Source organism: Stegostoma tigrinum, chromosome 15 (assembly GCF_030684315.1).
Source record: "Stegostoma tigrinum isolate sSteTig4 chromosome 15, sSteTig4.hap1, whole genome shotgun sequence".
Taxonomy (NCBI): domain Eukaryota; kingdom Metazoa; phylum Chordata; class Chondrichthyes; order Orectolobiformes; family Stegostomatidae; genus Stegostoma; species Stegostoma tigrinum.
In genome coordinates, this window is record NC_081368.1 from 34,283,170 (window position 1) to 34,427,348 (window position 144,179).

Here is a 144,179-nt window from a genome sequence, read left to right on the forward strand (position 1 = left end):
GTTTTTGCCTTCCTGGCTGGAGCAGGATGAATGGCCCAGTGGTATCACCAGGAACTATTAATCCAGAGATCCAGGTAATGATCAGGGAGCTGAGTTCAAATCCTGCCAATCATCTGGAATGGGAGAGTGATTGGTTTGTGATTTCAAAAAAGAATTCCATCTGTCCCCAACCTCTGAGACAAGAGACTCAGGTTCAAGTTGAACCTGCTCCAAAAGTGTCAAATGATGAGAAAATGTCTAGGCTCACTTCCTCCAGAGGTCTACGACAACATGTTTGTGTAGGTTGATTTTTACCAAGTACAATAGAGTGTTGGGAGTTGGATGAGGAAGTGAAATCGGTGTTCCATTGTTTAAGAGAGAAAAGGAGCAGGTGCAGTTCCTGCGGCGCAGTGGTCTTGTCCTTATCTATGAGCCCGAGTTCAAGTCCCATACGGTCCAGAGCTGTATGCCGAAGACAATTGGTTAAATATACCTAAAAAGAAAATTAAGTCCCTATCTTTGAGCCAGAAAGCCTGGTTCAAGTCCTACTTACTCCAGTAGTGTCTAATATTGTTTCTGAGCAGGTCATTTAGAAAATATCTAAAGAAGGAACAGACAGTGCTTTTGTGGCATTTTCGTCATGTCCCCACCTCTCATCCACGTGCCCCAGATATATGTTCTAACACATGTGAGTTGGTTGATTAAAAATATTTTAAAAAAGAAACAGACTGAACTGTGATTGCTGGGTGACAAGTTATAAGTTTATGATGTGTATTGGCAAAGCTAATAAAAGCATGTAAAGATTAGCTCCAGTTCTATCCTTTGCCAGAGATAACAAGGTGCAGAGCTGGATGAACACAGCAGGCCAAGCAGCATCAGACGAGCAGGAAAGCTGATGTTTCAGGCGTAGATGAAACGTCAGCCTTCCTGCTCCTCTGATGCTGCTTGGCCTGCTGTGTTCATCCAGCTCTACACCTTGTTATCTCAGATTCTCCAGCATCTGCAGTTCCTACTATGTCTATCCTTTGCCATTTGGTTTTCTGGAGTTTAACGAGAGCTGGCGTGATATCAGGCAGCCCAGAATTGGACCCTAAATGTAGGGCTGGGATATAGTTCTTTTATTCATACATGAAATATTGGTGTCACTGGTATGGCCAGCATTAATGCCGATCCCTAGAGTTCCTGAAGAAGGTGGTGATGAGCTGCTATCTTAAACGGCAGCACTCCTTGGGTCGTAGGTACATCACAGTGTATTGTTATAAAGAGACTTCTAGGATTTTTACCCTGTGGTAGTGAATGAATGGAGATATCGTTCCAAGTCAGAATGGTGTATAATTTGGACTGGAACTTGGGAATCTATCGATGCAGATGTTACAAAGCTTAGAAGAGTTCTCCTGTTCACCCTAACTTTAAAAAGTAATGTTTCAAATTGTTTTTTGAAGCAATTTTGTAATCACCACACAGTACAATTTGAGCATGTCACATGTCACATGCTTTACCTTGTATTCTTTGAAATTACATCAAAGTCATTCAATTTAATGCAGTTTGCATCCTTAATGTTGTAAAACATCTTAAAGCATTTTGCGAGAGATTTTTCAAACTAGATTTGACACTGAGCCACATTGGTAGATACTAAGGACTGGTAAACAAAAGTTGATTAAACAGGTAGGTTTTAAGAAGCATCTTGAAGAAGAGAAGCATGGCAGAGAGATTTATGAAAAAAATTATTGAACTTAGGCTAAGCAGCCGAAGGCATTGCTGCTCTGGTAGAATGATGGAAATCAGGGCCATCCACCAGGACGAATGCATATACATCAGTAGCAACCTGATTCATTAAGAATAAGAAAGCTCCTACACTGCTACAGAAGCTATGGTTCCAAAGCACAAATAGCAAACTATGTTCACCAAAGCCAATTTAACTTTAATATCAAACAAAAGAACTGCAACTGCAAAATATATGTTTTGTATTGCATTTTGTCTAAACCATACCAAGAAAATAAACCTTCTTTTATCTTTTTTCAGTGATTGATCAGAATTATCTTATGACTGTTAAGTTAAAGCCCAGTTTCATTCTTTAGTTATTAGCTTCGGTCACAAAAACCTAAACTATGTGATTTAAGTGGAAGGTTGTGTTGAATGGGTTCGCATTCAAAATGGGTATTCATTTCCAAAGAAAAACAGCAAGGGATGTGCCTAAAGGCTGATAAATTAGACTATGAAAGCCATGTTTCAAAAAGATAATTTTGACATTGGTGGTTTTTACAGTAAGGTTATAACAGGAGGTCCTCTGGTGCAATGTAGTGTCCCTACATAGGGGTTTTGGATTTGAGTCCCATCCCAGGACTTGGTGGTCAAGGTACATTTAAAATGTGGTCAAACATGTTGTTGATCAACCTACAAATCTATATAAACATGTCAATGGCATATGGTAAGTGAAAGAGATTCCTGGTCAGCCATATGATGGAAAGAAACCTATAGCCTCTACCTTGCTCTCTATTGCTTCAGACTACAACTTACATGTAAAGTACAAGTTTTCTCAGCAACTCAGCCTCCTTCAGTGATTTGTAATTCACCAAATTAGCAACAAGCATCAAATTCTTTTTGAATTTGTCACTTTGTACAAGAACAAAGAAAGAAACTGGGGATTTATGTGGTGCCTTTTACATTGAAGAGTCACTGGGCACGAAACATGCACTCTATTTTCTCTCCACTGATGCTGCTAGGCTTGCTGAGTTTCTCCAGAAATTTCTATTTTGGTTTTTTTTATCTCTAGCATCTGCAGTTCATTGTTTTTATGACGATCTTTTATATTCTTTCAATGGATGTTGGCATCACTGGCATAGCATCTGTTGCCCATCCCTAACTGTGTCAAGAAAGTGGTGATTTACTTTTGTGAACTGCTGCAATCCATGTTGTATAGGGATGCACACAAGCGGTTGGGAAGGGAGTTCCAGGATTTTGATACACGGGCAGGAAAGGAACTGTGATATATTTCCAAAGCGGGATGATATGTGGGTTGGAGTGTGTCTTGTGGGTGGAGGTGTTCCTAAGTATCTGTTGTTCTTGTACTTTTAAATATTCAAGGTCATGGGTTTGGATGGTACTGTTGAAAGAGCTTTGTTGAATTGTTACAGTACATTTTGTGTATTGTGCTGTATATCGAAGGTGGAGGGAATGGATATTTAGATTGGTGGATGGAATGCTGACCAAGTGGTTGCTTTGTCCTAAATGAGTGTTGACGCAGCATTCATTTAGATAAAGAGACCATATGTTACTAGCTTTGATGTGTGTATCCCAGATGGTATGCCTTGAAGAACTTGCATGCTTAAGTATCAGAAGTAATCCAAGAGATTTGATAATGTCATTAATACTGGGCTATTTTGCTTTCTAATGTGGCTACTGATTATTGTTATCAATAATATTATTGGAAATTAGACATTAGTTTTAAAATACTAATCAGGCATCAATAACAACTAACATTTACAAAAGGCCTTTAACATCCCAAGGTGCCTTTCAAGGGAATTATCAAACAAAACTGACTGAGCTACATAAGGTTATATTAGGCAGACATTGGAATAATCAAGTCTAAATGTCATAAAAGGATGAAGAAAGTTTCAAAAGCAGGTGAGCTGAGCCAGGGCAGAATTTCAGAAAGATGAAATTAGACAATTTCATCGATGACATGAATGTGGTTAGGAACTCAACTAAGGTTCAAATATGTCAGGAAGGTTGACAATATTCTGGTTTAGACTCAGAAAGTTGGGAGGGAGAGGTTGGATTTGGTCGTGAAGGTACAGAGTTTGTGATTGGAGTGAAAGGTAGGGGTGAAAGATAGATCTCTGTGAGTCACCGAAGGTGATACTGCATTGCTGGAAGAGAATCCCTTTTGAAGGTTCAGCCATGATTGAGCAGGTAAGAATGGAAGCAGGCAATCTCACCCAGATGTTGGCAGAGAGGAACTGGAGAAAGATAACGCCAGTCAATGGTGTAAAGGTTCCACATAGCTCAAGATAATTGAGGGATGGTTGATCACTGTCACAATCACATAGAATGTCTTTTGTAGCATTGGCAAGAGTTTCTTTGGTACCATAGCAGAGATAGAAACCTGACAGAAGGGTTCCAATCAAGGAATGCCAAAACAAATTGTGTTGCATTTGGGAGGCAACATGTTTGATGTCTTTGGACAGGAAATTGAGGTTGCAGATGAGGTGGCATTTTGAAAGTAAAGAGTAAAGTAAAGAAGTAAAGAGTTGAATTTTGGGGCAAGGGATGTTGATGGCAGATTTGACGGAGAAGAACAGTACCTTCAGCAGAGGGAAACGTTATCAGCTCATTCAAAAACTGGAAAGCTTGCAAGTTCAGTTGTCTAGTTGTTGGGGGAGGGAAATAAGTTCAGAGACGGTACAATCCAAAATGCAGTAAAATAAACTGCTGTCAAAAATTCAAATTATTCTTGGGTAGATGTGGTTGGCAATTGAATGTCTTGTCACTATCTCAACATTAACATGCTTTTCACCAAAGTATACATGGCACATATTTAGGCACCCAAACAAAATAAAATTCTACAGGTGCTGGTGATCTAAAATAAACACAGAAAATGCTGGAGAAACTCAGCAGGTCTGGCAGAATCTGTAGAGAGAGAAACAGTTAATCTTTTGAGTCCAATGATTTTTCTTTGGAAATATTCCCTTAATACTTGAAAGGAAAATGATTCTCATCTAGGTGTTAAACAAGACAAAGGATGAAGTGGAACTGAGATCCAGGACAACTGTGAGGTAGCGTGAGGTCGAATTGACGGAGATAGCCGTGAGAAGTATCCACATGGTGTGTGATACAGAGAGTGGAACTCAGGGTACATTGGGACCAGATGTCCAGGGAGAGTTGAGTTTAGATTTTTGATCTATTTGTCATCCTGGGTGTATTCAAAACACAAAGCCTGGCACTTCAATTGAAATCCATGAAGTCGGAGCTGGAGACAGTCACTGAGAAAGGAGATATGGCTGTGAAAGGAAGTCCTAACATTTTATTAAACACAATGAGGGAAATAGGAAGACATGAAGGTGAATACATTCAAGGATACAAATGGAAATCTATTCAGAAAAGATCAGAACTTCTTCAAAGTGGGTATACCTGAAAGACAAGTGACAGAAGCAGGCCATTCAGCTCATGCTGGCTGTTTCTTGGAAACAGAAGCTGTGTGGGTGTGTTTGAGCCTTAGGGACAAGCTGAATAGGCTGGGCCTATTTCCCCTGGAGAGTCAGAGTCTGAGGGGTGACCTTATAGTGGCTTATAAAATCATGTGGAGCATGGATAGGGTGGGGAGTACAAAACTAGAGGGCATAGATTTAAGGTGATAGGAGAAAGATTTAAAAGGGACCCAAGGGGCAATTTTTTCATGCAGAGGACTGTGGTGTATGGAATGAGCTGCCAGAGGAAGTGGTGGAGGCTGGTACAATTACAACATTTGAAGGGCATTTGGATAGGTTTATGATTAGGAAGCGTTTAGAGGGGATATGGACAAGCGGGACAAAGTTTATCTTGAATATCTGGTCAGCATGGTCAAGTTGGATGGAAGGGTGTGTTTCAGTGCTGTAGGGCTCTATGACTTCACAGAGAGCAAAGGCCATTCATTCTATTCAGATTGATTCATCTATAGTTCATGCACGGTCACTTTATAGCACACACCGTTAACGCCCAACTTTAAGTTCTTTTCTAATGCACTGATAAAGTGTCATTGATGCTTTTTTTTTGAGAACTCACATTCCACTTCTCAATAAATAACTTCCAGTTCCCCATTGGTATGTTAACTGAACTCGAGTCACCACTTTTACATCTCTTTGTGACCAGGACTTGCTAAAGCTGTATAAAAATATGAAGAATATAAATATCGGAAAATATCTACGTTATTTATACTTTATCTAATTTTGTACAGAAAATCATTCGTAACCCAGAAGCCAATTCCGACGTTGCGAGGCGGGGTCTATTTCTTCATCACTTAAAACGTGAACGTTTTCCTGGGTGTGGTGTCAGCTTCAGACATTTGAGTTCCGTTAGCAGGAAGTTGGGGGATTGAGGCTCAATATTAAATGTGAGTGGAGACAGTTAGTAGCGTGCAGTTTGAATAGCTTAAGGCTCCTATTTCTCCTGCCCATTCGCTTTGAAGAGGGCGTAATAGATCCGAACTGATTTTTTTTTAAAAATCCTGAATCGCAGGAGAGCGGCCAGAAGCCGCTGGGCAGCAGAAGCATCTGGTTTTAAAGCAGAAGCCGGAGATTTGCAGAAGGAAAAGTTGGTCATTTGAGCTTTCAGTTGGAAGTGGAGGAAGTTTGCAAGAAAGCAAAATGCCCAAAACGGTAAGTGGCTAACTAACATCAATTTTTACTTGTGTAAGCCCGGCGTGCGCTTACACGACTTCCTGTGCAATTAAACTTTTCTTTTGGTGAGGGGGTGGAAGTCTGAGCTCTTATTTAATCGGTTTTATTGCAAGTTTCGACTGCCGTTTCCATTTCCCCACCTCCTCTCTGCAACTGTATTGAAACTTCAGTTTCCGTTGCAGCTACCCTTCTCTCCTGACGCTGAGGATGGGGTTTTTGAAGTAGTTGGGGTGTGAGCAGCGCAATAACCGACAGCTCCTGTGTTACTGCTCTCACTGTGAAGTGCTTCGGAATCGGTAGCAGACACTGAATGGGTCGGCTCGCTGCCAATGGCAGGCTGCCTTTCAAATAGACAACTGATCTGTTACTTTGTAACGAGATTTTCTATACGCTGTCAACTCTTGACAGTTTTGGAAACGAAACTGACTTGATTTAGTGGCGCGGGTTATTTTGCATCGGATCAAACTCTCACACCTATTTAGACATTTTTCCCCACCCTCTTAAGGGTGGCTAGTTTTATAGTTTGTTTGTGAATGTACTGGTTAACTTTAGCTATTTTATCTGAACTATTTCGATATTTGGACGTTGTCCAACTTCTAACGGAACTAAAATGACTCAAAGCTTCCTGCACTGCGTCATGTATGGGATTCTTTCCTAAAAGTAGTCTAGAGGGTAATGGAAGGAACCTTATTTGGCAGTTCAGTTGTTGCTTACGCGTAAGGCTGCAGCATGAGGACAATGGCCTGTTTTTAATCAGAGTTTAGCTGCACTTTAATCACTCACTCTTGCTTGTCTCACCACCCTCGACAACTTAAGGCAGTCAAGTCCCGCTTCTAAGCAGCAAGACTCTCTCTAACCACCCACTCAGAATCTATTTTTGAGTTATGCGTGGTAATTTTTTTTAGGAATTTATTTGAATTTCCTTCTAAATAAGGTCAAGGACGTAAGTTAACTCGAAGTAATGCAAGTTTATTATCAGGCGTCATTTTCAATTGTAGGTGTAAATAGTCACCACGGCTTCATGGGCAGTGCAAGGTCAAGTAGTTTTCTCGTGCATTTTCACAGAACTCGGAATGGAAAATGGAACGTAATAACTCGTATTTTAAAAGTTCATGTTTGCTACTGGCTTTTAAAAATCCACCTAATACCAAGGAACAGTCTCATTGAGTTTGCATGTCTGTTCGTCCTTGTGCTTTTATATGATAAAGCAATGTGAAAGGGGCCATTTCTCCTTCAACTCAAACCTGATTAGCAGTAAACTTGCGAAACAGTAAGTATCAAGAAGTGGCTCGTCTGAGGTTTGGTTTTTTTGGGCTGCTTCATGCTATCTTTGACATCATGGGCTACACGATCCCACATTATTTCAAAGTCTGGTTTTTAAATGTTGATACATGTGTTTTTTGACAGTGTTCTGTTGCTCACTGGGTGTAGTTCCATGGATAATGATGCTTAGGGCCTCGCCCAAAGGTCATTCTTGTGTCTACCTTGATGTTGGGTGTCGGCAGGCATTGCCAATAGCTAAAATTAGCTAATGTAACACACATGTAGGTTTGGAACTGGCTCGGTACCAGACTGTGGTAGTACATTCAGAATGAGCCTTCAGAGGCAAGTACAAATTTGTTCTGTAATGTTGACTCATGAGTAGCCGTACTATGTGTAGTTGAAACTCACTTGGCAACTGAATTTTTAGCAATTGTTTAAAATTTAACATGGACTCTTTTTGTTTCTCATGTACAATCAGTACTTTTGGTAACAATTCCTTTTTATGTAAAATACACCCTCTACTCCTGGCATGGGGCCACCTTTCTGAAAACAACAAATAGCTTCTGTCCTACCACAAAGTACCTCTAGTGAAAGATGAAAATAAACTATCCCTTCTCTACCTGTTTGCAATCTTTACTGTGGGTTGACTGCACCCTTTCTCTCCAGTTGATGATGAAACCAGGAAATTGTAGTCAAATATCATTAATCTTTTCCTGCACTTGTTCCCCAAATATCTAACATTGGGGCCCTGAGTGTTCCCCTCCATTTGCTGCCTTGGGCATCATAGAGGAAACACATACAGGCTGATTGTGGTCAAGCTCTACAGTACCACCATTTCTCTGGACTTCACTATTGCTAAAGTTGGGCTGATTGTCCAATATGATACTGAATGAGCAAAATTTTCTTTGGCTTCAGTCTTACCAATTTTTTAATTCACTGTCTTCCCAAAACTGTTAGCTACTGATTCCATTTCTCTCCCTTGTAACTGTCTCTGGCCAAGCCAGATGGTTGCAACATTGTTACATTTTTATCTGGCAACATGTGAAAGAGAAGTTACTGTCAAGTCCAGTGGCTGGGAAACCATGAGCCACCATTCCTTCCGAGGGAAGGGTCACTGGACCTGTCACATTAACTCTGTATTCTCCTTCTCAGATGCTGCCAGACCTGGGCTTTTCTGGCAACTTTGTTTTTTGTTCTTGATTTAGAGTATCTGCAGTTCTCTTGGTTTTGTTACAATTTGATATCAACACAAACCTATGCTGTCACAGGCCACCTTGATCTGGGGCTTGTTATTTGCCTGACTCCATTCCACTCAACTTATTTGTGTGGGAAGTCTTATCTGTGCCTTTGGTACTTGCTGCATGTTCCTATGTTCTCAGAATAATCTTGAACACTTTTTTTTTATCCTATGTAGTATCTTGTCATCATCTTTAAATCTACTGTTTGTCCTATGTCACGCTAATTCTTGTGACCCATATTCAAATTCTGATTTTATTCTTACTCTGCTCTCTCTTCCCCCACCCCCCTGCCTCACTATTATTATGTGGCCATGTGAAATTGTCCCATGGATTTGGGGATGTGCAGATTACACAGATTAGACATGTAAATGTGGAGTTATGGAATAGGGTGGAGGGCTGGGTCTGGATGGGAAAGTCTCCAGAGGGTTGGTGCAGATTCAGAGGCAGTTTGGCCTCTGTGTACACTGTGTAGGGATACTGTGGCATAGAAGAGGAAAGATAAAGTTGCTCTTTTGACTCAGATATTACTTGCCCCTTGGTAACTTCATGCTGAATCAATTAATTGCATTATTCTGTCAAGTTTGGACTCGCTTTTCTCTAACCCTTCAATAACATGGAGGCTCATGTGAGATGCTCGAACTAGGAAAAAATGTAGGACACAAGCACAGTTACAACACTGATAAGCACACGAACGGGCAAGGTTTGAGGGATAATAAAATGTGAGGCTGGATGAACACAGCAGGCCAAGCAGCATCTCAGGAGCACAAAAGCTGACGTTTCGGGCCTAGACCCTTCATCAGAGAGGGGGATGGGGGGAGGGAACTGGAATAAATAGGGAGAGAGGGGGAGGCGGACCGAAGATGGAGAGTAAAGAAGATAGGTAGGGAGGGGATAGGTCTGTCCAGGGAAGACGGACAGGTCAAGGAGGTGGGATGAGGTTAGTAGGTAGCTGGGGGTGCGGCTTGGGGTGGGAGGAAGGGATGGGTGAGAGGAAGAACCGGTTAGGGAGGCAGAGACAGGTTGGACTGGTTTTGGGATGCAGTGGAGGGGGGGGGGGGGGGAAGAGCTGGGCTGGTTGTGTGGTGCAGTTGGGGGGGGGGGGGAAAGAGCTGGGCTGGTTGTGTGGTGCAGTGGGGGGGGGGGGAAGAGCTGGGCTGGTTGTGTGGTGCAGTGGGGGGGGGGGAAGAGCTGGGCTGGTTGTGTGGTGCAGTGGGGGGGGGGGAAGAGCTGGGCTGGTTGTGTGGTGCAGTGGGGGGGGGGGGGAAGAGCTGGGCTGGTTGTGGGGGGGGGGGAGAAGAGCTGGGCTGGTTGTGTGGTGCAGTGGGGGGGGGGGGGGGGGAGCTGGGCTGGTTGAGGGATGCAGTGGGGGAAGGGGAGATTTTGAAACTGGTGAAGTCCACATTGATACCATATGGCTGCAGGGTTCCCAGGCGGAATATGAGTTGCTGTTCCTGCAACCTTCGGGTGGCATCATTGTGGCAGTGCAGGAGGCCCATGATGGACATGTCATCAAGAGAATGGGAGGGGGAGTGGAAATGGTTTGCGACTGGGAGGTGCAGTTGTTTGTTGCGAACTGAGCGGAGGTGTTCTGCAAAGCGGTCCCCAAGCCTCCGCTTGGTTTCCCCAATGTAGAGGAAGCCGCACCGGGTACAGTGGATGCAGTATACCACATTGGCAGATGTGCAGGTGAACCTCTGCTTAATGTGGAATGTCATCTTGGGGCCTGGGATGGGGGTGAGGGGACAAGTGTAGCATTTCCTGCGGTTGCAGGGGAAGGTGCCGGGTGTGGTGGGGTTGGAGGGCAGTGTGGAGCGAACAAGGGAGTCACGGAGAGAGTGGTCTCTCCGGAAAGCAGACAGGGGAGGGGATGGAAAAATGTCTTGGGTGGTGGGGTCGGATTGTAAATGGCGGAAGTGTCGGAGGATAATGCGTTGTATCCGGAGGTTGGTAGGGTGGTGTGAGAACGAGGGAATCCTCTTGGGGCGGTTGTGGCGGGGGTGGGGTGTGAGGGATGTGTCGCGGGAGACGCGGTCAAGGGCGTTCTCAATCACCGTGGGGGGAAAGTTGCGGTCCTTAAAGAACTTGGAGGTTTGAGGGATGGAGGTTTGAGGGATATAGGTTATGTGCAGGCAGGACTAGTGTTTTAATTTAGAAATGTGGTGTGGCTGCCTTAAACAGAAGGTGTTGTTTAGTGCTGTACTATGACTCTAATTATTTAAAAACTAAAGACATTTCTCCATCATTCAAACTCTCTAATTTTTGCATTGATAGCAACCTCAATTGTGGAATGGCTGCAGCATGGAGTGTGGGGGTGGGGGAGGGGAAGGTGGTGGCATTTGGCCCTACAGCCTATGCCTCTGGCTCTCCAACAGCATCATAACTAACACTGTTCTTGTATCCTTGTTGTCGTGGAAACTTTCTCAGGATTAACCACTTCACTGAGCCAAGAATAAAATCAGCCTTGACTGTGCATGGAGGCATTGCCTTTAGGACTAAAATCAGTTAGTAAATAATTGTTCAGCCCACGTTTCAAACCTGGAACACTGAAATTCCAGTGCCCTAAAAAGGAATATTTCATGCTTTCTCTGAAAGGCAGTGTAAACTAGATTAACCTGTTCAGATGATGGTAAAAATTCCCTTTTTTAGGTTGTTGAGGTATAAGACAAATGGACAGGATTGTTCTCAACTGAAAAATCAATTGTTTGGCTCACTGGTGTTCTTCAAATTTGTCAATAGTTGCTGCTCATCATGTTTAGTGACCAAAACTTCACAATTATAAATCACTGAATTCTGCACAGAACCAAACATTGTGAAGATGTGCAATATGAACTTCCACTATCTCCTTTATGATACTCATTGTTCCCAAAAACAGGCACTTCTAGTTAAGAATCTAATCTCCTCTTCTGAATCACTTCCACCATGTGGAATCTTTCACCCCAGCTCCATTTTGAATTTACCAAAAATACCTATACCTGCTTCCATCTTGTTCCACATGACCTGTAAGCACACTAGTAAACTCCTGGATTTAAAAAGACCAAAATGAAAAGGAACTCTTAAACACAGATCAAAAATAAACACTTTGTATTTGCCAAAGGAACTCTACTGTGCAGCTTCATGATGTCATGTTGAAGCAGTTTGACTTCCATGCTCCTGCAGGCATCACGTATTGAAAGGTAAAATGTCATTCATGTTGTCAGAATGGACAAATGTTATATTTTTACTCTTTTTTTTAAATGGGAGGTTTGGTTTTTATGAAGTGTACACTATGGTATAGGACATCAAGTCACAGATGTAACTGAGGCAACATGTAGCAGGAGGAGAGTAACCTCTGTTCACTACTTTATCCAATTAAGGTGTACGTTTGTTCATTCAAGGTCAAGTCACAAACATGTCTGAAAACATAATTCATGGAGTCTGTAATTGGATATGTTCAAGTTAATAGATTACAAGCTATTTGGATGGCATTTCCTTTAAACATGGCTTGAAGATTCAGCATGGAGGTACTTTGCTTAAGTAGTTGCATAACCACCAGTTTGAAAATAGTGTCTCAGGCAAAATGGGTATATTTTGGTATTTGTAGCTAATCAACATGTTACCACCTACAGCTTTCTGCGTCAGCTGGCCATGTTTTTAAACTTTGCTTGTTAATTTTACCCAATACCAAAACAAACAGCATGCCAAAAACGTTGGCACTTGTCCTTGATCCCTGCAATAATGCAAACTGAAGTGCTGGCTTAGTTGAGGCATTGGTCCAGAATTGGCTTTTTTTTGCCACCCCTGGGTAGTTAGAGGCTGAGATTTGACAGCAGCCTCCAATGATGTACCACAGGGATCAGTGCTGGTTCACTTAATGTGACAGTCTAATAGCAAGGAAAATCTCCTTTGGTTACAGGAAGACCAGACCCAAGTTGGGCAGAGGACATTTTAACATTTAAAGTGAAGTTCTATATATTTGAAAGGACTAAGACAAGGGAGTAACCAACCAATGGAAGGACAGGAGTAACCTCAGGCACACTGGGATCCTGTGATGCTTGTCCAGAGACAAGTGGCAAGTCAAGTTGGGGTAGGATATGGGCACCTCACTTAACCTCCCTGCTGTTACTTTGAGATTTTGTTGGAGCTCAACAGAACTTTGCTTAGGCCAAAGTTTGGCTACCATGTGTTGTTAGCGTCAAGACACTATGGAAAAGGATATTATTATGCTTGGGGTTCAGAGACAACACCCTGGTGACTGTGCTATCACTCAGATAGCACAAACTGCAGATGCTGGAGCTACACTCCTCAGCATGGTGCTGGAGGAACATTGGTCAGGCAGTGTCAGAGGCACAGTGTGAAGGTGTATGCTGCCTAGCCTGCTATGTTTGTCCAGCAATAGTGTCACCAGGATATTTCCTAGGCTGAAGCATCTTAGGTGTGAGGGCAATTCAATGGACATGGAATTTGTTAGATTAATTTGTTTGCAGCTATGATGGCAGGTGTTAGAATTAGCCTCAGTAGCCCTGGATGTGTGTAGAATTAAATTGGTGAGAAGAAATAAAATTGCAGTTGTCAATTTTGTGAAGAGCAAGTCCAGAGAAAATTGAGGCAGACATACAGGGAGAACGAAATTGTGGGAAGACTGCCAGATGTGAATCCTAAATAGTGATTTGGATGTTCAATATCCAAGTTGTGGTTTTGGGGCGGGGGTGCACACTGGGGACAGGAGCAGTGGATAGGAAGGAGTGTGCCAGGGCTGGTGCAAAACGTCTTCTTAACAGAAGACAGTAACCAGACTGATAGTCACCAAACTCAATGACTAAGATGAGAAATGTTTCAGGCCTAACCCTGACAGGAGTGCTAAATGCCATGCTGGACCCAAGATTTGCTTTTGATAAAGGCATGAAGATGGGTTTGAAGGTCAAAAGTCATCAAACATACAGCCACTGAAGATTTTAAAAACAATTGGAGGGATGGGAGGAAGAATTCAGAAGTATGTTGACGTCATGGGAGTAGTAATCCTGAGCCCAAGGCTAAAGGTTTGAGGACATGGGTTCAAAAAAATCGCTGTGTAGCAGATGGTGAAATGTGAACTCTCTCATTCCAGAAGGGAGGCTGAAGTGATAGCAACAATACAATCACTATAATTTTAAAACCCCATCTGGTTAAATCCTCTCTTTTTTAGGGAGAGAAATGTACCATTAGCTGTCTTTTTTAAAAACAGTGGCTGACTCAAATGCCCTCTGGTAAGTGCTGGCCTACCAAGCAATGCTTGCTTGCATCCCATGGGGTTGGGGGAGAGGAAAGGCTGAAGCCTGTGATCCTGATTTTTGGGGTAAAAAAAATTTGGCATTTCCACTTTGGAGCTATAAATGAGGCAAAAGGTTATGAAATCTGCTGAGCTATCTCAACAGTTGAGATAGTGTTACTTGAGGGGAAAAGGTCAAGCTTACATGTGGTGACACATGGTGTTGAAAATGCAGCAAAGACAGCTGTTTAAGGAATTCAGAACAACTACAATATAACTGTAGTGGAATCAAAAAGCAAAGTTAGAACTAATGTTTTGAAATAAAACTTGAAATCCACATGGAATAAATTGGAACTTGAGTTGCCTAGCAGCTAAGTAGATGTCACTGAAATGAATTTGCACATGCATCTAAATTATAGCAATGAGAAACAGTATTCTCTTATGCTTATGAACTGTTCTTTTAGGAATCAAAGGAGTGGTGGGAGAAAACAAAAGCAAGGAAGAGACTATGCAAAACACTTTCAAAATGAGCTGGCAAGCTGTCAAGATTAATATTTGAAATAATTCTTTCCTTGTGAAAGATTTTCTATTTAATACTTGAAAAGCAGACAGCCAAAATCAGTGTGAATAATGCTGACTGCAGCATCAAGAAATTTTTCATGTCACTTCTCTGAAAATGGTTTCAAAACTTTGTCTGCAACAAAAGCTTGTGTAAATACTAAAGTGCATATAGAATAAGATGCTACAATGTATTATTGAAAACACTGAAAAGTGGTGTTTAACTGACACTTGGCAATCTGCCAAGTTCAAATAGCTTCTTTGGAACTTTGTTGTGATGTACTGGACGTGATGCAAAACACCTGCCTTTTTCAGTCCATGTATCATCCATGCAAGCCATGCCATGGTCCTCTATCACCAATTAGTCAATTAATTTTTAGCATTTTGAAACATTATTGGCTTCAGGATTTTTGTGATGTTTCTGGAGAAAAACTCTTGGGTTGCAAAAACAGCCTATTGTTGAACTGCGAAATCATCAGGCTTGGTGCACAGCCTCTAGCTAGCTCACTTCAGTTGGAAAGACTTATCAAACTGAGGTAGCACTTGGCTTGTAGCTTTTTCCTGGCAAGAAAAACCCCACTGTCACCACAGTCCCAATTTTAACCCAGTATTTTGATTGCTGCCTTCCAGACAACCTGCCTTGGAGGTGGAATTGAACCAGACCGTCTGATCCAATGGCCTTGCCATTACAACACAATTGCCCTCCCTATCTGCCTGCCAAAAAAAAAATTTGGGGACTTGAGCAGTGTAAGCTCAAACTTTCAGTGGCATGTAGTGACTTCAAGGAAAAACCTCCCCCAGAACCGTAAACACCAACTGATGTGGTGGGGGGGGGGGGGGGGGGGGGGAGGGAAGAGAGAAAATCTTAATGGATTGTTCAGTTTTAAAATGGGTTTCATCCAAAGCATGGTTTGAAACATGTTTGAAAAATTTGAAATTGCTATATTTTAGGGTGTGGAGACAAAACTGATCACTTTACGTTCTAGAATGCACCCAACAAGTAGTGGTGGGGGTTGCTGCAACAGCTGGGTGAAAAGAGTAATCTTTGTTCCAAATTGGCAGGCAGGATACTTTTTTGTTTGAAATGTTTTTGTCGTAAGTGAACAGTACAAGTATACTACTACAAATATCACATGTTTCAGAAACTTTCTCTGGCCTTTCCCTCTCTGAAGTAAGGGAATTGAATGGATACCAAACACTTTTTTGTTTTCTTTCTCACTTCCATAACTCTGCTTTTTCATGCTCCAAACAATTGAGCAACCAAACACTACATTGGAGTATCTTATTTACTGTCATGTATAGGAAAAGTGTCATCCTCTCAGGATATCCTCCAACCTACACTAACTGCATTTGTATAGCAGTATATTTTGACTAAATGCTCCAGGGCACTTTGCAACAGTGTTATGAACCAAACTACACAGCCATGTAAGGCAATATAGAATAAATGGTCCAAGATGACACTTATCAAAAGTCAATGAAAAATATCTCCACAGAATGAAGTGGAGAGGGAGGGACTTCTGGAAGGCAGGGGGCCTAAACAACTAAAGGCATGACTGAAGTGGAGTAGTAAAAATCTGATGCTCAAGCAGTCAAATATATTTTTGTTTTAAATTTATTCACAGGCTGTGAGCATGGGCACAGTTGGCACTGCCAATTTCCCAGAGAGCAGTTAAGTGAACCACATTGCTGTGGGTCTGGAGTCACATGTACGTCAGAGCAGTAATGGTATCAGTTCACACTCCTTTTTTAAAAAATAAGCAGTGAGCCTGATTTTTTTTTTGTTACTTTTTTTTAAATGACCAACAGTTTGCATGGTCACTAGACACTTCCAGGTTGCAGTACAATTGGAATTCCACCATCTGCTGTAGTAGAATTCAAGGTGGGTCCCCAGAACATCACCCACATGTCAGGCATAGTCTAGTGGTAATAGTACTTGGCCATCCCCTCAGATGAGTGAAAACTACAGCTGATAAAACTCGGGGAATACCACAGCATTCAGCAGAAACCCATGTAGATGCAGGGAGAGTGTAAACAATGCAGGCAGTCACCTAAAACTGGAACCAAACTCCGCTTAAGATAATAAAGTGTGAGGCTGGATGAGCACAGCAGGACAAGCAGCATCTCAGGAGCACAAAAGCTGACGTTTCGGGCCGAGACCCTTCATCAGAGAAGGGGGATGGGGAGAGGGAGCTGGAATAAATAGGGAGAGAGGGGGAGGCGGACCGAAGATGGAGAGTAAAGAAGATAGGTGGAGAGAGTATAGGTGGGGAGGTAGGGAGGGGATAGGTCAGTCCAGGGAAGACGGACAGGTCAAGGAGGTGGGATGAGGTTAGTAGGTAGATGGGGGTGCGGCTTGGGGTGGGAGGAAGGGATGGGTGAGAGGAAGAACCGGTTAGGGAGGCAGAGACAGGTTGGACTGGTTTTGGGATGCAGTGGGTGGGGGGGAAGAGCTGGGCTGGTTGTGTGGTGCTTTGGGGGGAGGGGACAAACTGGGCTGGTTTAGGGATACAGTTGGGGAAGGGGAGATTTTGAAACTGGTGAAGTCCACATTGATACCATTAGGCTGCAGGGTTCCCAGGTGGAATATGAGTTGCTGTTCCTGCAACCTTCGGGTGGCATCATTGTGGCAATGCAGGAGGCCCATGATGGACATGTCATCTAAAGAATAGGAGGGGGAGTGGAAAGGCTTGCGACTGGGAGGTGCAGTTGTTTGTTGCAAACTGAGCGGAGGTGTTCTGCAAAGCGGTCTCCAAGCCTCCGCTTGGTTTCCCCAATGTAGAGGAAGCCGCACTGGGTACAGTGGATGCAGTATACCACATTGGCAGATGTGCAGGTGAACCTCTGCTTAATGTGGAATGACATCTTGGGGCCTGGGATAGGGGTGAAGGAGGTGGTGTGGGGGCAAGTGTAGCATTTCCTGTGTTTGCAGGGGAAGGTACCAGGTGTGGTGGGGTTGGAGGGCAGTGTGGAGCGAACAAGGGAGTCATGGAGAGTGGGCTCTCCGTAAAGCGGACAGGGGTGGGGATGGAAAAATGTCTTGGGTGGTGGGGTAGGATTGTAAATGGCGGAGGATGATGCGTTGTATCCGGAGGTTGGTAGGGTGGTGTGAGAACGAGGGGATCCTCCTTGGGCGGGGTGTGAGGGATGTGTTGCGGGAAATACGGGAGACGCGGTCAAGGGCGTTCGCGATCACTGTGGGGGGGGGGGGGGGGAGAAAGTTGTGGTCCTCGAAGAACTTGGACATCTATCTGCAGTTCCCATTATCTCTGATACCAAAGCCAGCTTCTTCACTGAAGCAGTTGTGCTGTCAGCCAAGCTGCCCTACTTTTTATTCTCTTCTCTCCTCTTGCATACGCATACGGTTTGTAGTCATTCACTTTTTTGTTGGAGTGAGCATGTGTCCATGTTCAAGCAGGACAACGGTAGTTGGCAAATGGATATTTAAAAACTAATGATATCCTTTTGGGGCTAGAGGTAGCTTTATAAAGTGTCTAATTAACTTGTCACTTAGAGTTGACTGAAGATTTCCTATCACTTTTAGCATAGTAGTGTGAACTTTCAATGGTAGCATATTGTGGGTTGGGCCACCAAGAATTTTGTGCAACTTCCTCTAATCCACTTTAATTAGAATTAAGATGTTAGCTTGGGCTTAGAGGGAGAATGCAGGGTTTGTTGCAATGAACAAGCTGGAGTGATTTGTAACAAATACATTTTAATCTCTTGTGATTTTTATCAATTTTATCTAATTGGTTACTGTTACTCCTGAAACTTCCTATGGTGCAGATGTAAGATTCCACATATGAAGCATTTTTAAGATGAAACATTATCTTGGAGTAGATGCTTGGTGTAAATTTCCATAATGATAACTATGGATGCCATGATGTCTGCAGAAATATTGGCATGTGTTATCTTTCATGACCATTTTGGAAAGGAGGAGCCACCTCTCCCTCCAGAACATGTGATTGTGAATGCAGCTAAAAATAACTTAACTCTCTGAAGGGTCTAGGCCCAAAACGTCAGCTTTTGTGCTCCTGAGATGCTGCTGGGCCTGCTGTGTTCATCCAGCCTCACATTTTATTATCTTGGAATCTCCAGCATCTGCAGTTCCCATTATCACAAACACAATACAAATCATGCTTTTTACAGCAAGAATGAGTAAGCAGTAAAATTGCCAAGTGTAGTAATTGTGACTTGAAGTGCATGTTCTCAGTTTTTAATCTGGGGTGGGGGGAAATCATATTTTGAAAATATATACATCACTTTTGGTCTGCTTGTAGAAAATACATTGATACAAAGAATTAGCTTGTATTGCAGTGACTTGAGGGTAAAGTTAATTTAACTTTTACTCCAATTCAAAATGTGGAATGTTAAGCTGTCTCCAGCTTTACGAGTAATACTATGGTATTGTGATTTAGCCAGTTCTTTCCCTGGCCAGCTGAATCAAATGCTCCTCCATTCTGCATTGGGTCTATATAGCAGCTTTTTTGTGCTGTTGAATAATTAATGATTAGCAGAGCCTTCCACTAGGAGAACCATTTGAGGATGAATTGTTGTCATTGGAATGTTTGTAACATACTTGTGCAAACTTAATTTGGAGCACCAGAATTAAACTGGAGGAGCCAAGCTCAGAAGAAACTATAAAGCTTATGCAGAGCTTTTTGAAAGCCTATGGATTAACTGTCTCCTTTTGTATAATTCAATACACTTTGGAACAATGACCATTTCTGTCTATATCAGCTTGAATGAGATGTGGTACTGGTTAATTAACCAGGTTAGTAACAATACACAAAATTATCCCATTGAAGATCCTACATGAACAGATTTTCTCAGGGGTACTTCACCCAAATATGATCACTTTCCCTAGCTGCAGTTGAGTTGTAGCGGACTACAATCCTGTTATGATAGAACTGCATGGCTTCAGATATGTACTCTGAAACATACCAGGTGTAACAGATCAATAACTTGCACGGAAGCCATTGAGCCCACTCCAGCTTCCTGTAGAATTATCCAATTTCTGATTCCTCCACTGTATTCTCTGTCCTGTAAATCTAATTCCCTTTTAATGTCCACCTAATCTTTTTAATTGGTGTGTGTGGGGGGGGGTGTGGTTTAAAGGGAAAGAACTCACGCTATTAGTAATGGAGGTAATAGGACCCAAAAAGGTGCAAAAACTGGCATAAGGGCACTTTAAATGCTCCAGGCATTCAGATAATCAAGCATGAGTTGACAGCGCAACCCATGGCAAATGGGTATGATTTAGTGACTTAGTTACAGGATGGTCATGACTAGCAGTTAAATATCTAGGGGTATCAAACTAATCAGAAGGACGGACAGGTAGGTAAGGGAGTTGGTGTTGATTGAGGCTTTTAAGGATGATATCGGGGGTAGTGAGATGATACAGGTTCTACTGAAGACCATGTTGAATCCATCTAGGTGGAAGTTAGGAATAGCAGGGAGACGTCGTCACTGATAGGTGTGATCTATAGGCCACTAAATATGACATAGTGGGGCAGACAATAAACGTAGCTAACACATGTAAAAGTTACAGCAATTATGTGGATTTTAATCCACATATCGATTGTTCAGACCAGGTCAGTATGGCATCCTTGAGGGGTTCATAGAATGTGATTAATTTCCTTTGAATAATGGAACCTATAAGGGAACAAGCTATCCTACATCTATTCCTGTCTCATTACACAGGACTAATGATCTGAGTTAAGGATGCTCTTCAAAAGAGCAATTGCACAATGGTCAAACTTAATACAGATGGAGTGTGGAAAGGTTAAACCTAGTAGTAATGACTTGTGATTAAAGGAGACTGTGAAGGAAGGAGTTAGTTCAGGTAGAATGGGAGCAAAAACTTTATAGTTGGTCAATTGGGGAACAGTGGTGGGCCTTAAATGATTTTTCAGTGCTCAGCAGAAATCTATTCTAGCGATAAGGCAGAACTGTAGGGAAAGCAGGCCAGCCATGGATATCTATAAGGAAAATATCAAATTGGTGGGTGGGGAAACACAAGCAAAGAGTAGTGGGCAACTAGTAGATTTTGGAAATCGTTTTAAAGGCCAACAGAAAGCAACAAAGTTACAAGTAAGATTGAGTGAACTAGCTCAATATAAAAACAGGCAGCAAAAGTTTCTATAAATATGTAAACGGTAAAGGTAACCATTGATCTTATCCTCTAAAAGGACCAAGGTAGTAACTGGTCAGGAAATGGAGAAGACATTAAACAGGTATTTTTGTCAGTCCTCAGTGGAGGACACAAATAACATGCTGAAAACTCGTGGCAAGAATTTTGTAGCAGGTGAGGACCTAGAAACTATCTTCACTAAGAAAGCAGTGCTGGGCTAGCTAATGGGGCTAAAGGTAAACGTGTCTCCTGGCTCTGAATTGCACCCCAGGGTACTAAGAGGTGATGAGGGAAATAGCAAATGCCCTGGTAATTATTTACCAAAATTCACTGGACTCTGGCTGTTGCCCAATCGGTGGGAACCACCCCAGTATGATGCCACTGTTTTTTAAAAAAAGGAAATGGACAAAAAGCAAGTAACTATAGGTCAGTTAGCTTAACTTTGGTAGTAGGGAAAATGCTTGAATTGATCATTTAAGGAAGGAATAACAAGATATCTGGATATAAATTGTCCCATTGGGATCACCCAGCATAGGTTTGTGAAGGGTAGGTCATGTTTAACTAATTTGGTGGAATTCTTTGAGGGCATTACTTGCATGCTAGACAATGAGGAACCTACGGATGTGGTATATCTGGATTTCCAGAAGGCATTTGACAAGGTGCCATACCAAAGGCTGCTACTTAAGATAAAGTTGCACATTACTACAGGTAATGCACTGGCATGGATAGAGGATCGGCTGACCAGTAGAAAGCAGTAGGGGTAAACAGGTTTTTCTGGTTGGCAGTCACTAGCTAGTGGTGTGCCTCAAGGATCAGTGTTGGGACTGCATTGCTTACAATTTACATAGATGATTTGGAGTTGGGGACTAAGTATATGGTGTCAAATTTGCAGATGACGCTAAGGTGAGTGGTAGAGCAAAGTGTGCAGAAGGCACTGAAAGACTAAGTGAGTGGGGAAAAAGTCTGGCAGACGAAGTATAATGTTGAGTGTGAGATCATCCATTTTGGTAGGAAAGACAGCAAAATGGACTGTTTTCTATGTTTTAAAAAATTTGCAGCATGCTGCTGTGCAGAAGGACTTTGGTTTCCTTGTGCATGAATTGCTAAAAGTAGGAACGCAGGTGCGGCAGGTAATTAAAAAGGCAAATGGAATTTTGTCTGCTATTGCTAGTGGGATGGAGTTTAAAAACAGGGAGGCTATGCTGCAGCTGTATAGGGCTCTGATGAGGCCACACCTGGAGTGCTGTGTGTAGTTTTCGTCTCCTTACTTGAGACGAGATATACTAGCACTGGAGGGGGTGCAGAGGAGATTCACTCGTTTGATTCCAGAGTTGAGGGGGTTCGATTCTGAAGAGATGGAGTAGACTGGGATTACTCATTGGAATTCAGAAGAACAAGGGGACATATTTATAGAAACCCCTTCCTTAGGAAGGGAATGGATAAGGTGGAGGCAGGGAGGTTGTTTCTGCTAGCAGGTGAAACTAGGACTGGGGGGCATTGCCTCAAAATAAAAGGAGGCAGATGTAGGACTGACATCAGGAGGAACTTCTTCACCCAAAGGGTTGAGAGTCTATGGAATTCCCTACCCAGTGAAGCAGTTGAAGCTGTCTCACTTAAGGCAAGGCTAGATAAATTTTTGAACAGTAAAGGAATTAAGGGTTATGGTGAGTGGGTGGGTAAGTGGAGCTGAGTCTCAAAAATCAGCCATGATCTTGTTAAATGGCAGGGCAGGCTTGAGGGGCCAGATGGCCTATTCCTGATCCTCTTTCTTGTGTTAGTGTTCTAACTGTTTACAAGAAATAATTGAATGAATATTTCTGCTTCCAATAACCTTAAGCACCATGTCATTGCCCTAAACTGTGGGCTCATGTGTCAAATTGCTCCAAGTCATAAATCTAATGTGAACAAATCACTGGAGAAGCTCCATTGGCCCAGCAGGATTAATGTTTAAGTCCAGTGACTCTTCACTACCAAAATGTGATTTGCCTTGTCCTTGCACTGGGCTGATGTAAATGGCTTTTCTTTGTCCATCTCGTCATACTGCAATGATCTTGTAAAAACCCCTCCTTTTTCACCAATGATTGCACCCTCAGCTTGTCCAAATAATTTTAAAAATCCCTCTGTGATGGATACAATTCTGACTTGTATCCTGTTGAGCCCTTAGTCTTCCCAACAATGTATTGATGACAACTGAGCAGGGCAGTCTGGTAGGGGTTTATAAAGGTTCACATAACATGCCTGTTTTTGTACTCTTATGCTTTTCACTTTTGAATGTCCATGAGATATCAAGTTGATTTTCAACCCACTTATCTGTAAAGTAATGAGAACAATGGTCCCTCAAATCATAGACCAGTTTAGCAAGTGTGAATAAACGTCTTGGATGGGGCATGAGGTTATGCTGTTTTGATGGGAAGAATAGAGCTAATTGGCAAGACTAGAGAGCTGCAGCCCACTTTTTAGGGTTTTGGTGCATGGGCAGCAAAAAAGACTAGCATTGAAGTTTGGGTAATTGGAATGCAATTAGACTGAAATAGTGTCAAAGGAAATGGAATATGAAAACAAGAGTATCTTGCTTTCAACCATACAAGGTACTAGTTGGGCCATGCATGAAATATTGTAAAATTTTAGTCTCCTCTATCAAAGGAAAGAGATACCAGCATTGAAAACAGGTCATAGAGTCAAAAGACTTGTTTCTAGTTATGAAGGGACTTTTCCAATGAAGAGGGGTTGAGTAGACTTTGAGTTTAGAGCAATTAGAAACAAGCTAAATGAAACCCAAGATTCTTGGGGGGAGGGTGTGGCAGTGGGGGGCTTGAGTCGATATTTAGACTGACCCCTTGTGGCATCAATCCTGCCTTTGGAAAAGTAGTTTTAAGGTGTTAGGAGGAAGGTATAGAGGAGATGTCAGAGGGAGGTTCTTCACCCAGAGTTGTGAGCGCATGGAATAGTTTGCCAGTGGTAGTTGTGGAAGTGGCATCATAGTGACATTTAAGCCATTGCTGGACATGCACGTGGACAGAAGTGAATTGAGGGGCATGTAGGTTAGGTTATTTTTATTTTTTTAGATTGAGTATTCCATGGCACAACATTGGGCCGAGGGGCCTGTACTGTGCTGCACTCTTCTATTTAGTGGAGAGGTGGTTTCAGCTTGTAGGAAAGTTCAGGACCAGAGGGCAGCATGTGAATGAGCAGTCACCCATGCAGACAAAAGTAATGAAGAATTGCACAAGTGTTGATTCTATGGATTCTTTTACGAGGGGGAGAGAGGGGGACACTCTAAGTCCTCGAATATAATCAAAGCTGATGGAGATTTTCTCATCCATAGTAAGGGTGTGGAGGGTTATGGGGCAAATTAAGTTTGAAGCTGATTGGATCAGTCTCGCCTCTGCTCATGATTCTTTATGCCTTTGCAATCTTGTGTTTGCATCCCCCCCCTTCACAGTTGAGCAACAGTTTCCTCTGACCCTGTACATAAACTTTATTTGGAACTGAGGCAGTAAATCTATTGCCACTCCCTATCACTTTGACCAAAAATGTGTCACCTCACCTCACAGTTTGCTACTAAATTCCAACTGTACTTTTTCTATTAACACTTTTTTGTCCTGCTGCATTCAACTGCTATTGTCTTTGCCACTCCAGATGCGGCATCTATAGATCTTAATGTTCCATATTGCAAATATGGAACATTGTTTCTGGGATGAGGGTAGTGGCTTTAATTCCTAAGTTGTTTTTGGTGAACACCAACACCATCTTTCAGGTTGTAAACAAATATTTACTGCTACTTGGAGTGTTTTGACTTTGAGTCAATTTTCTATTCAAGCTGAGTTTTCTCTTATAATTCCATGAATCTTCATGTCTGCCAAATTTGTGGTACTCTTGTTGAACACTTCTTCTTCCTTTTTTTTTAAATCCTTTTGAGATAGCAAGAATTGCGAGTGCTGGAGTCAGATAAGCATGGAGCTGGAGGAACATAGCAGGAAAGCTGCCAGTTTGGTTCAGGACCCTCTTGACAGCCTGACCAGGAATTGGTCAGCATGTAGGGTCCTCAAGACCCTACAGGAAAAGGAGGATGGATTCTGAGCCAACTATCAAAGAATACTTCATATTCAAATTTGCAAGTAGCACCAAGACAATTTCGTTTGTGATGGGGGACACTGTCCATCAGATTCTCTGCACCACCATACATCACCCCTTCAAAGCAGCTGTGCTGGTTGGGGGAGAACTCCTCCTGGTTTCTTTTCTTCCTCCTTGATGAGGTCTAGAGAGCGATAACAAGGTGTAGAGCTGGATGAACACAGCAGGCCGAGCAGGAAGGCTGATGCTTTGGGTCTAAGGGTTTAAACTTTGTTATCTCAGGAACTGCAGATGCTGGAGAATCTCCCTCTGGAGGGAGATGCATTGGCTTTTGTCAAGATTTGTCTCAGATCGGTGATGCAAGATTGTACTCTGTACAAGCTGTTCCCCCTAAACTCTAGGGCCTAATCTCTCCCCCGTCAAGCTTTTGTTATCACAGCCTACCATTACAAACTGTTGATAATGGGAACTGCAGATGCTGGAGAATCCAAGCTAAAATGTGAGGCTGGATGAACACAGCAGGCCTAGCAGCATCTCAGGAGCACAAAAGCTGACGTTTCGGGCCTAGACCCTTCATCAGCACCTCTCTGATGGGTCTAGGCCCGAAACGTCAACTTTTGTGCTCCTGAGATGCTGCTGGGCCTGCCGTGTTCATCTAGCCTCACATTTTATTATCGTACATTACAAACTGTTAGTGACTAACAGTCCCCATTAACAACTATTCACCCTCCACACCAGATCATTATAAACTCCTTTTTGTCTATCTGACTGTTGCATGCTCTCTCAGGATGCTATCCTATCACTTTACTCCCCACCCCATCCACTTTCCTGTGCGCTGCATATTAAACTAGTTTTCCCAGCTACCAGCCTTTCTGAGAAAGGGTCACTGGATGCTAATGGTTAAACGTTTTCTACCTTCACAGATGCTGCCAGACCTGCTATGCTTACAGCATCTTCCCATTTTGAACCTGGCATGCAGCTGTCCTGACCAGGCTACTGCGTGCGTTATTTAACACAAGACTTGAATGGTACTGTCATATTCTGAACAGATTTTTACTTGTAGTAAAGTCTTCAAATATTATCCACCTCACTTGAAAGTTAGGAAGTCGTTAAGTGAGGCAAAGACTTGTACAGTTGGACCGCAGCTAGGTGTAAAACAAGATCATTGAAACAGATAAGATAAATCTGTTCAGATCACTAAATTCAAATTTCAAGCCCTAGTATTGAAGATGGTGAGGATAGCTTTTTGTGTGGGGACAAGTTAATGTAGCTGTTGGTTTTGAAGGGTGGTGTTCTCTAACTTAATCATGTTAGTAGCACCTATGTTTTAGCTTTCTTGGGTTTAGCAAACACTATGTTGTGATAATTGTTAAAACTAAGCTTGATGTCAAAAGTACAGTCATTGTCAACAAATAACCCTATACCAACCCATTCATGATACCCACTGTTTTTCCAATTTTCTTGGTTTAACACAAGACGATTCTATATCATTCAGTCCCCTATTTTGTGGTTCACTGGTGCTTTTAAAGGTGATCTTTATTAAAAATAATGCAACAGTAAGATGTTGAGGGTAAACCTGATTTGCTGCTGCTTTGGGGTTTCAATCAGTAATGTTAAACTTCATTTTGATCTGATACTGTCCTGCAGGCAACTATTTTGCCAGTCAAAATAAGTGTCTTTTTTTTAAGACCAAGAACACATCAAACCAGATTGGCTTGATTTTGTATATATAGTGTTCGTGTGACTTTTTATTGCTTTCCCCATCCCACGACCAACTCTGCTAACTTTCTCACTGACTCAATGCTGTATAGTCAATGTTTCTGAATCTCCTTGATCATGTTGGCTTGCAACTTGCTGTAGGCTTTGGCCTGTACAACTCAAAATGCAATTTATGAGCTGGATTAATCCAGCAGGGCTGCAGGAGAAAAAAACAGGTATTCTCAGCATGCTATTTCCCACCTGATTCAAATGGTAGAAATCAAGTTTTATTAACTGAGCGCAAAGGCCATTATGCAGGTTTAATCCTTTGTAGGCAATTTTGGGAAGAATTTCATTTTGGAAGCTTGGCAAAGGCTGCCATTCTTAACAATGGATGTAATTTTTAAAGGCAAAAACAAGTCTCCCTTTCCTTTTAAATGAAAGGGCCCTGATTATAAGCACAGCCCAGCTCCATTTACTTTTTTTAATACATTGTGCTGAGAGTGCATGATTTTGTTACGTAAATTTGAATTTCCAACTCTATGGCTGCTTCTCTCTTCTCTCTCTCTTCCCCCTGCGACTACCCTCCTGGCAATCACCTTTCAACCAGTATGTACAGAACAGTTCTTGGTGTTTTTAATGGAAATCTGCTCACATTTTAGAATTTTATGACTGGGGAAAGAATGTTGTAAGGTGTTAGCATGCCTTTGGATGTAGAACAACTAAGGGATGACTTTGGTTTAGGAGATTAAAATTGGCAATCTCAAAGGAGACATGACAGATGTTAGATGCAAGTTTTTATAGGCAGCACTGGAAAAGGACTGGGCAGAGCAGCTAAGCAATTCACTTTATTTCCACGAAAGTCTAGTATCAGAAGATCTAGAGTGCTTGCTTAGATATCTACACTAGGCTTTTTAAATTGGCTTTTGAGTAACTTGGGTAACAGTTGGGTGACAATTCATGGAAAAGACTTCACAGCCCCAGACTGGAACTGAATGGATTAAAAAGACAAGTTGAACCTACCGAAAGGAAATTTTTCTGGATTTGTAACTCTTACTAGAGAGTAAAAATGTTGGATCAGATGGGACTTTTGATCAGTTTTTTCCAAACTCTTTGTACAGAAAGTTTGTGTAGCAAATGTTTTGTGGTTTAAGCCAAATCCCTGCCCTTGTTTTGCCTCTGTTGTAACTCTTGAGACTTATAACTGGTCACTACCTGTTTCTGTTGCCAGTGACCCCTTAACACTCCCTAGTTGCTCTGCCACTGCACTAGACCATTTGTAAATGGTGGTTGGCTCTCTTTGGGCAGTTGAGCCTCCTCACTACTTAACAAGATCTGATTGCAACATCAAAATTACATTTAGTGACCCCAGATTTTGATCATGATGATCACCACCACACCCACCATAATCAAATGTACTCCAAATTGTGCTTCCATCACCTCTTTCAGGGAAGACTACCAAAGACTTGCAACCCTCTGAATTTCACCTCCACTGTCTTAAATGGGTGACTGTTTTATGTTCACTGATTTAAACTGTAACTATAGATTTTTTTCTTAAATGTTCTCTCCTCAAACTTTAAGACCACCTTTTTTGGTTTTTTTGTTTTGACTCAAGTAGCCACTGACTGTTTCCAAACTTCAAGGCTAACCCATCCAACCTTGAGACAGTGCTCTTTGCAGACTTTGGCTTTATCTAACCACCTTCTCTGAACCACTTCTAATGCATTTAGTCATACAGTGTAGATGCTGGGGGGAAAAGTCACCCCTACATTCTTTCAAGAACAAGACCTAAACTGTACATAATACCTTGTGTCTCCTGTTTAAATCAAAAAATTAAATTTGCTGTTTTCTAATCTAATGAGGCCCTCCCTGATTGTAGGGAATTTTGGAAAATTCAAACAAGTATCTGTTATCTCATGAATTTTAAGACCCTAGAATGACCTTCATTTGGGATTTGGGGGACACGATAGACCACAGCTCAACCTATTTGCACAGTGCCACTTCCCTTCATGATTGGTAATGTTTGTTTGTTCTTCCTTTCTTTACATCTATTATCTTGAATGTTACTTCATGTCTCGGTAACGATGGATGCAAAATTCCTGTTCTACTCAATTGCTGTGTCATTCCTATCCATTAACTTTCCTGACCCTAAGAGAGGTCACTGGAGTCAACATAATTACCTTTTTTTTAAACACTTCAGTTTTTTGTTTTGCTTTCTATGTTCAGTCAGACCACTTGCAACCTCAAAGCCCTGACTTGGGTCTGAAGCTCATTCCCAGATGACCAACCTCCCTCCCTCTCCCCCCCCCCCCCCCCCCCTCCCTCCTCCCACCACCAAAAAAACTTTACAACTAATTTCTTCAGCCATGCTGCTGTCCTATTTTCCAGTCTCAGTTCATTGTTCTGGAAATCATCATTCATACCCTGGTTAGCTCTCGCTCTTGTAATGCCTTTCTTTAAGAGGAAAATATCCTCATACTTTTCAAAGCTTACCTCCCCTTAACACTGATTCTCTGCAATCTCCTAAACTTAATTTGAATTCTGGCCACGTATCCTATAGTTTTAATCAATTTGCTGATCAGTTGCTGAGATTCTATGCTTTAGTATTCTTTCTCTAGCCTCTGTCTTTTCCTAAAAATAATAAATCTATTTTGAACTCTAAAACCAGAATTTAATATCTGCTTTTGTTACTGTTATGCTTTTGACCTTTATTTTGGAGTGAGTTGTTGCATTGAATACTATATGAACAAGTTGTTTCAGTTGAATGGCTTATTTGACTGAGACTAGCTGTAACCTGTACATGTTTTAGGGGTGGAGAATAAATCTAAGCTTGCAGGGCTCACTGAATATTTGATGTGCCATTGAGAGGTGTGTGGCTGGTGATTGCCAATGGGCTTCCTGGTCAGGTTGAAGATTAGGAAAAGTAGCAAAAACTCAAGTCATTGGCATTAAATTCACAAGTTAGAATTTCCAGATACCTCTTTAAAACAAGCATTCATGTCAAGTTTAGGCTTTTTTTTTCCAGAGTTCTTCTGTGCGAGCACTTGAAGTGCCAGTTGCTGGGGTGGTGATGGTCTAGTGTAATTCTGGGGATATGGGTTCACATCTTGCCGTGGCAAATGATGGAACTGGGGCTGAATTTTAAAATCTGGAGTTCAGTCTAACTCTGAAACCATGTTCATTATCGGAGGGGACGGGGGGGAACACCGGGTTTACTAATGCACTTCTCGGAAGAAAAGTCCAGTCCTTAACTAGTCTGGCCTACATGTGACTACAGACCGATAGCAACATGATGGCCTTGCAACTGCCTTTTGTGGATGGGCAGTGAACACTGGCCTATAGCCAAGGACAACCACGTCTCCTGAATGAATAAGAAAAAGAAAACTCCCTTTTGAAACTGAGTCCATGATTCAAACAGTTGGCATCGAAGCAGAAATATATTGTTAGTTGTTGCTGTACTTAACTGGTGTTAGTCTAAACTGCACAAACTCTCTCAAATCTTGGCTTAAAGCACCAGAACCAGTGACGGTGTTTTAAGTGCAGTTTACAATTGGCTAGACTAATACTGTGTGCATCAGTTATTGCAGTAACATACTCTGAAGTCACATGGATTAAAACTTAATATTTTATTCAACTCACTTTCCTCTTGTAGTCCTTGCAGCAGACTTATTTTTGAAACTTGTTCCAACCTTAATCTCACCTGTCGTTGCGCAAACCAATTTGACACTCCTGCTAAGTTTGAACTTTGGACCCTTTTTGGCTACCAAGCTCCTTAGCTGACAGATGATCATCTGTAAAACCTCTGTTCTCTTTTCCTGTAGTGCTTTCAATAGCATGAGTATTTGCATTGAATAATGCCATCCATGATTCTGTTCTAATTGTGCTGAGTTAGCCTATAGATCAGTAGAATACAGCACTTCATTGACAACAGGAAACAAGATTCTATTTAACCACTGCTGCCATCCACTGACATTTTATAAAGCCTCAATCTTCTCATCAGAGATTCAATTGTTAGAGCTGCATATGTTGTAATGGATTTGCCATCTGGTGGGGGCAGCTGTTCTGCCATCCAGTAGCACATGGTTCTTTTTGCTATAAATCTTCATTTTAGAACTAGTTTTCTGATGTCTTTTGACTGTAAAGGTTAATCATTTTTAAACCTCATGTAATTTATCAGCCACGTACCTAGGTCTGAAACTTTCAGCTGTCTCCAACCTGGCATGTATTTTCAAGTTTCTGTATGAGAGCCAGAGGTTTAGATCTCCTTGCAAGTTACAACAGAAGTAGATTTATGGAACATTCTGTGCACCAGCAGTTCAGGGCCATAACTTTTGGCTAACTGAAGGTTCCATAGTGAGTCATAGCAATAATCAGTTAAGCTGCCTATATGAAGTGCTTTTAAATTTTTTAAAAGGTTCTTTGACAGAGTTGTGCTTTCTTTACCAGAAGCAGCAATAGTTTAAATTAAAACAAGACCCTCCCTTTTTAGAACTGGCATGTTGCAAATAACTGAAGTTCAGCTGTAATCTTTCCAGAAGCTTATCTTCTAACCTGAATTTGAAATCTGGTGGAAAGGCTCACTGCCCATTGATTAGCATCTACTGACCATGAATACAAGTATTTCAAATGGATCCTGCTGCTTCACTCAAATGGAAATGCTTGCATTCAAATATTTGCAAATCTCTTTCTAAAGTCAGCCATTCTACTAGAAAACCATTCAATCTAGTTCATATTTTACATCTGGGTAAAATCTAGCTCCAAATGGTACAAGTTATATCAAGTATTAGCTTTAATTCACATAAAATGGTCTTGTGTAAACATAGTACCATCATGGCTTATTTAGTTTGTTTACAGTCATTCCCCTGGATCTTTCTACCTGGGGAACATCAAAATATTGTTTCTTCCCTGGTTTAATTTGACAATGTAGCAGTATATTGCACAGGATTTGCAAACTAAACAGCTGGTTTCTGCCCCTAGGAATGGGACACCTATTTTCTTTGTTTTCTTCAGGGGTCAAAAGACAAACAGTCAAAGGTGGCCATACAAGTTCAATTTCATCTTAAATTCTTTTTACTAACAGGCAGAATATTCAAAGCAAGCTAATAAAAACTTAACTGGTTAACAAGACCTTGCTACTCAAAAGTTAACAACAAAATCCAGTTTCCTGGTCCAGAGTTTTCCAGAATCCTTTTTAGTAGAAAGAGCATTTAGCAAAATATGACTTTGTTCTGACCATTTTTCTATGGGATTTTGATTTGAGACCTAATTGACTAATTAATCAATTTATAGAAGATCGTCAACCTGAAAGGAAAATGGACAATCTGCCTCAATGAGCAAGATGTAGCTGAGCTTAGGTGACTTTTTAAAAAAAAAACTGACATCTGTTCAAGCGGTGCCACGGCAGATGCTGGAGTCTGAGAACACAGCAGGCCAGGCAGCATCAGAGGAGCAAGAAAGCTGACATTTTGGGTCAGGACCCTTCAAACCACAAGGCTGTAAGTTGGCCTACTCATTGAGAGGAGACCCAGGCAGCCCAGAGTTCATTAGTTTGATCTCAGATGTGGAAGCATTTTGAAGGGTCGAGTAGATTGGGCTTGTGCTTCCTTGGAAGCTAAAGAGGCCTTAACTGCAAGAATCTCCAGGGACTTGACTGGGTGGATGAGGAGATTTGGCTGGTTTTGTTCCCTTGTTTTTGGCAGCATCCAAGACCAAAAGGCTTGTGTTGGGGGTCACCCAGTTGAGATGTAAGGAATCCCTTGGTTACTGAATCTGTGGAATTCTTTACCACAGGGTTGTTGAAGTTGGGTTATTTAAATATATTAAAGGCTGAGACAACTTGTTTTGGTTTTTGACCAGTAGGGAACTAAGCCTTGGCAGGAAAGTGGAGTTGGTGATTCTGATCAGCAATGAGCTTATTTGAAAAAAGCAGAATAGCCTAAATGTGCTGAATAACGTCTGCTATATTTTATGCCCTTAGACATTTTTTAATGTCTGTCATTTAGACTGGCCTGTTTTTAATCCACTTACTTTCCAGTGGGTCCTACATAGAGTAACTTTTTAAACTGAGCAAGATGTACTAGGAAACATGTTACATGGGATAAAAGTTTCTTGTGACACACCCCCCAACTATGGAATGGTGTTTTGAAATATCTTGACAAGGGCTATAATCTAAATATCTCCAAGAAAGCCAGAGTCTGCAAAACTGCCCTCCACTAATGCGGTCTCTGTACAAATCCTGAGATAACAAGCAATGCTGTGTGGGACCAGAGTCTCCCTGACAAAATTGATTTTAGCTATCTCACTAATGAGAGAGCATCACTTCACACTGGGAATTTTTGTTTTAGTCATCAACTTTTTAAACTGGGTTCAGTTTTATTTCGTTAAACGTTATACTCCACATAACAAACTCTCCCTGTAGTTATAATGGCTGCCTTTATCAAAATACCTATCGTGACTAACACTGAATCACAATTTATAGTTTTCCCAAATATTTTAACTCATTGAGATGAATGATGAGCCACCTCCAAACCCTTTGGCAGAGAAGGATAGAAATGGTCATCAGTGCTTGACCAATAGTCTATATTCACAGAAATATACTTCACTTCAAGAATAAAGGATCATCTTATGCACTGGTCTCCTTTTTCATTTGAGGAGACCTTGGCTGTAAAAGTGAAGGATCTCTTGAGGTGAGGCAAGGTAGCCAAACCTCTAGTGATGTGGTTTTAATGTTGGTTTTTTTTTGATAAATCACTTCAAGGCAACTGGATTTTGGTTGGCAAAGTGACTTTTTTTAGTGTGGGATGTGTTCTTTTAATGACACCTCCACCTCTGAAATTAAAAACTATCCACTCTTCGATTTCATTTGAAGTGAAATACTTTGGAAATTGCCTTGGCAAGACTCCATCTCAGACCATTTAGGGAGGAGTTGGGAAACACATGAAGGTCATCCATTTATGTATTTGTTGTTTTTACTATTCTCAATAAACCTGTTCACTCATTAGTTTCTTATCATGGGATTTCTCTGGACTGTTAGTAAATTTTCCTTGAGCTATTTGGTGGACAATCTATGCAAATTGAGGTCTTCAAGCAGTAGCATAAACTAAATAAAACTGAAAGAACTGTGGATACTGGAAATCCAACAAAAACAAATTGATAAAATGCAGCAGTTATGGCAGTATCTGGAGAGAAACTGGAGTTAAAGCTTTGGGTCCTGTGAAGGGTCTTGTCATAGATCTAATTAATTTCTACAAGTGCATGTCCATCAAAGCATGTAACATCTGCCCAGGACACTTGATCACACTTAAAATAGTGCCTCACTACTTGGTCAAGTAACTAAAATTGTGGCTCCAGCTTGATCTCATTTGGCTGAGATAACTACCTTTTAAAGAATAGCATGGCAGTATCAGCATGTCCGATCTCACTACCTTTTCTTGCCCTGCCCTTCTTACTAATTTCATGAATCACTTCCAATAGCCAAAATTATTTTGGGATTTCCCATGACACAGCCATGTTCCACCCAAAGCTTCAGTTTAAAATTGTGCTTCTCAGTTCTGCTTTCCTGCAACAAGTTTTTATCAGCTGGCCTTGTGACCTTGTTGAATATCTATCCTGATTTAATTTTTTAAATGGGCGTGTGTTTGCATGTCACACTAGATCCTTGTTTGAATAATGATTTTTGAAAGATGTGGACTCACTGTTTTAAATATTCTGCCACGAAGATGCATTCTTTTTTAAAAGGTGTAAGTTTTCCTCTTGCAAGGGACCCAAGTGGCAACTTTTTCCAGCATGTTGTTCACTTGTGGCATCCTGTGCTCACTTTTTCAGACTTGAGAGTCTTAAATTTTATTGTTAACGTAGTTCACCATGCCTGCCATGTATTGCAGTGTCTAGAGATTCTGGCCCTGTTTCTTTGGAGCATATCAGCTGCTTATGTTTTGCATGTGATGCATATGCTTTCTGTGCTGAAGTGCATCTTCTACTTAGCTGTGAATTTGTGTGCGTACTTCATGAAATCAGTTGCCTCTTCAACCCAAATTCACTTATGGCCACAGATTACTATTGTACACATAGAAATTATTCTGGTTACCTTCAGTCATTTGGCAGTCACAGCATCCTACTGCACAGGAGTAGGCCCTTCAGCCCAACTTGTCCATGTCAACTATAGTCTTAAACTAAATAGTCCCACTTGCCTGCATGTGGCCTAGTTCCCTCTAAACCATTGCTATTCATTAACCTGTCCAAATGTCTTTAAATGTTGTATTTGTTCGTGCATCTACCACTTCCTCAGGCAGTTCATTCCACCCTTCCTCCGGCACTGAACCTGAAACATCAACTGATTCCTCATCAGCTGAGGCTAGACCTGCTGAGCCTTTCTAGCAACTCCGGTTTTTTGTTTTAAATTTTGTTGACTGGCACAGTAGGCAGTATCCTTTAAAAACTGAGCTTCTTGGTCATGGCAGTGAGCTAAAAATTACTTCCTCACTGGCAGCACTGCCTGTCTATCCTGATTTTGACTTTTCTAATGTTTGGGCAAATACCTGTGAAACTTAGATGCTGTTTTCCTCTTTGTCCATGTGCCATAGATGGTTCCCTCTTGATGTTTTCAAACAAGGCTGCAGGGTAAGACTGAGCACTGGCATCTTCACTCCTCTTTGATAATGCAAGATATATTCAACTGCTGATTACATCTGCACTCAGTTAACTCCTCTGGTTCATGGCACACAATCTTTGTTTAGTTGCCAGAAAGGAGCACTATCTTGTCAGACCACTTGGCATTGCCAGTAACAAACTTCTTTCTGGGGTGAATAGTGAGGATGTTCTACTGCTCTCTACCAGAAAACTGGGAATGCTGAAGTGAAAATGTCAATCAACTAATGTCTTGCTGTAAATTGGGGTTCTGTTCATAATGTTGGACTTGCTAGTGCTACTTTAATGAGTAAATATTTTCTCCTTTTTTTAGGATGTAAGCCCTACCTTGGATTTTTCTTTTCTAGCTAAGTGTGCAACTGATTGGAGCTTTGTATTTAAGGTGCTGTTAGGTCTGTGACATGACTGCTGTTAACTGCCCCTTTTTTGCCTAATTGCTAACCTTGTGACTTGTGCCTCTTGATCCTGCACCTAGGTTTAAGAATTTCAAATTGTTTATGGCAAGCTTTGTTCCATGAAGCTATGACCATGTCGTTGTCTTACAGCCAGTTTCTTGTATCCTGGGTTGGTTGGGGCAGGAGGGAGAGGGAGGTGGTGTTAGGTGGGATGCTAGGAATGGGGGGCGTTTGTATTCAGCAGAATCCTCTTGCTGGGTTAGATTGGATTTGGAAACAATCATGTATTGAATTGGTTCCAAAATGGGAAATGGCTTTAATTAAGTGTAATCCCTACAAAAATTGCAAGCTCTTTCATGTGACTTAATTTGAGACTTGCTTTCATCTAAAAGCTTTTTTGGTGTGGAAATTTCCTAAATTTTGTTCTGACATTACATTCCCGAAAGAGAATTCTAACTTCACTTGCTGAAAGTGTCAGAAGATACTTACAATCCTTTAGTGCTAAGCATAGTGTTATTCTGAAAATGAACAGCCAAGCTTAGCACTAATCATTAAGAGCCATGTTGGACCCCACAGACGATCACTCTTGCACTTAATCAAAACATGGAAGCTATGTCTGTCTTTTCCTGAAGGAAAGAATATCTGAAAAGAGATGAATCCTGATGAGGTTGAGCATTAAATTGAGTGAGTGATTTGTAAGGAGTAAGGGACCATTTTAGCTGAGGTGAGTTAATGGGGAAATGAGTCAGTAAGGCTCAGATGAATTTGAGGATTTCTTGGCATCTGCCGAACTAACAATCCCTTTAATGGCCAGTGTAGGATAGAACTTTTTATGCTCCAAGAACCTTAGGTCACAACACTTTAGCCATGTCAGTTAACTTTGTTGAAGATCCTCAGATATTGATTTTGGAGTGTAGGTAGTGTTGACTCTGCATTTTTTCCCTTCGTAAAAGGGGAAAAGTAACCCAGTTCCAAAGTTCTGTGGCTCTACTGGTAATGTCGAATAGCACATACAGATGTGAGCTTGCTGGAATGGTGTTCAGGTTCCCTGAGGTAGGACAGGTGTTGGGGTTTAAGATGTGAAACATTCTAGGGGGTGCCCACATTCTGGGGAAGTGGATGTGTGATCAGTAAAATAGAAACCTCTTGGTGCAATCTAAATTACTAGATAATGGAAAATTTTATGGATGAGTTATGTAGCAACAAACAACTGTTCTTATTTGGCACTTGTTTCTCTACCCCCACAATCAGGACTAATTGGGAGAGCTGATGAACAAAGGCAGAAAATCTTTATACTAAGTAAAGCAGAAATAGTTATAAAATAACTATCTACCTGACATAGTCAAGTGAAAATGATTGTGATGGGTGACAATGCTTTGATCTGTGCTCCTCCATTTCAGGATTCACCTCAGCTATCCTCTCCAGGAGAAGCCCTAGATATACCAAAATACTGAAAGTACACAAGTCATAATTCTGAGGTATAGGTGACCCACAAGTTACAATCTCAGGTAGAGAACAATTCCCACTTTTGGAGCTTTATTTCTAGTCTGGAAATGTTTAGCTCTGGGACAGTCTTTTTTGAAGTTGCAGCTTTTTGTGGTGAACTCTTACTCTAGCTTAGACTCAGCAAATCTCCCAGCCTAGTTGTTAAACACTTCTCCTCACTTGTCCTGAACCTAATATGAATTATACCACAAGGCTATCTACTCCAGTATGAGGAGCAAGTTGGGTTTTAGAACGTTACAGTACAGGCCCTTCGGCCCTTGTTGTTGTGCTGACCTGTCATACCGATCTGAAGCCCATCTAACCTACACTCTTCCATGTATGTCCATATGCCTAACCAATGATGACTTAAATGTACTTAAAGTTGGTGAATCTACTACCAGTTTTTGGATTAAAATGGGGGAAGGCTAGGGTAGCCAGGAGCAGAGGGACCTGAGGGTTTTGGGAGGTGAAATAGTGGTAGGAGGAATGGTGATGGATCAGAGTATAAAAGTGAGAATCCTGTGGTGAGCCTACTGGAAAAATTAGTTGGTGTGCATTTTGATGCAGTCAAAAGTTTGTTTTTTTTCTTAGTCCACCGTGCTTAGTTGAAACCAGACTTTGCTCTGCTGCTTTGTCAGGTGAAGTCATTACAGATAAACCCACTGGACTATAACCTGGTGGTGTGATTTTTTTTTTCCTGAATTTGTCCACCCTGTTCTGACACCCCTAAATCAATCTGATGTATTATGGTCATGTTCAGCCTACTGTACTCTAGGAAGGATGCCAAGTATTGGCGAAGGTGCCGGGAAGATTTCTTGAGGTGATGAACTTGAACTTGAATTACAAGGATGGATTGGTCAAATTGTAGATCTTTTGAATGGAGATTTTAATGCTGCTTAGAACCACAGGTTTAGACACAAGTAAATCTCTTTTGGTAGAGGTGTGTTGTCTGACATTCTATTGTACACTTTGACCAGTTTATTATCAGTAAGATATGCTTGCCGATGTGCTCTGACCAGATGCAAACAAAAGGCTGCGATTCAAAATCTGTTCAAAACTGTTAACTTAATTTGGACAAATTGTTTTCTAACTATAACTTCCCCAAACTAAGCTGGCTGCTGCCTGGAATAAAAAGCAAGATCTGCTGTGAATTTGATTTTTGGGCTGCTGGATCTAGTTCAGCAACCTCCATCAACAGGGCAAATTGGAGGTGCTTTGCTGCTTTTGACCATGCTACATTGGTTTACTCGGCAAGTTGTGGGAATTTAGATGTGTTGCATGCAGGTGAGGGAAGACCTCACTTGTTTTAACAGGGAATTGAGCTCCATCAGGAGACACCATTGGAACAGGGGTGGGGGGAGGAAAGGCACTCAGACCAGCTGAGTAGTTGAACCTCCAATGTGACTTATTCTAGAACAGTTACTTGGATTTTGGTGAATCTGTTAATCTCTTATCTAAATTCTATTGCGTATGTTGAAGTCACTTCAATTACTTTGTTCCTGGTGGATCTGATTTCTGTAATTTGAGGTTTGGTATACAGTCTTAAGATCTAATTGCAGTCCCCAAATGGAAATGATTGGAGTCCAGATACTTTGTAACCCTACTGCCAAGGAATTTTCTTGCTCGGTGGCTATTTCAAGTGGAACTGCATTGCTCAAAACATCTAGGTTCTTTATTAATATTAACTTGCATTTTTTCTTTTGCTTGAAAACTACCTGCTTTAGTCTCCATTCCAAATCTGCTTATGCAAGATTTCTTGAGTACTCCTCTTCTCTTGTATTGAGGTAGAGTTAGCAGTTTACTGGTGGATGGACATAATCTATTAAATGCATTGCATTAAGCTCAGGGAAAGCGATCTTTATTTCATGCTCACTTTCTTCAGCAAGACTAGGCAACCATCTTGCAGGTATCAGTACTTGTTCTAGTGCTACTTGTGGTTTGCAAATAACCTTGCGCAGTATTTGGGTTACTTGCTGGAGCAGGACATGCCTGAATTTTTGTTCTGATCTAATATTTGTGCTCTTTACTGCAGTTGGAAATAAGTGTGTTCTTTAAGAAGCTTGTGGAATGATTTTGTCAGACCTCTAGATCTGTCAAGTGAAAAAAAACAGTCTTGAGGCTGATGCATTTTAAGAGGAGCAAGTCAATTTAGAAAAGGCAGAAATAAATTAAACCACTTATTTCAAGGCAAGGGGCCTGATGGGTAAGGCAGATAAACTGAGCATCCCAAAAGTGGGACAGGATGTAATTGCTCTTTCAGTGGCTCAGGGAAGGGCAGGACCTGTAGGATCCTACATTGGAAGGATAGAAAAGAAGTGACCTTTTTTGATTTAAGGCTAACATTGTAGCCATATTTGTAGGATAGTGCTGGGAATATGTTAAGTGCAGTGCTATGGGTGGAACTGAAAGGGCTAATAACCTTTCTATCAAGATTGCCTACTATAGAACTAACTAATAGAAGTTCAAGTTCTAAATTGGGGGAAGGCCAATTTGTGTCATATTACACAAGAACTTGAAGTTGATTCAGAATGGATATTTGCAGGTAAAGGACCAGCTGGAAATTGGGAAGCCTTCAAAGATGAGCGTATCTAGACACAGTATTTTCCTCAAGGTAAGAGCAAGGCCAGTAGGTGTAGAGAATGCTGGATGACTGGAGAAATTAGACACTCAGCTCCAAAGGGCAGGAGCTATACATCTACAATAGACAACTAGCACTGAGTGAATTCCTAGAGGAGTATAAAGGTGGTAGGTATACACTGGAGAATAATTGGGAGGGTGAAGAAGGTATGGATTTGCCTTAATTAATTATCCAAGATTCTCCATACACTAAAGTGGCCCTCTTCCCTCCCTAGTTACTGGTTTGTCCTTTAAGATCAACAAAACTATCTGTGTGGAGGTAAGGGAGCTGCTTAATGTGTATTTTGCTTAAATATTTACTGTGGAGCAAGATTTTGGAAGTTAGAGCTTAGAAATAAATACAAATATTAATGTCCACATTACAAAAGGGGTGCTGATGTCTTCAAATGCAAAAGGTGGATCAAGACCCAGGACCTGGTCAGGTGCACCTAGAACTGAGCTGGGTGTGGGTGGGAGGGGTGATTGTTGGGTCCCTCTGCTGTGATATTTGTATCACTAACTACAGGTGAGGTGCTAGACTGGAGATTGGCTGGTGTGGTGCCATTATTTAAGAGTGGTTACCTCCCAGAGGACAACCTCTCTGAAGGGTCTAGGCCCGAAACATCTGCTTTTGTGCTCCTGAGATGCTGCTTGGCCTGCTGTGTTCATCCAGCTTCACACTTTTTGTTATCTTGGATTCTCCAGCATCTGCATTCCCATTATCTCAGGATCTTCACCAGCTGGGTTGATGGGCTAAAGAATAGCAGATGTAGTTAAATTTGGGTGAAAAGTGAGGAGAGGTCTTGGTGAGGTGTTACTGAATAAACTTCTTGGAGTGAAGAGCTATAGATTCTTGAGAGTTACAGGTAAATGGGATAGGGAGGGCAGTGTTAAGTACACTTGTCTTATTGGTCAGTGCACTAGGTATGAGAGTTGGGAGATGTCCTGTACAGCTCTAACACTTGATGAGTTCACTTTGGGAATACAGCATTCAAGTGAGTTTTGAGGAAGGGTCGTGAATCTGTAACACACTAACTCTGATTTACAAAAGGGGTGCACTCTCTTAATTTGACACATTCTTCACTGCAATCAATTTTCCTCTTGTGCTTTTTAATTCAAAAAAGAGCAAAATGGCCAATTGACACTTCTTTTAAACTTCTGGTCCAGTTAGTGTTTTGTTGGCCCGTTGAACTTCCTTCTGCTATTAATGGTATGAAATGGTCTGTTAACACACTACAGGAACAACAAAGCAGAAGTGTCACTTCTTGTGATGCACACTGCCTCCACACCCAAGAGTTAGTGGTTCTTGTCAACTTGATTCATGAGGTTACTGGCCTGAGGAGTGGTGAGACAACAGGATCAACACCAGAATTTTCTGTTAAACAAATGGCTTAATGCTGGGTGCTTTAAACCAAAAGCCCTTGGCCTAATTTGGTTGACCTTCTTGGAATGTGATACTGTATTATAGCTTCTCTAATTATGGTTTGTGAAATTCAGTAGCTGAATGCTCAAGACTGTTACTACACTTGTAGTACATTTTGGGGAGGGGCAACAAAATGTACAAGTTTGAAAGACCATGTTGGCCTGCCTGTCACTAATAACCAGTCAACTGAAAAAATCCACTATCTTACTAGTGTAAAATTGGACAAAACAGCAGTTTAGTTGAGATTTGGATGTTGCAGTCTACTTATCTGGGCAGTACTTTTCAGTGAATAAACTAGGAATACCTTTTCAATTATGTACTTTTTTAACTTGTGCAAATTTTTTTCAAAGTGACACTTGGTCTCGTGTTCTTTATCTGTTTAAAAATTGTGAAGTTGGGGGCTTGCATTTGACGAGGGAATGGAAAGCCTTTTAATGTTTGTTCTTTTATGGTTGGGTTGGTGTGAAATAAGCTGCTTTTCTCATTGCATAAAATAGTGAACCTGAAATCTCCACCATCTCCATTTTGGAACTTTGAACTATTGAGTTGCAAAGTATCACTTTTCCCCCTTCCAGTGGAATGGCTTGGAGTCCCTTTTGCCCAGTGACTATGCTGTATTCAATTCTGTGGCTAGCTAAAATTTTGTTTAAATTCCTCACCACCTCTTCCTGTCTGGCCTTAATTTGGTTATGAGTTTCAGTCAAGGAAGAGGCTCAGGTGCTGATTGTGCCCAAATTCCATGTATCTTTACCCAATGACAGCAAGGGCATGAAAATCTTTCCAAGTCAGGTGGCCTACAGTTTAGGGAAATTGAGTAATGGTGGTCCTGTGCATTTCCTGTCCTGTCCTCCTAAATTGTAGGTTTGGCAGGTGTAGCTCAGAGCTGTTTGTAGTAAATCTTTTGATGTTTCTCTCCCACCACTACATACTAGTGAATGCTTGAGGTGGCAGATGTTCTGCATTTGCTCCGAACAAACTGGATCAGATGAGTCCACGCTCAGTTCAGTTAACGCTTTTTTGTGTATAGAGAAGTTAGCATGATTATACATGGCTTGTCAAAATGCTACTTAAATTCAATGTAACTCAAATTGTTGTATGTCAGGAAAAACAAGGTTTTAATTTATCTAACAGGTTGAAACACTTCCAGTGTTAAAGTGCATGTCTCTACTGTTTAGACAATAGGGTGGCATGTGGGACAGTATAGCAGAAAGTCCAACAGATATGGAGAATTTTGCCTACTGTCCACACTACAATACCTATGACAATGGATCAGAAATACAGTATTTCTGTCCTTGTGCCCTACCTTGTGCATTTTGACAATGAACAGCCTCAATGAAGCTTCATTTCCTGTTTTAAATGTAAAGTGTAAAAAGTCACTTCCTCATGAAACTAAATGTAACTTTTTTAGCTAATTTTAAAATAGTGAGGAAACATTGAGTGTAAAATAAAACTTGGCAACATCCTGGTGGGAAATGTCTCCTTTGACCTAAGATATGGAATGTGAAACTTGCTGACTTTAATTTTCGGCACAACTCTCAAATGTTAAGGAGTCACTTTGTTAAAGCCTTCCATCCACTAATAGTTTAGGTGCTAACAGCTACCTGGCTGCATTTGAATTTTAATTGGCAGGGATTGGGGGGGGGGGGGGGTGGCACGGTGGAATTGACTTTTTTGTTTGAAACTTTATTTTGACCGAAACCATTTTTAAAAAATTACTTTGACCCATGGCTCTCAAATGAGCAACACCAGACTAGCAATGTATTTTTTTCTTCGAGTTTAAATTGCACATACCATTGACTGACTGATCAGTATGCTTCTGAGTAAGTTATTCAACATAACTCTCTGATCTGGAGTTAAATAGCCTGTTATAGATTGTGTTGCATAGTCTTGCAGTAGACTTTTTACTGTGATTTTAGGCTCCTTCAATTATTTTAATCTTGGGATTCACTTTATTGCAATAATAACAGTTGGAAATCTTTAATGGTTTTTTGAGACATTCAACTGATTTGGCAGCATCTGTGGAGAGAACTAAATTTAACTGAGTCCAGGAACCCTTGATCTGAGTTTCTCCAGCAATATCTATTTACAGTATTACTTCCACTTTTTTGCCAATCTGTCTTAAGTAGCATTGTACTCTTTTTAAACTCCACCTCCACTCTCTCTCTTTGTCAAGCTGCTAGTATAAGATTTTGGGATGTCACTAGCAATTATTTCATCTACCTTTCTCCCCTTAGTAACGGAGGCTTAGCCAAGTTGCAGTGTTTTTATTTTGACGTTAACATAATTTCCTCTGCTTTTTTCCTTGATCTCCCAGCTACAAATTCCAAGGAATATCAGAGACCCTGGACAAATAGTAACTTGTCTGAAGTTTGTTTCCTACTAAAGGTAACAGACTGGCAAAATGTTACTTGATGAGCTTATGGAGAGGTGTATTTTGTTTACACAGCTAACCTTCTAGTTTTAGATGAACAATTGCAGTGGTTAAATTTAAAATTTGTTTGCAAAATATTTTTCTAATTTGTTTTCCCATATCCTTGGTACAACCATGCTTTTGTGAGGCATAATGCAATACTTTCCAGTTTCTTTCTTGTGGAGAAACGAAGTAAAGATTTTTGTCTGTAAAACTGCAGCCTCTAAAAGTGAAATTTTGAAACGTTTGCTTTTAAAAGTTACTATTCTAAGTACCTGTAGTATTGTGAACTCTAATCCACTGTTTTTAGTTTTCTCACGAGTCTAAAACTTTTAATTTGTTTAAAATTGTTTAATTGGCGAGACCATAAATTGGAGGAGAGGAAATTCAATTACTTTATTGTTGTATGTTGACTAGTTCTGACTTGTATTACACTTTGGCTGTTAGCATTCTTTTCCAATTCCTAAATTTTTGATTTCAAATGTACTTTTCATAAAAATCTAATATGCATGCATTGTCAGTTTTTTTTTAGTTCTGTGCAGTTGCATATCAAGTTAACAAACAAAATGCTGCATCCTGACCCAATCCCCAAAAAAAACCCAAGAATTCTCTCCATACCAATATTCTTCATCATGCCTCAGGCACTAGAAGGGTGCAAGGCCCAGTGGATCTTCTCCCTTCCCCCCCCCCCCCCCCCCCTCCTCCTCAACCTCAGACAGGTCTTCTGTTGTGACATGGCTATGGCTGCCCCAAGCTTTAGTGCCTCCCTCAGCACTTAGGTCTAGGACTATTTTGGGAATGTACTAGTCTGCAACACTTGATCTGGGTCAGCACCTTGTCCTGGTCTACCACCAAGTTTTGGGCAGACCAAGCAGCTGGTCTTCCAGGTGCAGTTGATGTTTGTTTGGCCTTGGTGTGCATCCTGGAAAGCCAACTGTGTACAGCACAGTTCTGCATCACAGCAGCTGCTTTGGGACAAACCTTCAACACATCATTGCATCTTCCTCCACACTTCCTTTGCAATGGCACGTTCCAGAGGCAGTGGTCAGTCTTACCACCCTGCCTGCTCATGACACAGCTATGAAGAGCAGAGAGGCCTCCTGGTGTCCCAGCCTACTGCTCTTGCATCAATTTTTAGATGTCTTTTGTCACTGGGATTTTGCTGGCAAAACATGGGCCCTACACTTGTCTGTCTTTTTTATATAGTAACTTGCATTCAGTGAACTCTAGTACATCGAAGCATTGTGACAGTTAGTTAATCTTTAACCTATTCTTGACTTTAAGTTTGAACTTTAGTTAGATTTACTTTTGATAACAGTGCCTCTGCTAAGTTTTCTAGAGGTAGAAATGATTGAATTTTCTTCAAAACCTGTGGCTCAGGAGGAATGCCTTCAGTATTTTCAGGTTATTAGTTCATTAGCCATAAACACAAGGAATTTTTTAAAGGTTAATGTGCCACTTTCCTTGGCATTATGGACAAGATCAGCTCTGAAGAAATGATGACAAACCTGTTAATAAATATTAACAAACGAATTTGGGTAACTTCGTATTATAAGTTCTTTACTCTGTACAGCTTTATTGCACAGAGGAAGCTGGGGACCTAGATGCTTGCAGTTGTTAGTCACCAGAAACTACCTTTTTTCAATTCTTTAAAATACAGAAATAGTTTTGTAAAACTTCATAGGTTTTAAGTCTCAAGTAACAAAATAAGTGTCCAGCTTTTTTACATCTATACTGAGCCACCCATGAAGCTAAAATTCCAAGTTAATTGAAGTGTTCAAATTCCACATTCTTGTGGTGATTTTAAATATTTAAGATCCTGTAGTGCACATGTGTAGTTTAAGACCCATGCTAGCTTTTACAAGGTGTAGGTGGCAGATTGTTAAATTTCAAGGGCTCTTGTGATGCAGTGAAAGTATTCCTACTTTTTCTTGGAGCCATGAGGCCTGGGTTCATGTCCCACCTGTTCCATTTGTAGGTAATAACTATCTGGACAACAGGTCGCTTAGAAAATAAGATATTAAAAAAAAAATTAAGGCTCTTGTGTCCTGGGCTGAAGAGAGGGACACCACCATTGCTTGAAGTCCCAACTGTTCCAGAGGTGTGGCATAACATCTGTGAGCCAGTTTAAAAAGAATTTAATTTTAAATGTTAGCCTGATTTTGAAAATATCAGGATATGGGTGAACTGCTACGCAGAAGTCTCTAGTAAAATGTACCAGTTTCCTTTTTGTTCAAATTACTGTAGGTCTGAAATTCAACTAAAGGAGAGAACAAACTGAGTGGGTGCCAGTCTTAACAGCTTGTTTTAATTTTTAAAAATAAAGATATAGGACTCGGTGTGTGTGTGGACTACCCCCATAGAGGGCCAGCAGCCGACTGGTTGGAGCAAGAGATCAAACCTTAGATCAAATGTTCAAACCCAGGTGAAGAATGGCAACTTGATTTTAGAGATGATTATGCTCAGCAGCTGTACTCCAAATTGGGCCCTTGGGATGGAAGACTTAAAACACTAGTCAGATAAAAAGTTTGAGCTATTCCATTTTTAATTGGATCTATTTTCATGCTGGAATTCAAGCTTTTGCTGTTTTCTTTAAAACGCATCACTAAAATATTGCCTTTTATTGGAACTCAACTGCTTTCTTTCCCCCCATTTTTAATAGATGCTAACTGTTCTGGATCTAATAAGTTCCCCTTCATCTCAACAGATCAATGTTCGGGTTACCACCATGGATGCTGAGCTGGAGTTTGCTATCCAACCTAACACCACTGGCAAGCAACTCTTTGATCAGGTAAGTGAGATAAAACACTTCAAATTGGCTTAATCTGATCATCTAAAAGTGTCCTTTTTATTTTGCTGTGCCCATCTTTTGGTTTTTGGAAGAAAAACAAACTCCGTTTCAATCACTGTATAAATGACACAATGAGCTGTACACTTCTCACCAGAGATCTAAATGTGTGCCTTCCTGCTAGAGGTACCAGCCCACCAAATCCAAACCATGGTGTGAATCTGTCATCGTAGACTGTCCTGTAACGTGGGCTTGTAACATGCCTAAGGTTTTAGTAGATTTGTAGCTGTGGTTGTTTGGCTTCCACTGCGAGAGAATTGAAATTGGGGGTAACTGGACACCAGAGGTTAAATAACTGAGGAGGATATCGATTGTCCAGTCAACTGGGCTGAGCAATGGCAAGATAATAAAATGTGAGGCTGGATGAACACAGCAGGCCAAGCAGCATCTCAGGAGCACAAAAGCTGACGTTTCAGGCCTAGACCCTTCATCAGAGAGGGGGATGGGGGGAGGGTTCTGGAATAAATAGGGAGAGAGGGGGAGGCGGACCGAAGATGGAGAGTAAAGAAGATAGGTGGAGAGAGTATAGGTGGGGAGGTAGGGAGGGGATAGGTCAGTCCAGGGAAGACGGACAGGTCAAGGAGGTGGGATGAGGTTAGTAGGTAGATGGGGGTGCGGCTTGGGGTGGGAGGGAGGGATGGGTGAGGGGGGGGTGGGGCGGGGGGAAGAGCTGGGCTGGTTGTGTGGTGCAGTGGGGGGACAGGACGAACGAGGCTGGTTGAGGGATGCAGTAGGCTCGTCCCCTCCCCCCACTGCACCACACAACCAGCCCAGCTCTTCTTCCCCCCCCCCCCCCCCCCCCCCCCCCCCCCCCCCACCCACTGCATCCCAAAACCAGTCCAACCTGTCTCTGCCTCCCTAACCGGTTCTTCCTGTCACCCATCCCTTCCTCCCACACCAAGCTGCACCCCCAGCTACCTACTAACCTCATCCCACCTCCTTGACCTGTCCATCTTCCCTGGACTGACCTATCCCCTCCCTACCTCCCCACCTATACTCTCTCCACCTATCTTCTTTACTCTCCATCTTCGGTCCGCCTCTTCCCCCCCCCCCCCCCCCCTCCTATTTATTCCAGCTCCCTCACCCCATCCCCCTCTCTGATGAAGGGTCTAGGCCTGAAACGTCAGCTTTTGTGCTCCTGAGATGCTGCTTGGCCTGCTGTGTTCATCCAGCCTCTCATTTGATTATCTTGGAATTCTCCAGCATCTGCAGTTCCCATTATCTCTGAGCAATGGCAGTTGGAATTCAACTTGGAAGAGAGAAATTAACCATGAATGGTAGAACTCTCATGCTGACTACAAAGGCTCCCCTTTGTAGTCATCGACAGATCCTTGAAGGCAAGAGCGCAGGCAGTGAAGGTGGTTAAGACAGCTGGGTTACATGCCTTCATTAGCTGAAGGATAAAACAAAAGAGCATGGACTTGCAGCTGGCTCGGCCACATCTGGAATACTGTGCAGTTCTGCTCACTACAACGTGTAGGAAAAATGATTGTACTGGAGTGGGCACAAAGGAGATTGACCAGGATGTAGCTTGGGCTGGTGTTTGAGTGTTGAGCAAAGACTGGATAGACTAGGACTTGAGATGGAGCAAGAATAGTTGGATTGGTGCACCCAGAATGTGAGCAATTTGAGGCAAAGGCTGGATAAGTGCTCTCGGTTGGATCAATAATAGGCAGAGTTAGGTGTTTTTCTTGTTGTTTTCAATAGCCAGCAGGTGGAGGTTGAGTTGAATTATCAGTATGACTGGCTACATGCACACTCCCCCGCCCTGGTTAGCAACAGCTTGCTGTCTCTGTGTTCAGCTCTGGGAAGGGTCACTGGACCTGAAACGTTAGTTTTTTGGGGGGTTTTTTCCCCTTCATGGATACTTCCAGACCTGTTGAGCTTTACCAGCAACTCCTGATTTTTGTTCCTGATTTACAGCATGTACCATTCTTTTGGCTTAATCTTTTAGTGTGTGTGGCTGGTTGAATGAATTATTTTCATGATCATTATATTGGATAATAGGCATCTAAGTTGCTGGGGTGAAATGTCAGCCAAGTAACAGTGGCAACATGTAAATTTTATTTTTTGGTAGCAACTCATAAATAGGAATCCTGACTTGTGAAATAACAAGGTGTGGAGCTGGATGAACTCAGCAGGCCAAGCAGCAGCATAAGAGCAGGAAAGCTGATGTTTCAGGCCTAGACCCTTTAGCAGAAACGTCAGCCTTCCTGCTCCTCTGCTGTTTGGCCTACTGTGTCCATCCAGCTCTAACCTTGTTATCTCAGATTCTCCAGTATCTGCAGTTCTTATTCCTGATAAATGAATGCTGTTTTGGAAAAATTTCCATCTGATATTCATAAGCACCCAGTGTTGGTTTAAAATTTAGTGTCCTGACTTATTTCAATTGCATACTTTCTTAATTGGTGTCCAGCATCTTCATTTGCAGACCATGAAGCTGAAATTACCTGCCATCTGCATTTGATGCCATTTAGAATGTAAATTTTGAAAACACATCCTTAATGTCCATCCCTGTGCCAGGAACTAAAGGTGCCTCTACTACACTAACACTATTTTAAGCCAAGTGTCGTTCTTTTTGAGTTGAACTCCAGGTCAATGGTGCCAGCAGAATTTTAATCTGCTCTAACAATTTGTGCCTTTTGAGCTTGATCTTCAAAGCATGACAAAAATACTTCAGCATATCAGCATGTAGGTGCAATATTGAATCAGTGAGTGCTGTAGCAGTTTGATAAAATGGTGTTTTTTTTTAAAACCAGCAATGGGGTTTCTCTGCTGCCCCGTAGTTCAGTCAAGGGCAGGATGTGAGAATTTCCTGTGCAGTTTTTGGACCGTTGAATAGAGTAACAATCTTGGTAATTCTTCTTGATCTCTTGTGCACATGCATTTTGCATCCTGTTCTGTTGCAGAAATGCTCAAGTTGCACAAGGTGACACTTGCTTTTACTGTAGATTTGAGGCCAGTATGCTGCTTGTGGTAGCAGTAAATGTAGATGGTGTTGGTGCATTTTGAAGAATTAGTTTGGCATTATTTGAGGTGAGAACAAGTGGGTGAATCTGCCACTTAACCATTCCAGAAGTGATATGAAACACAAGAGGCTACTTGGTTCACACTGGTTCTTTGCAGGAGTAAGTTGGCTTATCCTAGTCACTTTTTTTTAATTTTGATGTAGCCTTTCAATTGTTTGTTTTCCCCAAACTGTGTATCCAACTCTTTCAAAAACCTGAGTTGAATTTTTCTGCAGAATGTTCTAGTGGTAACTACTTGGTGCCCCTCTGCCCTGTCAGATGCATCATGATTTTGATCATATCGCACAACTGTTTGTTTGAATTATTTTCCTTGATCTGCCCACAACTGAAGTTCATTCCTGGAAGCATCCTCTTGAACCTCTTCTCTTCCCTGCTCTCTGAAGCCTTTTTATTATTGAACAGTGTCCAGAATTGGACAACACCTTCAGTTGAGGCAGAACCAGTGGTTTATAAAACCTCCAGACTATTGACTCTTTTAAAATAATTGTTGCAAGCCTGTTATGTAGGCTTGTGGAAACGTAGTATCTTTTTTCCCACTGTTTTAATGATGCTGCTTTTTTTGTATGCCTGTTGGATTTTGTTCCCCCCCCCCTCTCCCTTCCCCTCCCCTCCTCCCATCCTCATGTACCAACTCGACGCTCCACATCCACTGTTCCTGTTGTGGTTGCCCCTACTTCAGGGAAACCAAGCAGAGGCTTGGACTGTTTGTTTTTTTTTTGCAGAACACCTGTGCTCAGTTTGCACTAAACTGCACCTCCAGTTAGAAACCACTTCAACTCCTCCCATTCTGCAGACCACATCTGTCCTGTCCCGTCCCGTGCCACAACACTCCTACTCCAAGGTTGCAGGAAGAGCAAATTGTATTCTGCTTGGGAACCCTGCAGCCCAATGGTCTCAATCAAAAATATCTTCTCTCCACTTCCTCCTCTCCCCCCCCCCCCCAAATCCCAAAACCAGCCCAGCTCGTCCCTGCCTCCCTAACCTGAGCCTTTCTGCTGCTTGGCCTGCTGTCCATCCAGCTCTACACCTGGTTATCTCAGGTTCTTCAGCATGTGCAGTTCCTACAATCTCTAAGGCAAGCATGCCATATGCTTTCTTTCAAGCTTGAAAGTGGCCATGCAAGTAGATAGGGAGCTAGGGACTTTAAACCCCAAGACCCCTCTGTACTTCAGTGCTGTTCAGGATCCTGCCACTAACTGTCAATTATCCTTAACATTTGATCTCCGAAAGCGCAACACATCACACTTACCCAGATTAAACTCCATCTGACATTTCTTTGTATGTGCAATTGATCTATATCCTGCAGCATTCATTTGACACTATCTGCAATGCCTCTAATCTTCTGTATTGCATGTAAACTTACTAACCCAGCCTTCTACATGTTCATCCAAGTCACCACTAGTTATGTAACCTCAAATGGCTGAGATTCCTGTGCTGGTGCCTGTGGAGCACCACTAGCTACTGACCTCCAGCCTGAAAAATGTTCACCCACTACTGCCATGTCTGTGGGTGAGCCAGTTCTGAATCTCATGCATTTTAATCCTTCTGGATGAGCCCACCATGCGGGACACTTGTCAAAAGCCTCCTCACTCAACTTCTGTCAACATCTCAAAATTCAATTATTTTAAGATACAACCTGCCCTGTAAAAATGCCCTGCTGACTGTCCCTCCATTAAGCCATGCTTTTTAAAATGCATTTAAATCCTATCCTTAGGCATTCCCTCTAATGGCTTCCCAACCACTGACGGGAGACTCTCCTGTCTATAGTTTCCTGGATTATCTCTTCCCTGCTTGAATAGAGGAACAACGTTTCAGCAACTTGCCAGTGCTCTGGGATCTCAATGGCTAATGAGGATACCAAGATCCCAGCAAGCTGCTCTCATGATAACCTGGCATAAATGTCATCAGGCCTTGGACTTAGCAACCTAACTGCGTTTTTAAAGAGTTCCAACACCTGTTCATTCTTGTTTGTGAAATGCTGTAGCATACTAGAAGGCTTCCCACAAATCTGTCCTTCACACCATTCTCCTGGGTGAATACTGACAGTACTCTCTCTCAATCCTCTACCTCCAAGCAAAAGTGCTGCCCTCTTTAGCCTTGTGCTCCTCCCTTCTCCCTAGATGTCATCTTTGTAGAATAAAAATGTAAACAATGCCTTGATTCTGACTCTACTTCTGCTTGCCAAGGCCATTTCTTGGCCTCTTGCTCTCCCAGTTCCCTGTTCGCATTATTTTCCTGCTTTCTTTGTATTCCTGCAGCCCCTGCCAGATTTAGCTGTTTAAAACCTTTTTTACATAGCTTCATTTTACCGTTTTCTGACTAAATTCACAACATCCCTTATTTCCTTACCTTGCCATCCTTGTCCTTTCCTCCTTGGAACATGCTGCTTCTGAACTCTTGGGTCTTGACAGAATTCCCACATGTCAAATGTGGACTTGAGAGCAACAGCTCTGCCTAACTAATAATGCTCTGCAGCTCCTGCCTCAGTGATGTAAACTGCCTCTGCAACCCCCACCCCCACCATTTTAGCACCTTGCCACAAGGTTCCTGACTTATTCTACTTAACCAATTTTAAACTTGTGATCACAATTCCTAAGTGCTCTGTCACTTGGTTAGGCACACGAACCAGTATGGTCCCCTCTAGTTGGCCTGTACACATTCATTTTGAGAACCTCTTGGCTGCACTCTAAGTTCTGACCTGCCTGAGCCCCAGTCAATATTGGGGAAGTTTGTCATCCTCTGACAACTGGTTTTTATTGCTACTTTCTGTAACATGTTAACTTATTTCCTCATTCTCAGTGGCTGTTGGGTGGTCTGTCAAATCGCTTTCAGAATGATTTGCAGCCATCTTATTGTTGAGCTGTACCCATATTGCCTCAAGGATGAGTCCCTCCAGTATGTCTTCCTGCAAAGTAACATTCTCCCTGATCAGTAATGTAACTCCTCCACCACCATCTTTTCATTCCTCTCTTTTTACCCCTCCCCCCTCAGCTAAAACAACAAAACCCTAGAACCTTGAGCAGCCAGTCCTATCCCCATCTCAAACAAGTGTCTAATGGCAACCTCAAATAGAGCCTGGATCGGCACATGGGACTAAGCTCATCTGTCTTAGCTATAATACTCTTGCAGTGAAATAAACACACTTAGCCCATTAGCACCATTGTGTTCATTTACGTGTCTGTCTGTCCTTTTTCTTAGCTTTCTGATGTTACTGTTCCGAACTTGTACCTACCCCCATACCTTCTTATTGGTGACCTGCTCTGGTTCCTGCCACTCTAGTTCAGTGGATGTACTAGTCCATTGCTTTTGTTTAAAATGGTGTTAGCTGTTTCAAAAGACTGCACTGAATCTTGGTATAATTTACTATGATTGCCTGTCTGTAATAGCAGTTGATTTATTATTAAAGACCATATTAGTAGCTTGTTAGCATCTTTGATTTGATTGCCCAGCCTGTAACAACAGTTACAGACTAGAAGCTTCCAGATTGAGTTACATTGTGCTGTTAGTTGACCATGCAGGTTAATGTAATTGGGTACTAAAACTGTCCTTGTGCGGTGGTGGAGGAAATATCTGGCATTCTTTTCATGAACCATTAATTGCTGGAAAATATCTGCAGATGATCCTGGGTAAGTCCAAGAAAATAGCTTGGTTTCTGATTAGACAAATCCCCAGGGTGGAATACCATAATGAGTGCTTTGAATTTTACTCCTGTATATGGAAAGTAGAAACAAATTACAGGAATGTAGCAACTCTTTTAAAACAAGGGGCTGATGAGGATAGATTAAGATTTTTGTATGCTGGAAGAGACGGAGGAAGGGGGGGAAAAACTGATCTGCACAGGCTTTGCTGATTACATTAATGGAATAGATGGATTTCAGTTAATAGTGCAGAATTTCTCTATTTAGTAGAATCCTGGTGGGAATGTCTTCTTGCCAATTTTAAGATATAGTGGCTTTCCCACACCCTCATCATAGTTCAAACACTTCAAATTTTATTGCATTGACATTTGTTTAAGTGTAATGATACAAATCTCCTTGCAATGCTTGTGCCAGTTTATGTACTGATTCATGATCAGGCTGGTGGCAAGATTTCTGACCAAATCTCCCATTGGTCAACTTGTATTAGCATGCCCAGACTTGTGTAAAATTGTGTAACTATGTGCATTTCAGTTTTTAAACCAGTGTTGTCATCAATAGAAAAAAAGCAGCTTTGTTCCATTGTTGGATTGACAATAAGTTACAAGATCTCCAGATCAAAGTGCACATTTGCACCTAACTGAGGCTAGTTAGGACACTTGCCTGTTGTATCTAGATGACTTAACTAAGAACTACCTCATGCACTGCAGCTAACCATTTCCTGTCTTTTATGCTCAGGAGTGTTCTCCAGTCCAAAAGATCAAGTGTGGCCATATATGGCCTTGTACTTTTGTGACTATCTCAGCCAAGAATATTAGTAATGTCCTGCCAAAGTGACCACAGACATTCCAGTCTCTTGTGTTATGTCTGAGTGAGATGGGCCTAATGTAGATCATTGCTTTTTAGCATTGATTTTAGATTTGGAAATAGTGTGCTGTTTTAAGTCTGCCTTGAGAGCATTCACAGCTCAGCTCATTAATGCCATTGCAAGCCTTTTACAAAAAGGACAATTTTATACTGACACTTTGTTGGATCAAGCACTGAGTACTGTTATTCTCTGTTCAGTTAGTCAAGTAAGGATCCTGAAGCCCTTTAACATGGTGTTATTCTTTGAGTATAACAAGCATTTGTGGACAGATTATAGCTGTGCAGAGGTGGAGGAAGCATGAAGAACTGGCTATCTTTCAGGCCATTAAACTGATTTGCTTTTAAAATGGGACTGTATGTTCCAGAAGTCTCCCCTTTTCAACTTTGATCTCGGTGAATTCTAGGGATGAGCACTTGCATTTACTTGCAACACTTGATCAGTGGAATATCAAGTATGAAAAATGAAATACTAGTAAGTAAATTGTCAGCATTTCTCTTGGGCTAGGAAGTTTTAGCATGTTACTTTCCCTTGCCCCACTCGCTTGCTTCTGATCACTCATTGACTTGTAACACTGCAATTACAAATCCTTTACAAGTTCTGTTATGTAATGTTCAATGTTTGCCTCCGTCAGACAAAGCAGGGGAGACCAAACCAAAGCACACTTCGTGCCTGTGCAAAAGTCATGCAACTAGACTGCTTCACGTTTTGAGTAAATGGCTAGTCATCAGAAAAAGGCCAGATACACCCACTGAATAAACACTAAGCCCTTTTGTGGTTCACACCTACTGTATCTGAGTCCACTAACAGCTTTGACCTGTTCCAATGTAAAAATTAGTCCTATCTTAAAGTAGTATCTGACATTTTCAATGTCCAGTGAAGGCATGGAAATGTGTAGCAGTGTCACTTACGAAGTATGTATGAATTAGACAACACTTCAGAAAATTGAAGTGTTGAGAGTTCAGGCAGTCCTTTCACTGCTACCAATTTTGTTGATCAAATGCTAAAGGCAGACAACACTTGAATAAGTACAAGATGAAGTGTTGGTTTTTTGCAACTTGAATGGAGTTTAGTAGTGCACTTAGTCAATCATTGAATATCACCTAACCCTAGCCCCACCCCCAACCCTGTAGTTGATGTATTATTCTTATCTGATTTCCAAGGACCAAAAGCATTCATAAACTAGTCAAAGCGATCCACTTTGCAGTATCAAACTAATTTTGGGTAATGTATACTCAGCACGTTAGACGTAACAGGGTGTAGAGCTGGATGAACACGGCAAGCCGAGCAGGAGAGCTGATGTTTTGGGCCTAGACTAGACGGGCCTTGATATCTGAAGAGTCTAGGCCCAAAACATCAGCCTTCCTGCTCCTTGCTGCTTGGCTTGCTGTGACCATCCAGCTCTACACCTTGTTACCTCCGATTTTCCAGCATTGGCAGTTCCTGCTACCTCTATGCAGCATATAGTTCGCTAACACTGGTACATTTTGAGAAACCTATCTTCCGTTCTGTTTGTTATGTCAATTTTTTAATAATCTTTCCCTTTAGACAAACAGAAATGAAACAAAACATTTTGGTTTTGTTTAAGTGACATGTGAAGTTTTAGCATAGGAACAGTCTCTCAGCCCCTTAAATGTAGCAGGACTATGCACCTCAACTACTTGTAATAACACTCTCCTTCTGAATTGTTTGTTAGAATTATGAATTCATAATTTATGGATATTTGTTTTGGTCTGTCTAACTATATCTGCATTTGCCCTTCTGTTTTTTTAAGCTAATGGCACTTCTGGTACATGGCTGTCCATAGTCTCTTGTGGACTTTTATATTGCTGTCATTGTCCTAGAGATACTTTTGGCACCACTCCCTCAATATACTGGCATCTGTGATTTCTGCACACAGGGCAGATGTAGCCAGGCAGATTGAAGCATCTTGATGGAACACTTGGTCTGCATTTTTTCCAGGTCTTTGGAGACAGATCAGAGCTGAACTAGACTGTTGAATCCTAGAAGGTGATGCCTAATAGGTGTGCCAAAGTGACACCACCCTCCGAGCTTTTCTATAGAGCTGTTCAAGCTACATGGAACTGTCTTGGCTCTGAGGCAGAGATTACGAACTTCCACCAATTGTGGAGTCCTTTCTCCCTAAAGGAAGGTTTTTCCTTCCTCCCTAATCACAATCACAATGCCTGTTTCCAAACTTGACAGGGTCACTAATACTACTGTACAAGTAGGTAAGAGCTCCTTGAGTGAGGCCTAGAAGTTGTGAAGGCTTGGAAAAGCTGCAGCTATGGAGAGACTGCTGTTCTCTTTGGCTTGCTTTTGTTGCTTGACAGACGAGTGTCAACTGCTGAGGAGACTGTTCTCTTTAGCACTCCTTTGTTGCCAACCTTCACAGCACTGAGGCACTTGGCAGACCCAAGATGAAAAGCAGAGGCTACACCAGATGCTTCAATTGCCATTACTTTATCAACACTGCCTTCGTATGGACAGAGGCTGAATACAGATCCAGCCAAGAAGAGGTGAGGCTTCTCAACTGTAATCCACCCTTTCAACATCTCTGAACAAGAGGTTCAGAATTAATCAGCAGATCATTGATAGGTGGAAATATAGTTTGCAGCTATGTCTGGTAGGCATGCACTGTCACTGGCAATTACCAATTCTGTTCCCCTTCAGTCTCTGCCTCTTAGCAAGCTGTGCTCCCTTCCACTCCTCTCAGAATGAAAAGATGTCAGTGCTAGTAACAGTAAAGTGGGCTTTGGGTTGGGTCCTGAAGGGGACACGCTAATTTCTAAATAGTAGCGGAAGGTGTGAAGGGATATTTTTGCACATGAATATAGGCACCTCATTCCTAATTAGGCAGCCTATAGGAAAAGGAATGAATAGAATTGCAAGTTGAGCTGTCAGGAAGTCTGAGAATGCTAGGCATATCATGGTCTTGGTATCGGCAAGTGATTATGCCACTTAGTCATGAGGCCCAAGATCATCTCGTACACGGCCTACATGTCTGAGAGCATAGCCCTAACTTATCGCTGATCACTTCTATCCACGTTTGCTTATTTTGGATAAACCAATTCTTGTCCTACCCTGCAGCCCATGGCATCCCCCAGGTAAGAATGAGCAGCTAACAAAAGTACTGCACAAGAACAGGCCTTTCAGCCCTTCAGGTCTGCTGTTCACCATATCTTAACTAAGCTTAAAAAAACCAAACCTTCTGCCCTTTGGTCTGTGTCCTTCTATTTCTCTCCCTATTCATGTAACCATCCACCTGCCCCTCCAATTTATCACCAATGTGCCTGCTTCTAACACCTGTTCTGGTAGTGTGTTCCAGGCTCCTCCACTGTGGAAAAAGATCCCTTGAATATTTTCCCTGTCTTGCCTTGAACCTGTGGTCCCTTGAAATTGAAACTTCTACCCAGGGTTGGGGTAGGGGGAAGCTTCTGACTATCCACCCTATTTATGTGCCTCTATAATTTGGTAGACTTCTATCAGGTCTCTTCTCAGCCACCATAGTTCTTGTGAAAACAAATCTAAGTCTTTAACCCTTTTTCTTGTAGCCAGTTTCCTTAACTGGGCAATATCTTGGTGAACATTCTCTGGACTCTCTATCACTTGCACAGCCTTCTGGTAATGTGGCAACCAAAACTACTACACACTAGTCCAAATGTGGCTTAAGGGTTTTACATAGCTACAAAATGGTTTGCCAACTTTTGTACTCCATGCCCTGGCTGATGAAGACAAGCATGCCATGTGCTATCTTTTTAATCACTTTAGCCACTTGTTGCCACTTGGGGAATGTGGACCTGTATGCCCAGATCTGTTAATGCTGTGATAATTCACATAAATTTAATCCTCAAATGCATTTACCTGACTTTTTCTGTCTGTATTAAACTGCATCTGCCAGTTTGTGTCCAAGGCACCAATCTATGTCCTGTTTATATCACTGCAAAACTCAGTAACTCCATCCATCTTTGTCATCTGCATACTTAGTAATCAGACCACTCACTTTCTTCCAGATCATTGTTTGTAGAATGAGGTCCCAGTACTCCCTGTAGAACACTACTTTTTACCAGTCACCTTCCAATGTCACCCTCTATGACCAATCCTGTTTTATCTCGTCAGCCCACTCTGAATCCCATGTGACTTTAGTTTTTGTAACAGTCCTCCATGTGGAATTGTGCTAATGCTTTAAAGTCCATATAAACTACAGCCTTCCCACATCAATTATTTTTGTCACCTCCTTTAGAAAACTTCAGTTGGGTTGGTGAATCACAAACTTTCCTGTACAAAACCATTCTGCCTGTCACTAACTAGTTCACTCTTCTTTCAAATGTGCATATATCTTGCCCCTCCAATATCTCAAGAGCTTCCATACTGCAGATGTCAAGTTCATAGGTCTGTAACTTCTTGGATTATCTCTGCTTCTTTTCTTTCGCCTATGTTGTTCCCTTGTTTAATCTGTCCTCTAGAACCTTGCCAGTCATCAGAGGATATAGCTCAAACATTAGCAGATTTCTTCTTCCCTTCCCTCCCAGTAACCTGGGATAGATCCCATCTGGACCTGGGGACTTGCCTATCTTAATGCAACTTAAGATATCCAAAACTACTTCCTTCCTTTAATATATTTTTGAGTATTCATGCACTTAGCAATGACCTCAACATCAGCTGTGTCCTTCTTGGTAAATACCAATGCAATATACTCATTAAGGATCTCCCACTACTTGTGGTTCCGTGCATACTTCCTACCTCTTTTGTCCTTGAGTAGCCTATTCTTTCCATTGGAATTCTATTTAAAGAGAGTAACAAGGCTTGGACCTATTTGCTGAAGACATTTTCATGGTTTTTATTTTAGCCTTTCTAATTCTGTGCTAAAGTTGTGTCCTAATCTTCCTGTACTCCAGGGCTTTGTTAGTTTCTAGCTGTCTAGACCCATCACACACTTTTTTTTTACCCCCTTTTGACTAGGATGACCAGGAAAATTGTAAGCTATAGTTCCTGAATTGTGACATTCCTGTCCTTCAGTTTGCAGTGACATGTATGTCCTGCAACTTTAATGATCTGATCTTTTTAAAAGTGGCCCAATAACTGCTCCCAATCTACATTCCCTAGTTTGTATTTAACATGGATATGATTGGGCCTTCTCCAATTAAGTGCCCTCACCCAAGGGCCAATCTTTCTTGGCCTTGCATGTAACTCGATGAGATTTTTGAGTAATCAAGATCACTAAGCCCAAAATGTACTCTTACTGAAACATCAATCACCTGTCCTAGTCAGTCATTCCTGTATAGTATGGCCTCCTGTCTGTTTTGGATTATCAACCTCTTGTCTCCAAAAAGGACTCCTGGACACCTAACAAGTGGCTCTCCATCCAAACCCCTGGTGTTAATCGAGTCTCAGTCAATAAGACAAAGTCACTGACCACAACTACCTTGCATTTTTGCCCTTGCCCTCACCCTCGCCCGGTCACCCTTCCTATTCCTGAGCTGTACCCATAATGCCTCACTGCAAAATCCTTCCAATGTGTGATCCCTAATCAACAATGCAACTTCCCCCACCCCCCCTGTTCCCCTTTTTCTGTCCCATATAAAGCAGTAATGTCCTGGAATGGTAAACTGCCAGTCCTGTCTATTCTGTTTCTTTTAAAAACCATTTCTCCAGTGGCAATAACCACAATTCTGTGCAGTAATTCTTGCTTAGTTCACCTGTCTTAGCTGTTGTATTACTCCCACTGAAGTAAATGCATTCTAGACCTCCAGTCCCTCTGAGCCCTGTGACTGCTGTCTGCCTGGCCGTCACATTGTGATTGTGGATATCTGTCTCTGTCTTCGGTTCCTGCACTTGGCCCAAAGTGCAACCTTCCTAGGACCTGTCAATTCTGACTGCCTGGGCCAAAGATTCCAAGTATCAGTGAGCTTTTCTGACCCACCCTTGTAATTTGTTAAGGAGCATTCCAAACTTTGCTTTGTATCCTCTTGCCCCTAAGCCTGTTGGCCAAAGAGCAGACAATGCTGTTCCACATCTTAATTTTAAAAAAATTAATCTGAAAGATTAGGCTTTTGTGGTAAACAAAGACTTTCTATCAAAAATTCACTTTCTGCTGTGTTTGTCATTAATGCACCCACTAGTAGTGAACAATCACTAGAAACTCCATGCACTTCCCTAGATTGAGGCTGAGTTCCTGGACTGGGCATGGATGCAGTGAAGCTTGTGGAGAGGCAGGGCAAATTAATTGCTAACTTTTTGATTAGCTGTTTGCTGAACAAGTACAAAACTGCAGAGGCTCCTGTCCACGAGTTAGTGTCAGGCCATCTTTTTAAAAGTCCAAAACACAAGAACTAGTAGACTCTGGAAATCTGAAATGAAAACTAAAACAGCTTGCTGGAGTTCAGATCTGTCACCAGATCTGGAAAAGATGCTGCCAGACCTGCTGAGTTTCTCCTGCACTGAACCAAAAAAAAGCTAGACATCAGTGGGTCAGGCAGCATCCCTGGAGAGAAAGTAAGCTAATGTTTAGAGTCGAGATGACTCTTCAGAGCTAACAAGGAGTGGAGATGGATGAATATAGCAGGCCAGGCAGCAGAGGAGCAGGAAACCTGACATTTTGGATCTGGTCACTACATTTTTTTTTTGAAGGGCCCAGACCTGGAACATCTGCTTTCCTGCCTGACCTGCTACGTTCACCCAGCTCAACACCTTGTTATCTCCGTATCTCCAGCATCGGCAGTTCTTACTATCTCTTGAGCTGGAATGTGGAGGGGACAGCATATGCAATAATGAGGAAGGTGTTTGGGGTGGGGGAAGGTGGTTGGAGTGCTGTGGGAGAAAGGATGATGGTGCAAACTTGCGATTGGAATGTGAGAATGGTGTGTTTGACTGCCAGCCTGGAAAGAGCTAGTTGTTCTACCAGAGTTGGGGAGGGGAGAGTGGACACGACAGAATGTAACAGGCAAAGGTAAAAGAATGGAAGTCATGTTTTCAATCTCAAGGTATTGAACTCCATATGGAGACCAGAAGGTTGTAAAAAGTCGAACATGAGATATTGCTCTGCCACCAAATCACCAAAAAACTGGAGCATTGCAGCATGCTGAGGGCAGGCAAATAGGCATGTAAGCAGGATGCCATGTTAAAATGACTTCCTACAGGAAGGTCAGGGGCCAGAATTGCATATGGACTGGAGTTCTGCAAAGAAGCCACCCAGTCTGCATTTGGTTTTCTCAATAGAGCAAGCCATGCTGGGGAATACAATACACTGCCCCAATAGACAGCAAATATCTTACACAAGATTGGAGGAGGTACAAGTGAAGTGCTGTTTCACCTGGAAAGACTGGTTTTTAGGCTCTTGGATGGTGAGCAGGGAGGAAGTCAAGGGGCAGGTGTTGCACCTTGTGTGATTACATGGAAGGTTCTGTGGAAGAGTTGGCCAGGGGGTGCAGGTGTGTACATGCCCCAGGGTTCCCTAGAGGGAATGGGTGTCTCCTGCAGTTCAGTGTTTGTTAATGGTGGCCCTGCTTCTCTCTTTCCCTACCCCCTTCCCTGAATTCCTGCTTTTTGAGAGGGGGTACTGATAAGGACTGAGCCTTTCCTTAACTCTTTGCTTCTCACTCCTATTATAGCTGAAGCATTGATTACCTCCGGCCCATTGTTTTGAGTGAAAAATTTATTGTGAATGCTCAGGGCCATGTTTCTTTTGCTTGTTCATTATTTGATCTAAATAAAAAAACTCAGTCAAATACAGCACCTTGCCTGTAATTGTTTACTTTTCTGCAAACGTAAAGTCTTACTGTGTATCTTGCTGCATCTTGTTTAATAACTGCACTGTCTCAATTTGGCATCACCTGTAAATTGAGATGTAACCTCTCGTGGGTTTTCACTTAAAAATCCCAATTGAATACCAATTTGACAAGATGTTCCCTTTGCTCATATGCTTCATAAATTCTGTGACAGTTGTTCAGCTGAGATCATTTTTGACAGTTTTGCATATGCTCCTTTGTAAATCTTTTGAAGCCTCTAACTAAAAAATTAGGTTAGTTTTAGGATAACTTGAGTTAAAACTTTTTTAAATAAAGCAGTTAGGTTTTCCAGTATGTCCTAGCAATTTTGTAACATGAATGTTGCCAAAGTCAACCTGGCAAGCTCCATATGCAATTAATGAATGAGCACCTGCTGGAAGTAGGTTGATTAGATAACATTTTTAACAGTTAAATGTTAACCATATCATTGCAGTAGGTAACCTCAAATATTTTAGTCTTGCCACTTAACATACAGGGTAGATCAATGGCTTGTATTTAGAAATAAAGCAGAAAGACTGTAGGCAACATAACACAACACTAAATTTAATTATTGTGCAAACTAGCTTGGTGTTTTTAAAGCAGTTTTTCTGCCTTTTTTAGGCAGAATACCGAGGAATGCTTGCTAATGTTTGCCGGGTGGTAGAAAGCAGCTGAAAAGCTGCATAACCTGTCAAATCTAAAAATTAAATGTGTTGGAAGTGGTACTATATGGGAAAAGTAGATCAGTGATTCACTTTGCTTACTACTGTGCAAGCAGCTAATGCTTTTAATGGGGTTGTTATTAAATTTTGGCTTTAGCTGCATCTATTTTACCCAGCTTTTTTTAAGGTTTGTTATATAGTCATTGTCTCTGCTTTAGCTGTTTATTTCTTTCTGACTATGATGGCTTCAGTTTATGTTCATTCTTTGTTTTGGAGGATGGAAATTGTGTGGACATGACCTTTTTTAGTTTTATACACTTGTCTCTGCCAAGCTCCTCTTCAAACGAATCTTTGCTAATTTATCTTTTAGCGAAGTACTTGGGAATCAAAGCAACAAGGTGGTACCAAAACGAGTACAAAATATTGTAGCCATTATAAGTTACCTGGTTTGGCAGCATCTGTGGAGAGAACAAATGTTTGCAGTTTTGAGCCAAATGTAGCATTTTGGAACTGAAGGAAAATAGCAAGTGTTTTTGTTGCAAAAACAGTTTCCAGAAGATAGGTTGCAATTAAGTTCAACCCAATTTGAGAAACTGATCTAGTACCCAGAACGTTAGCCTGAGGTCCTAAATTACAGGCCCAGTGAGACTGCCATGATGCTACTCCAGCCCTTTGAATCTATGGCACAAGACACTTGTATAAATAAAAAGTGCCATGCAGACTTTGTTTTGTGAACTTGGGCAGGGCCAGGGTTTTTCCAAGTAGAAAGATGAGTAGGCCAATATCCTTTTTCAAGTCTTAGTGCACTCCAAGAACAGAGATCAGGAAGTGAGTTTAGTAACTGTCTTTAAAATGATCAACTTGCAAGCTATTAATAAAATTGTCACTTGCAAAGGCAAAAGTACTAATGACCAACTAGAGCAAGTGTTTAAATTTATGGGCTGGATTTTCAAGTAGTTGGTGTGAAAATGGTGGCTGGGGAAACAGTCCTGGGTCCCATTCCGTTTCTGGTGCCCTAAATTCAACTGGTGTGAATTAATGTGTGGGTGTTCTGGGTCACAAGCCTGCACCCTGCACTTGGGTTTTCTCCTTGGTAGGGCTAGCATGTCCTAGATCAGCTTTGAGAACTCATTACGCATAGCCCTTCCTGAGATAAGTGTAGAGCTGGATGAACACAGCAGGCCAAGCAGCATCAGAGGAGCAGGTAAGCTGACGTTTTGGCCCCAGACCGACCTTCAGAGCTATTTTGTGGTCCATCAACTAAAGCTCTTAGCAGGCAAAAGAATGCCTGGCTTAGTGCTGTATTCAAACCAAACTATGACAATTCCCCAATTTTCTCAATATTTACCTATTGTACAGAATAAATAGAACAGTAGGATGTGTGAAGATATTTAGAATGACTGTTTAAAAACACCTTGTGACATGACCAAAATGTCAGTTGTGCAGAATTAGCCTCACTAGATGTTTCAAGCACACTAGTCTTTATCTCATGTAACTAAGCATCACAAACAAGAATGCACAAAAAGAACTCAACTCAACTAATGCTCCCCATGGAGAGCAATAGATCAGAGTCCTAATGCCTTGGTTCTTTTCAAATCCTTTTATGTGCAAATGATGATTTAAAGTTTTTTTAACTGCAATATTATTTTAAGGGAAACTTGTGAAGATTGAAAGTTGACTTCTCCTTCCTTTCATCATAAGAGGTCTTTGTTTCATTGTCAGTGTTACAAAAGGGCCAAAGTACCACACTATTAAAGTTGTGGTCCTTCTCAGCACCCAGCAGTTGAATGGCTGCCTTTGACTCTGAAAATGTGAATGATACAACTTTGATCTAATAGTGATGGGAGATAAGGAAAGAGCTCAGAACTAAAGTATTTTGTCAGTCTTCACAATGGAAGCCATGAGTAGTATGCCAACAATTAGGGAGAGTCAAGGGCAGAGTTGAGTACAGTAGGCATTACAAAAGAGTGCTTGAAGAGCTAAAGGTCTAAAAATTGATAAATCTCTGGGCCCCGATGGGCTACATCCTGGAATTCTGAGGGAGGTGGCTGAGGAAATAGAGGCTTTGGTTGTGATCTTTCAAAAGTCACGAGTCAGGGAAAGTCCCAGATGACTGGAAAATTGCTTTTGTAACCCCCTTCCTTAAAGGATCAAGGCAAAAGATGAAATTATAGGCTGATCAGCCTAACCTCTGTTATTGGTAAAATTCTAGAATCCATTAAGGATGAGATTTCTAAATTCTTGGAAGTGCAGGGTCAGATTAGAACAAGTCTGCCTGGATTTAGTAAGGGGAGGTCATGTCTGACAAACCCTCTTAGAATTCTTTTGAAGAGGTAGTAAGTATGTTAGACCAGGGCAACCCAGTGGATGTTATCTAATTTAGACTTCTAAAAGGCCTTTAAGTTGCCTCACAAGAGACTGCAGAGCAAGGTGAGGGCCCATGGTGTTTGAGGTGAGCTACTGGCTAGGATTGAAGATTTGCCTTCTGTCAGACAGCCAGATTTGGATTAAAAAAGGCTTTTTTGAATGGCAACTGACGACGAATGGTGTCCTGCAGGGTTCAGTATTGGGGCCACAGCTGTTGACTCATTTATGTATTAATGATCTGGATGAAGGGACTAGGGGCATTCTGGCAAAGTTTGCCGATTGATACAAAGATAGGTGGACAAGCAGGTAGTACTGAGGTGGGGAAGCTGCAGAAATATTTACAGTTTAGGAGAGGTCCAGCAAATGGCTGAAATTCAATGTGAGGTTTTGCACTTTGGAGGGGGGGGGGGGTGGGGGAGGAAAAAAATACAGGCATGGACTATTTTCTAAATGGTGAGAAAATTCACAAAGCAGAAATACAAAGGGATCTGGGAGTGTTTGACCAGGATTCAAGGTTAACTTGCAGGTAAAGTCTGTGATTCAAGTGAATGTAATATTGGTGTTTATCTCTGGGGTTGGAATATAAAAGCAGCAATGTGCTTCTAAGGCTTAATAGTTTAGTTAGTCCCCATTTAGAACATATCCAATTTTGGGCCCCACAACTCAGAAGGACATACTAGCTCTGGAGCATGTCCAGCAGAGACACTCTAGGATGAACCCTGGAATGGTAGGTTTATCGTATGACGAACTGCTAAGGATCCTGGGATTGTACTCATTAGAGTTTAGAAGGTTGAGGGGAGATCTAATAGAAACTTACAAGATAATGTATGGCTTAGGGGTGGATGCTGGGAAGTTGTTTCCACTGGGCGGGGAGACTAGGACCTGTGGGCACAGCCTTAGGATTAGAGGGGGTAAATTTAAAACTGAAATGAGATGACATTTCTTCAGCCAGAGAGTGGTGGGCTTGTGAAATTCATTGCCACAGACTGCAGTGGAGGCTGGGACATTGGATGCCTTCAAGGCAGAGATTGACAAATTCTGCTAAGAAGGAATCAAGGGCTACAAGGAGAGTGCAGGGAAGTGGAGTTGAAATGCCCACCAGCCATGATTTAAATGGCAGAGTGGACTCTGGGCTGAATGGCCTTACTTCCGCTCGTTTTGTCTTGTGGTCTAAACTGGCAGAATAGCTAGAAATGTAAGAGTTAAAGGATTGAAAGTTTTTAACATTAAAGAGGAGAAGCAACTGTTTCTCCACAACAGTGACACGAGGATCCAGAGCAGGTGGTGGGAATATAATAAAATAGAACCAAACTGTTGATGCTGGAAATCTGAAACAGAAATGTGAGTCTGGTGGCATCTGTGCAGAAAGACTTGAGTCAGTGACTGTCAGAATTATTAGCAGCTGGGAAATGATGTATTTATATTGATTTTGTAGTAGAAAATGGGAGTGAGATGAATGAATAAAGATGATGCCTACTGACATTAGGGAGTGTGGAAAGGGGTGGGGGAAGTACTGGGATCATGTAGATAGTAGGCAGGGTCAGATCCGCTGAAAGCTAAAACCATGGAAATATAACTTTGGAGTATGTGTAGCTGATGTGGAATAAGTTCATGATTAGTGTTTGTTAACCTTTTTTTAGATGACTAAAATAAACCCAAGAACTGGCTGCTAGAAACCACAAACCAGCAGCTGGAGAGACCCATCAGGTCTGGTAGCACCAGTGGGGAGAAAGAGTTCATATTGAGTCCACTGACCCTTAGACCACTGAACTCTGAATAGTTTAACCCTCCCACTGTACTTCAGTGTACACCTTATCTGGATCCAAACAGCAAACCCCTCTCCTTGAGCTATTAAGCAGCCAATTTAACCTTGCAAATAAATACAGGTAAAGTATTTGTTGTTCATATAAGCCCTAAACTGAAAGACCCATTGCTGGAAGTGAACCGAAACTTGCTTTTAGGTCTGTTTTCACAAACTGAACCTCCATATAATGGGGTCTAAAACTGAAATTTCCTGACGCCAAGTTTGAGTGTTTTAAATGGAGGATGCCTGTCCCGCAGCCAATAAAAGCACAGCTGGTCAGTCAGCATCTGAGGAGGAGAAAAGTCGATGTTTGGGCTGAAACCTCTTTCACCCTGAAAATGGTCTGTCTGACCAGCTGTGCTTTCCTGGTTCTGCATTTATTTTGTCTCTTCCAGCATCTGCAGTCCTTTTGTCTCAAAGATGTCTGACCTGCACTATGTTCAGCCATTTTGAGCAACACAGATGCATAATTTCTGGAATATAATACTCTGCCTCACTATCCATTTTATAAATGATTTCTGGATTAAGTAATATGTTGGCAGTGACTTTTTGAAATTCACTTCTGAGATGTGGGTGTTGGCTGTGTCAGTACTTCTTTCTTAGGGCTAGTTGCCCTTGAAGGTGGTGGTGAGCTGTCTGGTATTTTCACATGGTCATTTGGAGGATGCTAGTGTTTTTCAACACTAACAATGTGTATACATCAGCTTAAAAGTGAGAATTGTTACATATCTAAATTAGTTTATATTTTCTTCATTGCTTAAAGGTGTTTAGTTTTTAATTCCCATTTCTGGAAAACTGAGTTTTGTATGTGATTTTGGCACTGTCTAAAATGGTATATTTTAGTGCTGTATCTGAGACTTGCAGAAAAGTGTTAAAGTGAGCGTGACCTTTTGAGAGTAATGATGTGCTTGAGCTGGATGGATTTCAAATGGTGTCCACTATGGAATGAAATTGCCATGCCTGCTTGAACAAAGGCCACAATCTGAATACTTCAGCTATTTTAGCTCATTAAGGATGTTAAATAGAAAAATAAGCTATCATGGTTCCCAGTCCCCTGCCAACCCCATTCAGCAACCAACTTGTACAAAGATGTTCAGTTCAACACTAACTTTTGTGATTTGCTGTTTAAAACTGTGCAGCCAATTGTATCTACCTTTCTCTGATCCACCCTTATTTTTCTTCATAGGTTGTGAAGACTATTGGGCTTCGTGAAGTCTGGTTCTTTGGACTTCAGTACCAAGATACCAAGGGCTTTCCCACCTGGCTGAAACTCAACAAAAAGGTCTGCTGCTACTTTTAAAAATACGCTTAGCAAGTATCTCATGAAGGTTGAATTCTGCATGCTAATGACAGGGAATAGTTAGTAACTTATTGCCGTGAAGGATCATCTTTTAACACCTGTTTTCAGCTTGCATTTTACTCAGCTGAACTCGTATTTAGTACCTTTTTAAAATTAAACCTTGTGGCACTTGATATAAAAGAACGCAAGTGTTAGCCTCCAGTTAGCTTTCTGCACTTTGGGTTTGTGATTATTCCACATGTGAAGTGGCTGAGGGATGGGGGTGCTGGGGCGGAAACAGGCAATCAAAACTTACTTGCAAGTGATAGGCATGAGTTTAAAAATTCAAAGGGAGTAATGGTTTGTACTATGAAGCAGGCTATTTGTTGCTAGCAAATAGGCTTTAATCAAAAGCACTGCCATGTAGTATGCCTGGGGCAATTACTTCAAAGCTCTTGCACATCTTCAAAAAAGTATCAAATCTGAGAGTTGCCATGGACAATGTTACTACTCCCACCTTGTATTGATTGATTGATTTTTGAAATAATTCCCCACACTGACTAATCCAGAGTGCACCGGGAGACTCTTTGCTTTGGAATCAGTTGTCTCCTCCAGTATCTTCCACCATAATGTCTGACCAATCAACAGTTTAAATTCCTTCCTTTTGAACTCCTTGTCTTCTCTATCCTGATTAAACACCACTTTTGAAAGCATGTCCTAGTTTTTAAAAAAAACATGTCCAAGTTTCATACTGCCAATTGACTAAAGTGAGGATTTTATTGGCCAAATGGCCCAGATCTTGCAAGCCCTGATTTAACAAGGTGCTCACCACTATGGAGAGCCGCAATGGAAACATTTCTCTGGGAAGCTGATGTACAATTCGATCCAGCAGTTAACTAGAATGTTCTGACAGCTGGGAGAATGTATGCATTGATCCTGCCAAAATTGGTGTTTTAAAACATTTTGTTGGGTTCTTTCTGATATTTGCACTGATATTTCTTGGGGCTGCTTCTCGTTGGTGTGAAGTCTGAGTTTCCCAACCCTCCACATCAAATTTTAAAGGATCTGCTCTCATAACCCAGCTCTGCAGTGCCACTTGTGTTGAAGTGTGAAGCGGGGGGACAGGTGTGGGGGGTACCCCAACAGTGTGTGATGCTGAGCAGTCCTCTACATTTTAAATGTAGAATTCCAGGAATTAAAATTGAAAACTGTTAGTTATCACTGAGCTGAAGGCATATCTTGATATTTTTGGTTACTGTTAAGCTTGGTGAGACCTGTGACACAGTGATCACTAGAGTGCCTTTGCACTTGGCAGCAGGTCTGTGCTGCAGCCTACACTGAAATACTTTGCATGTAGTTGGCAGTGCACTCTCCAACTTCTCCACTGACTGCAGGATGCAGACCCCATATGATCTGAAATGTGCATGCATGGTCACCTTCCTTTACAAAGGAGATGGCTGGCTAGCTGAGCATATTTATGGAGAATGGGTACCCCCACCTGTTAAAAAGGACTAGTTATTTTCTCAACCTTTTTAATAAATGTTACTACAGATCTTATGACTTGAAAGTAGGACTCACCTTTACAGAGGTAGAGATTCTGCCACTACACACCTCGTTAATGAAAGTCATGTCTGTGATTGCGTTTTTCACTATTGTTGGGTAGTGCTCTCATGCTGCTGGAAATTGTATAAATCCAGAATTGCAATCCACCCAATCGCTTAATGCTGATTTTTAACCTGATTGCCTTGTGAATTTTTATTTTTTCCACTGGATTTTGATTGTAGCCAAATGAATAACACTTTTTTTTGCTCTGGACCTGGATTGCTGGAGGTCTGATCTGCCAGCTAGGCTGCATGGACTTGTGTACGCAATTGTGTGACAACTGAGGGTGCATACATGAGGATCAATGGTCGGCACAACATTGTTGGCTGAAGGGCCTGTTCTGTGCTGTACTGTTCTATGTTCTAAGTGCTTAACACTTGATGGAGGGCTTCTACTTTTATAAGCTGTTTACTTAGTTGGCTGGTTTGTGATGCAGAGTAATGCTAATAGCATGGGTTCAATTCCTGCATTATCTGAAGCTGAATGAAGGACACTGCTCAACTCTCTCCCCCCCCCCCCCCCCCCCCCCCCCCCCCCCCACCTCAACTGAAGTGTGGTGACCATCCAGTTAAACTACCACTAGCCAACTTGCCCACACCACCCTCCCTGGGTCCAGCCTCTAATGGAAAAGCAATGCAGCATCCTCTAGAACAATGGTGACGTTACCTTTTTCAAACTTTTGAAATGGGATCACGTAGATAATATTTTGTAACTCCTTTCCATGATTCACTTGCCTGTTTTAAACATGTCTGTGGGGTGAATGTGATACAGCAGAATCTCTAATTGCCTTTTTAAAAAGGGTGAGAAGATCTAATTGGAATAAAGTGAAGGAATGCTCACGATCAAATGTTAACCCTACTGTCAACTGTGTGTGTGTATACAGAAGACAGAAGTTTTCAGTCCTGGAGACAGGTAAGGGCTGCAGGTGCTAGAAGCTAGAGTTGATAAGTATGGAGCTGGAAAGGCATAGCCAGTCAATGTCATCACAGGAGCAGGGAGGCCAATGCTTCAGGTCCTGACAAAGTGTTCTGGCCTGGTGTTGACTTTACTGCTTCCCAGATGCTGTCTGAACAGCTGTGCTTGTGGAACTCCATGTTTATTGAAGTAAGTTTAACTCTTGCCAAAATCTAATGAGTTAAATACCATAATACCTTTCATAGCTGAAAATGGCAAATCCTCTGCCCTAACCTGCATCAGAGTGCCTGGCAGCTTCATGCTTTGGATGCAACTGGAATGGTTGGCGTCCTGTCTGAGGACCAGCAAGTAAAAGGAAAAACTTCATTTGAACAAGTCTATCTTGCCACTGCCACTTTAAAATTGTCAAGTATTTACCTTGCAAACTCTGAATCCACTCTTGCTTATGTAGTGTGTTCAGAAATGTTATGGTATAAGCAGTTCAGTGCTTTTGTGACATCCAGTCAAAGTAGTCCATGTCAATAAGTGTATTAAAGAAATGGGAAAGGAACCATCATCAAATTCTCCAAGTGCACCTAATCCCAATTTTGAAATATATCAATGTTTCTTTGTGATTGTTAGATCAAACACTCTTCCCCAAGAGCAGTGTAGGTGTGACTGCAGTAGTTCAGAAGACGACATCATCCTCTTGAGGGCAGTTAGAGATGAGATAGTGCAGGCCTGCCAGAGAAATCTCCTTTTGAAAGGATACATAAGTGTGCTGTTTTCAGTTGGACCATTCTTTTTTGGTGAGACATCAAAGTTCCTTTGTGAATGCAAAGGCTTTGTCTGATTAGGTGGATGTTCAATATGTGGTCTCTTTAACGGAAAAGAGGAAACTACTGTTTGCCTGGTCACTCTTCATTTCATCTTGTTGCTATTCTTGGCTTATTACTCATGAATAGCTGCTATATTTGTTGAATTGTGTCATGCATTCAAAGAATCACTTGTGAATTTTTTTGGAACATTAATGTGCTTTATAACTTTTTTCCAGTTTTGTGCCTCATGCGGATGAAGCATTAAACTGTTGCTAGACCTCGACCAGTCTCTTCTTAAACACAACTGGGCAATCTGGAAGAATATCCCATTTGAAATGTACCCTTTTTAGAAATTCTTCCCTTCTATAGTAGTCATGGTCCCTTTTATTTAGTGAGTTTTTATCGAAGGTTATAGCTCAATGTAAAATACAAACTTTTTCATGTTGTGCACTATTAATTCTTTGCTGGTTTATTGCTTGGCATTGTTAACACTAGAATATGGTCAGGAGCTCTCTTTTAACCACCTGCAGCAATATACTGGAGTTGATCCCTCTTGTGTAAAGATTCAAGTTGAAAAGCTGTTTTTATGGCATAATTGTTTGCGCACACAAAGTAGATAAAGACCTGTGTTCGAATGATGGGGGAGGGGGGCAGGTGCGCACTGTCAAACCAAGACCTAGGGGTTTGGGTACACAGTTCTTTGAAAGTTCTGTCACAAGTAGACAGGGTAGCTAAGGTGTTGTTAGGCGTGCTTGCCCTCATTGCTCAGACCATTGACTATAGGAGTTGGGGATGTCATTGTTGCAGTTGTACAGGACATTGAGGGAACGTTTTGGAGCCCTGCACACAGTTGTAGTTGAATTATTGATTTGGAAAGATTTCAGAAAGGATTTATAAGGAAGGCTCCAAGAATGGAAAGTTTGACGCTGGGTAAGCTGGGACCTTTTTCCCCTGGAGCATGGGAGGTTGAAGAGTAATCTCTCTATTAAAATGCTTATAATATAATGAGGGGCATAATTTAACCCCCCCTCCACCCTGTGTGCTGCCCAAGGTAGGGTAGTTCAAAACTAGATATATTTTTAAGGTGAGAGGGAAGAGATTTTAAAAGCCACTTGAGAGCAACCTCTCTCTCAGCACATGTAATGAATTGCCAGAGGAAATGGTAGAAGCTGGTGTAGTGAACAATTAAAGACATTTGGATAGGTATGTGAATATGAAAGATTTGGAGGGATATGTGCCAAATGCAAGCAAATGGTTTAGTTTGGGGAAACTTGTTTGGCTTGGATGAGTTCGACCAAAGGGTCTGTTTTTCATGTAGGGTTGAGCCCAATAGGGATAATGTATCAGCGCAACTAAGTTGTCATTGTTATTTTCTGCTTTTATAGGTGACTCAGCAGGATGTTCGTAAGGACAGCCCATTACTCTTCAAGTTCAGGGCAAAATTCTTTCCAGAGGATGTATCTGAGGAGCTGATTCAAGAGATCACCCAACGCCTCTTCTTCCTGCAAGTGAAAGAGGGCATTCTGAATGATGACATCTACTGTCCCCCAGAGACTGCTGTATTGCTAGCTTCTTACGCTGTGCAGGTCAAATGTGGTGACTTCAATAAAGATGCCCACAAATCAGGCTATTTGTCAAATGAGCGTCTGCTTCCACAACGGTAAATGTCTTGTTTTCATAGCCGTATCTTGAAATCTGCTCACTCCAGTCAAAGTAATTTAGCATTATATCTGAATATGCAGTTAGATGGAGTAAAATAGACAAACCAAAAATATCTAAATTAGAGATAGCAGGAACTGCAGATGCCAGAGAATCAGATAACCTGGTGTGAAGCTGGATGAACACAGCAGGTCGAGGAGCAGGAAGGCTGATGTTTCAGGCCTAGACCCTTCTCCAGAAATTAGAACATACTCTGGCTTTGTAGAAATAATTTACCTAATGTCCTTCAAATGGTGACTGAGAAGCCTTTTTGGAGTTTACTTGTTTATAGGATTTGTGGTGACTGGGCCAGTTTTTTTTCTTTGGCTCATCCTAAATCAGACCCATACTAAAGTGTCCTGTAAAAGGTGGTGGTGAGCTGCCTTTGGAACTGAAATATGGGGTGAGGTGGGGTGGGGTAGGTACACGTGCAGTGCTGTCAGGCAGGGGTTTCCAGGATTTTTCCTTTGGTGCTATAGGAATCATTGTTCCAAGCCAGGATAGTGTTTGGCTGAGGGGGCAATTGCAGATGTTTGCTTTCCTGTTCATCTGCTATCCTTGTGCTTTTCGAGGTTGATTAGAGGCTGCAGAATATGAAGCTCCTTGTTAAGGGAGTTTTGAAGCTCTTGCAGTGCATCTTTTGAGATTGTGGCAGAAGGCTGTACTATGGTCATGGTATCAATGACACACCAATCAACAATCAAGTAGGCTGCCTACCCCGGATGGTTTCAAACTGTTGTGAAGTGGCACACATTCCAACAAATGCATAGTATTCCATGCCCTCCTGGCTGCCACTATCCTTAGGTGGTTGACAGGTGTTGGGAAGTGAGTTAGTTTGCATAGAATTCCTAGCCTCTGATCTACTGTTGTCTCATTAAGATTGGTCCAGTCCCACTTCTGGTTAGTGGTAACGCCTTGCAGTTGTTACGGGGATGTAGGATCTGTGCCACACATCGATTTCCAATTTGTCAGCTTAAACCTTGGGTGTTGTCTGTGTTACTACTGCATTTGACTGTCTCTTCAGTATCTGAAGAGTTAGAGGTCAACAAAGCCTCACTTTAGACCTTTTTGTCTGTGTGGTCATTGATCCCAGAGCATCAGCCTGGGGCCATGGATTATAATCCAGTGACAGGACCGCGACTGCCTCTTTCCCATCAACTCCTCCACTGTTTTAAGGCTGCCTTGATGCCATACTGTCAAATGTTTGTGACATCAAGGGTAGCCACTCTAGCCGCCTGTTGGAAATTCACCTGTTTTGTCCATGTTTAAAGCGAGATGAGGTCTGGAGCTGAGTAGGCCTGGCTTAATCCAAACAGTGTCACCTGAGCAGGCATTCCTTTATCCACTGGAGATGACTGACTGTCGTTATTTTGATAGATTAAGGTGGTAATTGACTAGGTTGGATTTGTTCGTTTTTGTAGATATGGCATCTACTTGACTGTGGGAAGCAACACTATCTGTACAGCTGCAGCTTGACTAGGGCATGGCTAATTCAAGAGCATAATGTTGAATCTTCACAGGAACTGTTATGGCACCTGATGATTTTCGTAGGTGCGCATGCAGGAAGTAGATTGAAGATTGTCAGTTTGTTTTTCTTCACTTGCTGTGGGGTGGTGAGATAAGTGAACTTCAAGTTTGGCCAGAGTCTGGAATCAAATGCTGAGGATTTTTTATGGTAGCTTTTTTAAATTGGGTATTGCTGCCATCACCTGTTTTGGGTCTGTCCTGCCAGTGGGACAGGGCAAACCAAAGAATGGTGATAGTATGGAACACTCCCTCCTCTGCAAGCCATGACTGGAGCTCCCAGTGTTTGGTGCACACCCCTAAGTGTTGGTAAGCTTGCAGAGTTAGCAGTCAGCTTTTGTACCCACCACATTAGAGGAACTAGGCTGGTGTCAACCAAAGTCTAGTCCCTCTGGAGTAAGGGGGAAGAGGTAGACAGAAAAAAATGAAAAACACACTGGAAATTTTAATGCATAGCATTTAAATGTGTTTTGGATCGTTTTTAAAAACATGGACAGCTTCATTTTGGGGAAAAAAAATTTGTTGGTTTGAGGGTGCCTTCATGCCCTGTCATATTGAGCACTTGCCCCATTGTTTTGCAGTTGTTTTCTTTGCCCTGTCAAAGGAGTGTTCTGTTTTTTAAATCCTTGTATTTTAACTGAGCCAATAGTTTTGTGCTTGTGTTGGTTGATAGCTGGTTTGTTTGGTCATGTGTTGTTTTGTGTTCTGTTCTGTAATTGTGCTGCTTTGGTAAGAAAAATCTAAAGCTGAGCTACAGACTTTCCAACACACCAAAGAATGGTCTCCAGTGTGCAGATGGCTGGAGATGATGCAATTGTGTTAAATTCCTCCTGTGGGTATATTTTAATACAGTAAAGTGCTGGTTAATGAGTTAAACAGGCATTCCTCTTGTGATCAGAGCTGCAGGTGATGTTTTCAATGAGTTGCTTTTTCTGTTGTCCACTTGTAGGTAGTGCTACTTTCCCCTAGTCTTCCAAAACCTTAAATCTGATACGGCATGGGCGACGGTTGCTTTTTGCCTTGACATATGATCATGAGAACTGGTCTCAATACTATCCATTTGGAATTTGAGAAATTTTAGTTGTTTAAAATGCCAGGTTTGTTCATTGTTTGCAAAAGTTAAGGGACACGCATGCTTAGGAATAGAACTCTTTCCATTTAGGTTAGCTCCTGATTTTAGAGTACTCGGAACCCCCTCAAATAGACAGACAGGCAGACTGAGGCTAATATGCGTTTCTGGAGCAGTCCGAAGCATTCAGTCTTCATAATGTTTCCCATTATAACACTACTGTGACCCTTTGTTTGCCAATTGATGTTACATTAAGGCCACGTCTTTGTTTCTACTAGACAGTCAGTTGAGGTCGTTGATTCACTCAGCAGCCCTGCAGTCACTAGGGAGACGCTCAATTTGAACATTAATGAGCACATGTTCCAATGTGGCTCTCAGAGCCACCTTCATTATGGCTGACGGTAGCCATTCAATCCACTGTGCCAGGCTCTTCAAACAAGCATCATTATCTAGTCCCAATTTCCTGCTTTTTCCCCATATCCTTGCAAGACGTTTCTAGCTAAATAATGGTGGAATGCCTCATAAACCTGCAGTGCATTCCATAACTTAGCTACTTTGCTGGAAAGATTTTCCCCTACTGCCATTTTCTGCTTTTTGTTTGTTTGCATGCTACTTTAAATCTGTCCTCATCCTGCTGTTTCTTTTTGTATGAGTAGGCACTGTTTCTCTTCGACCCTAAGCAGCCCACTCAATTCTCTAAATGTCTAGCAAATCTCCTCCTTGTATCTTTCCATTCAGAAGTCTCAAGACTGCACCCGGTGCACTGGAATAAAAAGTTTTTAGTTTGACCCAGCACACTGACCAAACTTGTTAACTATTTCTGATTTGTCACAATCCATTCATTTTTAATCAACGGTAGGTTGCTAAATTTCTAGGCTGTATTGAATGTCTCATGTCCCTCTCGCAGTCGCAATGCTCTTTTAAAGCTTAAGCAGAATGCCTCAATTTCTCTTTGAAAGTTTGTAATCAATTTTATTCTTCAATCTGGGTTATGAGTAGATTTGGTTTATGAAGTTGCAAAGTAGTTTGGGAGTTTATATTTCAGTTAGAGGTGCAGATATCAGTCTTGAAGCATGACTCCTATATTGGAGCTAAAAATACAAATACAGCTAGCTAATGCATTTGTTACCAGAAACTTAAACAATCACCTGGCTTATTTGTGAAAGTCATTTGGCATATTTTCTGTGGACATAACCAATTCAGACTGAAAACATTCTCGATGACAGGACTGCACGGGGAAATCTCAATCTGCTTTATAATGGTTTAACTGTGTTCTCTGCTACCTTCAGTGTCCTGGAACAGCATAAGCTGAACAAAGAACAGTGGGAAGATCGGATCCAAATATGGCATGAGGAACATAGAGGAATGATCAGGTATACCAGGAGGTGACAATGTGTACCTTTTCTTGTGGAAAAGTTTGTTTTTTCTTTAAAATGGAGTAACTTCAATTAGTAATTCATGGTGTTATAGTTGGAGTGATCCCAAACTGAAGCTGCTGTTCTTTCCATCCTAAATTTGAATCTTCTCCAATTCCTTCAGTTTATTTTTGTCCAGGACTGAGATGCCAACTGTATGCTTTGACACCTGGTGTACTAACAGCATAAGCTTGGTCAATTCCTTGCTGTGTGGCTGCTTTTCAGTAGCTGGTATAAATTTATAAGGCTGCTTGTTGGGTTTTTGGGAATTTGTGAATGAGGCACTTATACTGTGTTCTGTAGTGTGAAAGGGCCCTACAACTTCATGGGAAATGCCAGCCTCCATCTTCACAATACACTCTGCTTTTCACCAGAGTGTGGCTAGAGCCAGTTGGCAATGGTCTTTTTGTGGGGGTGATGCAAAAGAAGCTGTAGATTCAAATTGCTTTTGGATTAGTTTTTACTCTTAAAACATTCCAAGCTTTGTTTCCTCTGCGCTGGATTTAAATCAGCTAAGGTCCTTCATCTTGTCACAGGTATGTCAGGGATGGTGAGAGAAATTAAGTGATTAAAACTTGCATTGTAGTGCTATCTTTTTGGAAACTTAACATTTTAAGTGATATTAAATCATAAAACTAACAATTCGGAGGTCTGATTTTTATTTTTAGTATGCTGTGATTTTTGTCACCACCTTGTGGCTAGTGTGTTCCAAGTACAATGATTAATCCACTAATTTGAAACCCTTGTACTATTTTCATTAGAATAGTAATATAGAATGTACTTTATGGGTTTATTATCTTTTCAAGCTCCAGACATAGTACAAGAACCAATGGAAAGGAGTACAACTTATTATATATTTCTCAATTACCAAAGTTTAAATTTCTCAACACTGGGTGATAGTTAAACATGCTTATTTTATTACCAGTTGCTGCAAACAAGGCTCTTCGTTTTTTAAAGTTGTGGGCGGTGTGCAAGGCATTTTGTGAAACTCTCTTGTTGCACAGATTGTGTATACCAATTCCTATAAACCCACCCCTGCTTGACCAACAGAACTTTCACACTTAGGAAAGTGGAAAATGATCCAGTATATGCTTTTAAAGTCAGCTTTGACCTTTTGCTCTTCTCCCCACTTCCCTCTTCTCTTTCCCCCCCCCCCCCCCCCACCCCCAAAAGTGCATTATTATGTATAGTGTCCTTTTATTTGCAGTGTGAACTCAAATTTTTCTGTTCTTCCCGCAATGTCTTCAACACCAGCCCAATGCCTTGGGGTATCTATAAGTGTATATTGATGGAATTCAGTGTTGGTACCTACTTTCTTTTAACAGGGAGGATGCCATGATGGAATATCTGAAGATCGCTCAAGATCTTGAAATGTATGGCGTTAACTACTTCAGCATCAAAAACAAAAAAGGCTCTGAGCTGTGGCTTGGTGTTGATGCTCTCGGACTGAACATATATGAACATGATGACAGGTAAATTTTAGCATGGAGGATGCTTTCTCTAGGATAACAATTTGATAAACGAACAAAGGTAATGAGTGACTTTGCACCTTTTTCACTTTCACACTGATCCCTGGGGATGCAAACTTAGCCACGAATCACTTGGCTAGATATTTGCATGTTAGTGACTGCTCTTAATTAGGAATGGGTTAACAGTTTAATGGAAACTCTAACTGATTAACACAAATGGGAATTATCAGTTAGCTTGTCCGATTAGAATAACATGTCCAGATTAACAAACAGTCCATGTGGTTACAACAGGGAACATATTTAATGAGTATTATGCAAACATTGTAATGTGCTTGTGCCTTGTAGCTAAAGATCATGTTTTCAGAATGTGTTGCTCATAAAGTTTAGCTTCTAACTTTTTTGTTCAGCTGTGTTGTTTTTGTGATTGGGGCATAATTTTATGTAAAAAAGAGAGGCATTTTAACACATATTAAGGTAATGTTTCTCCTCTTGTATTAACATAATATGTTCAAATTGGAGTTGGTTTGAACAGTCCTGACATGACTAGTTGACAATACAATTTAGATAATGGTTTAGACAAGTGGTTTGGTGAATATTTCACAGCAGGGTTTCTTGCCTGATTTTTACTGCTCCCTTTTCTCATTCCACCACTCTTCCAATTCCCAAATATGAGGATAAATTTAAACTGTAATTACTGCTTTGACTGAAATTTCCTAATGTTTCATAAAACCAGAAATTTAGCCTGAATCTATGAACAACTTGTATGGAGGGCAGCGTTAACCACCAGGAAGCCTCTGCATTTATAGACCAGAAATAGTTGGCAGTTGCAGACTAGAATGGATAGAGAATTTTTTTTAGCTAAAGCCAGTTTTTGGATGCAGTGTGTTTTAGTGGCAAGTGGGTGTACCCATGTGAATGTTGAACTAGAATATGTCTGCTCTTAACTTAAGGTTGACACCAAAGATTGGATTCCCATGGAGTGAAATCCGAAACATATCATTTAATGATAAGAAGTTTATCATCAAACCAATCGATAAAAAAGCACCAGTAAGTACAAAAGACATTGCAGCTACCTATAAATATCTCATCGCAATGTTTGGATAAAGATCACTCAATTGTGACTTGACTGTTAACCTGTTGCCTTCAGTTTACAGCATCCAGGTTGTTTCCTGGCAACAAGTAATTTTAGTTGTACTTGAAGCAGCAGACTGTAGATTGATGTAACTTGAGGGTTTGAGCATCCTAATTTTGATAATATAACTTCAACACTTTGAACACACGAGAGTGGAAGTACACTTGTTCATTAAGCTAGTAGATAATGGAAACAAAAAAGACTGTGGATGCTGTAAACTAGAAACAAAAACAAATTTTTGGAAAAGCTCTGCAGGTCTGGCAGCATCTGTGCAAATAAATCAGAATTGACACTTTGGCGTCTAGTGATCCTTCCTCAAACTTTGCCAAAACATTAATTCTGATTTTTCTCTCAGTTGCTGCCAGACTTGAGTTTTTCCAACAATTGGTTGTGCCAGTTAATAATAGGTTAACCTTAGTTACATGACAAATTTTCAACCTGATTTTTGACCAGGATTCAGAATTGAAGTAGCTAATCTGCCCTTCTATAGAAGGTAGATTCTTAAGAGGCCAAGTGTTTGTTTTTTGTTCTTTTGGGCTTATGGTTCAAGAATTACCTGTTGCTTATAAATCTATTTATGTTGTGTTGACTTATTTCTGAAGATGGTCATTGTTCTAATGTAATTATCTTTATTAGCATTATGGTTACTTAATATTGATAGGCTGCTCTTGGTTGACATCCATCCTCGTGTTTGGTTCTGAATATAGGTCACTGGCAACAGTTAATATGGTGAATCCTTAGCTTTTTTTTTGTTTGATACATTCTTTTTCTCGCTGAGGAGCAACATGCTAAAATGGAGGAAAAAGCAATGATGTAGACTTGTGTTCTGGTGCCAAACCTGCATGAAGCAGTTAGACATTATAATGCATTCACTTCAAATATGAAAATGGTATGCCAAGTTCTCTTTCCTTGCCATAGGATTTCATATTCTATGCACCGCGTCTCCGCATTAACAAGCGTATCCTGGCACTGTGCATGGGAAACCATGAACTCTATATGCGCAGACGTAAGCCAGATACTATTGAAGTCCAGCAGATGAAGGCTCAAGCAAGAGAAGAGAAGCATCAGAAACAAATGGAAAGGTCAGGAGTACTTTTTTGAGCTGCAGCAAGTGGGTTTCAACTTGCAAACTGCGAAGTGGGATTTTAAAAATGATGCCAAATTCCTGTTTGGTTTTTTTTGCCCTGACACTGCATGCTAAATGCTCACATTTAGTACTCTTAAGATTGTCAATCTTTAAATGTGTAATGCAACTTGACACTTACTTACAAATTCCTTGACTAGGAGATCCTTGAGCATGGTACTAAGTATTTCTTAACAACCAGAAGCTTTTTCTTGTCTATCCATTCTATTCTGTATAGTTATCTCCTTCCCCACACCCCCCTCCCCCCCCCCCCCCCCCCCCCCTCCTTCAGGCGGAGCTTCTAGCAAAAGAATATCTGGGGCATTGAACTTATTCAGGTGCTGTGCTTTTTTGAGAAAACTAATATGGCAGTAATTAGAGGAGCAAGACTTTTTGGCAGCTGTTCCTCCTTCACCTGAATGTCTTGATGGATGAATGTCAATTATTTGGAATGGCTGTTTGATTTCCCTCCAGGTACTAGATACTCTTAGAATAGAATATATTAATGCATTTCAGATACATTACACTATAGTTGGGACAAGAGAATACATAATTTACTGACTTAGTCTTTAATAAGAAAAGCTAGATGTTCAGCTTAACTTTTCAATCTTCAAAGCATTCTTTGTCTCTAGAGCGCAGTTGGAAAATGAGAGAAAGAAGAGAGAGCAAGCAGAGAAAGAAAGACAGAACATAGAGCGTGAAAAGGATGAATTGATGGAGAGACTGAAACGGGTTGAAGAACAGACTGAAAAAGCTCAAAAAGGTGATGTTGTCAAAGAGCAAATTGGTCTGAGTGGAAGATGTGCTTCCAGTGTCAGTTTTTTCGTGACTAGAGGATTGGATTGGGGGACTTATTCCTATTTGGAGAGCAACCAACTCATTCTTCAGTAATATCTAAATTCATGGAATATAAGCATCCTAATGTACATGGGCATTTTTATGCTTTACAGACAAAAGCTTGATTTATCAAGCATGTCCCAAATCCTCTTGCAATACCGGTTCCATAACCTACTACTGTAATTTGGGGCTGGTTTGAAACTTGAACAGCAAGAGGAATTTCCGAAGTGATCATTGGATAAGTATCCAACACCTCCCTGCCTCTATTGCACCAAACAGGATCAGTTGATGGTTAAGACAAGTTATTGAAATCCCTCTGAGGAAGGAGGGAAAAGAGGTGGTCAAATTTTAAAAAACCAAAAGAACTGTGGATGCTATAAATCAGGAATAAAAACACAGTTGCTGGAAAAGCTCAGCAGGTCTGGCAGCATCTGTGGAGGAGAAAACAGGCTTAAGTTTCAGGTCCGGTGGCCCTTCCTCAGATTCTGAGGAAGGGTCACCGCACCTGAAACAGTAACTGTTTTCTCCTCAGCAGATGCTGGCAGACCTGCTGAGCTTTTCCAGCAACTTCTGGTCAAGTTGTTTTTTTAAATCTGACTTGAAATAAGACCTGTAGTGCTGTCCCAGAGATTCTCTGCATGTCTGTCTTTTTTATGCTGGTATGATATGGAACTATTTGAAGTACTAATCATCTCCTCAGACTATATTTTATAGTGCCAGTTGACTTTAATGTCTGCAAGGGGGCAAACAACAACGTTTCAAGAACCATGAAACATGTTGCAAGTGGCTCTTGTAGAAATGCAGCCATGTTATCTATCTACTGTGTAATGAGCCCCATTGCCAAGTATATGCCATGTTTCAGGCAGTGGAGTTGCCTGCCAGGGGCTTACCCCCCCCCCCCCCCCAGCCACGCCAGGCTCCCCCCCCCCCCAACACCACCCAGGCCATGCCTGTAGGTTCAGGGATGTACAGGCTAGGTGGGGATTAGCCACCTGTAATACAGGGTTACAGGGATAGGGGGAGGACAGTCTTGGTGGGATGCTTTTCAGAGCAGGCCGCTTACTGACCAAAGGCCTCTTCTGCACTATATCCTATAATTCTAAATGTGCTGCTGCTCTTTCCTGTTGTAAGAGAAAGCTGGCCAGGGTTTCTGCTCACCAAGTGTGAATGAACTTCTTGTCTGTTTCTGCTGTGAACAGGAATCCTTGACTGGTGCCCCCTTTTTTAAATAAACAAGACACTTGTGTAACTCTGGAGACCAGACATTGCCTGATAGCAGTAGTGGGAAGTAAATACTTCTGGATAGACTGTGCTGGGAGGGGTGGATAGCATTGGCTGGGGTGGAGAGGGGAGGAAGGCATCACACAATTGATTCTCTCCATTCTCGTCTCCTGTCCTGAAGTCTTCCTGCTGAAGAGCAATGGCATGTTTTTAGTTTAGAAAGTGAGGCCCATTGGTACTGCTTTCAGCAGCATAGGTTGGAGACTAAGACAAGTACTTGCTATTCTCCTTTTTTGAGAAGAGTTGACTGTTTGGTTCAGGACAGTGGCCTAGTCTACGCTTTAATTGGTAAGTTGGAGGCTGTAGAGAAAGGGCTTATTTCTTTAGACCTAAAGAAGCCACGTGACCTTGAACTGAATACGGTTACCTTTTCCCCTAAGAAAAGCCGCCACTTGGCTCAAGTCATGATGTTTTTATCTAAGAATTTGTGGATCACTTGTAAAATGTAATTTATTTTTGAGAAAACACAATGAATCTGATCATTGAAAAGATTGTCATAAATCATAACTCCTGTTCCCAACAATATTCTTTGCAGACTTTTTTAACCCCAGTGAAGCATACTCTTGTCTTTATTCAATAGCATCAACTGACATGATTTAATTGTTTCATTATGGAAAAAAGGCAGAGACAGGCTCACTCACTGACTTTTCTCTGACTATTGAGGCTGCTGCACATGAGCATGCAATACAGTGACTGAATCTTCAATGTTGATCCAGATGCCACAAAAATCCATCGAATTGGGTCAGTCATGGGCATGGAAACATGCTGGTTCCCACCTGTTCTGTTCCATGTTGAGCACCACTTGGAAGAAGTGCTGAGGATAGAGGGGCCGAATTAATTTGGGGCATTAAATCCTTATTTTGGCATGCATTTCTGAGGAAGGGTCTCTGGACCTGAAACATTGACTGATCCTTTTTCCCTCCCTCTTCATAGTGCCAGACCTGCTGAACTTTCCAGTGACTTGTTTTGGTTCTTTATTGAGACTGTCTTTGTGTAGCACTGCTACTTTGTGAACTGGGATGGAATTAATTCAAAACTGGGTGTATGTAAGGTTCTTCTTGAGGTGGAGATTCTACCAAGTATTCCCTCAGTGATAGGGTCCTTGTGATCTTGTCTGTTCTCCACTGTACCATGTGCTGTCAATTGCAGTCAAACCTGGCTCCATGAAGACTGCGGCAAGCATGCTAATAGCAATATCAGGCATGCCTGAAAATGAGGTGTGAAGCTACTATAGAGGACAAGAAGCATTTTGTTCTGTTTGGTGTGCAGTTAACGGGGCCAAATTTTCCCACAACCAATGGATTGGATCTGATCCAATCCAATTCAAGTTCTGCAGTTGTACCAATCTAAACAGCCATTAGGAAGTCAATGTTCTCTATCTTTAGTGATAGATGTTCCCAGCACATCCAGGCAAGAGACCAAACTTGAATGATTTGCATCCATCTTCCACCAGAAGTGTTAAGTGGGTGATCTGCCTGCACAATTTGAGGTCCCTAGCATTATAAGTTCTAGTCTTTGACCAGTTCCATTTACTGAAGCTTTTTTATCAATGAAGATACTAGTGTGGTTCACAGCCAATGCAGTTACCAGTGTTCCAGAAATTATGTTGAAAAGTTACGTAAGTAGCTGCACCTTTTAGTCGAGTGCAGATATGTTGTATTGAAAATTGCCCAGGTATGTCTTCACCAGTATAGGACAGATCTGACCTTTGCCAAGTGCTGTCTCCATCAGGAAAGAGATGGAAGGACTTGATCTTTATTGCTATCAAAACTGCATTTTCTTAGCAGTAACCTGCTCAGTGACTTACAGTCTGGATTTCACCAGGGCAAATCAGCTGTGGACCATGTTTTACAGCCTTTGTTCAAACATGGACAAAAGAGCTAAACCCCAGGAGGGAGGTGAGCCCCTTGACATTGCAGCAGTGTTTGGGCCTGGGGAATCGAGGAGCACAACTAAAACCTGACTTAATGGGAAGCTGGGCAGAGCTTCCTGCTGGAATTGTACCTAACCCAGGTGAGGATGGACATCAGTCACCACAATTCTAGAACCTCACTGCAAGGGTGACTCAGGGTAGTATGTTGGACCCAACCATCACTGACCTTTCCTCTGTGTCAGAGGGTCATAATTGGAAATGTTTGCAGCTAACTGTACAAAAGTTCAACCCTTACAATTCCTCTGACACTAAAACAATCCATAGAGCATGACCGGAACAAAATTCAGGCTTGGATTGTCATGTGACAAGTGGCACTGCTTGATACTCTTTTGTGGCACAAACATCGCAGACAGTCTTGTTGTTTGCTACTGTCGTCTAATGAGACCAGACTAGATTGGACCAACCATGTAAATACTGACTGCAGGAGTAGGTTAGACTAGAAATGCTGTGGTGAGTAATTCCCCATAGTTTGTTCACTGTACAAGGTACACATCCAAAGAACGATGGCATGCCCTCCATGCGACTAAAGTTCATCTGTCTCAGCATTTGAGCTTTACACCATCAGAAACAATCTGTTTGATCAGTACTTCACTTTCAACATTCATTCCTTCTACCACTAACAGTTGCAGCAGTAAGCAACATTCTAAAGATGCACTGCAATAATTTCAGGCTCTTCCAACAGTACTCTCCAAATCTGCAATTCCTACTTAAAAGGCAAGCCTACAGATGCATAGAACATTAACACCTGCAAGTTCCCCTCCAGGTTGCACACTGTCCTGGCTTGGAACAGTATTGTCACTCCTTTGCTGTTGCTGCTCACCCTTTAATCCTGGAGTGCTCCTAGTAAAAGCACCTCAGTATGATATGCAGTGTAGTTCAACAAGACCGATCACTACCTTCTCTGGGACAGTTAAGCTTGGGGACAAAACTGCTGGCCCACCTTTTTTGGTGCAGGCTCAAAGGGACAAATGGTCTACTCCTATGTTCTGTGCTTCTGGTACCCCCTTCCCATGAACAAATGAAAAGGATTGGTAAGATGGATCAGCAGGGGAATGGAGCCATTGTTGCAAATGTATGCAGTTTTTCTTGCAGCCTTGTGGCCCATAAAGCCAAAAGGTTAGCAAGGGTACCACCAAATGACCTTTGGTCTGCAACTATGCAAGGTGTTCATACTACTTGAGTCACTTACTTTTAGAAGGTGGAAAAGATTTAAATAAATGTTGTGAGCAGAATGTGCCATATAGAAGAACTGTAATGTAGATGACAACACCATGTATAGTAGTGAGAATCTTTCACCTTGTTCTTCCAGAACTGGAAGAACAAACTCGCAAAGCACTGGAGCTGGAACAAGAGAGGAAAGCAGCTCAGGAGGAGGCTGAACGACTAGAACAAGAGCGCAGGGCTGCAGAGGAGACCAAGGCTGCTTTAATTGAACAGTCCCAAAATCAAATGAAAAATCAAGAGAATCTGGTAAGTATCACTGAGACATAAAATTTGAACAACCTTAATACACTTTGTTTTATCAGAATTTCAGCTCAACAGCCTAAGATTTTGGATTCCTGCCAAATAAAGTAATATCACATGAACAGAGTTGATCCACTTTTTTTTGGACCAGTTGCTTATCTACTTCTGAGGCAGCAATGTTTGTGGGGTGGTGGTTGGTTGGGGTGCACAAAAGCTTTCACCACTTATCTTTGTATGACATTTCAACTGACCCTGCATTTGTTGGTGAGGTGGGAATGCCATTTCTGGTTTGATGTAAGCAAATGTTGGTGGTGTATCTTGTTGCAGATGAAACACATCCTGTGAGAAACAAAGCACTGGATGCTGTAAATCAGACGAAAACTGAAGTTGCTGGAAAAGTTCAGGTCTGGCAGCATCTGTCTGTGGGGTGCGGTGGGGTGGAGGGTGTGGAAATCAAAAGCTAATATTTTTGGGTCCAGCGAAGAACGGTCACTGGGCCTGAAATGTTAACTTTGCCCAGTGGGGGTGGGAGACATGACAAATGCCACCAGACCTGCTGAGCATTTCCAGTAACTTCTGGTTTTTTTCTCCCTTTTTTGAGAAATCTTGGTGTGCTTAGAGGTTAGAGTTTGGGGGGAGTGGGTGGAGTTAGACCTGTGGTACTAAGTCTTCAACTTTTTTGACCTTTTTCAACCTGAATTCCAAATCAGGGAAATTTGCCTCCTGGTTATAGGATGTAATGTTCTCCCCCAAAAAAAAACTTCTGAAACATTCACTTGCACAACTTGCTAAACATGGCTAACAGAAAACAAAGGATGAGGGTGGTAGCCTGAAGAATACAATATGTAGAATTTGTGCACAGATGTTACTACCTAATCCAAGACCACAAGTCAAATGTACTAGTGCTTCCAGATAACAGTTGAGGGCCAATCCTACATCCTTTTAATGTGACAATTTTGACCTAGCTGGAATGTGGAACATAGAACAGTACAGCACAGGGACAGGCTGTTTGGGCCACAGTGTGCAGAACATGATGCTAAGTTAAACTAATTGCTTCTGCCTGCCCTGGGTCCCTATTCCTCCCACCTTGCACATCCATATGCTTATCTGAAAGTCCCTTGAACATGCCTATCATATCTGCTTTCTCCACCACCCTGGTGGCAGCCTATTCCACTTTGCTAGCAGTTTCTTTTAAAAGGAAAAACTTGCTCCTCAATCTCTCTTTGAACCCCCCTGCCCTCCCCATGAATGTATACCCCCTAATATCAGACATGTTCAACTCCAGGGGAATTAAATTCTGACTGTCAACCCTATCTGTATATCTCTATTTTCATAGATTTCTTCCAAGTCTCCCCTCAGTCTCTGCTGCTCCAGAGAGAAAACACTCAGTTTTTCTAGTCTCTCCTAATAATTTGCATTGTCTAATCCGAGCAGCATCTTGGTAAACCTCTGCACCCATTCCAAAGCTGCCTCCACATCCTGTATAGCTCTTCAACTGTACTTGAGACTCCAGACCACTTATAAAACAGCACACAATTCAATTTACTACACTGAATTTTGTATTAACATTATCTCAAATTTAATATTTTTGCTGTGAAGTTTTCCAAAACAAGGTGAAAATTGCTTGAGCTGTGGGCTGGAATGTCATTTCAAGTACACAGTGCTAACACACACTGGGATAGGTGTAGCATAACTAAATGCTGAATGTGTTTTCTACTTTGCCCTTTTGTAGCTTTAGTCTCTGTCTCCAGAAGTACATTCTCTACTGACCTTGGTGACATTTTTCACTTTAGTCAACCAGTTGTTCTGTGACTGCCTGTGCAAGACTGCTAATTTAGTGTTGAAATGTTTTATTGTTAAATATTGATATAAACATTGTACAAAAATGAACTCGTGGCCTGGATCTTCAGGGAGATTGAGCAGGAGCTCTTCCTGAGTGGTTTCCCCAAAACAACAAGCTGAAAATGACAATTTTAAGTGCAATTAGAGCTTGATACTGTGCACCAGTATAAAAATATTGTGCCGATATTTGGCCATATCTCAGATTGAATTCATTGCTAGCTATATTTTAGCACATGCATTTGTTCACAAGTCTTAGGCAAGTTCTAAGGTGTAAAACCTCCAGTTGTTAAATGTAACAATTGGTTATTTAACACTTGCTTAGCAGGAGTGCTGGACTAGGAACTGATTCAAATTTTTGGGATAAATCCTTTTGTCAGCTGTGAAATTGTTGAGTTACCAGTTTGTTTTTTATAATGGAATATTTGTGAAGCAAGATACAATTATGATCTACAGTGCAAACTGTCAGCTCTCAGACTTTAAGTATGCCTAGGAGTGTTCAAACTCCAGGCAAAATGTTCTTTTCTCTAAGCTGTTTGGGCCCCATTCACTGAGCCCAGTGCAATAATTCTACCCCATATGAATTTGCTTTCTAGCTCTCGAACTGTTAATATCAGCATTAATTTATTGTGTTTTTATGGAAATATGAAACTAAAGCAGTTTGGTTTACATTTATGCCTTCTATTTTCAAAGTAATAACAAAGTAACACCATGATGACTTTACCTTTTTAGGCCTCTGAACTTGCAACACTCACTTCTCAAATCAATCTATTAGAGGAAACTAAGAAGAAGAAAGAAGAGGAGGCCTCTGAGTGGCAGCGGAAGGTAAGGCTGTATTACAGTGAGCTATTAAAATATTGTAGGTACTTCCTTTTTTCCCTGCAGAAAGTTGAGATGCAGTTGCCATGTGAGCCAGTTGATGCCCAAATACAGTCCTTCCTGATTGTAAATGATGGGCACTAGCTGACCATGGCAGGTGTTGCAGCCTTGTCCAATCCCATCCTGTCCATATATAGGCTGTTGCTGGTGAGTAGTGTGGTTCTTATCCCTCCACTTTGAGTGAAGTGCATGGAAATTTGAAGGGTCCTGACCTGCTGTGTTCCTCCAGCTCCACACTGTTTTCTCAGATCTCTATACTGTGTTTCACTGTCATAGGGAAAACAATGTTAACCCTTTCAGTGCAGGTAACTTCCTTTCATCTTTTGAAGTAAATGGACTGTAACTGTATAACTGTTTACAACCTGGCATCAGTAATACTTTTCTGGGACTTTAGGAGTCTGGGTCAGCTCACGATAAAATGTTAACATAGTCTTTAAGTGAAAAGACCTTGCACTCTCTCCTCTTTGGTAAAATAGTCAATTTTTTTTCTTCACGCTAAGCCTGATGGATGGATGGGTTGGTTGGCTGTTAGAATTGGACAAACAACAGAACACATCTTGTGACTCCTTCACATTTTTTAAAACTTTTGTTTTAAAGCTATAATCCCACTTGAGGCAAAGGAGTATATTATAAAGATACATGTGCGTGCGGCCAGTCTCGAACCAGAACTTTCGTTTGGGTGAGACTTAGTATTGAGTGCAGCAGACTCAGTTTTTAAACATTAACTGAAGTGGGCGTACTGTGCACCTCTTAGAATAGGGGAGGAAAGTTGGCTGACTAGGATTTGTAATCTGAGTAAGTTGAAAGGGCTCTGCTGATTCTGGGTGCTTTACTTCCTATATGCACTCAGTCATGCTTGGTTTTTTGTAGCATACTGTGTGACATGAATTAGCATTTGTTTTACTTGGCATTTTAAATAAGTACTTATTAATAGCAGTTAACTCATGCTGGTGTCAGTCTCCAAGTGTTTAGTGTCAGTGTTATAGTCCTGCCTGAGCAGCTGCTTTTCACTCCAAAGCATAAAGCAGCAACATTGTCCAATAGACTTGGTTTGTTTTTGGGCTGTGGGAATGGCAGTGGAGTAGTAGGGAGCAGATTCTGTAAGCAAGTTTGATCTTCTGGTTTTGTAACTAATCCAATCCAGACTAACAATTACACTTTATAAATCACATGTTCAATTTCTTGAATCTGGCAGTTCCTCTTATCTGCAAAGATGGTTTTTAAAAGAAAACGATCTGGGGTCTCTCCATACAGCAATGGGTTTATCCTGAATCTTGAGGCCTGTATTGAAACAATATTCCCATTTGAGAAGAGTCTAGATATTGGCACTTTGTTTCTGCTTTATCTTTGTAATTGTAAAGCCAAAGCCACTCAATACCCAAACATGCAGTTTAAACTCAACAGTGTTAAAGCTTTTCTCCTTTTAGTCACATCTTTAGACTTTGGTTAACGTAGTCAAGTGAATGAACAGTTTTCATGCCATCAAAAAACTTCATTTGCATTAGTTAAATGTATATTTCAATTTGGGGAAGACCAAAGTTTGTTTCTAATGGAATGTTCTGAAGCAATAGTAATTACTGCTGTGTTTTTTTAAACAGGCTGCTTTAGCACAGCAAGATCTGGAAAAGACCAAAGAGGAACTTAAACAGGCCACAACAACCCCACCCATTCAAGTGACCATCCTGCAGGCTGAGAATGAGCATGCTGATGAGCATGATGAGAATAGTGCAGAGGCTAGTGCTGAACTCAGCTCTGAGGGGACTGTTCAAGATCGCAGTGAGGAAGAGAGGCTGACTGAAGCAGAGAAAAACCAACGTGTACAGAAGCAGCTACAAGTACGTACACTGGTCCAGCTTATGTACAGTTGGTTAAAACATTGAGCTCTATCATTTTAAACTTGAGTGGTAGCACAAGTGTTTTTTTGTTTTTCCCCTCTGTCCTATCTTCTGATACGAAGGTATTGCTTGTTAGAGATGAAATTTAGAGCACTTTCTCATTAGTACGGCATCAGAACACTGTCTGCTTTGGCCATGTGGAAAGAATGTTCTTGTGTTTGTCTTTAAAACTTCCCATTGACTGCAGTTTCTGGCACTGTCAATCTTTCAAGAACAGCAATCAGTTATTTTGCTGCACTGCTGCTTTGATCATGCTCTACAAAGTATTTCCTTTACGCATTAGACTTTGCATGTGCAGACTGTCAGTTTAGGTTGTGCATTATTTGTGCAGAAGGTTTTTTCTTTTCCTCTATATAATTGGTTGAAAGTTTCAAAACTCAAGTACTCTGAGAGCTGTGCCTTTTTCGATTCCTATTGCTTGAGGTCCCTCAATTAGATTACCCACTGTACCTTTTTTGTGGGCCATATTCACTAAATCATTGCCTCATTCCAGATGTCCTCTTTGGGGGAATTACAATTCAATTCCCAAAGCCAATATAATCTTAATGTATGGTATCCAAAGTTCACCACTTTTGGTTTTACCAATGCTATATAATGCTGGAAACATAGAACTCGCATTAGCACATGCTGCACTTTCTCAGGAAAGTGTGGTGTGGTTTTTTCTGATTGCAAGCCCTGATCCTTTAAATCTTTGTTCAATTGAACAATCACTCCCCTTCTCCATGTCTGGGGCAGTGGATGGAATCCAATTTATGGATTAGACATGTAAAAGAAAAATCTTAAATGTGCTCAGTCTTGTGCTTAAAGCTTCAGTATCCTAATTACAGGTTGGAAAAGGAGCTGAGTTAAGATTGAAAGTACATTATTTTTTCTTGCTTCTGGTTTGGAATCCTGGATCAGCACTCTTTGTTGATCTGGTCAGTAAGATGTCCAGCTCAAGATTACCCCCTAAAGGAAGGGAAATCTAGGATAGTATTTCTCAAAAAAACTAAAGTGCCATTGCCCAATTCTAATGTCAGGGCCAGTAATATTTTTAAATTGCTTTTCAAAAACATTATATATAATACTTTACACTACACTGTTCTTGAACAAATCCAAGTTTGCAAATATAATTGATTTTTCAGCAGATGGGTCATGTTTCTTTCACCACAAAACTCCTTCCTAGTGAAGTTGATCAGAAGTTTCCTGGAGTGTGTCAAATTTTGTACTTTGACCCAGCTAGAAATGTAACCTCCTGGAAACTGTGCTATCTGTAGCAACGTTCTTTTGACTGAATGCTTATGTTACTTTCACCCATAGGCATTAACATCTGAGCTGGCCCAGGCACGAGATGAGACCAAGAAAACACGGAATGACATGCTACATGCAGAGAACATGAAGGCAGGACGTGACAAGTACAAAACCCTGAGGCAGATTCGACAGGGCAATACCAAGCAGCGGATTGATGAATTTGAATCCATGTAAATCTCCATTTCCTGTGACCTGCAAAAGCCACTACATGGGAATGAATTTTGGTTTCATTAGGAGTTGCCGAGAAACCCTCTTTTTATTATATAGCTTGTTCAGATCAGCAAAGATGTATTGAATTGTTGTTTCAGTTCTTGTGTAGCATAAATGTAGTCTTTGGTTATGAAGTTCAGAATTAGTCTTTTATTACACCAACTCATTCCCTCAAAGCCTCCTGCTTTATTGACTACTGCTATTTTTTTTGGACCATTCATTATTTTTAAGTAATATTTGTGTTGGTTCATCTTGAGACCCGTCACTGTCCTGAATTCTATTTAATAAGAACTTTAAATGGGATAAAAGTGATTCCATTTGGTAGGATGTTGGCATCAATTCAAATAGCGTCCTCCCTAGGAAGGAAACATGGCTTCTGCTTTTGTCAAGTCATTACTACAAAACTTGTTAGCTCATCTTGAGTATGTGGATTGGGTTTTCACACATTGAGAACCTGTTTGGTAATCAAGAGACCTTTTTTAATCAGGTGTTTATTGCCAAGTAATGTTAAACAAACCTTGATTTTTGTCATGGCATAACTTTCAAACTCCTGTCTGCCTCTCTGAAACTCATTCTTGTGAAATAACTCTTATTTGAAATAATTGAAGATGGATAATGGTTGGGAGATCCCTGTGTGTTTGGTGTACTTTGCGTAGTCTTTTTTTGACTTGTGTACTGTTCACCTTGTCTGAAATTAGTGAGGCTGTTCCTCCCTAATTGAATTATATGTAGCTTGAAAAATTATATAACTTTGTTTTGACTGGAGCACATTGCACTAAAATTTTAAATTCAAGGAATTGCAAAGTTTGGCTTTGAAAGTGCACAATAAGTAGAGGTGATGGTGTTTAACAACAAGTCACCTGGGTTGTTGCAATTCTATTTTTCATGTGAAAAGTGTTAATTTTGGGAAAATGTGCAAATTTATAATAAACCTAGTTTTGCAGCTCTCTATGGGTCAACATTTCAACTTGAACTACTGCAGCTAAAACCCTATGGTTTGACATTTTAGGCTGGAGTACTTGGTGTTACTAATGCAGACTTTTTTGAGCTCTTGTTTCTAACTGAACCTTTGTTGCCAAGGGCTACCATTTAGTGCTGAGTCACTTCTTCCTAATAGAAATAAGTGCCAAAATTCTTTCAGTGTTACAGTGCCTATGTCATTTTATTTGCAACCAAGATTCCTCCCTGTGCAGCTGGTTGCTTTTTTTCTAAATAGTATAATGTATTTGATGTAGTTACTCTGGACTTTAACTATGCAAAGTAGGAAGAGCAGAATTATTTTGTGACCAAATTATTGGTTTGCAGATTATAATAGTCATGCATTGTGTGTATTTTTCAGAATGATTGATTATAAGAAATGTGCAGTATTATATTGAGATGAGACAAGACTAATCATTTTAGAGTCAAATGTGTTGATCTTTTTACAGTTTCTATTGCAATGACTTTGTAAAATGGGGAATTCTTGTCAATAGCAGGGCCCCTCAGTTTAAGAAAAGCTGCTTGATTTCATTCTCAGTGGTTTGAATATTTTCTATATATGAAATAATAGAAAGTTGGCCAGTGTAAATTTCTTCTGCACTAGTGAAATCTACTCCTTATTTAACAATTAACAAATGGGATCTCGGTAACAAACTATTTGCTGTTTTGAGGTTTGTACTCAATTTGGTCTTTGCAGCTCTAATAAATTTTCATTTCTGCATAAGTTTTTGGTTGATTGTTCCTTTGGAGTTTGTTTTGCTTTTTGCAAAAAAATGCATTTTAAACACTTCAAGAAGTGATTTTTCATGGTTGTTTTCTGTGCTAGGAAACAGTGTCAATATTTGACAATGTGGGCCTCTAACTTTTTTGTTTTGGATGTCCAAATGGAAAATTTTGATTTGGAAAGGCATGATGCTCTTGCTGGTCTACATATGTCATTGTATCAGTATAAAGTAAAGAAATTTAGACTTGGGTTCTCCTTGTAGCCTCCAGTACGAAAATCCATTTGCCACTTTACAATACAAGTTGATTCTGTTTAACACTTGCAATGAAGCTGGTAGTTTGGTAACGGCTATCAACATTTAAACATTCTATCGCTTCCTCCTAGCTACAACCTGAGGCTTCCTTGGAGCCAATACAATATCCTCATAATGCCATCCTTGGAGAGTTGGGCATCATTTAAGGAGGATCTAGCTCACCGAGATTTGTTGTCCTCCTCCACCCCCACTGAAACAACTGGAGGTATTGTGACTAGGAAGACCCCTTCACTCGAGCAGCAAGACCTCTTGTGACTCACATTTTGACCTTGACACATTCTTCAGTTCATTTTGCTTTCTGTAGTTGATAGTAACAGCTGGCAACTTTGTGTGGCAACTCCATCACTTCACTTCAGGCATTTTTCAGACAGGTTAATTGTAGATTTGAATTGCAGCACAGTGGCTGTGATGGATGATGGCCTAGGAGTTCTATGGGAGTTGTTGACTCCCCAAAGTCCTGGTTGTGACACGTGGCACCCACATTGGTTCCCTAGTACTCACTGTGAGCCATGAAGCTGTTCCCTTTCTTCAAATGTTACATGATAACAGAACCTTGTGTCACAATCGTGCATGATGCCACCTTCTGTTGTAATGTGACCCGACCTTTTTGGGAAGGTCTGACTAACTGAGTTGGGAAAGGAATTGTAGAATGACTTAATGGCCTCTAAGAGATTTGGCCTGCTGTGCATGACGACTTTCATTTTAGGACAGGCATCACTTTAGTGGGGTTTTCTTGCTGTCACGAATCTACAATTTCATCAGGATCTGCAATCAAAGATTCTTTCCACAGATTATCTGAAAGATGTGCAATGTCAAACAATTTTTACAAGTGAAAAATAATTTCTTTGTCCTGAAGGTTCTGAAATACTTCCAGGTGCTGCTCAGTGAGTAGCACTAGAATATTGTACTTGGTATCAAATCTAGGTTTGATAACATTGCAAAGTATAGTAATCATTTGAGTTTGTATAATAGCCAGGAACAGGAATCTTTGGTCGCTTTATTTCCCATTTACCAGTTTACTGGTTGGATAATGGCCACCTATTGAGGATCTAGTGGGTGCAAAACAGACTAATCCAGTTTAAATTACCTTATTTGAAAGTGGATTTTCTACTTTTACTTAGTCATGTCAACATACACAGGTCTTTTTACCCAATGTGTCTACACTGTGGTTCATTGAGTTGCCCTGCCTCCTTCATTCAACCTTTTTTATTAACATGTCTTCTATTTTATTTCCTTTCTGTGCTTATCTAACTTTCCCATAAATATGACTGCTATTTGTCTGTCTTTTTTTAAAGAAACGTTTCTACTGAATTCTTCAAGTTTTGGGAACCCTCCTGTAGAAATATCTTGGTGTATTCTACCCAACCCATCTATTTGCAAAGATTTCATTTCAAGTCACCTTCAGTCAATTCTTGAAAAGACCCTGAGTTCGTTGTATCTTCTCCAGCGCATGCTCATGTGCTCACGCTCTCAGCCTTAGTGTGAGGTTACTGTGGGATGCAACCTGCTTTTTTTAAAATAAAATGACCTTTTGAATGTAAAACATCCTCTCTCCAAATCAGGAATGAAATGTACAATTCTGCCTAAGTGCATTTGTACACTTTTTTAAAAAAAGAAAAGGACTATTACTGAAAAAAATCTTTAAGGCCTTAAAGACGAAGCAGAGGACAACGCTATTCAAGGTTTTTGCTACAGTTAGGGAGGAGAAGGGCGAGAAGTAAAATTGCAGTTTTTGCCTTCAGGTACTGAAAGTATAGGGGGCAAAAATGTACTTCAGCGTCACACTTTAGATATAAAATTTTGAAAAGCTAAATTCTTTTTACTTGAAGGCCTTCTCCTCAAATACAATTTTTTCTATCAGGTGTTTTTGTTTATTAATTGAATGAGAAACATGGATCTTATGATTTATAAATGGAAATCAGTGGTTGCTGGCAGTGTATGGATGTATTCTACTGATGAACCGCATATTTCCTCATTCACTCCTGATTTTAATTGGACTTTTGGAAGTTTGACAGATGAGTGGCCTGAACACTTGTGCTCACCTGGGTATGGAGATGAATGGACCGACACACAATTCAATACTCATGATTTCTTAGAGCTATGGACTACATTTTATACAGTCTGAAGTATTGTTGCTCATACACTAACTGCTGAACTCATTTTGAAGAATAAACAAAATCTTGTGGCATTCAGTTATTAGATGTTTTGCCACATGTACTTTAAACAGTAGTATTTTGTCTCTGCTTTTCCTCTTCCTTCAGAAGGCAGATTTATACAGCCAGCCAGTTTTTATTGCCAAAATGCCTCCTGTTCAGGAAGAACAGGAATCTTCACGTGTGTGATGGCACCAAGTATCTGAAAGAAATGTGTGCAAAACTGAATGTTGAGATGGAAGCGTTTAGTAGTAGCAACTGCACCCCCACTGCCGAAATCTCCTCCAGCCACACTTAATACACAAGCACCTGATCGAGCCAGCTCACGGGGGGAGTCTAAACATGCTGCACTGCACTTGTAAGCACTTGTGACAAGTGTAAGTACAGAAGACTTGTTTCATTTATCAGATTTTAAAGCAAAATTTAATGCTGCTTGATTTCTTGGGTGGGGGGGGGCAGCACGTGGGCAGGGGGAGCAAAACACTAATTTTGAACTGAGCACTTGGGAGCTTTTAAATTGCAGAACCTAAGCTATGTGCTATTTGTTTTACTTGATAAGGTTATAATACTAATCTTTTCCACATCGGTATCAAACAAGTTTTTCAACATCAAAACCTGCTCCAACTTTTCAAATACTAGCTGACTTCCATCCTGAACTTTTCCTTTTGCAGCTGCAGCAGTTGAAGCTAAGACCACCTTCCGGAGAGACTTCCAGAATACTTTAACTGTACTTTTGGCAATTTCCAGCAACTTGGTTTGCAGTGCAACAAACCAAACAACCCTTAACATGGTGCAAAATTATTTAACTGAGTTATAACTGGTTTGGTGCATTTATAGAACAATATTGTACATTTTGTTTTTGAAATAAACCTGTGATCATGAGTACTGTTAGAAAAGGTTAGTTTCCTGCCCTGTAGAAAGCAGGGTCGTGTTCTAGTCCCAATAATAATCAACACCACTTGCAACTCAATAAAACTCTGCATCCTTAGAGACTAAGTCTATGTCCAGTCTTGGGCTGATGAATGCAAGAAAGATTTGTGCTGAGTAATGTAAATTGCCTTTTTGATGTTTAATGGCATTACCATGGCAGAATCCTGCCACTTTCAACATCCTGGGAATCACATTAACCAGCAACTGATCTGGACCAGATGTAGAAATACTGTCTCTCTAAGAGCAAGTCAGCTGGGAATTCAATGGTAAATTTGCCTTCCATCTCCTGTGCCTGTCCACTGTTTACAAGGTACAAGTTTGGTGGAATATTCCAAAGCTCTTGAAGTTGGACACCAACATCCATGATACAGCAGCCCACTTGATTGGCACTCCATTTACTACCACCACTGGCCTTCGCTCCCTTCGTGCACAGTGGCAATAGTGCTGCATGTAGCCACCAGTATGCCTTTTGAATACATCTTGACTGTTGCAGGTGGTGTTCACAAGCATCTTCTGCCCTTGTCCTTGCAAGTAGCAAGTTCTCCCCTAAGTCACAGCCAACCTGACTTGAAACTATATCAGCATTCCTTCAGTCACTTAGGTGATCCTAGTACACTCACCACTACACATGGCCTAGTTGGTGATGGTCACATTCTCCAATTGAATAATGGGAAAAGATGCCATTAACTATTATACACTCTAGCACCCAATTGTGTTCCTCAGAATAACAGTAGAAGTTTCCTGGTCCAGGGCTCCAGTGTTGGTATCTGAGAATAAACTAGCATTGAGTGTCTTCTCAATTCTCAGTTTTACATGGTGTTCAATTTTCTTCCTATGCTTCAACTGAGAACTTTTGTGCAAAAAATGCTATGTATGTAACACTCTTTTTAATTCTTGCTGTGGCATATAGATTTGCAAGACCAGCATTTGTCACTGAGTGACATGCTAGGTTAATTTTGAGTGCAGTTGTGTCCACCACATTATTATGGATCATATGAAGACAAGACCAGCTCAAATTGAGACTTTTGCCCAAAGGATATTAACTAACTAGATGAGGCTTTATGACAATTTTGTACTTCCACGGTTATGGTTACTGAGACTAGCATATCTTTCAGATTTTATAATTAAATTTGTATTCCATGTGGGATTTTAACTCCTCTTCCTCAGTACAATTCAAATGCTGAAATGAATGTTCAAAGTATTATTTAAAATCTTTAAATCTAGAAGTTTATAATTACTAGCTCCACTTTGTCCAGCACAGCAAAAAAGAGACAGTTTGTTTGAAGTGGGATGAATGCAAAATTTAAGGTCTGCCAAACAATTACTTTGCTTGCATGGGCAAATGGGTTGGAATAGTGTTGATTTTAATTCAGATGTTAGTGAGAAATTTCCTAAACTAATGATTGGGATACAGTATATCTCAAATTGAGACACCACAAGTGTAGCACATTTTTTTAGAAGATACAGGTTACTTTTGACTAAAAGTTCCCAAAGTGTTCACCCAGTGGTTCTGGTGTAGATTAATTGATTAAAGGCTAATGGAGAGATAGACTTGCAGCCGTAAGGATGGCACTGATCAGTCTGTAGAGTAACCCAGACACACGATCAAAAGACTGGCTCCTTGCTGACACCTATTGAGTGTAATTGCTGAAATTAGTCAGCAACTCCAAAATTGTCTTAATCTACTGCAATGACAGCAGAAAGACGAGGTGGACCTCAGTCAGTCTTTTAAAATGTAAGTTCCTGCTTTTTTATTTTTCAGTTTAATATGCTCAAACATACACTCGATTTAAGGAATATTTGACAACAAAGATAATGGGAACTGCAGATGCTGGAGATTCCAAGATAATAAAATGTGAGGCTGGATGAACACAGCAGGCCAAGCAGCATCTCAGGAGCACAAAAGCTGACGTTTCGGGCCTAGACCCCTCATCAGAGAGGGGGATGGGGGGAGGGAACTGGAATAAATAGGGAGAGAGGGGGAGGCGGACCGAAGATGGAGAGTAAAGAAGATAGGTGGAGAGGGTGTAGGTGGGGAGGTAGGGAGGGGATAGGTCAGTCCAGGGAAGACGGACAGGTCAAGGAGGTGGGATGAGGTTAGTAGGTAGCTGGGGGTGCGGCTTGGGGTGGGAGGAAGGGATGGGTGAGAGGAAGAACCGGTTAGGGAGGCAGAGACAGGTTGGACTGGTTTTGGGATGCAGTGGGTGGGGGGGAAGAGCTGGGCTGGTTGTGTGGTGCAGTGGGGGGAGGGGATGAACTGGGCTGTTCAGCCCAGTTCATCCCCTCCCCCCACTGCACCACACAACCAGCCCAGCTCTTCCCCCCCACCCACTGCATCCCAAAACCAGTCCAACCTGTCTCTGCCTCCCTAACCGGTTCTTCCTCTCACCCATCCCTTCCTCCCACCCCAAGCCGCACCCCCAGCTACCTACTAACCTCATCCCACCTCCTTGACCTGTCCGTCTTCCCTGGACTGACCTATCCCCTCCCTACCTCCCCACCTACACCCTCTCCACCTATCTTCTTTACTCTCCATCTTCGGTCCGCCTCCCCCTCTCTCCCTATTTATTCCAGTTCCCTCCCCCCATCCCCCTCTCTGATGAGGGGTCTAGGCCCGAAACGTCAGCTTTTGTGCTCCTGAGATGCTGCTTGGCCTGCTGTGTTCATCCAGCCTCACATTTTATTATCTTTGACAACAAAGGTTGCTTATTGCCATCATCTGGTAGGAAGAGTAATTCCAGGTAATTGTTTGCACATTATTTAAGTGAATGTTACTGCTTCCAAACACTTGCTAGTTGCAGAATGGTAAACATATTGCATAAAATTTAATTTCCTTGTGCCCTGTTTAAAATTTTGATCTGCTTACTTTAAACATTAGGATTTATGATCAATTTGTTCTAGAATTTTTTTTAAAAAACCATAGTTGTTTGACCTTGGTGACTGTTAGTAAAATCCATCAGATTTAGAGACTGAACAAACTAAGTTACATTGAAGACATGGATTCCAATCTCTGGTGTCATGTCATGGCCTGTCTGTGATTGCCTTCAGCTGGAGGACAGTTCTATGGATTAGGAAGATCAACTACCTGTTACTGTCTCCTGTGCCTGGAAGTGTATTATCTACCAAATTGAAAGCCAGTAGCTGGTCTATGATCGGGGGTGCTGCTGCCTAATTTGAGGGCTGTAATCAAATCAACTGGTCAGCAAAACTAGAAAGACCCTTTTTTTGTATTTATAAGGTGCCTTTTATAACTACAGATTTCAATGCTTTATGTCAATTCAATACATTTTAAAGTGCAGTTGCTATACTATAAGAAATAATGGCCATCAATATGTGCACAGCAAGCTTCCAAAAGCAGCAACATGACAGTCAGAATGTTTCTGTAAATCTGGTTGAAGGATCAATATTGCCTAGAATATTGGGATCATTTCTCTGATCATCTGAGGTAATAGTTATCTTTCTAATGTCACCTGAAATGCTGGATGGATGATTCTGGTTTAATGCCTCAGCCAAAAGACAGTACCTGCAGTGAGAGGATGTTTATCCAATAGTGAAGACTGATCTCAGGATGAGCAAATGTTTTCTCCATTATAATGTTTAAGCAATAACTAGAAATATGCTTGTACATACCTAGACAATCATCTTATTTACTGAGATGTGAGAAGATGTGCAGATCCCTAAATATGTTGCTGCCTTTTTTTTGGGCTTCTGAGGCATTTTATGTAATGTGGCAATGCTTTTTGTTTGGTCCACTGCTTTTTGTCATTTTTATATAAATAACTTGGATGTGAACAAAGGAGGTATGGTTTAGTAAGTTTGCAGATGACACTAAAATCGTGTAGTGGGCAGTGAGGAAGGGTGCCTCCAGGGTACAACAGGACCTGATCAGATGGGCTGGAGTGGCAGATGGCATTTAATTTAAATAAATGTGAGGTGTTGCATTTTGGAAAGGCAAATCATGGCAGGATCTAGACACTTAATAGGATCCTGGAGAGTGTTGTTGAACAAAGGCCTTGGAGCACAGGTTTGCAGTTCCTTGAAAGTGGAGTTGCAGGTAGACAGGATAGTGAAGAAGGCATTTGATAAGCTTGTGTTGGGTATAGGAGTTGGGAGGTCATGTTGTGGCTGTACAGAACATTGTGTAGGCCACTCTTAGTGCATTTTAATTCTAGTCTCCCTGTTACAGGAAGGATGTTGAGACTTGAAAGGTTTCTGAAAAGGTTTATAAGGATGTTGTCAGGGTTGGAGGGCTTGACTTGTATGGGGAGAGGTTGAATAGACTGAGGCTATTTTCCCTGGAATGTCAGAGGTGGAGGAGTGACCTTTTAGAGGCGCTTAAAATCATGAGGGGCATGGAGAGCCAAGTTCTCTTCCCAAGGGTAGGGAGTCCAAAACTCCGGGCATAGGTGAAAATAAGATGGAGAAAGATTTGAGACCCAAGGAGCACCTTTCTCAGTGATGGTCTGAGCTGCCAGGAGAAGGGCTGGAGGCTGGAGGCTGGTACTATTACAACATTTAAAAGGCACCTGGATTCCTATATGAATAGGAAGGGTTTAGAGGGATATGGGCCAAATGCTGACAAATGGGACTAGGTTTATTTAGGATATCTGGTTGGCATGGAAGGTTAGACTGAAGGATCTGTTTCCATGTTTTAAAGCTCTAACTCTGACTATCTCCTCTAATACAAGAAACCAGGCATGGCTAGTGTTGATGAATCCAATAATTAATAACTTATTGTATTCAAATATTACATTCACTGCACAAATGTGGGGATTCTGAAGTGTCTGGGCTGATAATAAGCCTGTAGTTTACAAAAGAGTATCAGGCTTCTCGTAGCTTGTCATGCTTGGTAAGTTGTGCAGAGGCCTTCAGGCCATATGCAATGATAGTGAAATCATCAGCATGTCTTTTTAAAGATGCATTGACAGTGAAAATGCAGGATGCTTTTAATCTTTCCTATGTAATGACCACAAGGATAGCAAGCCAAACCAAATCACCCTTGCTATCATTGGATTTGCAAAACTGAAGTTAAAACATTCAATACCATTAAAATTGCCCAATTCTTCCTCTTAACCAAACTTTAAGAATAACAGAGATAATGGGAACTGCAGATGCTGGAGAATCCAAGATAACAAAGTGTGAAGCTGGATGAACACAGCAGGCCAAGCAGCATCAGAGGAGCAGGAAGGCTGATGTTTCGGGCCTAGACCTTTCATCAGAAATGGCTTAGACCTTCTGAAGAGGGGTCTGGGCCCAAAACGTCAGCATTCCTTCTCTGCTGCTTGGCCGACTGTGTTCATCCAGGTCTACACCTTGTTATCTCAGGTTATGTTGCAGCTGGATAATGAGCATAAATCGCTCTGAGAATAGCGAGAACTGCAGATGCTGGAGTCGGACGATACGTCGTGGATCGGGAGGAACACAGCAGGCCAGGCAACATCAGAAGAGCAGGAAAGTTGATGTTTTGGATTGAGACCCTTCAGAATGAAGTCCCGATTGAAATGTCAACTTTCCTGCTCCTCCTGCCTGACGTCCTGTGTTCCTCCAGCTCTACACTATATTGTCTCTGGATAATGCATGTAGTTTTGATCTCCTTTAGTTGAGAAAGGATATCCTGTCACTGGAGGAGGTGGGGAAGAGATTCACTATTTTGGTTCTGGAGTTGAGGATTGGTTTCTGAGGAGAATTTGGGTAGTCTGAGATTGCACTCATTGGAATTTAGAACGGTGGGGAGGGGTAGGAATCCTACAGAAACACACAAAATTATGAAGCAAATAGACAAGACAGAAGCAGGAAGGTTGTTTCCGTTGGCCAGTGAAACTGGGGGGCGTAGCCACAAAACAAAGGGGAGCAGATTTAGGATTGAGTTGAGGATGAACTTCACCCAAAGGGCTCCGAATCTATGCAATTCTGTGCCCAGTGAAGCAGTTGAGGCTACCTTGTTGAATGTTTTTGTTTTTGAGGCAAAGAGATTTTTGAACAGTAAAGGAACTAAGGGTTATGGTGAGTGGGTGGGTAAGTGGAGCTGATACATGAAAAGATCAGCCATGGTCTTGTTAAATGGTGAAACGGAGTCAACGGGCCAGCTGGCCTACTCCTATTTCTAATGTTCCTATACGCTAAAGCAATCAAATATTCAAGGGCATTTGGCATGTCACAAGGATGGGAAGAAAGGGAAAGGCATGGTAGTTTTCTCTTCTCTTTTAGAATAAAAGATGGTATTAATAGAAGTATGTTAAAAGGAAAAAAATGGCTCAAGTAAATATTGACCTCCTTTAGATGATGAGACCAAGGTATGGGTATGCTAAAAATGAAATGTCTCTTGTTTCTGTCTTCACAATAGCAGACACTGAAACATCCTAAGTATAAATCAAAGGGCAAGGAGGTAGAATTCAGAAGTGTTACTAGAGACAAAGGGATTCGGAGCATCTAATGGAACTAAAAGCCTAGGCACAGTAGCCTGTATTGTAGGGGTTTAATAGTAGGAGTGGCAATGATAATCGATGCATTGCTTGTAATCCTCAAATTTCTGGGATTTTTGCACAGATTGCAGTGGATTAGAAAATCACAAATGTTCACACCATTATTCAGGAAAGAAGGGAGCCAGAAACAGGAAACTATTAAGCTACAAAACCAGAAGTTTTTGGAGAATAAACAAGTCAAAAGTGTTACTTGAGACAAAGGGATTAGGAGCATTTAATGGAACTAAAAGCCCATACCCAGCAGCCTGCAGGTCTGGCAGCATCTGTGGTGGACGAAGCAAAGTAAATGTTTCAAGTCTAGTATCTTTGCCCCCCCCACCCCTCCAGAACTGATAGCAGCTAGGAAAAGTTGGTATTTATGGTGATCACAGGTCAGAAAGGGTGATGGTGGACGAGTGAGTGAGTAGGTGGAGATCGAGCTGAGAGAAAAAAGAGTAAATTTCACTTTCCCCACCCCAAAAGCCCTACATTGCCATAAATACTACTTTCTCTAGCTGCTATCAGTTCTGAAGAAGGGTCACTGGACTCCAAGCACTAACAATTTTTCTCTCTACAGCTGCTGCCAGATCTGAGTTTCTCCAGCAATTTTCTGTTTCATATCACCAGCATCTGCGATTCTTTTTACTAAATTATCAATCTACTTCATCTGACATCAGCCATTTAAAAACTGCTTAAAATTTTTTCAAGGAGTTAGTAGTAAGATATTCAGAAAAACATAATAGAATCAGGTGCCATCAACATGGTCTTATGGGAAATCATTTGACAAATTTAATACAATTCTAAATGCATATTTTGTATTTTTAAAAAGGCATTCAGTAAGAAGCTGCAAGTTATGCACAAGATTGAGGTGATGGAGGCTTGGGTTTGTTTGCTGAATATATTAAAGGGTGAGTTAAACAATTTTTTTTGAAGCAAGAGTTCTGAAGAGTATGTGAGAAAGTGGAGTTAGTCACGATCAGATCAACCAGCATCTACATGGTTAACAGAACAGGCTTGAGGGACTGGATGGTCAGTCTTATTTCTCATGTTCTTCTACCTTCTGAGTTCTGATGTCTGTTGCTTGTGTTGAATTAGCTGGTGTGGCAGCATAGAAAGTAAAGCTGTCTGTAGAGCTTTCATTTAGGAAATGATGTCAACTGGGATCCAAGCCACTAAAGCTGTGGCCAGTAGGAGAAGCCCAATCGAGGGCAGCACAATTTAGCTATGATCAGTATTCGTGTAGGCCGCTGAAGCTGCTACCTAGCCTAAACAGTGATGAGCAAGTAAGAGAGACCCAGTCGAGAGCGTTCTAATCACAAAATCTGCACAAGTTGTTCCTGCAGTGGACTGAATGTTCTGTCAGACGTTTCCTCCAATTTTTACACGATTATTTTTATACAACGTAAACATCTTTAAAATCGAAAAAGTGTTGCTTTAATCCCCTTTTAAGTTGGCTACTCAACAGGAAATGGTACAATGTGAGCTTTCTGCAAGACAAAAGCAAAATGGCAACTTCATAGAAGCAGTTCCCTAGAGACGTTAAATTCAATGTATTTCTCTACGCAAACATCCTGGGCACCCAAAACAACTTTTGGAAAATCTTAAGATCAACCCCCTCAGGCTTTCAATGCGATGGAGCAGCCGTTGACAAACCGGCGTCCACACCCACCCAGAGGAGTGTTTCCCACCACCGCCCCCTCCCAAAAAAAAACTTTTCTCAGAGTCCACAAATAATAATAGTGCAAAGGTTATTAGTAAGCTTGGTGTGAATCGGAGGGTAGGAATGGAGTGTGAGTACTGTTTCCCTCATCCAGTTTGAGAACAAATTCCTTTTGCAGGTTTTTTTGCCTGTGATTTTTCTGTTAGTGTTCCTGCAGTGCAATTTATTAGGCATGCGAGGAATTTTTTAAAAAGCTGAGTATTTATTGACTGCTTTAACTTTTAATTCAAATAATTCTAGAAAATGCTGACAGTTTGTTTTCGATGTCTCATTCATCGTCTTTGTTTTGGGCGTAAAATCTATTAAACCATGATTTAAAAAAAAACCCGTGTTTTTGCAAACACTAAAATAGAGAATCTGAATTAATTTCCAAAGATTCCATCTGTTACAGACGTCGTCTGGAATACCGCTTTCCATTGTGGACATTATATCTCCGGAAATAGCACGTTGGTTTAGACGATTGGGATGCCAGCGTGGTCAAAGGGATAAATCATCAGGCTCGCTGGCATTGGCCACTGATTCTTGATGTAGGCTGGGAAAATGTAGCCCATAAGATTTTCCAAGAGTCCTCAATATAAGCGAGTGCAACCTAAAGGTGCATTTAGTGTGAGCCGGAGGGCGGAAGCACAGTGAGCTGTCTGCTGCCTCCTAGCGGAGAAAACACGTTCGGGAAGCGCTGAGAGCAGCGCAAAGGTCGGTAGATTGAGCCCGGAAGTCGATAACAAGCGGGCTTATCCTTGAGCTAGGGAATATGTATTTAAACACTTAAATGCTACGTACTGTCAATGAGAGGCAGGCATGCCCGTCTCGATTAAATCTATGATTAGATACCAGTATTCTTCAAAGCCTTGTAAATACAATCTGCCGCATTTTTATATTATGAGTACTATAATTAGGGATCTGTGACTAGTAATACATTTTAAAAGGAGTCCTGCAATCATGAAAGGGTTTAAAGCCACTTGGATAAGCGAGCAAAGAAAATCTGGTTTACCAGATAAAGAAACCACTGAAGCAATGATGCAGGAGAATAAGGTCATCACAAAGTAAACAGAATGAAGGTCTCATTTCTATACTTACATAAAATTTGTACAGACCCCTAGTTATGCCATATGAAGGGTACTGTGTAGCTTTGGTCTCCACAGTATGAAACAAAACTGAAACACTTCGCAACTTTAATCCTCTGTGAATGTAACAAGGTTTGGAATGGATACTCTGATGTCTCACAGCCCAACTGGACTGATGTGATCAGAGATAATGGGAACTGCAAATGCTGGAGAATCCGAGATAACAAAAGTGTGGAGCTGGATGAACACAGCAGGCCAAGCAGCATCTAAGGAGCACAAAAGCTGACATTTTGGGCCTTAACCCGAAGGGTCTTGGACTGATGTGACACAGGATCCCAAATTTGGTCCATGCTGGTTTTGTGTTTCTGTTTGCTTATTACTCATCAAAGATCCAAAGTCAGCCTGCAAGACGGACCCTGAGATGGTGTTCCTCAAAAGGACAGGCACCCAAATTTCAGGCAAGGTTTCTCGAAGTTCCAAGCTATGTGAGGCAGCAGTGCTACCACCGAGCCACTGTACCTTGCATGCAATCATCAATATGAATAGTTAACCTGGGACAATGACACCACCCACTGATCAGGATGGTTGTCTTTTGGATCGTTTGGTGTCTTGCTTTATCATGATCTGTAACCAACACACGACACTTAAGGCTATCGGGAAGGATGACTAGCCTCACCTCTCTCTTCTTGACGTGAACCAGCTGATAGGGGATACCACACTCCTCCCTAGTCCTTTTCCAGCATCTCAATGATTTCTGTGACTGTTGAGGCTCCCTTATCAGTTGGATGTTGGGGATTGGCCATGCTGGGCCTTCCAATAATGGTGCTGTCGACTGGAGCCTACGTTCAAACTATCTGAAGACCTCTTTTGCGATAGATGGGGTGAAGGTGAAACTATACTTGGTTCTCCCTCTCTGGACATGGTTAGGATCCCACTCATAAATGCCACGAGTGGGAAATTATACAACCACTGACTGCCACCCCACTTCCATTCCCATCTCCATCAGCCCAGTGAAATCTTGCTTCCCCCCCCCCACCCCGTTCCAGTGATGCATTCCAAGGAAGATGTGGTGTGTACATCAAATAAGCCAGTGATTTACCTCTGGTTGATGAAACCCTTTGTCTATCTGATCCTTCTCTCCATTAGGCCTCCTTGCCTGTAAGACTCCCTTCCATACAGGAGTCCATTTGACTGCTCCAGCAGTCTTGTACAGTGCTGTCCATACCATCACCACCTGATGCTCTACGAGTGTCCTTTTACCAATGATGTGTCACCTTGCTCTGCGGGAGAGACAGAGAAGGAGGGTGGGAGGGCGTTGGGGTGGAGAGATAGACAGAGAGAGAAGGCTTGGATGTCAATGGTCATGTAGCATTGTGTTTGAGTGATGTGTATTAATGCTGAATAATGGAGAGACATTACGAAAGCAAAGGGTAGATGCTCAGTGGGCATCGTTGGTAGGTGAGTGAGGGTAATATGAAACCTTTGAATGCTAACTATGAGAAGTGAGCACCAGGGTCTAATGTTGGGTGAGGAACGGAGTGTGCTTTATTCAGTAGCAGGTCAGGTTGTTGACATCGTTGATTTGATCACGGTCATGAGATCATTAGATCTCTCAAGGTACTGCTGCCAGATCATTGTAGCTAGAATCTGAGGTTTAATCTCCCTTGTTAACTGTTTGCACCCGCTTCCTTCTGTGGCATTTATCTTCCTTTCTACTTCCACATTAATACCTCTATCATTGCATCTGGAACGGGGTGGGGGGGAGCAAGATTTCACTGGGCTGATGGAGATGGGAACGGAAGTGGGGTGGCAGTCAGTGGTTGTATAATTTCCCACTCGTGGTCAGGATGCTTGTTTTTCAACTCCAGGTCACCATTGAGTCATTTTGGGGAAAGTCAGATCAGTGATGGAGTGTCTTCCCATCACACAATTTTGCAATTTAGAGGTACTTAACAGACAAATTAAGGCAAAAAATCAGAGGCCTATTAGTTGCCTTTGAAGCACCTTCCCCCTGTCTGTCTGCCTGGCAGTTGTTGCCATCCTGATGTCCCATGGAGAACTTTCTCTTCCAAAATTGTAGAAGTCAGCCTCACTCAAACTTGCCTCACATAACTATCCTATCATGCCTGGTAAATCTTCATTGAAACTGAAAGGACTGTGGATGCTCGAAATCAGAAGCAAAAACAAAAGTTGATGGAAAAGCTTAACAGGCTGGCAGAATCTGTGGAGAGAGATCAGAGTTAACATTTCAGGTCCAGTGACCAAAGAAGCGTTTGTTCTAAAGAAGGATCACTGGGTCCAAAATGTTAACTCTGACCTCTCTCTACAGATACTGCCAGACTGGGTGTGTGTGTGTGTGTGTGTGTGTGTGTGTGTGTGTGTGTGTGTGTGTGTGTGTGTGTGTGTGTGTGTGTGTGTGTGTAAACCTTCACTGCTCTCCCTCCCAAGGCAACATTATCCTTTCTTGGATCATGAGAGAAAAAATGTACAGATTACTCCAAATGCAGCTTTTATCAAAGCCCTGCACAATTGCAGCTAAAATTCCTCTCAACTCAGCCAATTTTAGATTCAAATTTATTGAGAATGCCTCAACACAGATGGATCTTGTGTCTCCCTTACCTGATCAGTGGTTTCAGGCTATGATTTTGCCTAGACCGTATCATATTTGAAGTACAAATCTTTGAAGAACCTTGCTTTGTGTGGAATTAGGCTGGATAGCTGTTTGTTGATCAGCATCGAAACAATGGCCACCCTCTGTCCCATATATTTTCTTCCTTTGTAATTGCAGGCTACAGTTTCTTCAATGGAAAAGAACCTCCTTATTGGATAGTGAGCATGCTGTTGGTCACTAACAGGCCAGCTAAGCAAAATCAAAATCAAAATCAAAATCAGATGATTATTCCCACCCAACTGCAAGTTAGGAAATGCATTTGACCCAAATGTCAAGGTTCTGATCCAAAACTTAAAATCCTACCCTTTTTCTTACCCTGGTGGTATTCTATTTTCTATGTTCTAAATTGCAATAATTTTCTTCTCTACAACTTTGCTTTAAGAGGGACAGCCTGCCTTTAAGAAGAGGAGGTTTGTAGCACCACATGGTTTGTGAAACACTATTGGAGTCCCCAGCTGATCAGTGTTAGGATCGGGAAGTAGATTGGAACACTGTTCAGTCAGAATCTACAGTTAAGTGTATGAGGTAGATGTACAGAATTTGCTTACAGTATAGAGTTTGAATAGACTTTTGGACACCAAGAGGATCAAGGGAAATGGGAATTGAGACGGAAATTACACAAAACAAGATAGGAGTAGTTCATACAGTGCCTCAATCCACTTTGCTACCCAAATTTCATGTCCCTTAACTGGGCTAAAATTCTGTGGAGGCGCATGCCTCCATCCCCACCTCTTTAACTTGTCTGTCTCCTCTTCACCTATCTTCTCCTTCATCCATCTTCGATCTGCCTCCCCCTCTCTCCCTATTTATTTCAGAACCCTCTTCCCCTCCCCCTTTTCTAGGCATGAAACATCAACTTTTGTGCTCCTAAAAGATGCTGCTTGACCTGCTGTGTTCATCCAGCTTCACACTTTGTTATCTCTTCCTCCTCTCAGTCCGGAGACAATCACTTCTTTATCCTGAGATTAAGCTGCATGTTCTCAATTGCCAGCAAGGAAAACATCATGTCAGCATTTATGCTCAATGCCAGGCTCGAAACATTACTTCTGCTTCTTTCTGCACAGATACTGTCAGACCTGCTGAGATTCTCCAGCATTCTCCGCATTTGTTTCAAATTTCTTGCATTCACAGTATTTAGAGTGTAATCCCTTGCTTCGTTAGTGGATAACTTCATGCTTTCCCATGTTGAATTCCATTTCCCACTGCTCTGCCCAGCTGATGTCCTGCTGCAATTTATAACTATTCTCTTCAGTACTTAGCCCTGACCAAATTTTGTGTCATTCACAAACTTCCTGATCATATCTCTCGCATTTAAATGCAATCATTTTTGCACACCACAAACAGAAAGGGCCTCAGGTCTGAGCACAATGGAACCCCAATGGAAACAAACATCTAGTCATAGAAACATCCATCTACGATCATCCTGATTCTCAGCCAATTAACGATCCAATGAGTCATTTCTCCTTAGATCCTATGGGGTCTTACTTTCCCGACCAGTCCAACATGAGCAACCCTACAAAAAGCCTAAAGTCTACGTCGTCCACATCAAATGCATTACCCTCACCCACATGCCTGGTTACCTCCTCAAATACTTTGATCAAATTTGTCACATTTGACCTTCCCTTAATAAAGTGATCTTGACTACATCTGATGAATCCATGTCCCACCAAGTACAAATATAGTCTGTCCCTCAAAATTCTTTCTGGTAACTTCCCTACCAATGAACTTAGACTCACTGGCCTGGCATTTCCTGATCTATCCCTTCCTCTCTTTTTTTAAATAGTGGGGCAACATTAGCAATCTTCCAGTCCTGTGGCGCCTTACCAATGGCCAGAGAGAATTTAACAATGACACGGCCCTTGATATCTCTCCCATTTCCTCCTTCAATGTCCTGGGATGTATCACATTTAGGCCTGCAGACTTTTCCACTTTGAAGGCTGCTGGACCTGCTAGCACCTCCTTTATATGTTAATTTGTTCTAGTATTTCACAATTCCCCACCCCAATATCTGTCTCTGTGTCTTACTGAAATTGTGAAGGCTGACCAGAAGTATCTATTGAGGACTATGTCTATATTTTCTGGGTCCACACACAGATTGCATGGACCCTAATGGCCCCTAGCCTTTCCTTAGTTATCCTCTTGCTCCTTATATTCTTAAAAAGAAAACATTTTGCACTTTCCTTCATTCTATCCACCAATGCTTTCTCATGCAATCTCTTAGTTTTCCCAGTTTGCTTTTTGATTTGCCCCCTGCACCTCTCAGGATTCTACAGTCTTGAACCCTCACTATCCACCATAAACTTCTCCTTTTTTCTTAATCCTGACCATTATATCCTATGACATTCAGGGTTCTCAGGTCTGGCCCCACTTCTTATCCGTACAGTAACATATTTGTTCTGGACTCTCGTACTTTCCTCCTTGAATGCCTTCCACTTCTCTATCACAACTTTACCCTCAACTAACTGCTCACAGTTCACATGGGCCACATTGTATCTACCCTCAATAAAATACGCCTTTGTCAGTTTAGAACATTGATTCTCAGCCCATCCTTATCATTTCCCATTGCTGTCCTAAGTTATAGTCTCTCCCTCCAAAATACACTTTTCAGCTGCCAAGGCTCACTTCCACAGATTAGATCCAGAACTGTCCCACCCTTGTTGGGCTTTCTGTGCACTGGATAAAGAGTTCTCCTGACTTTCACAATCCTGACTTGGAATAATATCACCATTTTTTTGTTGCTGCTTGGCCAAAATCCTGGAACTGCCTTCCTTACAGCACTATGAGTATTCCCAGACGAGGCAGATTGCAGTGGTTCGAGAATACGATCCACCACATCCTGACCTGTGAACAAATAATTTAAGAATTAAACAAAATCTGCGGATGACAACACTATAATTGTGGAACCATAAATGCTACTTAGTGAATCGGGCATCTTGGTGCCAATGAGCATTGGTGATGGCAGAATGGGAAGGAAAGGGAGTTCAGAGCTGTCAATACCAACTACCCCACCTGGGTCGTAACTGGTCCACTGGATAAGATTCCCTGCCTATGATAAACTTGGCTGATTTTCAATGCATTGATTGGTGGATTCTATAGCAGTGCCGTGACCTGCCATCTCATATCGTCCCCAGATAGTGAAGATGATGTCCGCAAAGTTTGCCCTCCATGTGAGTAATTATGTGACCGGTATATATTTCCAGGGTGTGGGGACATAACGGTGGCTTAGTGGTTAGCAATGTTGCCTCACAGCACCACGGACCCGGTTTGATTCCACCCTTGGGCGACTGTCTGTGTGGAGTTTGCACATTCTCTCCTTGTCTGCATGGGTTTCCTCTGGGTGCTCCGGAATCCTCCCACAGTTCAAAGAAGTGCAGGTTAGGTGGATTGGCCATGGGAAATTCCCATTGTATCCAGGGATGTTTATGGGTGGATTAGCCATGGAAAATGCAAAGTTACAGGGATAATATAAGGGGTGGGTCTGGGTGGAGTGCTGTTTGGAGGGTTGGTGTGGATCGATGGACTGAATGGCCTGCTTCCACAGTGTAGGGGAATCTATGATTGGGCACTTTAAACTGCTAAGCATTCACAAAATATGTTTTTCTTCAAGAACTGCACGTAGTGAAAGAAAAGGTAAATGTTTTCCATACAGTTTTCATCCTAAATAATTACTGGACAACCAAACTCAAAATTGGAGCATCCAGATTAAATAGATTAAAACAAGTCTTTAAAATACTGACAAAGCTCCTTTAGACTTGAATTCCAATACTAACTCCACTCTCTACACAACCTTCATTGATCTCCCCCCTGCTGCAGAAACAAGATGCAATAGATATTCTTTGAAATGAATGCACACAAGAATCCCCGTTGTCAGAGTCTTCCCTTTCAATCTGTACACTTCCTTTGACTTCATGGAACACCTAAGCATTCAGTTTTTACCATCAGCTAATTTAGTAATTACAACAGGTGAATGTTGTAGTGGCAGGTTGTACTTTTGACAATGGGATAGATTCCCTTCTGAGCACCAGTGGCACTGATGAAGAACAGGAAAATGACGTCCTACGTTAGAAAGGAGGAAATCAGTTGAAATTCCCTACATTCCGAATGGCTTTCTGTGATTCCTATTTTAGAGGGCTTACGGGTGTTGAGTTTGGTTAAGATACTTTCCATTGTCAAACAGCAGATCATTTAGACCCATACATAAAGAATGAATAGTTCAGCTGGTGGCCTGCACCAGAGGACCGTCAGAGATTTTGCTTTCAGTAAAGAAACTAGGAAATTAAATCGGCTCAAATAGCTGTCATGACGTTTGCTTTTATTCAGTCGGTATTGAATGTGAATGGAAATACAGCACTCTGCCTCATTGTCTCAAGTCAGATCAATTTAAAAGAAAATCCACTTAGGTGTAATGTCTAATTGAGCAATAGTGAATGGACCCTATTTCAATGTAGGTGCAAGTTGGTCAACTGCCAAGATTGAAACTTCCTAATTATATGCATCACACTATTCAATTTACTGTTACAGAAATCTTACTCCTTTTAAACCAAAGTAAAACTGTCATATTTCTAAACAACCTTTCATGTTCACTCAGGTTTGCAGTTTCCCTTCATGGCCAGTTGACAGGAGAAACTGGTGTTGGCCTGATGCCTTGTGTTGTCTGCAAACTTGACCTTGACCATTACTTTTGGAAGATTTTGACTCTGGGACGAATGCATTATGAAGTAGGCCGAACCTTTCTTTCACGTATGGAGTCAATTACAGTGTAAAAAGTCTGAGTAACTGCTTAGATTTAAACGTTATTCTAAAACCAATAATTTGGAAACTTCATAGCTTCTACAAGAGATTTTGTTTAGTTTAAATCCAAATAGATAGTGTTGGGATATAAATTAGCCAAAGTCTGAAAAAGCGAAATGTTTTGGATGCAGACCCTTAATCAGAAATCAGACATTTCCAGGTAAAGAATCGTTAGTAATTTGTCTTTTTCCTTTTCTAATCAGATATGTCCAAGTAAAGGATTGCTAAAAATTTGTCTTTTTCCTTTTCACATGCTGCCAGATTTGTTGCAGTTAACCGACATTTTCTGTATCGAGTTCAGATTTACAACATTCGGTACTTTTTCTTATTTTTACTCACCCGATTTTGGCAGCAGAACAGAATGTCAGCGCGATAAAGAGAACTCAACTGTTTAAATTGCAACATTTTCTAACCTTGGGGCAAATCCAACCGGCCCAGCCCCCTTTTCTGTGGTTATTAAGTAAACTTATCTGCATCCATAGCAAGTCACAAGTGGAAAGATCCACACCAGTCAAGTACAGAAGCTGCAAGCCTCTCCAACATACATCAGTATGATGATGGCTCGAGGTGTTTTCAAGCTGCAATCCCTGTCTGGTGTGCTTTGTGGGAAATCATGGATTGTCGAAGCTTTGACAGTTAAAAGAGTTGTGGTTTGTCGGGCTGCTGTGAACCAGCAGGAAAGATTCTTCTGTTCATCTACTGCATCTGAGGGTGACAGGTGAGGCAAATTCCTAGCTTTTTTTTCGAACAAACTAAATAGACATTAGAATGGGAACACCAGTCCAAATAAAATTCGATCACTGGAATGAAATTTATGTAAGCAAGTTTGTCCTCCTATTAAACACTGATATGAATGTGGTGGAATCGGATTTTCTGATTTTGTCGCATCCCCAAGGTTGGGTCCCAACCCTGCAGCATGATGGGATAAGTTGCCAGTGTGAATTTTGTCTGGATTGGCCAATTAGTGGCCCGAGGACACAATTGCCATCCAATTAACAGTTCTCAAAGCTAGAGGGCAATAAGAGGCGCTCCAGACAAAAGGTGTTGTAGCCTGCTGTGCAGGTAACAGAGAGAGAGAGAGAGAGAGGATGTTCCACCTTGAGGCCTTCACTCAAGCAATTTTTAAAACCAATATTTTCTAGTCAATCTGCCCGGAGATGTTATTACACACCCCTGGAGCAGGTAGGACTTGAACCCAGATGTTTCAGCTCAGAGAGAGGGATGCTACCACTGCATCACAAGACCTAATAGGTTTTAAAACATCTGAACTAAAAATATAGGTCATAGCTGCCAGCTAGATAAAGGGCTGCCTGCGAATACAACCGTAATCATTAGGCGATGGGGATGGGTGTGCTCCAGAGTCTTCCTGGTAAGATGTTGTTGATATGGGCACACAAGAAACAATGGGAGCCTGTCTGTCTGCCACAGAGACAGACTGTAAATTTTACATTGTAACACCCACTGACACATGGTGAGACAGTCAGCTATCTTAAGATACAAGAGCATTTTGAGTTATCTTAAAAAACAATTCCTCTTTGTTTGAGACAAAGATAACCAGCAGAATGTTTTCTTGCCCATATTTGATCTAATGCCATGAGATTTCATAATGTTCAGTGTCAGCAATGAGGACTCCTAGGGTAACTCCTTCCAATTGTATGCTTTTGGCAGATTTGTTCCGCTGTGTTACATCTTGTCCTCTAGTTGTTGCTTTTTTGCTTGCTGTCTGTGGTTAGTCATTTCTGAGAAGGATTAACAGCTGCTAAATAAATGTAGGTCTGACTTTATTTGCTTCATCTTGGGTATGAAACCTTGCAAAATACTTGTAAGGACTTCTCACAAGTAATAAGACAAGAGCAAACTAGGAAGTTTTCTCTACATCTTCTTAAATATAAGTGCAATACTCGCACAACAATTTAAATTGCACTCTGTAAGAATTGTTATAAAGTGTTGATGCTTTTCCAAGTCACTTTTGTGGACAGGGGAAGTGCATAAATCCACAGCTTTTCTGTTCTGCCCCTCATGCATTTGTTTAACAAGAATGTGTAGTCACCCATCAAGTGGAATTGCTATTCTGCACCAGTATGACTCTTATGGCTCTATAACAGCAATGGCATGAACTGTTTGTCTAGTGAAATGGTCTGAAGAACATCAGAGGAACTTTCTGCCCATCTACAAGTACTACCATAATTTTTTTAATATCCACTTAAAGCACCAGGACCTTCAACAAGGAATTTAGTTTCATGTATCATTCAGAACTTGTCACCTTTTACATAGCATCATTCCCTTTCACTGCACTGAATTTAACCTGGATTATTTTCTCAAGTTGTGTCTGCCAACACTCACTTTCTGGACTTACTTGCAAACAATGACTCCTTTAGAATAAAAACCTATGTCTCTCTGCAACAGAGAGAGACCGTAAATTTTACATTGTAACACTCACTGACACATGGGACACAGTCAACCGTCTTAGATACAAGAAGGATTTGAGTTATCTTCAAAGGAAATTCCCATTCGTTTGTCACAAAGATAACCAGCAGGATGTTTCCTTGCCCATATGCCATAAGATTTCATAATGTTTAGTGTCAATGTTGAGGGCCCCCAGTGTAACTCCTTCCAAGTGTGCACTTATGATAGATAGACTAGAGGGTGCCAGTGCCAAGCATCCAGCACGCACTGAATTATGCTTCAGTAACGTGACTAAAACATCGGCTCAGGGCTGGGGGAGGAAGCTAACACAACAAAAACTACACTGCCATATACATCAGAGATAATAAAATGTGAGGCTGGATGAACACAGCAGGCCCAGCAGCATCTCAGGAGCACAAAAGCTGATATTTCGGGCCTAGACCCTTCATCAGAGCTCTCTGATGAAGGGTCTAGGCCCGAAACATCAGCTTTTGTGCTCTGAAATGCTGCTGGGCCTGCTGTGTTCATCCAGCCTCACATTTTATTATCTTGGATTCGCCAGCATCTGCAGTTCCCATTATCACTGCCATATGCATCAGTTATTTTTCAACATGCTTTAGACTCTACACTTTATTCTCATCAACTTTTGTGAATTTGATGTTGATTTATGTATGAAGGACATAGTGACCATGATACTACTGCTTGACTATGGGCAAATTTGACATGAACTGCCATTACATCTAAGAGGCAACCTTGCTGATATTGAATACATGGTTTTGATATGAAACTTATTGGGACACAAGGACAAACTTCAAAATATAACATATGTTTCACCTTGATAAAGAGTTACAAGTTGTCTGTATGCTGATATTGCAGTTTACCTTCATTTTTAACCTTCTCATAAATATGCCTGCCCTTGCATTCTAATGACGCAAAACTCCTGTCATCATCTTCAGCTCTCTTATCAGTAATCACACTGATGAGTGTACATCCTGTTGTGCTAATTTTGCAATCTCTATATTGATGGCTAGCCTCACCTTAGTAAAAAGCACAGCACTACTGTGATGAAAATGATTTCATTTGCTTTGGATGATTTTGCTTCATAATGGTATAAATTAGTAGAAACTAGATTCTTCCCTGGAAATGAAGCAACTTGTTTGAATACAAATGTCCCATCTTGTGTCGATCTAAGCACCTAAAAGCACTGAATTTAAAATCAAATATCCTTGTGGATTATTGCCTATTTCCATGTTTGTCTGTTAACTTGAATTTAATTCATTAAAATCTAATTGTAAAGAAGTATTTCTCTTTCTGACTTTTTCAGTTGGAGATTTCTGTCCAAGGTCACTCAATAGGCCAGACTGGATGATTAACAAAACAAATACAAATTGCAGCAGAAGTCAAGTTTACTGTTAATCCTACATTTCAAAGAAGAATGTTGAGGATCCTATTTGCTGCAAATGTAGTGTGTGCCATTTATAATGGCCAACTTATCACTTACTAGTTGATAAACAAAAACAATATTGCTGGAAAAGCTCAGGAGGTCTGGCAGCATCTGTGAAGAGAAAATCTGAACTGAGGAAGGATCACCGGACCCGAAACGTTAACTCTGATTTTCTCCTCAGATGCTGCTGGACCTACTGAGCTTTTCCAGCAATATTGTTTCTGAGGATGAGCAATAAACATGGGCCTTGCCAGTGACACCCACATACCATGACTGTTTTTAAAGCCAAAATATTGTAATTATAATTTTCTATTTGACCTCATGACAAATCACCTTCATGCTGCTTAGGTAGTTAAAGATACACTCCATGTCTGAGGAAGTAAGGGTTGGGGTGGACGGAATGGACTGTCTAAATGCATTGTCTGAGATGTTGAGACAAAGAAAAATAGTTGGACTTGAATATATCAGTGGTTAGCTCATTTGGATGGACAGCTGGTTTGGGATACAGAGTGATGCCAACAGCATGGATTCAGTTCCTACCCCATCTGAGATTACTCTCCTTCTCAACTTCCCCTTTCCTGAGACATGGTGGTCCTCAGGTTAAACCTACACCCGTTGTCTTTCTCTGATCAGAAAGCAGCCTTCTGATGACTTTATCTTACAAGTGATATGACTATGCTCTTCTCGTTCTGAATTCCCAGTAATTATAGAATTTAAATTAATTGCTGAGTGCACTTTTTAACTTTGGTTTGACTGGAAATTTCATTGTTTTCTTGTTTAATTCATCAACAGATCTGATGAAAAACTGATGGTGCACTTCATCAATCGAGATAATGAAAAATTAACTGTATTGGCAAAGGAGGGTGAAAGTCTGCTTGATGTTGTGATCAAAAATAACTTAGATATTAATGGATTTGGTGAGTGTTCAAGCTGCAGAATGTCAGTCTTCTACTATCTCAGACAGCCAATGGGTTAAGTTGTGGTTGGAGATAACACAGGGTGGAGCTGGAGGAACACAGCAGGCCAAGCAGCATCAGAGGAGCATGAAAGTTGACATTTCAAATTGCAAGAAATTTCTGAAGAATGGTCATGACCCAAAATGTCAACTTTCCTGCTTGTCTGAAATTGCCTGGCCCGCTATGTTCCTTCAGGTGCACACTGTGTTATTCTCTGACTCCAGATTCTGTAGTTCCTACTATTTCTGGCTAAGTTGTTGTTATAATTTTCAAACCAGTGCTGTAGAAAATTTTTTCCTGCTTGGATGGCCTTTATTTTTGACTAAACATAGTTCCATAGGCACCAGTCACCAGTCACCATCTTGCACCTTGCCTTGGTGGCCATTCTTCCCAATTGAGCTGCAGTAGGGGATCTCACCTGCCATGTTGCCCATCACAAAATAAAGTTCAAATTAAGCAGATATTTCTGACCATCCATTTTACCTTCTACAACAGCCCCATGAACCTTACCATTCTACCTGGAATACCATTTCAGTTCTAATCCTTCCGCGTACATCTTCCCTCTCCGTCCTGCGTTGGCAGAGAAAAGCCTCCCAAATTTAATGCTCTGACAATCTCCTTCCTTGTGTTTGGGATAAATCATCTCAGGATAAGCCTGAATACAAACAAAGAAACAGGTCCAAACATGGAAACAGATGTAAAGAAATGAAAATGATTAAATTGCAACAGTTAAACAGTTGCCAGCAAGTCATTAACGAGGATCCACTGTCAGATCACTATTCAGTGCCACAAAGTCAACTTGTGTGGAAGTCAGGTGAGGCAGGATCAGGCATGACTGTAATGTTCTCCTTGATCCAATGTTGTTCAGACTTACAGAGAAATAAAGGCCACCTTTATGAGATACGGGGAGGGCTTCCAATGCTTGTGTGGAACTAGACCTTAACAAGGCCAGATCATTCAGGTAAGAAATTTGGAAAAAAGCAAAAGCAGCCTAACTTGTGTTATTACTGCAGGTGCCTGTGAAGGAACCCTGGCTTGTTCAACATGCCATGTCATCTTTGACAAGGAGGTTTTTGAGAATTTGGATGAGATTACAGATGAAGAAATGGATATGTTGGATTTAGCCTTTGGACTTACTCGCTCGTAAGAAATGCATTCTAAGTGTGCCTTCAAATGATGATAGATAATTGTATACAAATTACTTTCAAATACAAGGGTATTTTTACACTTTCCTCCTCACCGCCAAATGTGCGGAATGGCAGGTTTGTGAGTTTAGCATGCTGCCTAGTATCATGCCCCAGATGTGTGAATCCAGGAGTACAGCACATCATTCAACTATGGAGAGATCATAACTGAGCCTAACTTTGTGCTCAACTGACATCTACTTTCCACTAGGAATCATTGGAAAACAATGAACTTTGTAGAGTGATATTTGTTGAGAATGGCAATTTGGCACATTAAGCATGAAACAATGCCTTCATCACAGCTTTCCTAGGACACAATTCCTGAATCCCTCCAATCAGGACTCCGTCTCCACCACTGTGCTTGAATGATTCTTATCAAAGTCACAAATGGCATTCTATGTGACTATGACAAAAATAAACAATTCCTGCTTAGACTTCTTAATCTGCCTCTATCGTTTGACACGATTGATCAATTCATTCTCCTCCAATGTCTCTTCATTGTCATTCAGCAGGGTAACACTGTGTTTACCTGGTTCCACTCTTAACTATCTAATTGTAGCCATAGAGTCATCATCAATGATGTCTCTTCCCACTCATGCTTAGTTACCTCTGCTAGAATGCCCCTTCGTTCTAATCCCTTTGCCTCTCCTCAACATCAACCTTACTGACTGAATCAGTGTTTACATGTACACTTATGACACTAAATTCCACTTCATTATCATCTTGACTATCTCTAAATTATCAGATTACTTATCCATTACCAGGGAAGCATAAATTTCCTTCAACTGAACATTGAGAATACTGAGGACATTCTTCTCTTCCTGTCATGATAGTAACCCCGTCTCTGGCAACGGTCTGAAGCTGATAAACTATTCATAAACTCAGTACTACATTTGACCCTGAAATGAGCTTTTGTCACTAAGACCACTTATTCCCACCTACATGGCAACACACATCTCTTCCCTTGCCTCACCTCCTTTACTGCTAAAACTTCCGCCCATGCCGCTATTTCCCTTACTTTCAGTTATCCATGCACTGCTAGCTGGTCTGACACGTTCTACTCTCCATACATTCAGGGCATCTAAAACTTTGTTGCTTGTGCCCTAGAACAAAGAATAGTGTAGCACAGAAACAAGCCTTTCAGCCCACCATGCCTGTGCCAACTCATGACACCATTCTAAGCTTAAAGCCTTTTGCCTCTTTGCAGTTTGTATCGCTGTATTCCCTGCCCATTCATGTATTTGTCAAGATGCCTACTAAACATTGCATGCTTTTGTTGGCTCGTAGTTTTTTAAAAATAAAAAGTTCTATTTTTTTAACAGAATAATTGAAGCCCAGGATCAGGGGCTGAGCACTAGACTGACATTGCAAGGAAATCATTACATGTTTGAATATCAATCCAGGTTACTTTCAGATTGAAGGTAAATTGGAGAAATATTTACAGGCTACAGACTAAAAGACTAATACAATTTTTAAAAAATCAAACTGAGAACTAAATAATTAAAATAGAGATGTCAGGCCAGGCAATGTGTTATAACAGCATGATGTGGTAGCTGGTAGACCTAATTGTGGCTCATAGTGACCATATCTGTAGCAAGCTTGAGAAAGTCTGGCATAGAATTGATGAGCTGGAGTGCAACTTGTCAGGGAGTGGGACAGTTACCTGAATGCTGTGATTCAGGGCACTGTAACACCTCTTAGATTAACAACCACCAATTTTGTCATTGGTCAGAGACAGGAGGGTGTGGCTACAAGCAAGGCACATAGAGAGATCCAAGGGGTAATACTGAAGGAGCCTTAGCCCTAGAACTTGTCTAACACAGGATTAAGATTTTTGCTCCCTATGTGGAAAAGAGTGGAGGCTGTTGGGAGGATGAACAAATGGATCATAGCACTGTGGTACAGGGAACTATTCGAGAGGAGTGGGGACAGAAAAGAGAGATGTAGCTATAATCAGGGATGGTATAGTCAGGAAAACAGACACCGTTCTTGTGGCCAGAATGGAGAGTCCCAAAGGCTATGTTGCCTGCTGGTGCCCAGGTTCAGGATAGCTCATCTGGGCTGCGGACAAACTTGGAGCCGGAAGGGGAAAATTCAGCGTCGTGGCACATGGAGGGATCCAGGAGGTAATGCTGAAGGAGCCTGAGCCCTTGAGCTTGTCAGACACCAGATACATACAACAGCTTCAACAACATCAGGGGACAGAGGTGTCTGTGGTGGCCATCAGTAAGGAGAAGGTGCTGGGGAATCTGAAAAGTCTGAAGGCAGATGAATCACCCAGACCAGACAGACTACACCCCAGAGTTCTGTAGGAAACAGCTGAGGAGATTGTAGAGGCATTGGCAGTAATCTTTCAGGAATCATCGGAGTCGGGAAGGATCCCAGAGGAGTGGAAAATGGTTAATGTAACACCCCTGTTTAAGAAGGGAGGAAGGCAGAAGATAAGAAACAAAAGGCCAGTTATCCTGACCTTGGTTGTTGGTAACATTTTAAAGCCCATTATTTGGGAAGTTATTGTGAAGTACTTGGAAATGCATGGTAAAGTAGGGCTGAGTTAGCACTTCTTCATCAAGGGGAGGCCATGCCTGACAAATCTTTTAGAATTCTTTGAGGAGGTAAAGAGCAGGTTAGACAAAGGGTAGCCAGTAGTGTGAGTTATTTGGATTTCCAGCAGATCTTTGACAAGGTGACACATAGGAGGCTGCTAAATAAGATAACAGCCCGTGGCATTAAAGGCAAGGTACTGGCATGGATAGAGGAGTAGCTGACTGGCAGAAGGGAGAGTGTAGATAAAAGAGTCTTTTTCAGGATAGCAGCTGGTGACTAATGGAGTTCCATAGGGGTCAGTACTGGAACCACAAAAATTCATGTTATACATTAACAATCTGGATGAAGGAACCAGGGGCATTGCTACTAAGTTTAAAGGAATGAGTAGCCTCCAGAAGGACTTGTCCATGCTGGACGAGTGGGCAAAGAAGTGAGATGGATTAATATGGCAAGATGTGAGTTTGTACATTTTGGTAGGAAGAATACATGTGTAGTCTATATTCTAAATGGGAAAAAGCTTCAGAAATCTGAAGCCCAAAGAGACTTGAGTCCCTAGTTCAGGATTCTCATAAGGTTAGCACACAGGTTCAGTTGGCAGTTAGAAAGGCAAATGTAATGTTGGCGTTTATTTCAAGAGAGAGAATACAAGAGTGGAGATGTACTGCTGAGGCTGCACAAGACTCTGGTCAGATCGCACTTGGAATATTGTGAGTGGTTTTGGGATCAGTATCAAAAGAAATATGTGCAGGCATTGGATGAGGCCCACAGGGGATTAACAAGAATAACCCAGAGGATGAAGGGCTCATTACTGAGGCGCATTTGAGGATTCTGGGGCCTGTACTTGATGGAGCTTAGAAGGATGATGGGGGTCTGATTGAAGCTAACAGCATACTGGTTAGAATAGACATAGAGAAGATGTTTCTGCCAGTAGAAGACGAGTTCCCAGGGGCAAAAACAAAGTTGCTGGAAAAGCTCAGCAGGTATGGCAGCATCTGTGAAGGAGAAAACAGAGTTAACATTTCGGGTCCGGTCACCGTTCCTCAGAACTGATGGTGGCTGGGGAAACATCAGTTTATATGCTAAAGTTCCCAGAAGCACAGACTTAGGGTGAAGGGATTGTCCTTTAGAACAGAAATAAGGAGATTAATCTGTGGAACTCATTGCTGCAGAAGGCTTTGGAGGCCAAATCGTTGAGTGTATTTAATATAGAGATAGGTTCTTGATCAGTAAGGGGATCAAGGCTTCTGGGCAGAAGGCGGAAGAATGAGGTCGAGAAATATATCAGCCATAATCAAACAGCAAAGCAGATGACTTTGACCTAATGACTTAATTCTGAATGACCTAATTCTGCCCCTTTATTTTATGATCTAACAACCTTACAGATACTGAAACCTCAATAAAGAGACACCTTGTTTCTACTTTAAAGTTACTTGTTAGTTGCTATGGCTTGATTTGGTGTCTTTTTGCAAATGTCTGCATTCACTTAATTCTGTCTTTGTTTGATGTTTCTTCATAATGCCCTTAAAAAATGTTGCTAACACAGCTTACTAACTCCTGAAATATTCATATGTTCAAAATCCATGTAGGATGTCTTCCTCTCAGACTCTTAAAGCCCTCTGTTTCTGCAACATTTCTGTTCTGAACTAAGCCACTCAAGACTTCTTCTGTTGTGCCCTGACTGATTTGAAGGCTATGATCTGGAGGTGTTGGTGTTGGGCTGGGATGGACATAGTCAGAAATCACACAACACCAGGTTATAGTCCAACAGGTTTATTTGAAAACACAAGCTTTCAGAATGTAGCCCCTTCATCAGGTGAAGTGAGAAAGAAACACATAGAACACACAATTTACAAGAAAAAGATCAAAGCGTCACACAATTGATGAGGATGTGTTAAACAAGCCTAAGTTGCAGTTAAATCTTTAATCATTTAGAAGATTATTATACTATACTGCTCCAGTTTCAGGCTTTCCTCTCTCTGAATGATCAAACTATTCTCTTGTTTTCTGGGTGATTCTGTCTTTCTAAAAGACATTTTTTCTATCTCTGTCTCCATGTGTGACATTCCAAAGTTTTTCTATAAACCCAAACAATTGTCTTCCAAAGAATTGAACTCGAGAGTCTTTTTTGGTTTTTTTGAAAACTAAGTTTAAATTCAAATAAACACATTTCCAGACAACCAGTTCCAATCACAGACTCAATCGAAAATGAAACAAAAAATGTACTTTCCTTCTTAACTCTTTCAATATTGAAATACTAGTCGAAGTTAAAGCGCATGGTCTGTCCACTTCAGAAGCCAATGTTTCCAAATAATAATAACATATCCTGAACTTAGTTCTCACAAGGTGACAAGAAAGGTATCTTTAAAAAGAATTTTAATTTGTCTATGATAATACCTCATCACCATACCTATCGTAGTCATACAAATTTCAATTTGACAATGACAATATTATATGAATTTTACAGAATTATTTTCTGCGGAAGTCTGTTTTTATTGTGACTTTTCTTCCATATTTCCTCTTGATACAATATTGTCCTTCCTTTGACATGAAAGATCTTCAAATTATATGATCGTAACATTAAATTCCAACAAAACAGCCTCAAATTCCTGTCTTTAGACTTTGATAGAAAAGTCAGAGTTTCAAACTGCATAACTAGTTCTCTGCAGATTTCTTAATTGTTTCGGAGCCAGTAGAAAATTCCAAGTCCCTTTCACCACAGTTAAATATTTCTGTTGATGCAAATTTAACTTGTGAGAAAAATAACTGCCTGGCCTTTTAAGCCCTGGCTTATCCTCCTGTAAAAACACTGCATCAACTCCAACAAAGCAGGCATTAGGGAAGGCAATGGCCTGATGGTATTATCACCAGACTGCTAATCCAGAGACCTCTGTAATGTCCTAGGGATCCAGGTTTGAATCATGGCATAGCAGATAGTGGAATTTGGATTCGATTAAAATCTCGGAATAAGAGCCTAATGATATCTATTGTTGATTGTTGGAAAAACCCACTACTAACATCTTTTGGGAAAAGAAACTGCCCATCCTTATCTAGTCTGGTTCTCATGTGACTCCAGACCCCTCTGGGCAATTAGGGATAGGCAAAATATGCTGCCTAGCCTTCATCTTGTGAATAAATGTTAAAAAAACAGCCAGCTTAAATGGCTTTGGAGTTGCTAAAACCAGCACAGCAGCCAGTATAGCTTTTAAGTGTTCCAACATACTATGGCATATGGCATTCAAATTTCTTGATTTTCTTTTACAAGCGTGACAAAGGAGCCATTTTAGCAATAGAAGACAGAACAAACTTCTGATAACCGACTCATGTCAATATAATGCCAAACCTTTTGTTTTGTCTTAGGCACAGAAAAATCTGAGATTGCCTATTTTTCTTTCGAGGTGCTATTTGGCATTGTCCCACAGCACAGCTCAAATAAATCACACTCGCTTTCACAAGTTCAGCTTTAGTCAAATTTATGACAAAATTGCCTCTTCGTAACTGATCAAACAATCCTATCAGATGGTGTAAATGTTCCTTCTAGATTTGGCTGAACATTACCATTTGAATATAAATATAACATAGTTGCATTACCCTTTGATGGCTTTGTTTGTTAGCTACTGGAGAACTTATTCTTCCAAAGGCACAACTTTATGTTCGTAAAGTTCATCTGTTGATATTTCCTTAGCTATATCTGTCAATGGACTTTGCCAAAATTCTCTTAACAAGTCAATTTTTGTTGCAAACCATGCTTGTTAAATAATTACAATAAAGTCGCCCAATCATAGAATCAGGAATGAGCCCACCTTTGTGACCGCATTGATTATGTGAGAATCTATACACAATTATTGTGATCACCTGGTTTGGCACCTTCACAGTAGGTGAGCCCCAACTACTATGACTCAGTTCAGTAATGTCATTATTGACTAATCAATGGCAGAGTCTCTGACAGTTGATCTCACTGCCCACCTGCATTCCTTTACCATGCGCGCAACAATTGATTGTCATGTCGTTGCTGCTTTCACAAGCCACAGGGCTAGAGAAAACTGCGTGATTTTAACACCCTTTGCCAACTTGTTAGATCATGTTTGAATTTGGCCCAGATGTTCTATTATTGCAGGGTCAAGCAGGTTTTGTGGTGACAATGCAAACAAATGAATTAGAAATATACTAGGAACTGATACGTGAAGCCAACGTATCACAGAACTAAAAACAGAGAGGTTGTTCATCCCATCAAGTCCGGGCAGACTCCTACAAGAGAACACTGTCTGTTTTCTGTAGACTTACACTTTTCTTTACTTCAGCTGCGGCTTGGGGTGGGAGGAAGGGATGGGTGAGAGGAAGAACAGTTAGGGAGGCAGAGACAGGCTGGGCTGGTTTTGGGATGCAGTGGGGGGAGGGGATGAGCTGGGCTGGTTGTGTGATGCAGTGGAGCGGGGGGGACGAACTGGGCTGGTTTTGGGATGAGGTAGGGGGAAGAGGAGATTTTGAAGCTTGTGAAATCCACATTGATACCATTGGGCTGCAGGGTTCCCAAGCGGAATATGAGTTGCTGTTCCTGCAACCTTTGGGTGGCATCATTGTGGCACTGCAGGAGGCCGATGATGGACATGTCATCAAAAGAATGGGAGGAGGCGTTGAAATGGCCTACATTGAAGCATTATTTCATGTTTGCCATCTCCTGGCAGGAAAAACACAAGAAATTATTCACAGATGGCAGAGTAACTAAAAGAGCAATGGCTGAGCTGTTGACTCTTTATTTAAACACTTTAAGAACAAAGAAGAAACAATGACATCAAACCAGTGCTTGTCACTTGCTGCTTCCACTGTAGCAAGAAAGGTGGAATTTTTCTGCAAAGGTATCTTTCAGGAACAACAGCAGGACCTGAAGGACTGTGAATGCATCTCACTGCAGTTCAATTAATCCATCAACGTGACCAACACAGCCCAACTGGTTGTTTTTATGCACCTAGTTTTTAAGGAAATAACAAGCAAAGAAACTTTTCTCACCCTTTTTCTCCTTAAAGAGGGGACAGAAGAGGCCCATCAGCCCATTGAATCCTTACCTCCAAAAATGCACTACTACCTACACTAGTCCCATATTCCCACACTAGGCTCATAACCTTAAATGTTATAACACTACAGGTGTTCGCCTGAGTACTTTTTAAAGGTTGTCAGGTTACCTGCCTTAACTAGCCTCCAAACAGTCCACTCCAGAACCCTATCACGGTTTGGGTGAAAGACATTTTCCTCAAATCCACCCTAAGCCTCCTGCCTTTCATTTTACAAGTTTGTCACTTTGTTCTTGACCCTTCAACTAAGGGGAACAGCTGCTTTCTATCCACCCTGTGCATGCCCCTCATAATCTTATACATCTCTATCGCCTCAACCTTCTCTGTTCCAAGGAAAACAACCCAAGTTTTCCCAGCCTCTCTTCATAACTGAAATGCTCCATCCTAGGCAATGTCCTGCTGAATCTTCACTGCACCCCCTCTAGTACAGTCACCTCTTTTGTCTTGTGCAGTGACCAGAACTGCACCGTACTCCTATAGTGGCCTAACCAAAGCTCTGTACGGCTCCAACATAACTTCCTTGTTCTTATAATCAATGCTATGACTGATGAAGGCGAGTTTCCCGTGTGCCATTTTTATCACCCTATTAGCCTGTCCTGCCACCTTCAGGGATCTGATGTTAAGAACTCTAAGATCCCTCTGTTCCTTGAAATTCCTACTAGTTATTGAGTATGTTTTCCAAAGCACTGAACTATTTTCCTCAAGGATATTTTTAAACTTCCTTTAATTGCATCTAAAGACATTTCCAGACAAATCTGGCAGCATCCATAGAACTAATCAAAAATGAAACTGAAACAAAAACTAGATCTTTCCCTTCTTAACCCACACAATGTAGAAATACATATCAAACTACTGGTTCTATCCACTTCAGAACCAAGTTTCCAGGTAATGATATATCATAAACCATTGCCACAATTGAGTCACTACAGAAACATCTGACTTCTGAGTTTCCCAAACAAGTGATACAAGTAAGTGTGATGATGATGGGCGTGGGTCTATTTTAGCCGAGGTATTTAAAGGAACCCAGTGAGAAGGATCATTCAGCTGTCTCAACATAGAAAAACATTCCACCAATGGTCTCATGACGTTGCAAGGCAACACCATGTATCACTGATATCCCTCTAGATCTGGGGCAGCCACTGTGAGGAAATGAGTCTTGGGGACAAATGTGCTGGGTAGGTGGGTGATGTACTATTTGGACAGGCTACACTTGCGATGTGCTGGGCTTTTGTCTTAGTGAACAGAATGAGAGATGTAGAGAGAGTTTTAAACTAAATAATAGGACAAGGAACAAAATTTGGGAAGATGTGATAAATAAAAGATTTGAGAGCAAGAAACGTATTAATTTGACCCTTCAACTAAGGGGAACAGCTGAGGGGATAAGTCTGGCCATGACAAAAATAATAAAGAGATAAAACTAACAACTGGGTGCATGTTTGAAACAAACAGATTAACTGATAGCACAAATTGGAATTAACACATATAATGTGATAGCCAGCACAGAGGCACATCTGCAGAATAACATTGATTGGAAAGCGTACGTAACATTTAGGAAGGAGTGGAGATGGGGAAAGTTGGAGGGGTAACTCCGTCAACCAATTATCGCATCAGCACCAAGTGGGGAACACCCCAAGCTCAGGAACCCAGGATTTAGACATGGTTTAGATAGAGTTGAGAACTGATAAAGGCAGGGAGTTACTTGTGAGTGTGGGGTACAAGCTTCATCTCAGTAATTATATTGTAGAATGGCTTAGAAAGGAAGAATTAATGGCCACTCATTGGAAAGATAATGTGACAAGCATGGGGGTTTTGATCTATGTATAGACGGAAACAATCACGTGGGCAAAGTTAATTTATATGAAGAGTTTGTAAGATGTTTTTAGGATGGTTTAGGATACAGAGCAAGCTGTACTAGAGCTTGTATTGTGCAATGAGATAGGATTAACAAATCATATCATAGGGAAGGTACCTCAAAGTGGAAGCAATCATAATATGATTCAATTTTACATTTAGTTTACGGGAGAGAAGAGTGGGACCAAGAAGAAAAGGCAATTATGACAGCATGAATGCTGAACTAGGCTAAGATAAATTGGCAAATTAAGTTAAAAGACAGACCAATACAGACACAACAACAGACATTAAAGAGACTATTTTAGATTACACAGAATAGATACATTTCAATTACAAAGAAAATAATCAAAAGGAGGAATGTGGTCAACTAAAAAAGTTAAAAGTATTATCAAAATTAAAGAAAAACCATATAATTGTGCAAAGACCTGTTGAAGGTCAAAAGATTGCGCAGAACATGATAAAAGGTAAAGAATGACTAAAAGATTAATAAAAGGGAAAAGGATCCCCGGCTAGCTCAATGGATAGGGCATGAGATTCTTAATCTCAGAATCGTAGGTTCAGGCCCTACGCTGGCATCTCTGTTGGGGCGGCACGGTGGCTCAGTGGTTAGCACTGTCGCCACACAGCACCAGGGACCCGCGTTTGATTCCAGCCTTGGATGACTGTCTGAGTGGAGTTTGCACATTCTCCCTGTGCCTGCGTGGGTTTCCTCCAGGTGCTCCGGTTTCCTCCCACAGTCCAAAGATGTGCAGGCTAGGTGGATTGGCCATGCTAAATTGCCCCTAGTGCCCAAGAATGTGTAGATTACGTGGGTTATAGGGGGACGGGTGTGGGTGGGATACTCCAAGTGTCTGTGTGGACTTGTTGGGCTGAAGGGCCTGTTTCTACACTGGAGGGATTCTATCATGATTTCTATGATTAATTAAGTATGAAAAAAGTTATTTAGAAATATGTAAACCAATCTTAAGATATTCTGTAGGTATTTTTAAAACTAAAGAGTTAACAAAATGACCGTTGGTTCTTTGGAAAGTGAATCTGGAATTAATAATGGTCAATAAGGTGATGGTGGGTGAACAAATACTTTGCATGGCTCTTCACTTCAGAGCACAAAAGTGATAAACCAGAAATAGTTGTAAACGAGGAAATGGAATGGAAGGAGGAATTCCAGATAATTACAACCATCAGGGAAATGGTATTGAGCAAATTGCTTTGAGCTGTGAGCTGACAGGTGCCTGGATCCTGATGGTCCTCATGCCAAAGAATCAGAGTGTAGGCATCAATAGGACTTTTTAAATTTGGCAAGATACAACAAAGTGTCTGCCACAGGGACTGTGCTGTGGTCTCAACATTTACAGTTTATAACTGCCAAGGAAGAATGGATAGAGGTATGGTTGATAAAATTGTTGCTGACATGAAAGTAATTGTAGAGAAGGTTACAAAAGCTATGTTAAGTGATTGCACTGTGTAAATGGAATATAATGCGGGCAAATGTAAAATTGTCCATTTGGCTGGAAGAATATAAAAAGAACCATATTGTCTACATAATGAGAGATTACAAATCTCTAAGGTGCAAAAGGATTTGGGTCATATAGTACAAGAATTACAAAAGGTTAGCCGCAAGTATACAAATGTATACTTTGTGGAAAGCAAATAAAATATTATTGTTTACTGTGTGTGGAATTGAATACATAAGTAAATAAGTTATGCTTCAGTTATACAGTTCATTGCCGATGCCATGGAGGATCATAGGATCCCCACAGTGTGGAAGCCGGCCATTTGGCCCATCAAGTCCACACCACCCCTCTGAAGTCCCCCACCCAGATGCCTGCCCTATCCTTGTAACCCTGCATTTTTCCCATGGTTAATCCACATAGCCTTCACATCCCTGGGCACAATGGGCAATTTAGCATGGCCAATCCACCCTAAGCTGTACATCTTTGGAATGAGGGAGGAAACTGGAGCACCCGGAGGAGCCCACACAGACCTGGGGAGAATGTGCACTCTCCACACAGACAGTCACCAGAAGCTGGAATCAAAGCTGAGTCCCTGATGGTGTGAGGCAGCAATGCTAACCATTGAGATACCGTGCTGCCCCACGCCACCCCATTGGAGTAGCGTAAATTATTGGTCTCCTTATTTCAGGAAGGAACGCATTCATTGGCAGCAGTTTATAGAAGGTTTTTTTAGATATATACTTGGTTTGGTCAAGTTGTCTGATGGGGAAAAATTGAGCAGGCTAGCAACTGTAACTTCTGGAAGATAGAGCAGCAAGGTCCGAAGCTTAGAAGAGATTTAATAACTTAATCAGATCAGGAAAGGTGAGTGCCATGGCAAAGTTTTGATGTTCTTCTCGACCAAACCCTTCACTGTCTTTTTCTCAATCATACTTCTGCACATCATTCTACAAATGTGACTTACGGATATGTCCATCTATTTATGCAAAGTTTCTCCCGACATTTTCAACTGACCATCCATCATGTACATTCACCCTCACCTTAATACAATGTCACACACAGTTCTAACGGTGTCCTTCAACAATGCATTCCATTGCTATCACTAGTGTTCATTTCTCTCTCCACTTATACTGCTAGGTAAAGAGTAAGAAGCTGCTAGGGACATGGAAATAGAGCACTTGAAGACTAATAGAATGAATTAATAAAATGGAAATTGTATTTGACGAATCAGGTAAAGATCTTTCTAATTCCATCTTGCAGGGCCAATAAAGGAGAATAGTAAAGTATATAATATTGTTGAATTTTTTTTAAAAATTGATAAGGTATAACACAAGAGATTATTACACAAAATGCTCATTGGATAAGCAAACATTTATTAGTAAGGATTAAGAGTTGGTTAGGGAACAGAAGACAGAGTGCTGAATTTAGTGCAGAGATTCCATGAATGATGCCAAACACAAGGCAGGGGTTGGAAGTTGGGGCGCAGCAGGGGTATATCCTCAGAATCAAGCGAGTTGGGTTTGTGCCAGGCAGACTCAGGGAGAGGTATTGGTAAGACAGCTTGGCTGTGGGAGGAAAGACCAGGAGAGGCAAGGATCCCTGTTCATTCCAGGGAGTAATCAAGTGATCCTTCATTACCCTCCCCTCAAGACAACTGGATCCTGTCCTGGGTAGGGAGGAGCAGATAATACATAATACTCAGATGTGGTAACATGACACTCTGCACAATTTCAGAAAGACTTTTGTTTCATTCTTGCGCTCCAAACTCTTGCAAATAATGCTCACACGCCCTTTGTCCTCCTAATGGCTTGCTGTACTAGCACATTGCATATGAATCACAGAAAGGTAGTGAAATTCAGGTATATGAACACTAACATTTCTTAGTCTGTCATCTTTTAAAAATATTCTTACTTTTTATTTTTCCTTCCAGAACGGATACCTTTCCACGTTATTTTTTTTTATCAAGCTCCTGTCCACTCATTTAACCTGTTGATATTTCTTTGCAAGCTTTTTTTTTGCATTCTACTCACTGCTCACTTTCTGCCTATATTTGTATCACCAGCAAACCTGGATACATTGTCCTCAGTTCCTTCGTCGACTTCAGTGATAGACATTGTAGACATCTGAGGCTCAAGCATTGATCCTTGCTGTATGGCACTAGCTACAGTCTATCAACCTGTAAATGATACATTTACTTATATGTTGGGAAGGATTTTGTGGCACAAACCAGAAGGGAGAAAGCACTGACCATGCAGCAGCTATTGATGGACTGTAGTCCCCTGGTCAATGGATATTTTTCAAGAATTTCACCTATGAATCTTTCATATTACATTGGGTTTACTCAATGTGTGCCACTATTCTTCGTTGCGGCTAGCTTAGAGAAATGAATGTACTGATTCCCTTCATGGTTCGCACACATTGATGGTTACAAGGAGATCTGAGACATTTCCTTTATTCCAGAAGAAATAAAGTTGTGTTTTCTTGTTCACACTTTATTGCATGGTAATTGTCCAGTGCTATACTTGCCTGATGTAGGACATGGCTGAACTGGCAAGCTCAACTGGCCCTTCCTTCCACACAATTTAAAAGACAGTGTGTACGTCATCCTCAGGACATCATTGAAGTGTGAACTCAAAGCCCTGTAAGAATTATGTCAGCCAACACACTGTGGGTTCATTTTTAGATTTCACACACTGCTCATTTGATCCCTTTTCTTTTATTGCCTGTGCCCACCACCTCTGCACCCAAATATGTCTAATAACCAGGTCCTTCCCACTTCATGAGAGGATCCAGACCCAAAACGTCAGCTTTCCTTCTCCTCTAATGCTGCCTGGCCTGCTGTGTTCATCCAGCTCTACACCTTGTTATCCCTTCCCACTTCATTCCTCCATGCTCACAAGCTACCTTCTGTCATCCCCTGGATCCCTCTTCCACTGCTCCACATTCCTTCCTATTTCCTTTGTCCTCCCTTAGATCTGTCTTCCACACCTCTGCTCTACCATGGCAGAGATTCCAGACCAGACAGGCTGGTAATTTTAAGACAGTTGACGTGATCACAAGCTGTGGCTTTCTGATATAAAAATACCTGGCTTGCTTTCAGTCACACTCTATGTGTCACAACAGCAACAAAGTTACTAGAAAAACTCAGCAGGTCTGGCTGCACCTGTTCTGAGGAAGGGTCACCGGACCTGAAACATTAACTTTGTTTTTTCCTTCACAGATGAAGGCAGACCTACTGGACTCTTCCAGCAATTTCTGTTTTTGTTCCTGATTCCTTTCTGTTTTTACACTCTATGTGTCATTCCGTCACAACCCGGATTCTATGTGTAAGTCTGTGATTTTGTAACCTTACAAATTGTTAGGATCATGAATAAACTTCAAGATTTTTGACTCAACAGAACCTGATATTTATGGCAGATGTTGTGATGCATAACTTCCATAGAAGCTACAAATGGCATCATCCATCTTGCCCCAAACCTATTGCATATGCGTCCTCTATCCCTCCCTCACTACTGTCTCATCTTTGCTGATCCCGAGACTCCCTGCAGGCTGCCATTCTCCTGCTTCCCTCCCTTATACTGAATAATTTAATACAGAAAACTACTGATCTCAGACAAAACTGCACAAAGCTGCTTGGTGCACACCAACTTTAAGCAAACGTGAACCAGCTACTGTAAAATTCTCATGCACCACTGATTTTATCTTGAAAGTAGAACTTACTTCTATTCTTTAGTTTTATTCTTTGTGTATTAGTGGCATGAAAATGCACTAGAAGTTAGACATTGTTCATCCAGCTAGTGCGTTGCCTGATACACCACAAACAATCCTTTGGCTTTACCTCTGTAACTCAGCCTGGAACTGCAACATTCACACTTTATATCTCGCTTCATTCTGTCATCTCACAGATCCCATCTCCTGTTCTTGTGAGCAGCATAACATTTTTAACCCCACCCTTCACCGCACACACTGTTCAATATTGTTACATTTAGACTTAACTTTTCTATAATATTAAAATAACCTTTTACACATTTCCCCTTTATCCATTTATCTTTGTCTGGCAAGTAGCCTTATTTGTGTTAAATGATATGGCAAGAGTTCAAGACAACCAATGGGTGTTTTTCACAGAGTTACTCAGTTTTATGCAGGACTGCTTTATGTTGGGGGGAGGGGGAAACGGGTGCTGGGTGGTTTTGGTGGGTGCGACATGGGTTTAAAATATTGTTGTCAGAATAATTTGCTATTTCAGTGCAACTGATCCATGAAAAGGTTGCCCCACCTCAGCCAGCTAAGTGAACTATAGGTACACTTACTACATCATATCCTTCCTCCTCTACTCCTCAGGTTACTTCCTCTCTTCCTCTGCCTGTGAAGAACTACTTCAGTCTCCACCATCTTCCTCCAGAACCAGGGACAGAAATCACCAGTCCCGATGCTGCACATGGCCCAGGGCTCCAGCCATTGAGCTAACTACAGTGGCCCCACTCCAAACTGAGCTCAGTGAGCTTCCAAGAGCCATGTCTCCCAGTTGTCGGACCCTGGTATACCCCTACTCTTCCATTGTTCACCACCAGTCATGGCTGGATGTTAATCCATTGGACATGGAGTTGTTTAGCTCTGTCAATCACTTGCTGCCAATGCTGTTCAGCGTACAGGCAGTTCTGCTTTTCTTTAGCTTCAGCAGGTTGACACTTCATTTTGAGTGTGTCTGCTGCTGCCTTTGACATGCCCTCCTGTACTCTCCATTGAACCAGGGTTGATCCCCTGGCTTGTTGGTAGTGGTTGCATGGGGATATGCTGGGCCGTGAGGTTGCAGATTGTACAGCATACAACTCTGCTGCCGTTTATGATTCACAGCACCTCATCAATGCACATTCTTGAGTTGTTAGATCTGTTCCATTTAGCATGGCGATTGTGCCACAAGCTATGATAGAGGGTATTCTCAATCTGAAGGCAGGACCTACTCTCCGCAAAAATGCGCAGTGGTCACTCATGCCAATACTATCGTGGACAAATGCATCTGCAGCTGACAGAAGGATGAGGTCAAGTATGTTTTTCCCTGTTTTTGGTTCCCCCACAACTTGCTGAAGGCACTGTCTAACAGGAATGGATTTTGGTTATTGACCAGCTCGGTGATGTTGCTGAGTCAGTCTTCAATGTCTACCACCCAGAGCATATTCTGTGCCATTGCTGCACACTGCTTCACCAAGGTGATTTCAATGTGGAGAGATATTGATTGCTGAGGTTGGGGGTGGGAGGTGGTACAGTATATGGTACTCAGCAGGGGGTTTGCTTGCCCATATTTGACCTGAGGTCATGAGGTTTTGTGCAATCCAGAGTCAATGTTGAGAACTCCCACAGTATATTACTGTGCTGCCATCTCTACTGGGTCAGTGCTGCTAGTAGGACATTCTGTGAGTATGACTATGTCAGGCTGTTGCCGTACCATTTTGGTAGTAGTGCCAGAGTTTGGGAGGGAGGATTTTGCAAGATTGACAGGGCGATGTTTAGCAATGTCAGTACTAGTGTCCTTAGTCAGTACTGGTGATCTGCTCATTTAATTCATTTTTTGAGGCTTTCTAGCGTTGACACGACTGAGTAAGCTTCTAGGCTATATCAAAGGACAGTTAAGATACAGCCACAATGCTGTATTCCATTTAGGCCAGACCAGGGAAGGTAAAAGAACATTACTTGGGTCTCTGGGCAATACCAATAGGCCATTTACCTCCCCGTAGGGTAACCTAGAGCGTCACCTGAGATCCTTATATGCAACTGATGACTTCCTGGATCTGAAAGAAACTAGCCAGTGTCGTAAAGCCACTTAATCTCATTGGCTCCATCATTTACAAATTGTGCACAATTTCTGGCATTCAACCACTTTGCATTAAATGTGTGGGTAACAGAAAACAAGATTATGTAAATACCTCTCGCAGATCCCTATAGGTAAAGAAATGCAAAGCCGCGGTGTGACATTCTGTGCCTAACGGGTGTGCATTGGCTGGCAGGCAGCCTTCTTCCAGGATGCTGCTGATCGCTATTGAGCCTCTTGAGACAGTGGTGTAAAATCTGTGTTGGATGTACTGCCTCTTGCATACTGCACCTCTGTGCTCACCCCCTTTCTCCTGTACGGCAGCTGGCGAGTGAGACGTTTGTTGCCACTCCTACTGTTGGTGCTATCGCTGCTGCATATCTTGCCTTTTGTGCAGTGCCTTCAATCCAGGAGTTCATTTGTCTTTCTCTCACAGATGATTTCCAGAATCCCAGGAGATCTGCAGTCTCAGACTTAGTTCAAAAAACCTCTATAAAGCAGTTGTTAATTGCTGTTATTCATATTATAATTGATAATCCATTACTCCAGATTGAGTATCCCCCAGACAGAACATTGTGAACCTAAAGACAAAATTGGGTCACTGCTGTTGGCTTAAAGTAATAGAGTCATCAGCAGTTCTTACTATCTCCAATAGAGTCATTGAGATGTACAGCACAGACCCTTCGATCCAACTCAGTCTATGCTGACCAGGTATCCTAAATTAATCTAGTCCTACTTGTCAGGATTTGGCTATATCCCCCTAAACCCTTCCTATCCATATACCCATCCAGATGGCTTTTAAATGTCATAATTGTACCAGCCTCCTTCCTCTGCAGCTCATTCCATACAGACACCACCCTCTGTGTGAGAATGTTACCCTTCAGGTACCTTTTTAATTCTTTCCCCTTCACCACAAACCGGTGCCGTATGGTTTTGGATTCCCCTATCCTGGGGAAAATGTCATGACTATTTACCCTATCCATGCCCCTCATGATTTTATAAACATCTATATGGTCATCACTCAGCCTGCGACACTCCAGTGAAAATAGCCCCAGCCTATTCAGCCTCTCCCTATAACTCAAGCCCTCCAACCCTGGCAATATCTTTGTCAATCTTTTCTGAATCCTTTCAAGTTTAACAACATCTTTCCTATAGCAGGGAGACCAGAATTGAATGCAATATTCCAAAAATGGCCTAACCAATGTCCTGTACAGCCATTGCCTGACTCAATGCACTGACCAATAAAAACAAGCATACGAAACACCTTCTTCACTACCTTGTCTACTGCAACTCCATTTTCAAGGAAGTATGAACCTGCACCCCCAAGGTCTCTTTGTTCAGCAACACTCCCTGGGACCTTATCAAGAAGTGTATAAGTCCTGCCCTGATTTGCCTTTCCAAAACGCAGCCGTTCACATTTCTCAAAGGGCTATCCACTTCAAAAACTCACTCAATATTTCAGGTTAAAATTCCTCAGTGTCTGTCACTCCTATAAGGTTGAGATGAAGCAGAAAAGGATATTTATTTCTTATTAAAACAAAATTGTGAGTATTCACTACTGAAACTAACTGAATGGAATAAAAAATCTTATGTTACAAAAAAAACTTAGACAATTACACTTGATACTTTAACTACTATTATCAAACAAGATTTACCCTTGCCCTGTCAAGTATTATCAAATTTAACTGACTGCTAAGGGAACCTTGAAACTATCTCTGCAGCACTGTATCATTGGGAATGCCAATAGACAGGACCTCCCATGTGAAACTGTCTGATTAATTTCAGTAATGTCCTTTCGGTCAAGCAGCAAAATTCCAGGATACATAGCCCATGAACAGATCCATTTGATTTACACACATCACAAAAACCAGCGATATGAGCTTTTTGCATAAGTGAATTGAACCAAGTGCAGTCCTATTACTCTCTCAATGTCCTATTTAATAAGTACACTCATTTCAGTCATTGTGAGATGTCTAAACATAAAGTTTAAACAGTGCATGATATTTGTTGTAATCCTAATCCATTTTTCCACATTTGCTTCCCTCGTGAAGGCTTAAGTTCCAAAGCTTTGATGGCTGCCAATATTTTTTTTAAGCAGCAGTGGTTCAGAGTGAATGTCAGCAGGTTATTCTATTGCTGGGACATGACAGCCAAACACAATATAACTGCCAGGCCTCCTACCCTCCCTCAACCTCTTCGTCTCCAACTGCCGTCAAGAAATTAACCGCCTCAACCTCTCCACCCCTCTCACCCACTCCAACCTCTCCCCTGCAGAACGGGCTGCCCTCCGCTCCAACCCCAACCTCACCATCAAACCCGCAGACAAGGGTGGCGCAGTGGTAGTATGGCGCACTGACCTCTACATCGCTGAGGCCAATCGACAACTCTCCGACACCTCCTCCTACCGCCCCCTCGATCATGACCCCACACCCGAGCACCAAACCATCATCTCCAACACCATTCATGACCTCATCACCTCAGGGTACCTCCCACCCACAGCCTCCAACCTCATTGTACCCCAACCCGGCACGGCCCATTTCTATCTCCTTCCCAAAATCCACAAACCTGCCTGCCCTGGTCGACCCATTGTCTCAGCCTGTTACTGCCCCACCGAACTCATCTCCACCTATCTGGACTCCATTTTCTCTCCTTTGGTTCAGGAACTCCCTACCTACGTCCGTGACACCACCCACGCCCTCCACCTCCTCCAGCCGCATGCAGATTGCCTCAAAGCCCTCCGCTTCTTCCTGTCCCGCAGGCCCGACCAGTCCCCCTCCACCGACACCCTCATCCGCCTAGCTGAACTCGTCCTCACCCTCAACAACTTCTCTTTCGATTCCTCCCACTTCCTACAGACAAAGTGGGTGGCCACGGGCACCCGCATGGACCCCAGCTATGCCTGCCTCTTTGTAGGTTACGTGGAACAGTCCCTCTTCCGCACCTACACAGGCCCCAAACCCCACCTCTTCCTCCGGTACATTGATGACTGTATCGGCGCCGCCTCTTGCTCCCCAGAGGAGCTCGAACAGTTCATCCACTTAACCAACACCTTCCACCCCAACCTTCAGTTCACCTGGGCCATCTCCAGCACATCCCTCACCTTCCTAGACCTCTCAGTCTCCATCTCAGGCATCCAGCTTGTAACTGATGTCGTCCCCTCCCCCACTGCATCATATAACCAGCTCAGCTCTTCCCCTCCCCCCACTCCATCCCAAAACCAGCCCAGCCTGTCTCTGCCTCCCTAACCTGTTCTTCCTCTCACCCATCCCTTCCTCCCACCCCAAGCCGCACCTCCACTTCCCACCTACTAACCTCATCCCACCTCCTTGACCTGTCCATCTTCCCTGGACTGACCTATCCCCTCCCCACCTCCCCACCTATACTCTCCTCTCCACCTAGCTTCTTTTCTCCATCTTTGGTCAGCCTCCCCCTCTCTCCCTATTTATTCCAGAACCCTCACCCCATCCCCCTCTCTGATGAAGGGTCTAGGCCCGAAACGTCAGCTTTTGCGCTCCTGAGCTGCTGCTTGGCCTGCTGTGTTCATCCAGCTTCACACTTTCTTATCTTGGATTCTCCAGCATCTGCAGTTCCCATTGTCTCTGATACAATATAACTGCCACCTGGTGGCAATGAACAGAATACAAGCATCAATCTCCAGAACACAAATTGTGTGACATGACTTTGTTAAATTTTCATTTTTCTCAGTTACATCAGTCTTCAACCAGTTCAGAAATATTGGGCTGTCTAAGAGCAATTGGATTACGATTTGAGAACACTGCTAAGTATGTAGGGTGGCTCTGAAAGCTCAAGAACAAGCCCAGCCAGAATATTTACTTTCTAACTCATTCAGTCAACTAAAGACCAGAAGCCTTCCTTAGCATCTCAGATCAGAGGTTGTTCAGATTAAGTTATTTTTGTTTTGAGATCAAACTTTGCAATTTTGCTTCTGATAAATAGAGAACTGTAGAAAATAGGAGCAGGAGTAGCCCATTCAGCCCTTCAAGCCTGCCCTGCCATTCCATATGATCATCAGTGATTATCCAACTCTGTTGTGCCCTGTTTCTGATTTGTCCCCATATCCTTTCATGCCTTTAGCCCTAAGAACTGTATCTAATTCCTTCTTGAAAAGCGTAAGATATAGAAGCAGAATTAGGCTACTCAGCCCATCACATCAGCTCCACCATTCACTCATGGCTGATATATTTCTCAGCCCCATTCTCCTATCTTCTCCCTGTAACCGTTGATCCCTTTTCTGATCAAGAACCTACCTGTCTCTGTCTGAAGTACATTCAATGACTTGACCTTCTGGGACAGAGAATTCTAAAGGTTTCACCAATCTGGGTGAAGAATTTCCTCCTCATCTCAGATCTAAATGGCCTACCCCATATCCTTAGACTGTGACCCCTGGTTCTGGACTCATCCCTCCTCAGGAATATGTTTCCTATGCTTATCCTGTTTAATTCAGTTAGAACGTTAGAGGTTTCTATGACATTCACCTTCGTTCGTCTAAACTCCAATGAATATAGCCCTAAATGATCCCATCTCTCTTCCTACACCAGTTCTACCATCCTAAGTATCAGTCTGAATTCTGTTGAAGAGTTACCGGACTTAAACAATTAAATCTACTCCCTCCCCATGGATGCTGTCAGACCCGTGTGAGTTTCTCCAGCAATTTCTGCTTCTGTATCAGCCTGGTAAACATTTGTTTCGCTCCCTACAGAGCCAGATCATCCTTCATCACATAAGGAGACCAAAAGCCTCCACATGAAGTCTCACCAAGGTGCTGTACAATTGCAGAAAGACATCCTTGCTCCCATACTCAAATCCTCTCATTATGAAAGCCAACACACCATTTGACTTCTTCACCGCCAGCTTCATTTGCGTGCTTACTGACAGCAACTGGTGTGTAGGGACACCAAAGCCTTGTTGCACCTACCCCTTTCCCAATCCATTATCAATCAAATCCTAATCCACCTTCTTGTTCTTGCTACCAAATTGGATAATCGCTACATTATACTTTACCTGCCATGTACTTGCCCACTCACTCAACAAATCTGGATTTTTCCCAACTGAAAGTTTTAACTGTTCATCAAGATCAAGCATCAATTCTTCTTTACTAAACTTCACAAATCCTTTACTAAACATTGATAGATTGGGTAAAATGATCACTTTTTGTATTCTTTACTGATGATAATATTTCTTCAAACCTCATTAATCTCAAAAGTAAATGATACGTTTCCTCCAGCAGAGAAAACAGTAGCACTAAAATATAATAATAAAAATAACATAAAATTCTCACAGTACTGCCATTTGTCATTTTCAGATCGCGTCTGGGTTGCCAGATTTGTCTAAAGAAGTCTTTGGATGGAATAACTGTGAAAATACCAAAGGACGTGTCCGATGTCAGAGAATCAAAGGGTCAGTGATGTGGCACATCTTACAATATCAGCATAACTTGGAAACAACTCCCAATACTGTCATTGAAGAAACAAAACTGTGCCACACCATATTAAGAAATTTTTCTGACTAGGTCTAATGAAGTCCAACATGGTATGCCAATGAAGCTGTTTCTGATGGATGAGACTTGTAATGGATAAACATTAAACTAATTTGATAACGACATTATAACAAAGCACAGTCCCAATGAACAAAGTGCCTGATCATGTTGGAGAAATTTACTATTCCTTTTTGAAAGGTTTGCGTGCATAGGAGGTGATATGGGCAGTGAATCATTATCCATTTCTTTCCACAGTAGTTCAATACCAATCATCTGCAAGTCAAGCCATATAGCTGAAGTTAAGTAGTACTCTAGCCATAATTTAAGAAGAAGAATTCTTTGCAGCAATCCACAAGGAACAATGTTTGTCTTGCAGGGCTGTCATGTGCAAAGATTCAATAAGGGGCTTTTACAATTTAACAGACAATAATACTGAATGCTACACGTGAAAACCGCTGTCAAACACACACACACAAAATTGTGAAAATGCATAATTGTAATACATAATGTATAAATAAGCTGATTTCAATATGCATGGCACCCAATGCAATGGTGAAGGTTTTTTTTTCCCAAAAAACCTCAAATCCTCGCCTCCCACTCACAGTGCAGCTCCATCACCCCCTTAGGTCCTACAGTAGTTGCATTGTGCCCTTGGAAAATGAATTGTCACTTAAGTAACACATTAGGACCTATTCTGTAATGTGGTCTGAGATAGCCACATCTTGCGTTATAGCGATGTATCAAAGGAAACGTTCATGCGAATCAACTGAATTGTCACCAAATCCAGATCGCAGAGATGAAATATTAATGCCTAAGTCATTGCAATGTTACTCGCACTGAGAAGATATTGTCATTTTGTAGCTTTGTACTTTAAAGACCTGAGTCATTCAATTGGAGGCTGTCATAAATGTGAGTGGAGTTTGGTTTGATCATTCATCTCTGACTTGAGGTTAATAGATCAAAAGTGAATTCTATGCCTCCAGCCACAGTCACTGTTCTTATTCTGAATTTCTCACTTTCCCTGACTTGTACCAGATGTGATTTCAAACTCATCCCTTCTCATTCCTATGATTTAGTATGTTCTGTTCTCAGACATCGAGGTTATAGGACAAACACTTGGACACTCTATGAGCCAGGTAAATGCTCTTTAGTTGAAGTTTTGTGCAGAAATCAGTGGTCGTGGGCTAATCGGGAAAGCTGACTTTTCTCTTTCGCTAGTTTACTCACCTTGCACATAATAGTGGCATTCAGCTGGTATTTAGGAGAGCCAGCTAACTGCACACTAGTCTTCATTGCTCAAAACATAGAGTATAGGAGTTGGGGTGTCATGTTGAGCCTCTCCAGGACTATAGTGAGGCCACTTTTAGAATATTGCATACAATTCTGTTTGACCCTCTACAAGATGGCTGTTGTTAACCTTGAGAGGATGGAGAAAAGATTTCCAAGAATGTTGCTGGGTCTGGAGGGTTTGAGCTATTGGGAGAGGCTGAATAGGCTAGGTTTTCCTTCTCCTGGAGCGTCCGATGCCAAAGGGTGACCTTATAGATGTTTATAAAATCAAGAGGGGCATGGATAGGGTGAATAGCCAAGGTCTTTTCTGAAGGTGGGAGAGTCCAAAACTACAGGGCATTGATTTAAGTTGAGAGGGATAAGATTTAAAAAGGACCTGAGAGGTAACTTTTTCACACAGAGAGTGGTGTCTGTATGGAAAGAGCTGCCAGGAGAAGTGGTGGACGTAGATACAACTACAACATTTAAAAGGCATCTGGATGGGTATATGAATAGGAAGGGTTTAGAGGGATATGGGCAAAATGCTGGCAAATGGGATTAGGTCAGGTTGGGATGTCTCGTCGGCACGGACAAGTTGGACCAAAGGGCCCGTCTCTGTGCTGTACAATTCTGTGACTTTCTAACTTTAAAATTGACTGGAAATTGACCCTAGACCTTCTGGGTTGCATGTTATTACCTTTGTTGGCAAGGACGTGAGAATGCAAAACCTTCTTTTGAAATATCTCTGCATTTA

The 144,179-nt window shown here is 41.5% G+C and overlaps 2 protein-coding genes across 3 annotated transcripts; both read left to right on the plus strand.

The window, feature by feature from the left end:
- Positions 1-5,988: 5,988 nt before the first annotated feature.
- On the plus strand, positions 5,989-93,842 carry msna (moesin a). Of its 2 annotated transcripts, none has more exons than XM_048544373.2 (13): positions 5,989-6,332; positions 46,221-46,304; positions 67,676-67,771; positions 72,468-72,742; positions 76,663-76,746; positions 78,114-78,260; positions 79,208-79,304; positions 80,308-80,471; positions 81,145-81,275; positions 85,873-86,033; positions 88,599-88,691; positions 90,344-90,580; positions 91,940-93,842. In XM_048544373.2, the coding sequence occupies exons 1-13, from the start codon at positions 6,321-6,323 to the stop codon at positions 92,102-92,104; spliced, it is 1,746 nt and encodes a 581-aa protein (XP_048400330.2). In that variant the 5' UTR covers positions 5,989-6,320; the 3' UTR covers positions 92,105-93,842. The 2 variants fall into 2 exon arrangements, with proteins under 2 accessions (XP_048400330.2, XP_048400332.2); XM_048544375.2 differs by lacking the exon at positions 5,989-6,332 and adding an exon at positions 7,413-7,623.
- A 20,649-nt stretch (positions 93,843-114,491) lies between these two features.
- fdx1b (ferredoxin 1b) lies at positions 114,492-142,175 on the plus strand. The gene is made up of 5 exons (XM_059651280.1): positions 114,492-114,663; positions 115,125-115,127; positions 118,588-118,712; positions 119,765-119,894; positions 141,983-142,175. Exons 1-5 carry the CDS (start codon positions 114,497-114,499, stop codon positions 142,083-142,085), a joined length of 528 nt encoding a protein of 175 aa, XP_059507263.1. The 5' UTR covers positions 114,492-114,496; the 3' UTR covers positions 142,086-142,175.
- Positions 142,176-144,179: the final 2,004 nt, after the last annotated feature.

What these genes read in the sequence shown, in the direction of transcription:
- msna (XM_048544373.2), top strand. An exon ending in CATCAGAAACAAATGGAAAG is followed by an intron (nt 80,472 to 81,144) that starts GTCAGGAGTACT and finishes CTTTGTCTCTAG; the next exon opens with AGCGCAGTTGGAAAATGAGA. An exon ending in CCTCTGAGTGGCAGCGGAAG is followed by an intron (nt 88,692 to 90,343) that starts GTAAGGCTGTAT and finishes TTTTTTAAACAG; the next exon opens with GCTGCTTTAGCACAGCAAGA.
- fdx1b (XM_059651280.1), top strand. Translation starts at nt 114,497, where the DNA reads ATGATGATGGCTCGAGGTGTTTTCAAGCTGCAATCCCTGTCTGGTGTG. An exon ending in CTTAGATATTAATGGATTTG is followed by an intron (nt 118,713 to 119,764) that starts GTGAGTGTTCAA and finishes TTATTACTGCAG; the next exon opens with GTGCCTGTGAAGGAACCCTG. An exon ending in GCCTTTGGACTTACTCGCTC is followed by an intron (nt 119,895 to 141,982) that starts GTAAGAAATGCA and finishes TGTCATTTTCAG; the next exon opens with ATCGCGTCTGGGTTGCCAGA.